The sequence below is a fragment of the Oryzias latipes genome, chromosome 6 (genome assembly GCF_002234675.1).
Source record: "Oryzias latipes chromosome 6, ASM223467v1".
Lineage (NCBI taxonomy): Eukaryota > Metazoa > Chordata > Actinopteri > Beloniformes > Adrianichthyidae > Oryzias > Oryzias latipes.
Genome location: NC_019864.2, coordinates 12,513,350 through 12,620,814, shown reverse-complemented (window position 1 = coordinate 12,620,814; position 107,465 = coordinate 12,513,350). Strand labels below are relative to the sequence as shown.

General features: G+C 38.9%; 3 protein-coding genes and 1 long non-coding RNA gene across 5 annotated transcripts; 2 read left to right on the top strand and 2 right to left on the bottom strand.

Annotated features, from left to right (window-relative positions):
* Nucleotides 1-15,359: 15,359 nt before the first annotated feature.
* LOC110015236 lies at nt 15,360-18,353 on the bottom strand. The gene is made up of 2 exons (XR_002873353.1): nt 18,279-18,353; nt 15,360-16,409 (listed from the first exon to the last, which is right to left on the bottom strand). It is a non-coding gene; the product is annotated as an uncharacterized LOC110015236 (long non-coding RNA).
* Nucleotides 18,354-36,346: 17,993 nt separating this feature from the next.
* On the top strand, nt 36,347-42,637 carry irak4 (interleukin 1 receptor associated kinase 4). 2 transcript variants are annotated; one of them, XM_004069512.4, is made up of 11 exons: nt 36,347-36,691; nt 36,979-37,124; nt 37,263-37,409; nt 38,507-38,667; nt 38,747-38,811; nt 38,884-38,998; nt 39,088-39,197; nt 40,049-40,235; nt 40,796-40,858; nt 41,039-41,203; nt 41,863-42,637. In XM_004069512.4, the coding sequence occupies exons 1-11, from the start codon at nt 36,531-36,533 to the stop codon at nt 41,914-41,916; spliced, it is 1,374 nt and encodes a 457-aa protein (XP_004069560.1). In that variant the 5' UTR covers nt 36,347-36,530; the 3' UTR covers nt 41,917-42,637. The 2 variants fall into 2 exon arrangements, with proteins under 2 accessions (XP_004069560.1, XP_020559522.1); XM_020703863.2 differs by having other exon boundaries at nt 36,347-36,686; nt 41,863-42,044.
* Nucleotides 42,151-51,923, bottom strand: twf1 (twinfilin actin binding protein 1). The gene is made up of 9 exons (XM_004069510.3): nt 51,793-51,923; nt 50,482-50,562; nt 50,195-50,373; nt 48,475-48,570; nt 47,452-47,556; nt 45,826-45,951; nt 44,256-44,406; nt 44,036-44,157; nt 42,151-43,355 (listed from the first exon to the last, which is right to left on the bottom strand). Exons 1-9 carry the CDS (start codon nt 51,815-51,817, stop codon nt 43,185-43,187), a joined length of 1,056 nt encoding a protein of 351 aa, XP_004069558.1. The 5' UTR covers nt 51,818-51,923; the 3' UTR covers nt 42,151-43,184.
* A 2,225-nt stretch (nt 51,924-54,148) lies between these two features.
* On the top strand, nt 54,149-105,151 carry tmem117 (transmembrane protein 117). Its single transcript, XM_004069903.4, has 8 exons — nt 54,149-54,569; nt 58,158-58,466; nt 74,299-74,431; nt 88,261-88,360; nt 94,847-94,944; nt 96,383-96,542; nt 101,621-101,750; nt 103,716-105,151. Exons 2-8 carry the CDS (start codon nt 58,187-58,189, stop codon nt 104,375-104,377), a joined length of 1,563 nt encoding a protein of 520 aa, XP_004069951.1. The 5' UTR covers nt 54,149-54,569; nt 58,158-58,186; the 3' UTR covers nt 104,378-105,151.
* The last annotated feature ends 2,314 nt before the right edge of the window (nt 105,152-107,465 follow it).

Genomic DNA, 107,465 nt, shown 5'->3' with positions numbered 1-107,465 from the left:
TTCTGCAGCGTGGCAGTAGTTCATTAGAAATTCACCTGTGAGTTGTTGGCGCGGAGTAATCCCGCCCCCATTTCATCCATCTGTGTACTCTTTCTCCCACCATCTAACAGCCCCTCACAACTCTAAACTAATATTACCAGTGTGACAAAAATGACAAGCAATATTTGAGCTAACCAACCGTACAGTTTTCAGCCAGATGCCAGCTCAGATGAGGAAAACAAAGACATACATGGATCTATTTGTCTACAATTAGATGCATCAGAATGGAGCAGAGCAGGGAGCTTGTGGCCCCCCTAACGTATTTTCTATGTAACAACTAAGATCTTTTTCAAATGCCATTGTTTTGTCTGCTACTGTTTTACAATGATTAAATAACAAGTAGAGGACTGAGGTCGGGACTCCAGGTACATCCCCTCCACTGCCGCACTAAGAAGTTAGTGTCTGATGAACCTGCTCTTTAGGGACCAGGATTCCCATCGAGAAGGACCGTCTGCACTGAGATTTGCTCCAATAAAAAGAGACTTCCTTTTTCCAGTCAGACTCCCTCCACCAAAAGCATGTAAATCTGTTGGTGCAGCGATCTATACAGCATACTCTACATTTCTCTACAGTTTCAACTCACATCCTTGCTGCTGTAAGCTGAATCTGAGCTCATTTTGGAACATAACGTTCCACCTTTTGTTTTGTTCTGGATTGTGCAGGCAGATAGGCATTGGCCAAATTACCCAGTAAAGCTTGGCTGCATATCTAAAGCAAACCAAGTGCTGACAGGGTGAACAAAGAGTTGTTGGTTTTTTTTGGGAGTGTCAGCTCATCCTGTTGATTTTTAAAGACCCAATCCAATAAACATTGTGTTTTTTAACATGTTCTCGTGGTATTTTTTCTGATGATGGAGGACACATATAAATAAATTTAAGCTTAAAATTACATTTCTGAGTATTTTTTCTTTATTCAAATGATGGTGAATGAGTACCAAAGGAAAAATGCCGTTGGAAAAAGCCTGTAGCTGTGACACATCTGCTACATTGAACCACAAGCTCTCTGCTCCGCTCCATGCCCCTGCATCCACTTGCAGATAAATAGATCCATGTACTGCCTCAAAACTGTATGGCTGAATAGCTCCAATATTGCCCCATAGTTATTTTTGCACAATTAAAGACCACTGGGAACGCTTTAAAAATAGATTAAAAGATGATCGGAGAGGGACTTTTACTATATTGGCTTATTGACATTGAATCTTTCCTTTTGCTCTATCACCAGTAAATTGTGATCAGAAAACAAAATAAACATCGATTTCAGTCAGCAGGAGGTTTCCTTGTCAGTAAAGGACTTTTTATCGCATGTACCTCTGCTGCAACACTCCTTCTTGGGCTGTTACGGTGCTTCTCATGGTGGAAGGATCAAGAAGCTTGGACACCTGGAACTTGTGTTGGCTTGCACTGGAGATTAAGCACTTCAGACCCCTCCCCAGAGGTTTCTGCACCCCCATTGCTAGAGCGAAGACTCATAAGCTGCAGAATTCCTAATGCCCTTAAAACACAGTAGACTGTCAGACTCCTTCCTGCTCCCTTTGAGTGAGGATTTGTCCTGGAGACAGCTGCCATACAATTCCAAAACAATGCTCTCTCATCGCTCCTCCAAGCACCATTTATTTAAGAAGTCATCATATTACAGCAAAATTCACAAGACTTTGAACCAAGAGATTCCTGTCTGCAAACAGCAGCCTATGACGTAAGAAGATCTCTACTTACCGATACCTGCTGCAAGAAGTTGAGTAAATAAACGGTGAGGTCTTGCTGCTTTCCCAAATGCCAATCTAGTATTTTGACGTTTTTCTATTCATATCTAGTGTTTATTATTGAACTGTTGAGATCATTTCAAGCGAAGGCCTGCTGAGTGATGTAAGCGAGTAGGTTTTAACGGCTACCACGAGGGAATAATTAGTCACACAGCAGTCTGAGCGATCATCAAAGAAGCTCAAACCTGTTGGTGAAACATTTAAAGTTGTTAAATTTGATACCGTTTATATTTGAATGTTAATGTTTGAATATATTGGTTGGGCTGAAAATAATTTTTCCAGTGCAAATTAGCCATGTATACATAAACTCTTAACTTCTGTCAATTCTTTGCAGTTTCCCTCAGTTTTTATATACATAATTTTTGGTATTTATGATCGATTGGACTTTATAAAGTCCTGTTTGTCATTAACGTATTGGTGTTTTGAGGATTAAAAAAAACTCTTAAATAAGATGTCAAAAAAAAGATTAAAGGAAATCCTCACTTGCTGTAAATATCTTTGGTGGTTTGTAATAAAAATTATTTAATATGATCGTGTCAGTTACACCGAGCCCTTATCCTGGAGTAAAGCAAAGTGGGATCAAGTTTTATGTTGAAAACTTTAAAAAGATCGAACAGTCGATAAATAGATTTGACTATGATGATCTAAGCAGGAGCTAAAAGAGCATTTCACACCTAAGATGGGAACTTTCTTGGCAAACCACGTGACATTTTAGGTTATTGAGTTTCATTTGGAAATGTATTTCTTTCCTACAGTTGTCTGTTAGCAATCAGGCATCCATCCTCACGGTAAAAATAGTGATCTGACATGCGTCCTCATCCCAGATATTTTTCCTTTAAAAGAATTGTGACATCTCCTGTAAGTAGAGTTCGGCAAGAAATAATAGATAGTGGTGACAAGACCCCACTTACAAGTTTTCTAGTGAAAAAAAGGTTGACCTGCTGACAATAAACCTTTGTTTTCTAAAACGCACTGTTAGTACATGACAGACATTCTGCCACTCCTCATCCATGACCGAATGTTAGACATCTTTCAACCTGTCGACCTGTTTTACTACAAACTAAAAAAAGAAAATGCTATCACTGTAGAAGGAAATGATAACAAGTTCACATCTAGGTTTTATTCTATTGCTAAAGAAATTGCATACTTAATGTGTACTTGTAAAAGAAAACATTTTACATTTACACCCTTGATTTTAATATTCATGCTATATTATTCAACTAGAAAAAAGTTGTGACAGCAAAGACTTTACATATTTGTCTCTTTTTGCATTTACAACAAAACATGAAAAAAAAATTCTATTGACTGTTTACAGCCTTTTAAACTGGTTTCATCAAGTACTTCTAACCTAATTTATTCATTTATGTTTTTAATTTGTGTCTCGGTATTTCTTCCATCCATTGGAAATTCTTATTAAAATCCCTTTAGTAAATCGACAAATAAAAATGCACTTTTAATTTTTTGTGAGATATTGATAGCATCAGTTATGAAACGTTAAGTAATTTGGTAAGTGTTTGATCAACCAAGTTAGTTCAGGATTCAGAAATATTGTCATGAATGTTCAGGAGAATATTTACACACTCTCTCAAATTAGATCTCAAATTAAACTATAAATAGCCCTAGAAAAAGTTTTGGAAATTAGTAAAACGTTTCCCACCAAAAGTGTTACATTTAAAGGAATCAGGCATTTTAAAATGAACAGGAAAAGTCCTTCTACTGCCTCTAGTGGAATAATGATGAACTACAGCACAGAAAACATGGACCAAGTTAAATATAGTGGGTTTTTAAGGAAAGCTTGGATCGTATGGAGTCCTATACTGTTCATAATTAAATAAATAAATATTTAATGAAATAAATAAATATGGCCTCATGCAAATACACAATCAACCAATAAATCTCTCATAAATATATAAAAAGATCATGAAATTGTGAAAAACTTGGACACAGATTTTAAATTATTCATTATATTATTCAATATATTTCATTTTGCTTTAAAAACCTGTTCATTATTTTAAAACAGCATTTTAAAATATTCATTTTTAATCATGTTGAATATTATTATAATTTGTGCTTCAGTTCCTGGAATTTTGTTTTGATTTCTAAAATGTAATTTTATTTTTTTATAATTTGTCATTGTAATCTTTAATATCTTCTTGCCTTGAGTGATTTGTTGGTGTGATTTGCATTGCAGGGCCACCATAGTAAATGTACTGCTGACAAACGGTGGTTGTGAAATAATAAAATTAAACAAAAATTATAAAGACCAAAGAGCCACAACAGAAACACTTTTGGGATTAGATTATGGATGGACAGGAAGAGGAGGTGATAATTCATTTTGGTGATCAAATTTATCTGATGTGGCTCTGCAAGAAATAAAACCTTCTACCTCCTGGTTCTACCTTTTTAAATATTTCACACTATAATGGATTGGATTTATCTGCGCTATTCAAGTCACTCAAAGCGCTTACAATGTGTCCATTATTCATTCACTCCTCATTCATACTTGGTGATGGTAAGCCACTGTTGTAGCCTCAGCTGCCCTGGGGCAGACTGACAGAGGCGTGGCTGCCAGTTCGCACCTATGGCCCCTCTGACCATCACTGGAACATTCATGCACATCCACACACCCGTGGAGCCACACTGTAGGCAAGGAGGGTAAAGTGTCTTGCCCAAGGACACAACGACAGTTGGCTGGGGGGAGTGGGGATTGAACTGCCGACCCTTTGATCATTGGACGATCCGCTCAACCGCCTGAGCCACTGCCACCCCTATGAGTTCTGTCTCTTTCCTGCATCTTTTCCATCATTGCTTTTACACTGTGTGTGAATTCCTTTTTTGCAACCTGTCATATTGCTCTTTTATTTATTTCCTGTCTAGATTGTTCTTTGCCATTTGGTTTTAAGCTTTATGAAACTCCCTTGATTTCAAACTTTTTCTTTCATCTGCCATGTGCTTGTTAGCCTGCAGTCCTTTACCACTTTATTTTTTTTTAATATGCATATTTCTGATCACTGAAAAATAATTTATTATTATAATTATTTTATTATATTATTAATTAAACATTTCCAGTTTCAGATGAGCTCACTGCCTCCCGCAGTCTCCACTTTTGGTGTTTATTTTTTTTACCCCTTGAATAAAGCCTTTATCAGACTTTAGGATCTTGAAAAGACAACAAATGGTTCATCTTTCTTCTTTCTGGTATATACCAGCCATTTCCTCTCTTTAGCTAGCAACCTCTAATTTACAGCGATTGGCTTAGGTCAGGGTCAACAGTTGATGGTCAGATATCCTAGAGCTGCAGGGGAAATTGCTACATTTGCTTATTGCTCAATGGCTCTGTGCCTTGAGGAGACATCTGTTTTGTTTACCCCCATCCACCCACCCAACCACCCACCCACCCAAACACACACACACAAACGCGCGCGTCTTTATATTTCCTGACCCATCAGCTGCACAAAGTCTGAAATCCGCCAGGATCCATTTTCACATCATAACCTTTGATGCATTTGAGTGGACGAGCACACTTTCCTTGTGTGAAAGCACAGCATGGAAGTTTTTTCTTGTCACGAAAAAAGATCATTATTGTAAAAAAATTAATGAACCCCAAAAGATCCACCGGCACGACAACTGTTGCCATATGTGTAACAAGCTTCCAAAATAACACTGAGGTCACAGGGTTTGAAATAGATAGCAACCCTCAGAGTGGCATGAGGATTCAGAGCTTAAACAATGAATCTGCTGAAGTTGATCTTCCCTTTTGGAAAACAATATATAATATCCTATAAAATTCTTGATAGAAAGTAAAGAGTCGATGCCTTAGTCACAACTACCCTTATGGGTAGATACAGGCTGTCTGTGGGCAAAAATAACAAATTTAAAGGGTGTGGACCTCTTGGTCAGCCTGTAAAGTAAACATGTTTATGCATGTTATTTTCTACAGGCATACTGCAGGGGGGTATTCCAGAAAGCAGGTTATGCTTGTTACCACGATGAGTTTGAGGCTAAGGAAGTTGATAACCTCAGCTTTCGGTTCCAAAAATGGAGGCATGTTTCAGGGTAGGTCAAGTTGCCATAGCAACTCATGCTCTGAACATAACCTGGTCTGGAGCAGGTTTAGTTTGTTTACAGAGAGGTGAAGCAGCATGGTGTGTCCATTTGAAGATGATTTATTGGATGAAGAAGCTCAGATAATACTTTTTCCACCATGAGAGGGTGATAAGACCACATATGGAAGTTGGAAAAATAAACTTTTTTACTTTGATCTACCTTAATTATTTGCTTCAGTTAAGATAAAAAAATGTTTGAGTTCAGTCAACTTAAAAATAACATGTAGTTAGTTATTTTACTTTCATTCAAATGAATTCAATTAAGTAGGTGTAACTTTGGTGCTGCTGTTGGATCGGAACCGCAAGGAATTGTGTGATACCATTCCCTTTGCCTGTCTGGACGGATTTGGGTTTAAATGTGGGATTTTGACTAAATGTGTTTAGCTGTTTTACTGTGTATTGCTGAGTTATTTTGTCCTGTTATGTTTAATTTGCACCATGAGTGAGAGTGAAGGAGAGGCTGATGAGTTTATTTAGCACCACTACTGCTTAACAGTGTAATGTCAAAGTTGGAGAAATCGGAAATGATTTCATGCTGCAAAACTATATTGTTTCTTTCATTTTATTGTTTTAAAAATGAGATTATCTGCAGGCTCAAACTTCGACACATGAAATCGCACTGCTGCCAGACCTTTGCGCCTTATCCAGACTCCAGTTGGCTCATCCGTGCTCCTGTTCCTGACCGTTTACCTCGCCTTTGCTCCCGCTCTTTCACCTGGCTGTGGATCCTGCCTCTGGCTCGTCTCTGCTCTGTACCTGACCGAGTACCTCGTCTCTGCTCCTGCTCTTACACCTGGCTGTGGTTCCTGTCTCAGGCTCGGCTCGCGCCCCTGACTGCCCCCCCAACCACGGCTGGATGAAGCTCGTCTGCTGGACTTTATATATGTAGTTGTAGATTTAGATAAGTTAATTCTTCTCTAAGAGTTCTGGTAAATCGCCTGTCCGTCCTGGGGGAGGATCATGTGGGCACCCCTGACGTTTCTTCGTTTTTTCCGGAATCCGTTTTTTTAGGAGTTTTTCCTTACCGCGAAGGGGGGTCTAAGGGCAGGGATGCCAGTATAGCTTAGTCAGTTTGTTAGTTCATTTTAGTATTTTCCTATTGAACTCTTTGTATTCATGATCCTTTTGAGTTCATGTTTTACTTCGAAGCCCATCGAGACGACTTTTGTTGTGATTTTGGGCTATACAAATAAAATTGAATTGAATTGAGAAAAAAACTCGTAAATTTTCACGATTTTAAGTCGTAAATTTATGAGAAAAAACTTGTAAATTTACGAGATTAATGTGGAAGTGAGCATGCAGAGCAGCAGGTGAACGCCGCGCAGCAGCAGAGCAGACCGACTAAACTTAGTAGAACAGATGATCTGAATGTTTTTTGATAACGTTCCAAATGTCTGGAAGCTCATTTGTTTGATTTATGATTTATTAAAGTTTTATTAATTGGTGGGTGGTTTGCAGGATCTCTGCAGCCCGATGAAGCCGTCGGTATCCCTGCAGCTTTCCACTTCAATCCTTTCTTCCTCCACCAAAGACCACATCTCTATGTCTGTGTGATGCTTCCGTCCAAGGAGGAGCACTTTTTGGGCATTTTCAACGTTCTAATGTTAATATAACAGACTATTTTCATTCCTCTTTATTTTTTCATGCTTACGCTTCATCTGCAGGAGGGGGGCATATGTAACACTGTTTACTTCCGCTTTGGTGTTCGGATGACAGGTTCATGACAGAATGAGACAAATGGACTTCAGGTTATGTCAATGAAAAGGAAAATAAAGAAGCAGCCCTCTACACCCAAACGTGTCTCTGAGCTCCTTATTTTACAAATGAAACTCCGCTTTACCGACACAGAACCCTGGAGAGCCGGCTACACTGAAAATAATCTGATTTTGGGTCATCAAAAGGTTCAGAATCTCTTTGTTTTAAACCTATAATAATCCGGAAATAAAGCTTCACAAAAGGCTCCACATATTTCATCTTCAAGCGAGGCTCCGATAAACAGACCACTTCGGTGTTTTCTCCTTGTTAATCTACGACTTTTTTCTTGCAAATTTATGAGATTTTAAGTCGTAAATTTATGAGATAAAATCTTGTAATTTTACTTTTTTTTTTTTTTTGATGGCCCTTAATCTCTGTCGTATAAAATGTAAAAAACTTTACTTGTAAAAAATACATATTAAAAACAATTCAGGTGCTGTACATATTTACATGATGGTTCTAGCTCTAGCAACTCATTCAGCGTCTACTCGAATCTGCTTGTCAGGAGGTTTTCAGTGTGCCGTAGTGTTTCTTGACAAAGAGCTTCTCCTCTTAGAGCACAGATGGCAGCTCTTTGCTTTTCTTTCCCTCCACAGATAACTTGGATTTACAGATACTGGTTAGTCTAAAATTAGTGTTGCTGTGATAAGAAATCTGGAGATTTCACACTTCACACTCGCGGTCACTTTGCTTAGGAGCGACTGCTGCACTGTGGTACAGTGTGTGTGAGAGCAGTCAGGAGGAGTTTTACAGAAGACAGAGTATGGCATTTGTTGCCTGGACTGTTTTTACTGATAGACCATAGTAACAGCACAAGTGAGTGTTAGCAAAGGACTTCTTCAAAGGCAAGACAGCATAGTAGAAACATTCAAAAAATTCAGGATGAGCTCAGGATTTTATGTTACAAAAAACACATCATAAATCTGATTATTTGCTGCCATACATATGCTACCGTGTTTTTCGCACCATAAGACACACTTTAGAGCCTACATTTTTTCATAAAAATAAAAATAACAATTCTGGTTGTGCTTACTGATCTCGAAGTTGTGGTGTAATGATTCACTTTAACAGCGATTCGTTTCACATTACGATTTGTGGTCACCGATCTGATTCATGGTTAATATTGGTTAATTTTGAGCAATCCGATTTGATCTGATTCACTGACCTAAAATCAGTCCAGGACGTCTTTAGCCAAAATTAAACCAGTGTGACTCAGAGATAAATACCTGGGTACTGTTACTTTTCCACGTCAAAATATTACAATGGGAACATTATTAGAACATATTTCCACACTGTATGATCACGTCTTTGCAAAGTTTAAAGTGTTTCCTGACATTGGACTGGAATGATGGCTTGATCATTTTTTGCTGCCATCACGTGTGTGTTGTCTGCTGTGATGGCACTTCAATCCAAATTTTCATTGGCATTTTCCAGAATCTATTATAATCGATTTATTTCATTTTGAAACAATTTTTAATGGTATAGGTTGATTGCATTAACAAATTAATCAATTCATCGATTCATTGTTTCACCCTATGTCGACGAAACCTGAAAACGCACATGGGACTCGGTCAAAATGTTAGTCTTTATCAAATGAGTTGCAGACTAGTTTGGGTGTTATTATGAATACTCTAACCTGGCTAATGTGTAGTGGTGTCAGACTTTTTTGTGTTATACTAACAAGGTTTGGAGTTAGTGTAGTCACAGTTACGTTTGTTTTAGTGAAACAAATTTTTTTTTTTTTTCCGTTCCAAACAAGGTTGCAATTTATTTTGGAAATATGCCAACGCAGCTAATGCTTCTAACGTGGCTAAAAGAAGTGTGTGACAAACAAGTTCCAGAATTACTGTGAATATGTGAATACAGTTAAAGTCTGACCTTTATTAACCTTTAAAAAAAAAAACAGAAAGATAGATAAATATTGTAGATGTTTGTCAGGTTATGTCTTTATTTCCACAATGCTGTCGTACCCGGACTGCTCTAGTCCGGAATATTGTTCGCATTTCATTAGGTACACAAATTATTAACATGTCCTTGTGACATTTTTATCATAATGAAGGAAATATAAAGAATATTAGGTTAATAATTGCATTTCTGGGTATTTCTTTATTCAAATCCTGATAATCCAGGACCAGACAAAAATATACCGTATTTTCCGGACTATAAGTCGCTCCGGAGTATAAGTCGCACCAGCCCAAAAATGCATTATAAAGTAGAAAAAAAACACAGATAAGTCTCACTGGACTATAAGTGGCATTTTGACGCGAAATTTATTTAACAAAATCTGAGACCAAGAACTAATAAGTTCCACAACCTCATTTGACACAATCATAGCAGACTGTTTATCTCATAACTTCACAGTAATTCTTTCTCATACTTATTTATTTATTCCTTTCATGAAGCATCATTGTCCAACTAATACTCTGTTTTCATCCTGTATTTGTAGAAACAGTTGTCATTTTTATTGCATTTCTGAATCTATGAAATCATTGGAAAATAGAATATTATGTTGTCAGCCTTCAAGATCTTATTGTAAAAAAAGTTTGCTGATTCTCTGAGTCACTTAACATACTCTGAACACTTAACACACCTCATACATCAAATTGACCCAGGAACATCATCTCTGTTCCTCACAAATGAACATAACAGGAGGGTTAACAATGTATTTATTTTAATTTATTTCTAATATAAGTCGCTGCGGAGTATAAGTCGCACCCCTTTTCAAACTATGAAAAAAAGAGCGACTTATAGTCCGGAAAATACGGTACTGTTCTAGCAGTGCTCTCCCTGCTACCCTCCATTCTGATACGTCCAATTGTAGACAACTAGATCCATGTACGTCGTCTTTTTCTCATCCGTTTTCCCCATCAAAACTGTCCTGCTGGATAGCTCCAATATTGCTCGCCATTTTTGTTCCACCACTAATGTTAGGTTGGATGTGTGGAGGGCTGTAAGCTAGCAAGAGACAGTGTAAACAGATGGATGATGGGAATTGGGGAAAGGCTTATGCCGATGGCCTCACCCACAGAGACAAATTTTTAATAAACTCCTGTCGCTCTGCAGAAACTATGTCCTAGAAGACGACATACAGGTTATTTTTTTTTCTAAAAACAGCATTTTCACAAAAAAAAAAAAAAAAAAAAACTAGGAACACTTTTACCATAGATCAAAAGATGATCGGAGTGGGATTTTAAGATACTGTATATGTTTCCATCCATTCATTCTACATTCCCACTTAACCCTATACAGGGCCATGTTTTTTTGTTTTTTTTTGGACCAGATCCCAGAAATCTTTCTGTGGGAGTAGATAAACAACTAATGAAACCTCCAAAATATTTTTTCTACAATATTTGATCTGTACCTAGATCACGAGTATGTTGTCATGCAGAACACAGCCACAGCTGTGACTCAGCTGTCAATTGCCCATGTTTTGTTTTGCAGTCACCAACCTGAATATGAACTATGTTTCAAATCTTGAGATTTATGAGTCATTGTTTTACTTCATTGGGTAAACAAAAGGGTCTCAAAACCAAAAGTTTCACTTTGAATAAATACACCAAAGATTCAGTCTCCAGTCTCAATAAATTCCCTTTGGCACGGCGGTGTTGAGTAGAACCTAAAATTGATTGCAGATATAAGTAAACCTGAGTAGGTCAATGCACAGCTTGGTAATGAATACCATTCATCTGCTTTAAGAAACGTTCCAGATCTCAAACATTTCATGTGAAACAGATTCTCAGAATTCAAAGTAAAAAAGTGAAAACAGTTAATGATTGCAAACCCTTCCCCTGTGACAGATGTCCAGTGTGTGTGTGTGAGTTATGACCTTTGGTAGTTTCATGACATCAGAAACAAATTGACACACAAAAACCTTCTTCTCCATCCACTCTCCAATCAAAAAGAAGCCACTAATGGGCTTGTTTGGAATCCTGTGGCATGAATCTATGAAGAAGTACTCAAGACGATGTTAGAGGGGATTACCCTCGGTACAGGTGGTCTTCATTTATCTCTACCCCTCTGAACTGTTCTGAGAGATCAGCACATGGTTATCACAGCCTCCATCCAGATCTGACATTCATCACATATCCACCTTTTCCTCTACCAAAGCATTATACCTAATAGAAGTTTATTAACTGCATTTACTGTCAGGTAGCCATTCTTCTACAGCTCTGCTTGCATGTGTTTTCTGTAAAAGGATGAACATTTATCGCAAAGAAAAGCAAGAAATGCACACTTTATTGGAGAAAATGGAACAACGATGTATGAGTGGAACTAAAAAATAAGTTTTGTTTCTTCACCAGTTTTTTAAATAGATGCTGCACACATGATTCCTGCTTGTTAGGCTGCGGTCACACTGAAAAACGATTTGTCAGGGGCATCCAGTTTCAATGTTAGGTCAATGTACAGACGCGATCAGAGGTCCTGCGGTGTGATTTGAGCATCTGGTGCGGTGCGTCCATCTGGCAGTAGCGCGTTTTGGTCGTTGCAGCATGATTTGGGCCTTACGGTCCGGCGAGAGTTGAAAAATCAGAACCTTTGCAAGGAAGTCGCAACGTCAACCAATCAGAACTTAGCTTTGGCAGGTGACAGGTTTAAGACGCGATCAGCGGGTTGAGTCCAGAACCAATACGAAGAGGAATCTGTTCTACTTGTAAACTTTGTAATATTTTCTTTTTTCCATTGAGACAATTTTCAAAAAATCATTCAAAAAACAATTTTTTATTGTTTTTAATTTTTCCTTCCTCAGACAAGAAGTCATCAAAGTAGGCCACAGAGAGATGGAAGTACCATTGGAAGCGGCTGTCATTCAGACACAGCTCCTGCATTCAAAGGTGAACCTCACCATACTTGGAAATCTCTGAATGATTTCACAATTAACGATGCTTTTGTAGAGCTCTTCAAAACAAATGAACCTGATTTCTCAACATCCTTCATGTCTTCCATGAATTGTAAATGAGAGCGATGAGGCTTTAGGTGGTAGCTCTTCCAACATAGCTCGAGTTTCTGAACACATTTTTGAAGCATATAATTTAAAGCCAGATGAAATAGAGGTAGCTGACGCGAATTTGACACACAAATTGCGTTCGATCTGAACGTAGCTTTAGAGTTGGGCATTTTGGAAGCAAAGTTCAGGGAGAAACTCTAGTAGTTCTAGAGAGAAACTTGCCTTCACATCCAACCAGAATCACTGGTGTCCAGTCCATTTGCATGTTTGTCAAGATGACTAGTGTGTGTCTAGTGTGGCACTTTTGGGGATCCTGATACTCTTAAGAGACTCATTTTTCTCAGTAAAAATCGTAGAAAACAGCTCACCTGTATTTAAACTCAAAAAAGAAATAACCCAAGAGGAATGGTAACTGAGACCCATCATCAGCAAAAGTAGCCCCTGGTAGTTCCTTAAATAGAAAACTGTTTAATAAAATAAATAATCTTGTAGGAAGCCAAAACTCTGCAGTGTTTTTTTTTGTTTTTTGTTTTTTTTTACAGATTATTGTTCAAAGTGACATTGCAATGAAGCATTTTTGGCTGGGCTGCTTCCACACAGTTCAATCCTGAGGTAAAAGGACCACCCGTAAGTCTTGTGTGAAGAAATGCCCATTCAGTTCATGAGTCTATTCACAGACCTGTCTGTCCACTTGTGCTTCCTTCCAGCCACAGTGTGCAAACCGGGATTGGAAAGTGACAGGGAGTGACGTCCGGTTACTGTGGGGTTCAGAGTCACAGGAGTGTCCTGCTGTGAGAGAGCAGGGCTTTGATTCAGCGCTCCCTGGCCTGATCCCAAAACAACTGCCAGAAGAAAACTGTGTGTGTAGGAAGGTTAGCAGTAGGGTGGACACATGTTGCTCAGAGTCTTGACAGTGTCATGGGAGGAGGAGGAGGGGAGTACAATGTGGCAAAAGCCAGCTGTGTGGGAGGTGATGGTGGGGTGAGGAGGTAGGGGGTCTGTTGATAGTATCTGATTTAAAAATTGGACACCCTTTGCTTGAGGGCCAATCTTTGTTTGTGCTGTTATAAAGAGGCGTTGGTGCACATGTGTGACACAATTATGTTTCAATTTCTCAAAAGCTGGTTTTTGTTATTCAGGTAAAGGCTTTTAATAAAGCAGAAAAGATGTTGATAGGTCAGGACAAATTTGACTTCAGGCTATGAGGTGGGTTTGAGCTTTCTTACTTACAGATGCCATGGATCTCATCAGACGGGTATTTGTGTCATATGAATTTGTGTTTCTAGTGGTGTCCAGAGCAAAATAAATGATATATTATTAGCCTAATGCTAACCATTAGGCTAATATGTGCTTAAAACATTAGCCGTGGAGATACTTAAAACTCCGAACGGGCAATGTGCATCTTGGATGTAAATATGTGGGAATTACATCATACTTTATTTTGTACTGGGCACCACTGGAAACACAAATTCATATGATGGTTTCTCAGATCGTAGCAGCACTTCCGCCTTCGGCGATCGGGAGCTTCAGATCGCAGGGCTTCGCGCTCCGCTATGCGAAGGCAGCTGCCGATCCAAAGAAAAAAACTTGTCCGGGGGCGGAAATGCTGCTACGTAGTCCTGAGAAGCTGTGTAAAATCATCAGAAGTTCACAACCATCACAAAGCCATCTTCTCCGCCACTAACACGAAGCTTCACTGCTCCTAGCATGTGTCTCTTAGCAGCCAGACACACAGAGATAGCACTGACGTCATCGCCCCGCCTCCTCGCTGGAAATGCTAAGTCAACTTGAGATATGCGACAGTGTTCGTAGGGTGGATGTGAAAGTGAAAATGCGATCCCCTCTTTGCATTTTTGTTTTAATTATGACACAGAATAAGCGGTTTTTAAGTAGAAATGAAAAAGCATTTTGAAGTATTGATTTTTCATTTTAATATTGAGTCATTTGGTGCAGTTATATTTTGAAATGAAAAAGTATTTCTGTCTATCCATTTTAACTGTCAAATTAGACATTTCTAAATGAATTTTGCTGCACATTTACCAGAGAACCTTTTGAAAACGAAATGTCAAATACCATTTTCATTATCATTTTAATTGAGTGACAGAATAAGAGATGTTGAAGAAGAAAAAGAAAAAAGCATTTTGGTGGATTGCTTTTTCATTTTAATTTTGAGTCAAAAAATGCAGCTTCATTTTGAAAATGAAAAAGCATTTCTGGTTTTGACTTTTATTTTTAATTATGCTACAGAATCGCTTCCATACAGGAGACAGTGGGATTTGCAAAATATATGTGGCATAAGTCAAAAAATGTCAGTTGAATTTAAAAAAATAGATTATTCTAGCAATATGCTTCAATATATTATATTTCAATTTACTAAAATCTTGAGTTAAAGTTAACATAGTTATGATGTTTCTGCTTAGTCAGAGGCTAAATTTTGCCCCTGTTTTTCATGCGGAGGATGGTTTCGTAGAGCCCGGAGTGAAGGGAATTTCCTAATTACTTGGCAGCTACTGCTTGCTCTAATGGACCCCCACTCCACTCTTGGTACGATTTATGTGGATTTATCCCAAAAATTGAATTTCCTCCAAAAGATTAAAAAGCTTTGGAAGGTTTCCTACCTTTGAACAGTTGGCATGCTGCCAAAGTACCCTGTAGGTGTGCGTCACAGCTCATGCACCCAAAAGTGCAATGAGCAAATCCTCCTGCCAGTCTTAGAGCCCCATGATAATCAATACAATTAAGGAAATTGAATCGATAACTGTAAAACTATGTACATTTATGTGGAATTTTGGCAAATATCATCATCCAGTTTTTATAAATAATTGCTTGAAACAAGTAAATAGATATTTATCTGTATAGACTATTATGTAGTTCACCAAAAATACATGTTTAAATTAAAATTTATTTAAAAAATGTTGCACCTTTGCGAAATCTGTCAATCCAGATGACACAAAAACAAGGGTTGCTACTGTTGCAGAATTACTTGGAGGTCTGAATGCAGTAAAAGCAAAGAACTGCCTCTTTTCAGGACTTGGACATTTTGTCTCCAGAGACGATGAGTCAGATTCAGCCCACTAAACTGACAAAAAGGACAAACTCCATGCACAGTGTTGAGACTTGGACAAAAAACAGGAAGAAGCATAGAGCAGGTACTGTACTCACAACCACACACACACACAGAGTCTGTACAATGCACACAAAGCACACACAGACTGTTCTTTTGCAGAAATAACACAATGCAAGGGCAGGAGAAAAGATGCCGCACAGCAGCATGACTTTCTGGATTTTCTGCAGGGTCAGCAAGTGCATGTGAAATTAATGCAACAGGCAAACACAGCAGAAAAATCCTGTTTGAAAATCACTAGTCTCATCCCAGAAGAGACTTCTAATACAGAACACCTCCCTTCTCCTTGAGCTTGATGGGGCCCAGTGAAGGAACTCCTCAGAATGCTGATAACTCCCCCCACTATTCAGCACTGCTCTGGTTCATATTTTTGTGGAGGTCCATTGACTTTCTCCTTTTCAGTCTCCCTTTAATCCCTGGGTCTGTGTCCTCAGTGGTTCTCCACAGAGGGGCCATTATTCAGAGCCTTATTACTGCGCCCCTCGCAGCTTATCTCTTTCCTGGTGACAGTCTTTTCAAGCCTCTCCCTAATGACCTGGGGAAGCTCACATGCTCAACTTCCCAGGGCTGCGGGGCCTCGCTGATGTCTCAGGGGTGGCCCCCCATGCAAGGGCTCCTGGTCCGGTCGAAAAAAGTGCGTGCAGGTCCATCCACATCTTCATGACTCTACTCCTGCATTTCCTGCCGAATTCAGACAACAAATTGAGCCCAGCACGCCGAAGGGAGTCCTCTTTGAGGAACTCTCTTCATTCACATGAAAATGAGAGCCTCCAAATTCAGCTCCTTCACTGGGGTGCCTGAGTGGGTATGGACCAGAGAATTGTGGTTCCGTCACTTGTGTGACCACAAATTAAAGAAGAACCTTTAAAGCAAAAAAAAAAGCATCAAAACAGAAACAACACTGCATTCAAAGCTAATGTTAATATTCACAAGTGGTCTGTTGGCACACTCTACCACATTCTGCACTCTCAAGCTTTGATTAAAAGACTGCCAAAGCCAACCATTCATCTTTGTCAGGAGTAGGAAGGGGGTTGAATATTTTTTAATTCTCCATTTGCTTTTTTTTCCTGGAAAATCAAAGCAACCTAAGCTCCAGCTGAGACTTCTTGCTGCATCGCCTCAAACTCTATCCAGCGTGTCTAAAACACTGCATGATAACTTACAGCTATATCATGCATGGGGGCTATTGAGGAACAGAAAACTCCAGCTGTTTGCAGATCAGCTTGATCGTTCACACATAATTGCAATCCACATCAAAGCTTTTGCAGTCGGCAAGGGGGGGATTGAACTCTTGTAGGTGATTGTGAGTGAACATGGTATCCCACTGATGCACCTCCTAATTATTATCCCCACCTCAGCACTGACTCTCATGCTCAAAGTCTGTTTGGAAAGTACACGGAAAGCCATTATTGTTCAACTAACATGCACAATACGTGCTAGAAAATAAAGAGAAAAGATTAAATGTGAGGACAGGTGTCTTCCTGTCTTCTCACAAACCCCCATCACCCCGAAGCAAAGGGAGACAGCCAGCTTTCATGTTTGTGACTCACAATAATAAACTATTTAAGACTATAAGAAAAGTGCTGAACTGTTCTAATTAAGTAAAGTAATGACTTTGCTGAAGCTATTTGCAGCACAAAGAACATAAGATATGTGGGAAAGCCCTTGAGGAGATGATTAACTCAAGTGAAATTTTGTAGACATGTTTTGGAGAACCTTATGAGCAAGAAATTGTCTGCAGCTTTTGATCATTATGTGAAAGATTAACCAAATAGTTATTTTAGAAAAAAACAAACACATTTTCAGGCAAGTGGTCTGTGCAGTTTTTCTAGAAATGCCTGTGGAAACTTTTTTACAGTTTCTTTTAAAGGAATAAAATAATATAAAATCAGAAAGTTTGTGACATAATTGCACACAAATGTCTTCTTAAATTATCTGCTTTATCCAGTCATGTCATTCACACTGGCACATTTGGAGTTTACTCTGAAAGTCCTCTTTGTTTGGGCAGGTGTGAAACTCTGATCCACTTAAGAAAAGGAATTAAGGTTCACCTGTAAATGAACTCAGCTGCAGTTCACTTTAGTGAGAACGTTCCACAAACTACCTAGATATGTGTAGAACAAGATAAAAAAAAATCCCACAAGACAAATTTTTAAAAAGGGTAAAAATGTCAAAAATGGCATTAATCTGTTGTACTGAGGAGGTGCGAGCATTTATTCATGAAAGGAGAGGGTCCAACAAACAGGACTAGATCCTGTTTATGGTTCTTTCCTTGGTCGGAGATTGTTTGGGTCAACACCGCCTCCAGATGATCAGCAGTTGAAATTTCATGAATTTTTCAAGCAGTTTAATCTGCGTTGGTCTTTAGTATTAAGTTCACAGGACTATCTCTGTAATGCACACAGAATCTCCCGTCATCTTCTGAATTATTGGGATATCTGATTTGTCAAATGATAGGACAATTCAATGTTTTTTGTCAAATGACTGCTGTTGTCACACGTAGTTTTCTCCTCAAAGAGTCAATACATTCCAGCAGGTATCCAACTTTACCTGATATGTTTTGTAGCAGGAGACAGAAGTCATGTGAGATTCCATTGCGTGTCCAAGGCAACCAATGTTTCTTTCTTGAGGATTACATACAAAGAAGAGCAAGATGTTATTTGTTTGGTAAACAGCTTCCAAATCTAAAGGCCTGTTCACACCGGGACGAAATTCGCCGGCGATTTTCACCGACGTTTAACGCCTCGTGACTAAACAAAGGGCACCAATGTGAGTGTGCACACCGAGGCGAAAAAACGCCAAGCGCCAAAGCGTCAAAAAAAAAAAACGCCTTGGGTTCGTTTTTTTTTTTCGACGCGTCGCGTCGAAATCTATTCGACCAATGAGAATGGCGCTTTTGCACACGTGTCTGGAGCTTCTGAAGTTACAGTAAAACACAACTTGGGGGCGCTCAAACACAAAACTGCCTTGCTGAGCACACATACCAGCGAAGAAGTTAGACGCCAAGTAGCGTCTACACTGCCGCGAAGAAATAATGACGGACATTCTAAAATATCCCCTTACCAAGCACCAGTTGGAGCTACTGGTGCTTGAAATATTCATGTTTTCTTTGTATTATTCTGACAAGCGCGTAAATACTTGCTCTATTCTTCTGAGTGAAAAGCGACTTTAAGAATCGTAAAGTTGCGCAGCGCCACCTTGTGTACAGGAGTATTTCTGTTTACATGAAGAGCCATCTAATGTCAGGGAAGGAAATTGCATGTTCGCTCGGCTCATCGTCAGCGAAAATCGCCTGGGTGTGAACACAAAAAACGTGGCGAAAAACGCTGGCGAATAACGCCTGGCGAATATTCGTCCCGGTGTGTACGGGCCTTAAGGCTACAACCACCAGTGCGTCCATCTTCACAAGAACAGAACAACCAGAGTTTTAGGTTACATCATTACCCAAGCATGTGGTTCACCAGATGAACTATTGTATACACTAGGATTTTCTAATCAGTGCAATTTTATAGGTCTCTCTTTGCTCCCAGTTATCCGAAAGTGTTCAGTATTAAAGCACCTAGACTTAAAGGCCAAACCAAAAACCAACTGCCTGTTCATGGGAAAACTAATTGGCCAGTCACAGGGCATCAGGTCAGTAAATGTATGCATGCATTTGTGGTCTTCAGGTCTTAAATAGGGCACCTAATGGAAGCTCACCTTACAACAGGCCAGGATCTTCCCAATATAGAGGATTAGGAATCTGCAAAGCCTTTAGAAACAGCCAACGATGCCCTTTAACCCTTTGCTTTACGTTTGTGTTTGGGCTTTTAAACACACCCAAACTTACTGTTAATTACCCCCAAACACTCTCCTCTTTCACTTCCATTAATACGGTTACTGAGGCACAGGAAGAATGTGAAGGAACAGCGGTAAGGTAAAAGGGCAAACACACACATTAGGATTTTGTATCCACACAACTATCTGCAGCAGCTCTGCTTTGCAAATGTGTCTTGGTCATTTTTACCTGGGAAACATTCTCATAAAACCACCAAAAAGTCTGGTACTTTAACTAATTTTCATTGTTCTTTGGAGCAGTTTGTTCCTTTGCCTTTTGGGGAAAAAGTCAGAGGTTACAGATACAAAAGAGATAAAAGGATAAAACTCTCCCGGATTAAGTTAACATGCAGCCAGTGATGATTGGACTTATGTGGAGCATAAGCTTTATAGTCGACCATAAACAGACCCATCTGTACTGGTTTAAAACTCCAAATCATCCTCTCGGCATGGGGTGCAACACACAATGGAACCAACCCTGGTGTTACTTTTCCAAGAAAACTGTTTCCATAAATTTGTCTTGATGTTGCTGGACAAGAAGTAAAACCTTCTCAGTGGCTTTCAATCTAAATATCTTGTGATACATTCACACCAGGCATGTGTTGCCAGTTCAAGAATTGGTTATAGGCGGTCTCAGTAACACACATTTAGCCCAATGTGTTCACACCAAACCAGGATCGGACAAGCAGGGGCTTCTTCCTCTTCTGTTTTACTGCTGTTTGCCAGCGCTTGTGCGCCGTGTACAGTTGGAAGAGGCTTGGTGCGAAATGGTAAATGGGTGCAAATATCACAGCTCTTGTGAATCTTGCTCCATGCTTTGTCTTTCATAGCTCAATTCCAATATATGAAATACTTGGAATCACAATGTTTAATTTCTCCTAAGATCACGTCACTCCCTGATTTGTCAAAGTTAAGGTGTTTTATGTTCAAGCCGTGGAAAGTTCCGCTGATTGAACTTTCAGCATGCCTTCAGTGAACGCCCAGTTTACACGGGGAGCCCAAGTATGAACTTGAAAAACGTACATGTGTTTACATCGACTTTTCATTAACAGTGGTTTCTGTATGGAAGGCAAGTTGCCACGGCCGCTGTGAATGTAGCTTTAATGTTCCTAAAACAGCTTAACACAATCTTAAATATAAAGTGACTAAATTAATTAGACCAACAAATATTTAGAGGTTTGTTTTGATTAAGATGAATTGACTCTACTTTTTTTCTAGTAAATATCTGTTACATATTGTGACCACTTTCAGTTTTTATGTTGAAAATTCACATTTTGTGGTTTGATTTTTATTTAAGTTTTCAGTTTCATCATTACGCACCATCAAAAAATATGCACGGTTTAAAAAGTGCTTTGAAATTGAAGACAGGGAGTTGCAGTTCTTTCCTTTTCACTGTTTTGTTTTCTGTGAAAATAAAAAGGATTGTAAAACTGTGTTGCAATTAAGATTCATCTCACTGTCAACGCAAAGGTTTTTACCACAGTCTGCATAAATATGTTCATGCTGAACAGATTTTTGTGGCTAAGTGTTTTTCCCCTCCACCAATAAACCAAATGTCATGTGCCCCACAGGGAAATCTCTGAAGTCCAGCTATGGCTACCTGCCACAGTAAATGAGCTCAGAGCACAGACTGCTTAACAGGCCATCCAGTTCACTGGAAATGCATTTGGTACTCAAGTTATTAAAAAGAAAAAACTGTAAGTAAAAAAAATATTACCAAAAATTATTCCATAAAGAAATGTTCAACGCAAATGAAATAAATGTTTTTGTCCACCTTTCAACATATCCCTGCAAGGTTCGCCACTGCAAATCACCTGTCACTGATCCACACAGGTGGTTTGGCAGAGATTTTTACGGCGGATGCCCTTCCTGACACAACCCTGTTATATAGATCCAGGCTGGGGACTGGCACAGGGAGACCCAGTCTTGGGCCCACTTGTGATTACATAGTTAGGCCCGATTAATTTGAAAGGTGTTGCTCAAGAACCCACACTGAATGAAGCTGATCGCTCTCCCTGGGAAAATAAAAGTCAATGTTAGATGTTATTAGGTTTAGTTGCATTTGTTGTATGACTGTACTCCAATGTATAACTATAGGCTTTTTCCTAGATTCCCAATGTTAAAACCCTAAAAGACGAAAGGACATATAAATAGGGTCTTAATCTGCATTACACTGAGCTATATCCTTAGATCAGACGCTTAGACTTTTCTTTTGTTTTTATGGATCCTGCCAACCAAGCAGAGCAATAAAAAAGAGCTTTTTTTCTACATGGCAACAACTGACATCAAAGAACACGGAAGAAGGAGGGGCTCCAATAAAATAGACTATGTTTACACGATAGGGCTGCACGGTGGAGCAGTGGTTAGCGCTCTTGCCTCACAGCAAGATGTCCCCCAGTTTAAGTCCCAGAACTGGGGGAAACAGAATACCATCGGGGGACCCTCCTTTGTGGAATCTGAATCTTCTCCCCGTGCATCCATGAGTTTTCTCCAGGGACTCTGGCTTCCTCCTACTGTCCAAAAACATGCTTCATATGTTAATTGGTTACCGGTACTCTAAATTGTCCCTAGATGTGAGTGTGCATAGGTGTAGGATTTGTGGCCCTGCAACAGACTGGCGACCTTTGCCCACAAGTGGCCATGATAGGCTCTGCCAGCCCTGTGACCCCAAAAAGGACAAGGTTTAGAAGATGACTGAATGTTTACATGATTATTAGATTGAGATTAAATGAAAAATCCATCTGATTCTTTGGGGAAGAAAACATATTTATGTCCACGGGTGAAAGTAGATTTTTGTTTATGCCGGTTCAATAACAAATTACGTCAATGTAAATCTTTTTAACAGCAGTAAATGCATATTAGGGGTGTAACGATTAATAGATTAATTGATTTATCCAAGCAGATTGTTCTGTCTGGTTGTTAATGGATTCAAATCAACCTATACCATTATAAAATAATTTGAAAATGAAATAAATTGATTATAATTGGTATTGGAAAAGACCATTTGGATTGAGGCCCTGAAGGTTTATTTTACCATAATGTAAAAAATAAGAAGCTGACAACACACATGTGATGACAGCAAAAAAATGATCAGTCCATCATTCCCTCATGACAAACTTGGATTATTCCAAAATAGGCCCCTCAGAACAGGTCCTGTATGTAATATTACTTTTAGGCATTATTTCAGCTGCTTAAAATAATATTTATTATTCAAGGGATCAGTAAGAGACTATTTTTCATGAAATCTTGTTTAATGCCCATTTTGTTGTCTAACCAGACTTTTGGGAAGGTGGAGAGGAGTCCTCAAATCTCTGTCCACGACCTTTGACACCAGTGTTTACTGCCTGAAATGATATCTCTTCAGACATGGGACAGAGGGGGAAAAAAAGTCACTGAAATGTTTTCATAAACCTTTTCCCCAAAGTGAAGCTTAACATCTCTCCTGCTATTTGTCTTGCCTGTGCTCCACAATCTGGTTGAGGCATGGCCATGTGTCTTTATTTACTTTTTCCTTCTGTGCTGAAATTTTTTTGTCAAAGATAATATCATTGTAGAAAGTTAAGGCTTCCAAAGGAAAATGTTAAACATCCTGTGATTCAAAGTCCTCTGTGATACTTCATTGATCAAAGAAAAATGACTTTACATTAAGAGCATGGAAAGCATTACAAATTATTTCAATGAAAAACAGACTTTCCTTGATTTGCTTTCATTTTTTAACAACTTAAACAGGAAAATTATCATTTTGACTCCTCAGAAAGAAAAATTACTGCTGTGGTAAAAATCATTTTCTAAGTTTTTGTGTCTGACTCAAACTGTGGAACAGCTTATGATTTGGCGGAGAACCAAAACTGCAAGAAAAAATTTGGAAAAACGTTTGGTTGTTCCTTGAAAATAGGGCATTAAAGTAATAAAACACTGATGTTCTAGAGCAAAAAGTAGTGTCACATTGTGAAACATGGAAATGGTAAATTCATAGTCTGGGTCTTTCAAGCTTCTGTGAACAGGAGAGCCTTCAACCAAAAGGATGCAACAAACTAACAAAATCGCCTCTTAATGTTAGACCTAATCACTACAGCAGAATAGAAATAATATTAAAGATTATATATTATATCTAGGATATCATTAAATGATGTTATTTCTCAGTAAACAGGCAGATCTATTGAAAAACTAGTTTAATGAAATAGGGAAATCAGTTGTAAAAATCTGTTTTCTTAATTTACTTAAAACATGCCATTAACTGGGGGATGATCTTACTCCACCTCTTGTTTTGTCCCTTTTCTGGCAGGGATAGATGCAGAAAACACTGATCAATGTGTTAGCGTGAGCAAACATTGTTATCCAGCCTCTGTCTGACCTGGCATTGTGGCATCCCAGATACCATCTATGTTGTAGCAATGACAGATGGGTGTGGCTTGTGGATCCAAGGTTTGGAGACGTATGAGTGTTTGTGCATGTTCGTGGTGGGTGGGGGGCTGAGTGGGACTTTGGTGGACCCTCCAGGACAAACACTCAAGGTGATCTGTCAGGAAGGTAAAAACAAGCAATGCTACTCTGACTTGATGTCACTAAACTTTAGGAAAAGAGCAAATTAAGCACTGCATGAGAAAATATTGTATTATACAAAAAAAAAAAAAATACAATTTTATACTCCTTAAAGCACCTAAAAAATACGCTATGAGTACACTAACTTGGCTAACTCTTCTAACGTGGCTATCGTGTAGAGTGTTTCAAACAAGTTCTATAGTTACTATGAATGATAAAGTCTGACAGACTGAAGGACTTTTCTCTGACCCTTTTGTCTCACTTAATGTGTCTTATAGTTCAGTGAGCCTTAACTATGACATGAGTTCAAATATAGACCATTCATTGACAGCGCGCCTTCTAATTTGTATAATTTTTCAGAAAATACTGCACTTTGTTACAAAAAACATCTTTTCTGTGTCATGGAAATAGTCTGAACTGCTTCTCCTCCTTGCTTAATTTCCAGTCAACTTACTCCGTGACAGAGAATTTGTAAACCCCGCCTGATCAGTCCTGGCTCTTTGAGATCTATCCCCCTTTTCACCCATTATCCAGCATTTCCTTTCCCCTTCACTGCTGAATAGCTGACTCAGGTGTTTTCATGTTCTGACTGACTGACTGAACACACTTGATCAGGTAAAGATGTGCAGCGAGAGCTGGAGAGGGTGGAGAAACTGGCAGGGTGGTAGATCTCAAGGATCAGGACTGAGCAGGGCTGTTGTAATCTGTTCAGGTAGGTTTCAGAAGGAATATGTTCAACTAACTCTCTGTTGTTGTTGATTTTTTTTCATCATGCAGAACACAACTTGTTTAAGAAGGTTTTATTTCTAAGTGTCAGGACTTAAGTGGCAGTGTTTGGTAGAATGATCTCTCCAAAATACTAGCTCTCTGCAAAAACGTGTCTCCGTTACTACGACTACCATCATTTCCCTGAGCCTGTAATCTGTGGCCCACCGTTTCCTTACTGTTTCCACAGTGTACGGACTCACCCAGACACTCATCTACAGCAACCACTTCTTCCTTGGCTTTTGATGTACTCTTCAATTACACCATGTAGCAATCATCTCACATCCTCAACATGGCTATTTAAGTTGAAAGGATTCACACTGATAGTTTGGCTGTGTTAGCAGCATTTTACCATGGTTACTTTTTAAGGGTTTGCTACTTTGTTATTTTTTGGTTCCTTAAACCAAATTGTAGATATTTCCTTTTCCCTGTTCTGTACAGTTTTACCTTCACCAAGCTACATGGACAGCAGTGTGTGTTTAGGTTTATGATAATGCCCTTATATTTCCCTGAAAGCTCATGAATGGAGAACATCTACAAAGGTGACAGGTTATGAGTGGTCATGAGTGACTGAAAAATTGCACTGTTTTTCTAAGACAAGCGCAACCAGGATTCATGAAGATTATTAAATGTGTATCTTGCAAATGCTTAACCATTTATCCTACATGGGAGAAACTGTTGTTTTTCAAGCATTGACTGTATAAGAGAACTTCCCCCCTCTCATTCTTAACAGGATGTACCCACTGGTTCAAAAAAGCCCAAATCCCATAGATTTCTGTAGTGAAAAAACAGCTATTACTGTATTCTATATGTCAGAATGGCAAACTTCTTTTTAACATCCTAATTAATTAACTAATTTTTCTAATGATGTTTTTTCTTTATCACAAGTTATTTAATTTATAAACTGACCAATCAGATGCCTCAGCTACAAACATGTGGTGCCCGCTGGCCCCCACCTTGACTGATTGACAGATTTTCCTTAGCCTGCTTTCAGTGGTAAGGGGTGTGGACTTTGAAAAAGCTCACTCCTGATTGGCGACAGTAGTTGCAATAGAAATGTTGTCTCAGACAATTTGGACCAATCACTGTCATCTGGCTCCAATATGGCGACATCCGTCTTGCAGGAAAATGGCGACTGAATTGGCTTCATTTCACTGGAGATGGACTGGACTGAGCGAGGGTGATGTCACCCTCGCTCAGTCCAGTTTAAGTCCAGTTTTCTTTATACAGTCAATGGTTTCAAGTGTGTTTTTGTAGCTTTTATGTGATTTTTTTTTAGGATTCTAACAGAAACGAAACCTACAAGTTTCATTTTTTTTAGACTAGGCTTGACATTTTGAAGATCTTAGTGTTTGACTTAAGTTGCTTTTTAATGAAAAGCAGAAGCAGAGCCCTTTGTGAAGTGAATGCAAGTCCAACAAAACCGTATCCAAGCACAACTCAAGAACCTTTAAGGTTAAGGACTCTCTCCGATCATCTTTTGATTTAATTGGTCTTTAATAATGATTACGTATGTCTTTTTTAGCCAAAATTTAAAAGAAAACTGATTTTGTTGGAGGTAGTTTCTGCAGAGAGAAGTAGTTAATTGGAGATTCGAGTTGTGGGAAGGTCCCAGAGCAACCCCTTCCCCCTTTCCGATTCCCCTCCCTGTACCTGAAAGCTCTCTTTTTACACACTCCCCTGCTTTCTAATAGCCCCTCATCCCCCCATCTAACATTAAGCGTAACAAAAATGGCAAACAATATTGGAGCCCTCCAGCTATGCAGTTTTGATCCAGATGCCAGCTCAGACGATGAAAACAAAGACATACATGGATCTATTTGTCTGGAGGTGGATGCATCAGAATGGAGCGTAGCAGGGAGCTTGTGGCCTGTCCAGTGTATTTTCTATGTAACAAATGCAATCTTTTTCCAATGACAGTTTTTCATCTGCTCCTGATTCACATTGATTTGAATAAAGAAATACTTAGAAAAGCAATTTTAAGCTTAATTTTCTTTATCAGAAATCATGAGCAAAATGCCAGAAGGACATTAAAAAAACAACTTTTTCAGTGGAGTGGGTGTTTCGATAGGTGTTCTGAAAAGTGATGATGATGATTCTTTGTTAAGCAGTGAGGTGAACGAATCTGATTTTGATGCAAACCAAAGAGAACATTGCTTGCCTGACTGCACAGTGCCGGTAAAAGTTGTTTAGTAGGTCAGCTTTATTTCTATGACACCTTTCTCAGATAAAATTCCAAAGAGCTAAACAACATTATGTACGTCTTTGTTTTGCATCAGTGATGCTTAATGCAAAATCATAGATAATTTGAGGAGTTTCAGTTTCACAGAATGGCTTTTTTCCCCCCAACTTTCTCTCATTCAATACAGCCCCTCTGAAGGTGAAGTTTTTTTTTAACAACTGCTTGTATAGACATATCAGGAATCCCAGCCTCATGTGACCGGTATCACTGCCACAGAACTCAGCATGAACCGGATGCCATTTATTTTTAATCACTTTCTCAAACGGAACCATCCGGTCCTCAACTGTTGCTCCTAATCCACACAGTCTGTTGTGGGTGTGTTCACTCCTCCATATCATCCGTTGGCTCAGCTATTCTGAGTAGTGCTTATTTATAGTTGATTAAGCATCGCCACCAACAGTTTTCTTTGTGGATAAAGACCAAATCTGTGAGATTATAATGAGCAGGCATTCAGATTTTAGGAAATGAGAGGTTGCTATAGTCAACAGTCAAGAGAAAAAAAGGCTACGCTTGGGCAGACTTTGAAGAATTTATGGCGGCATTGTGGATTGGATGAACAAAAGCTGGAATTCTGAGATGACGTCCTTGAGCACACAGCTTTCACTTTAGATAATAAAATAAGTCTCTACATCTACATAGTTCTGCTATAAGATTGCTTTTTAGTTAAGGATCAGAAGATTTTTGTGATAAAAATCAGCTTTAGGTGTCTTTTTGACACAGCCAAGCCTTGGCAGTGAACGTTAGTGTGTAACTGTTTCGGTTCCTTTACTTTTCTTCTTTAGTCTTCACCTTTTCAGCCCCTTACCTCATCTGTCAACAGGTCCTAGCAGGTTTTGAGTGAGGAACAAACAAGGTGGGGTATTGTTTTATAGCTCAAAGAATAAAGCCCCCATGGTCGTGTTTTGTCACTTGTGAGCCACGAATCTTCTCAAGCCCCCAGAGCTAACATCTCTACCTTCTTTGAAATTTCTATGTGGTTTATTGTGAGAGATCAGAGCAGCCACTCCTGTTCACCCTGGGTCACTTATATCCAAAGAGCGAGCGGCACTTTCAAAGCCTCACGGGGTGACAATGCAAGAGAAGAGAGCTCAGAAAACCTTAAACAAATTAGGAATCTGTAAACCATTAGAAATAGTGCCTTTGTGTGCTTAGATAAAAGTAGATTAGCGGCTCACCTGGAGTCAAATTGACTTCAATAGACAACCTAAAGAATGTTCCGATACAAGCTTTTTTTTTTACTATCACGTGCCACATGTAAGAAGGAAAAGACATTCACAAGCCTTAAACGGCCATGGTTACTGTGCCACTCTCCAAATGGAAATGTCTCCACCAAAGTATTTTTCTATTTTCCTCTGCTCATCTGTGCATCAAAGATCTGTCATGATTAACAATGATGTTCAAATAATAAATAGAGTAAGTCCTACTTTTTCTTTTATGGGCATAAAAATGATTGACATCTTCAGCCAGAAGCGGAAATTACACAACTTTAGGCAGAAGCAGACGTTTGTTTGTTTTTTTCTCTTTTTATGTTTGAATATTTGATTTACTATTAAAAAGTTTAGAATAAGGCAGTCAAAAAATTTGTAGGGTTTTTTCTTTTCTTAAAAAAATGCATGTAAATGTTAAATGCTTAAAATAAACAGCTTGAACAGCCTTTCCACAACTTTTTTTTTTTTAGAAATGTTTCAACTAAAAGTAGGCAATATTGTCTCTTTTATTCTTTAAACTAGCCAGTGGCAGCCAATGTATTCACAAGGGGGTCTAAGTCTGGGTCTCCCTGTGCTGGTCCCCAGCCTGGATAAGATATACAGGGTTGTGTCAGGAAGAGCATCCGGTGTAAAAATCTCTGCCAAACCACCTGCACAAATCAGTGAAAGCTGATTTACTGAAGGGATATGCCAAAAGATGAAGAAGAAACGTAAGTTCTTTGTCACGTTCATGCACCTTTAGCCCAGATCTGCTCTTTGCAGAGGAATGTGTTTTTTTATGATTTACAAGTCTCACAATGTTGAAAAAATTAATTTACAAGATGTACAAATGCTAACAAAAACATGCAGAAATAGTGAGGATTAAAATAGCAACAAAAGGAGATATGGATGCAGAAGTTGCACACTTTTAGGCTGCATTAATCTAGAAGAAGAATAAATGGTAAGAAATGGTAAAAATGTCTTTACAAAATATGTGAATTGTTTGTTTCTTAGCTGCAGATTTTGTGGAATATCAGACTGCTGTTGCTTGTTTTACCCAAAAACCAAAACAGGGCATTTCTAGTTGAAAAGAACATTTCTATTAGCATTCTCAGAAACTCAAATGCACATTTTCTGTTGTATTTTTAATTCGCAAAAAAGCTTTAATTTCTGAGCTTCCTCACAATCCTTTCCTGAAGTTTGAATATCAACAGACTGTTAGGGAAATTTATAAAGCAGAATAAAAAAACAGGTCTTGACCTTTTGCAAGTTTGTGAAAAAAAGAGTCGGCATTATTCTTAGGATCAAATAAAAAATAAAACAACTATATTGTCCATTACCATTGTAGTTGGAAGGCTTGCAGGATCAGGGGTTTTCTTTTTAGGGGTTTCTTTATGGCTGGTAAATAAACCACGTTAAACTTGACGCTTAGTTTACTTTTTGAATGTAAAATATTTCAGTAGTCAAGGATTTTTAGGCAATTAATTTTAGCCCTTAAAATCAACAAGTCATCTGAATCTTCTGGGTCTGAAAGTACCCTAAAAAACACAAAAAGAATAAAAGGTAGTTTGCCCTCTCTATGTGGGTGGAGTGCTTCTGCTCCAGGTGGAGGTGTTAATATATTTTGGCGTCTTGTTCATGAGCGAGGGAAAATCGGAACATGAGATTGACATGCAAATTGGAGCAGCATTCACTGTTATGCGGTCGCTGTACCGGTCTGTTGTGGTGGAGAGCTGAACCACAAAGCAAAGCTCTCGACTGACCGGTCAGTCTTCGTTCCACTACTCTTCTATGGTCATGAGCTCTGGGTCATGACAGAAAAAAACAAGGTCTTGAATACAAGCGGATGAAATGACCCTATCAAAAGAAGCTCAGTCACCCACGGAGAGCTCAGAGTAGAGCTGCTGCTCCTTCAAACCCAGAGGAGCCAGTTGAGGTGGCTTGGGCTTTTGGTACGGATGTCTCCTGGACATCTCAATAGGGAGGTGTTCCCGGCATGTTCCACTGGGCCTCGGGGAAGACCCAGGACACGCTGGAGAGACTACGTCTCTTGGCCTCCCAGAGGAGCTGGATAAAGTGGCCGGGGAGAAGTGTCTTTGCTTAAACTGCTGCCTCTGTGACCCGGTCCCAGATGAGCAAAAGAAGATGGATGGATGGATGGATGGATGGATGGATGGATGGATGGATGGATGGATGGATGGATGGATGGATGGATGGATGGATGGATGGATGGATGGATGGATGGATGGATGGATGGATGGATGGATGGATGGATGGATGGATGGATGGGTGGATGGATGATCTTTTTTTTACTGTGATTTTGCTTTTCCGGGGTGAAATCATGAACTTGTTAAATCAGTCAGGTGCTTGTCACCATGCACTTGACCAGATTATTAATAGAATATTCAAATTGCTGCAAAACAACAAAATAACCAGATTAGATAATGATTTTATGGCTGACACTTCAAGAATTAGCATATTTTAGACTTAAGTCCCAAAGCAGGAAACTTTCCAAGAAAAATGTCAACTGTGTGTACAGTATAATGTACATGACATTTCACTGGATGAGTTTGACCTTTTCCAGATTTGATTGAATAAATGTTAGAACTTATTTGGGTGCAGAGGCTGAGGCAATCATGCTGTTTGCTTCCATACTGAACAAATCTGTTCAAAACTATGGTAAAAGTTTGGTGTACTTAACCCTTGTGCTATCTTAGATGACCCCACCCTTACAGTGACGTGTTATTCCTACCATGACAAAGGTGGATAAAGGTGGAAAGATTTTATGTAATCCATGGACACCAGTGAAGATCACAAATCATTGAAGAAAAAAGGTTCAGCGCACTGTCTAGTGGGTCTAGATGACCCAACTCCTAATGCCTAGGATAGCACAAGGGTTAAGCTCTTATATCGTCAGTGACAAGCACAGCACAAGATGCCTTTAGATTATTACACATACTTAGAAATGTATTTTTGATTAATTATGGATAGGCTAAAGATTTTTTTTTGTGAAAGAGTTCTAAAGTTTCCATTTTATAATAGCATTAAAAATACCAAAGTATTATGGTTTCTGTCTGACTGTATAGTTAAAAAAAAAAGATTGGCCTTATGTTGGTTCATTGGCAAAATCTGAATGTTGATATAACTAAGTAAATAATGGTATGGTTTAAACGCAAATGCATACGTCCCTCATTGGCCAATCATGAGTTGTGGCAGACTGCCCCCTATGTTTCAAACAGCTAACGTCAAGGTTCTTTATTGAACAAACTGCATCAGAGAGATGAAGTCCCTAAATGATGAAATTGCTATAAACAGGCTGTAAAATACAAGAGGGTTATCAGGCTGCTGTTGCTGCCTGAGGTGGGTCAGGTGGTTCTTTGGAGACTCCCTACTGTGAGTTCTAAATGTCCATTAGAGGAAAGCTGCTAAAAGCCTCATACCAGAGGACACATTAGAGCATCTCTGTTGGTGTCCTATGTTGTGCCCATGCCCCCCGTGGCTCCTCTGTGTCTCTGAGTGGGCCCTTCCATTCACTTGGCTCATCTAAATTCTAACATGGAAGACCTCTGATGAGCCCAGAGAACTGTTCCTCTCCATGACAAGACTGCTAATGAGTACAAGTGACTGTACACACTGCGCCTCCTGCACTGACCTGTGGTCATAAATCTGACACTTGGGCCAATTCTGAGTCAAAAGGGAAGCAAAAAAGGAGTTTTTGACTTTCACCAGTGTTAATTTAGTTGAATAGACCTTTGAAATATCTGGAATTTAGGCAAACAAGATGGAAATCAAAAATCTCACAAAGTACTTCCTGTTTACACAGAACTCTTTACATGATGCTAGTTTCACCTGAAAAAACAAAATTCTGTTGGGGTATGAGTGATACATAAACACATCCTTTACTCTTCTTTTTATGTTCATTTTACAGATGCTCTGAAATTACTAAAAGTAAAAAAAAAAAACAAAAAAAACGATGCTGTCCTTAAATTTTTCTGAGTCCCTCAATAAATCCCATGTGATGTTACTCAATGATGTTCAACCACGATCCTCTTTTGATCTATAATGAAAACATTCCCAATGATCATGATTACGTTTTTAGCCTAAATGAAAAAAACTTGTCGTTTCCTAGGACATAGATTCTACAACGCAGCAGGAGTTCATCTGAAACTTGCCATCTGAGATGTGGATGGTACTGTTGGGGTGAAGTAAGCCTGCCCAACTTCCCATCATCTATCTGTTTACATACTCTCCTGCTAGCTTACAGCCCCTCACACCATCAAGCTAACAGTAGCAGTGCAACAAAAAAATTCATTTTTTTCATCTGCTCCTGATTTACAACATTTGAATAAAGAAACACTGAGAAATGACACAATTGTCTTTATATATGTCCTCCATCAACAGAAAAATGCCACAAGAACATGTTATAAACACAATTTTCAACAGAGTGGGCCTTTAAAGCTTTTAGCTTCAACCTGGTCTCAGATGATTGATGACAATTCACTATTTTTCATTTTCTTCTGTTTTCTCTAGATATTTTTCAAAATATATCAAAATGTTTGCACGAGGTTTCAGTTCTTACAGGACCTACATCGTGCAGGACTGACGTTTTTGAACACGTGAGGAAAATCAATGCAGTAATTGGGTCAGGAAATGTGAGATAGAGCATGGGTGACAATACTGTAACCCTTGTGCTATCCTAGGCACTTTAACATTGGGAGTTGGGTCATCTAGACCCACTAGACAGTGCGCTGAACCTTTTTTTTCCAATGATTTGTGAACCTCACTGAATTCCATAGATTACATGAAATCTTTCCAGCTTTATCCACCTTTGTCATGGTAGGGAGACCACGTCACTGTAAGGGTGGGGTCATCGAAAATAAGCACAAGGGTTAAAGCTGTAGGTTTCCACGAAAACTGTATCATCAAAAGTGATGGAAAAAATGCACACACACAAAAAAACTGATATTTCACGGGAAAGACAAGCTTTAATTCCCCCAGAACTTTTGAAAGAATAACTACATCAAATGGTAAATGGTGTATACTTATATAGTGCTTTTCTACCATCAAGGCCCAAAGTGCTTTACAGTCACAGACCCATTCACACACTGGTGGTGGCTCTGCTGCCAAACACAGGTGCCTGCCTACCACCAGAGGCAGTGTCTTGCCCAAGGATGCATTGACTCGTGGGTGTCAATGCGGAAATTGAACCTACAATCTTATGATCATGGGTCGACTGCTCTACCGCTGCACCACAGCTGCCCCAAATTAGAAATCTATTTTCATATATTTCCATGAATGCAAATATGTACAAACTTTACTAAATCTATAAGGCTGAATTGAGAATTGGGAATCAGGATGACATAAATGCAATGGCAAATGTTGTGTGATTAAAAAGTCATAATATATCTAATATTTATAAATAATATTCTATATTTGCTGATTTTTATATTTTCATCTTCAGTTTTTTTCTGAACTATCAATTCCTTTAATCTTCTAATTTCTAAAACAATATTTGTAAATAGTATGTAAAATGTTAGAAGCTGTGATAATAGAACCATCTACCTCTTTATGTCTTTCTTTCTGACTCCTTGTGACCTCCTTTCCTCTGCCTCCTCCATCAGCTCCCCTAATTTCAGACCAAACCACAGGGGGGGGCACAGTCTGGATCCTGCACCAGTCTCTGCTTGCAGGGTGTGAAAGGATCTGGATCCTGACACTGATGTTCGAAGAGGCGTACAGAAAGACAGCAACTTCAAAGAACCTCAAGTGCACAGCTGCGAGGGCTGTCAAAAACCAGCCGTGCTGTGACACAAACACAAAAGCCCGGTTTATTGAAGGGCTCATGCAGGTTTGAACTGCCTGTCCGGAAGAGAGCTCTTCTGAAGTTTCTTCCCTAAAAACATATTTACAGTAAATATTACACCTTACCGCTGAGTCTCAGTCTGAACACCAAGTCTTGACATCAGATCTGAGTGTTAAACGTTATTTGCAGAGAAATTACACACGAGTGGTTCCTCAAAATGACTGTGATTGCACTTTTTGTGGGTAAATAACTGATCTGCGGATTATTCTCATGTGGTGTTGTCTGCACTTTAGATGTAGATCAGTGACACACATTTAAAACCATCAAAGAAATGAAACATAAAAGAAACGTCCTTAATTAATATCAAGTTTTTAGATAAACATATTTTAATTCCATCAATCCACTGTAAGGACATGGCGGGGAGGCTGATCCATAAATATAAGGTTTTCATGATGATAAACAGAAATTATGCTCAAATATTGAAATTCTGATTAAAATGAGTGATTTAAAAGATTTAGAGAGGTTTCAGGATCAGAGTCAGGATCAATGAGAAGTTTTTCTGTTTTTGGGTAGTGTGAGATTAAGTATTTCAAGCACATAAAACTTCATTAATTGTTCACCTTGTAGAAATATTAACCAGTTTTTGCTCTGATGTGGTTTCCCAAAAACATGAAGACCAAGGACATACATCTAGACTGGCAGATCAGGGTGTTCCAAATGCAGGAGGGTCATACTAGCAAGCCTTCCCATGACAGTCTACTGCAGGGTACTAAAGGGGAGAATTTGGTCGTTAGTCGAATCTCTGATTCAGGGGGAGGAGTGTGGTTTTTGTTCTGATTGTGGAACAGCAGGGGTTCTGCAGAGTAGACGCGGACATCCCTTTTGGATGCTTCCCTGGGAAGATATTTCAGCCGACTAAGAAAGAGTTGAGGAACTATGTCTCTAAACTGGTCTGGGACCACCTTGAGGTCCCCCAACAGAACTAGAGGAAGTTTCTATGAAGAAGAAGATCTGGACCCCCATGACCTGGCTCCAGATAAGCAGAAAAAGGTGAATGAAATAATTACACATCACAACTGAAATAATTCTCACATTAAGTTAATATTGTTTTACACTAAGTCTAATGAAGCTGTAATTCACTGCAGGGGACATCTGTGTTGTTTCATGATTATTATCGTTTTTTTTTAAAAGTTATGGTTCATGATATCAATTACTTCCATGATTCATGCATACGAAGGTTAGTGGAACCAATACATTAAATCTTTCAAGAAAAATGATCTATATATTTGTGTTGTTTTTATCTATTTACTTTGGGGAATTTTTTCAAAATAAAGTAATCCGAAGAATGTTCCAGCATGAGCTCTGAACTTCATCTCCAGCAGTAGCTCTCTGGACTGAACTTCTTGGACAGATTTGTTGGGAGAAAGCAAAGCGTTTGCTGAAACATTTCTTGTGAGTTCAAGAGGTGTCATTTAAAATATTACATAGATTTTATCCAACAAATCAATACATGCATATAGGTTAAAAAGAGATTTATGTTTTGTAAAACATTTGAAGGAACATAAATACATATATGTTTGACCTGTAAGTATAATAAATCAGTTTGGAGCAAATTGTCAAGTCAACTCAAATGTAACCCCATTTCTTTTTGAAATGGAAAAGCATTCAGTTTGGGTTTACTGATGATGAACAAATAAGCCATTGTCACAATTGTATTTGATTAATCTTATGATCTTTCTAACAAAACATTATATTTACTAAACCAAAGTAAGTAATAAAACTCCAAATTTCTTTTAATCATTTGCCCAAATGAGATATCATTTAACCTCTACATTATCCAAAACAAAAAAACTATTATCAAAATCCTCTTTCTCAGATTTATAGATTAACATAATTTTACTTTTATTTTTGTGTTTTTTAAACTTTATCTTTAAAAAGAAATCGATGCAGTTGATTGCTCTGTTCCTTACTGATTGTCATTTTTGTTTTAAATAAAGATTCCTAAAAAGAACTTTTTTTCATGAAATGAGTGGTATGTCCACTAGATGGCAGTGTTACACTACTAACATGTTGCTAACATGTTAGTAGTGTAACACTAACAACAACTAAAGGCTTCTTTGGGTGCTTCAGGGGTTTTTGAAAACCTCTGAACAGAAGGTACCTGGGACATTAGCAAAGTCAGAACTTGTATTTATTAAAACCACACAAAATGTTTTTTAAAAATTCAAAAAAAGAGGCGGTGGCGGATTAGTAGACCAGCCCCTCTTTATTACGTTTTAAGGAAGTTGCTCAACGTCGGAAACCCCATTTTACCGAGTCGAAAACAAACTAACCATTTCTGTTTACGTTTAGTCCCGAGTTTCTTTGAACGTAATCAAGCGTTGCTTGTTTGCTTACCATGTAATTTGTCGAAAAAAGTCGAACTTTTGTTTGGAACGTGTCGTAGGATGGACAGCTCGGTGACTTCCGCCACGTACGTTCGCAACATCAGCTACAGTTTGCGCCGCAAGCTGTCCGACTGTCTGGACCCTTACGAGACCTGGAGAGACCTGATTGTGGCCCTACGGAAGCCGAATGGGGAGCCCAGGTACACTCAGCATCATGTAAGGTGAGAAAAAAAACTGTTTGGGGGGGAGGTTTGAATACAAGGAAGGCGACAGAGTGCACTTAATTAAATTTTCATTGTGCCAAATATTATGGTTATCTAAATATACTAATAACAATCCCTTTTGCTCCCTTTTTATCTGTGAAATTATAAAGTATGCTGCATTTTTTTTAAAACTCAGAAAATATAGACATTTGTGAAAAATACAATTTGAATAATTGGTGATGCGCCATCCTTATACGTTTGTGAATAACATTAATATCCTTTTAATTTGTCGCTGTTTGCTTCAGGAGATTTGAAGGTCTTGTTGCTCAGGGTAAAAGCGTCACCGTGGAGCTGCTCAATGACTGGGGGACCACCAACAGCACAGTGGGGGAACTGGTGGACATCCTGAGGAGTCTAAACCTCCTGGCTGCTGCCAATCTGCTATTACCTGGTGAGATCAATAACAGTTTTTGTTCTTTTCTACTCCAGGCTAAAGGATGAGTTATTGTTTTTATTATGACAAATAGACCACAAATGGCATGACTTGTTCTTTTCCTTTTTGTATTTGTGCTGCACATGAACAACAAAGAGGTTCTATCCAAAGAAACACAGCAGGTATCCTCAGTGAAGGCAGAAAAATGTCCTCCAACCTTACTGCTGGGTGAGGCCCCAAATCCACCTGCTGGCTCCTCCCTGCAGACACAAACACTGCTGGATGATGGAGGAGACGACACAGGTGGGTGCAAAGTTTTCTCTAAACCTTATTTCATCATCTTCGGTCAGATATGTTTTATATGATATGTGTGATTACTTATGGATTATTAGGAACACATTTTAGTCAAGTCAGCTTTATTGTCAAATATACTGTATACACAAGATATACAGCACAGATGAAATTTCTTTCCTCTTAACCCACAGCTTGTAAAATTAACAATAATAACAATAATTTAAATAGGTCAGTGCAAAATATTGAGATATTTTAAAGTGATAACAGGGCTAAGAAACAGTAAGTAGAAGAGTGGGTGATGGCAGTTTAGCTCAACTATACAAAATATTTATTTTAAACTGGCTTCCTGAAAGATTCTGTATCTAACTATAACTCTATGTTCAAATCTTAAAGACCCACTCCAAGGAAAACCATGTTTTTAACATATTCTTGTGGCATTTTTCTGATGGAGGACATGTATAACGCATATTGGGCTTAAAATTGCATTTCTGAGTACCGGTATGTCTTTATTCAAATCACTGTGAATCAGGAGCAGACAAAAACAATGCTGTTGGAAAAATTGTTATGTAGAACTTACAATGACAGGCCACACACTCCCTGCTCTTCTGTTTATCCACTTGTAGACAAATAGACCCATGTCTGTCTTCGTTTTCCTCATCTGAGCTGGCATCTAGCTCTAAACTGCACTGCTGGATGGCTCTGTTATTGCTCGCTGTTTTTGTTGCACCACTAATGTTAAGTGGGGGTGTAAGGGACTGTAAGCTAGTGGGAGATTATGTAAACAGCTCTCAGTTATGGGTGATGGGAAGGGGAGTGGGGCTGCTCTGCACCAACAAGAATCCTTGAAAAACCAACAGAACATTTTACCTCTTGGAAATTGACTGCTGTAGAGGCTTAAACTAGATCTTTGTTTAAACCCTTAATGCATTCCGATTTATTCCTTCAATAATTATAGAATTGCTTGCAGTCCCTAATATGTAGCTCTGAATGTATAAAGGGAATTGAGCTGATTTAAAAAAAAAAAGACCTATGACTAAATACAAGTTTGCATATCTGACCAGCAGATGGCAGCACTGATTTTTTTTTTTTAACCACTCGTGCTTTAGGTGTCTCCAGATTCCTGTACGGAGAGCTTATGAGGATCACCAGGAACTTCGATGACCGGTCCATCTCAGACGGCGGCAGTCGTATTGGTGCGGGAGGCTTCGGGACAGTCTACAAAGGTTTGCTAGACAGCAGACTAGTCGCAGTAAAAAAACTCAGTCCAGTACGTGGGATCGTTTAAACACATTCTTTAAAACGTTGCAGATACTGTCTGCGAAGCTCTAAAATATTGTCTCGTTTAGATGGAGGACATGCCGCTGGAAAGTTTACAACTTCAATTTAACCAAGAGATTCAAACTTTGAAAGTGTAAGTTTGATATACTTTTAGCCAGAGGATTAATACCAGTAAACACAAAAGTCTTATTACCCGGTTCCTCAGGCTAAAACACCAAAACCTGGTTGATATGGTTGGATTTTCCTCTGATGAGCAGCATCTGTGCATAGTGTATGCCTTAATGGCAAACGGATCTTTGCTGGATCGACTTGCTTGTTTGGTGAGCAGCATGCAACACTTAACATACATCTAGATACGTAAAGGCCGAGCTGTCCATCATCAAAATCAGTGGTATGATTGCTCGTGCAGGATGGAAGCCCCCCTCTGTCCTGGCAGCTGAGGTGCTTCATATCCGAAGGGGCAGCTAGAGGACTGGAGTATCTTCACTCCAACCATCATGTCCACAGAGACGTCAAAAGGTTGGTAGATCCAAGGGGCTCAACACTATTAATACCTCTTAAATGGTTATTTCAATGTAATAGTTTTCAAATATGTTGCAAAATTCCCAACATTACTTTAGCTTTAGCTTTTAGCTTTAACTTTAGATTTGTTGTGTTCCTGTGTGCTTTCCGAGTAGGACAGTCATTTTTCCAACACCACTTGAATGCAGCATTTCTCTAAGTTTGCAGGCTTTCCTGAAAACCACCAAAATATTCTGTCCTAAAAGATTTTCATTACTTTTCGATCCAGATTTCAGTGTGTTTTAGCCCGTTTTCCATGTTATTTATTTCTCTCATAGAGTGGATTACCAAATCACTGCACGCATCTTCACTTTCCTCACTTGCTAAATGTATCTTATCCTGGCTTAATTTGTCTCAGTTTGGCATATTTCATTATGTCTTTGTTTAATTTACTTAGTTTAATAATTGTTTAAGTTTTATTTTTTTCATCTTAACCAAAATGATAATTTATCATCCTTAGATATCATAGTTTGGTTTATTTTACTTACATTTAGGATTATCTTATCCTTCTTAATGTAACCTATTTTAAAATTACTCATCTTATCTTAACTTGTTCTATATTATTCTATATGTTGTGAAGCCATTTCAACTTAATTTAGCTTTATCTTTATCCTTTTTTAATTTTGTTTTGCTAATTTTAGCATAACTTAGCTTTTCTGAATATAGTTTAGCTTTGCTAATTAGCTTACTTTACCACCTATAACTCTATTCAAGAGTAAGATGAACAATTTAGAGAACTTCTTCGTTTTTTTTGTTGCTGTATTTTCATGAATGCTTTGACAATTCACTGTTCTTTTTCACCCTGTTAGTGCAAACATCCTGTTAGATGAAAACTATGTGGCCAAAATCTCAGACTTTGGGCTTACAAGAGCATCTGCCAATCGCACATCGACAACCATGATGACAGAGAGGATTGTGGGTACGCGTGCTTACATGGCTCCTGAGGCCCTAAGAGGGGAGGTCACCCCAAAATCAGATGTGTTCAGCTTTGGAGTGGTAGGTTTGATGAGTACGCAAAAAGAATAACAAATACACTGCAATTGTCTTTCTATGAACTTAATATTTCTAAATAAACCTTTGTGTATATATTTAGAGGGGAAATCAGTAGATGATTAAAACCAGACTAGAATTTTTCAAATAAAATGATTAAATCTTTGGTTTGGTTTGAAAAGACTGCACTGAATGCTAGGAAGAACACTTCTCACAGTGAAACATAGTGGTGGGAGCATAATAATAGTTTGGTTAATATAGGCAAAGGGAACCCTGGTGAATTACATTTATATTTTCAGAATTAATTTTAGGACCAAAGACAAAACTCAGATGATCTAGAGTCTATAATGTTGTATTGTGTCACCAGGTTTGTTTTGGAAGTTTAAAGTATTTAATATAGCTGAATAATATTACAGATCATTCTTTTATATGTACATCTCATGAGTACATTGTGTTTTTTTAGCTGTAGAAACTAGTTTCCATAAAGCGATGGGTAACATGGTGAGTTATCAAAGGTTTCCTGTTGCTCTGTTTTGTAACTGACCTTATTTATCTGCCATCTGCAGGTACTGTTAGAGATTTTGTCTGGACTCCCCCCAGCTGACGAAAAGCAGGAGCCGCAGTTTTTGGTGAGCTGCACACAGAACCCTTTGCAGAGGCTTATTTTCATCTAATAAATGTTTGATTTTTCTGGGGATGCCCACAACTTGTTCAGAAGACAACTGCACTGCAGCTTCTACACAAAAATTCTGTAGCCATTGCTAATAATGAGCTAACAATGGCACGTTTATTTGTTTTTTTCCACCCAGATGGAATTTAGGTATGACATAGACGATGAAGATGAAGAGCTAACTCTGGAGGATTTTGTAGATAAAAAGATGAGTGACTGGACGAAGGGTCAAGTGGAGAGCATCTACTGTTTGGCTTCGAACTGCCTCCATGAAAGAAAAAACAGAAGACCTGTCATCAAACAGGTATGGGAGTATTTAGTGGGAAGGGACCGTAAATGCCACGCAGAGGAATGACTTTGAACTTTCATTCAATGAAATGTCTGTGTGAACGGGCTTCCACATCCAAACTCAAAGTTAAACTGGTTGAACTTTGACCAATCAGAGATTAAGAATTTGGTAGTGACAAAAGGATAACGTCCCCTTTAATTCAAGGAAGTGCCAACCGTTTGTAAACTGATCATGGAAAAACAAATTGATCATTACGACAGAGTTTTAGGGCCAGTTTACAGGAAGAAAAATTTTTTTGATGGCCCTAAAACTTTGTCATAGATCAATGCTGTTTGTGCCAGACTGGAATTCTATGCCAGCAAATCCTATTGTATATCGGAACAGAACTGTGGGGGGGGGGGGAAGCTGGAGCAAGATTCACCAGATTTGCACTCGCCTCTTCTAACTGTAGGTACATGTGGTCGTATCGGGTTGCGACAATGTGCGCACCACATGCTAAAAGCGCGTTCTGAAATGTGTAACATTTGTGAACGTAGCATAGGGCGTGATCAGGGTTGAGTCTCTAAACCAAAAACTCTTCCAAGTACTCAAAACCCTTTCAGACTCTGATCCAACACTTCAAACAAATCTAATGTTATGAGCTGTTCTTAATATTCATGCGTCTGTCTCCACAGGTCCTGTCAGAGATTCACAGTGTTGTAAAGACTATTTTCTTGGATTCTCAGTGAAGCTCACATACTGGAGAAAATCAACCACCACCTTGAATGTGTCTGGACTATTTCCTTCTATGCATTTCTAAATGTTATCATTGCTTGTTGAATGTTTTGCATCAACATTAAAGTATTTTTAAATTGTATAGATTTACGTAATTTACCTTTCTAACATTGGTTTGCTAGCATATCATAGTTGTCAAATTTTCATTTACAGCAGTTATGTTTGTAATGTGAAATAAAACAAAATGCACAATTTAAATATTTTATTTTCCTTTTTTTTAAAGAAATTTGTAAGAAACCAAGTAAGACTGATACATGATTCATTTATCCTGACATTTTTAGAATGAAGGGATTTTTCACGTTACACATGAGGTGAGTTAAGGTTTGCCTAATATTAATCAGCACACCAGTGGAAGGAGCACTAGATTTGTTTAAATCAGAGATTTAGTAGTATTCCCTTTCCTATCCATAGCTTGGCGTTCCGTTCTGTAGAACGTCTCCAGGTTTGAGTAGCTTCCTGTTCTCCAAATCATAGATGTACTGATGCCACATTCTGGAAGCCCCGGTTCTTTCCACGGCTGACATTCAACGAGAACCACAACAGACCGATTCAATCGTAGAGCATCACACAGCTACAGTATGTACAATTACAGCACTTGCATAGAAAAATAAGTTTCTCAGCAGATGATTTTTTTTCTCTCCATGTAAACCATAGTTTTATAAAAAAAAAAAAAAATCAATTTTCCAATATAAAATGCGCTATTAAAATGAACCAATAGACACTAGTGGAACAATTAGAATCATTTCTGCTTTGGAGCACCTCATTGTGCGACAGTAGAAGACAGAAGTACAGAGACACAAAACATTGATGAGCACAGACTGAAGGAATGAAAGTTAGGAATTCAACTCATAATGGGAGTTTATCGTATTGGCGCACGTTCACATTAGTTGCAACAACATTTCTCTTTTTCTAAAGCGTCAGAACTGGCAATAAGGTGGAAGGCTCAACTTTGCCTTTCATTCTTTGTGATAATATACTAACAGACAAACAAAACCTTCCATTTGGCTAGCTACAAATGGAAATTCTGAAGTGTGTCATTGCTCAGTTGTCCTTGGCGTGCATAGTTGGCTCTGGGGGAACTCTGTGAGAAAGCAAGGTGGTCTTTATTATTATTTTTTTTTTTTAAATAAAGCATGTCAAATGTAATTTTTCCCCTATCACAGGACTGTTCCACAGTGGAACGGGTTTGGGGTGGAGGTGGTTCTCGGGTTCTGAGGTCTGTTTAGTCTTCCTCCTCCTCTCCCTCGCCAGGCGGCCGGGTGATTCGGCGCCCGCCTCTCTTACCGGCAGGCCCTTTGGGCTTGGCGAAGGCCTGCTTGTGTGCGTGCTGCTTGGGATGCACCTCCTCATACAAGAAATCACTTGTTAATTCCTCCCCGCCTTCAATTTCCAACTGGAAAACAACAAAGAAAAAATTCATTTAGAAAAGGGATATCTTGACTCTTAAACTTAATTAAAGTCTAATACATAAATAATGTTACAACAATTTATTGAAAAATCAGGCTAAAATCAAATACGTTAAACCAAAATGTAGATCTATGTTGGTTAGTATTATATCTAATATGAAGAGGGCTGGACGATAAATCAATAAATAAATTCAAATGAGCTGCTGAAGAAGAATTTGGGGAGGGGGGAATCTGGATTTTATTTTCCCAGCCCTCTGCCTCCTTGAGCTTCGAGGCGCTTAAACATTAAAATAGCAGCAAGCAAAGAGGAGATTGTTCCCAAACCAAAAGAGTTTCTTCGGTCTATGGAACTGGTTCGGTTCTGTAACAAACCGCGGGCTGCTAAATCTGTTGGAAGGCTGCTGTCACCAAAAGTGGGACTAAGACAAATTTGGTTCAACACCTGAAACCGAAACTCTGTCGAATGCGAGAAGTGTTTCTCTTTAGTGGAAGCTTTAGTGGCAAAAAAAAATGTCTGTCAGTTGTCATTTTTGTTTTTTTGGCCACATCGCCCAGCCCTACTTAAAATAAAACTTGTTATGAGCATTTTAAACCTGTATTGCTGTGGTTTCTTCAAACTTATATGGAAGTCTTATGTTATTCATGCTGAATCAGAACAGTTCTTCACCTTTTTTTCAATCTCGATCTGGAGGTTGTTTTCCACCATGTCAATCAGGTTATTTTTGCAGCTGGAATACAGCATCCTCTCCCGGATGCTACATTTGTACCCTGGCATCGAGTAAATGAAGACTAAAAAGAGCAGACCAAAAACAGGACATCAATAACTGAAAGTCATCGGTGATGAGCGCAGATGTGGTTTTAAGAAGTGGGGAATGCCACTGACTCACCTGTGGATTCCAGGTAGTCTCCTTCGTGGGAATGTTTGTACAGGAAGAAGTGGTACCGGGGAGAATCTTTTGGGATTCTCTTTGGCAAGTCCTTCACTTCTGTTGGCTCAGTGTTGCACAAGTGAATCATCTCTCTTTCAGCATTTATTTGCTGCAAGAAGAAGAAGAAGTAAAGGTAACCCTTCATAAAAAGGCAAAAGTGTGATATAACATTTAATCCTTTTTTACACTAAAGGTCTTTCATAGCACTGGTCTCCAAGCTTTTCAGGCCACAGACCTGTTTAATGTCAGACGATATTTTCAAGAACTGAAGCTGAAGCGGGCATCCGTTTCTTTAAGCATCAAGTTTCCCTTTGACTTTTGAGGGTAACATTTATTTTCATTCTCTAGAAAATATCAGCTGCTGGTTTAGATTTTATTTGAACTAGATTTGAGTAGGAATCATTCAAATGTAACATAGATTTCCCCATAACCCATAAATGTCAAACTGGATGCTAAAAAGTCAGACCCCAACTCTGACTTTTAAAGGAGGGCAGATAAATACAAAAAAAAGGCCATTAAAATATTATTTTCTAAATATAATGCTACTTTTGAATTTGAGCAACTTCATTAACAGCATCTTTATAAGAGGATAAATAGTCAGCTGATTTTTTTCCCTCTGTTTATAAGAAATAAATCTCACAAACTTTTATTCTGAAATATCAAAAAAGACAACTGAAGTGTGCATCTGTGTGTATTTATTAGACAACCCGATGCTGAATAATATGCATTTTTATTATGGTGTGTGGGAAAAACAGTTGCAATAAACCCATATATTTTCTGTTTTTTATTAAATGCAGCCTTCATTTATTTTAAAGTCAAAGGTTTTTCTTCTGTTTTCTCATTGGCTTATTTTCCGGTGAAAATAAATTGTTTTTTGTTTTTTTTTGTTAACTTTACTTGCTTGGAAAGGAAGAAATCAATTCTACAGTTGTGGAAAAACGTTGGATGGCAAATCAAAAGAAAATGTGATATTTGTTCTTGGCACACTGAGGCAGAGTAAAGGAGATTCTTCTGTGAAACATGCTGCATTTACTTATAAGCTTACAGACGGGTTACCAGCAAAATCTCTTTAATCTGAAGCATTTTACACTGTTATGCAACACTAAACATGCTAAAAAGGGAGACAACTATGTTGCAGTGAACTGTACAATTTGAGTGCAAGTTTATTCAAAAACCAAAAACACACACATATTGGTTTAAAGAAAAATGAAAACGTTTTGGGCTCCAAATCAGTTACATGTCCTTTTCCAATCTGGTTCAGATAGGATGAAAGCTTCAAAAAAATGGGCAAAAGTGAAACAATGCTTTTAACACAGCCATAGTTGTTTCTTTGTTCTTTGGTTTGATCTGATCTTGTGATGTGAGCCATCTGAATGGTAATGAGAAGAGTGGAAACAAAGGCTTTGTTGGCTAGCTTGAGTAAGTCTTTGTGTCAGACTTTCAGTAAAAATTATTTAAGAAAGTAAACCGTTCTTCTGGCAGGGAGTTGTATTCTTTGTAAAAAAATAAATAAAATAAAAAAACTCACCAGTTGCACATAATTGATTTTCTTCTCCCTGAAACGTTTAAGAGCTTCAGCAGCGTCTTTGCCAATAGGGAAGGCCACTCCCTGCAGGGTCTGCTGCTTAGTGTCCACACTAATGTCTGTCTGCACCTGAACACACAAGAAACTTGAGCCTTCCATTTGTTAATAACCCCGCTTCATGCTGAAAAAAGCATACAACATGCTGGCTAACAGGATTTTAGACAACATCTGATATAAATGAACTGATTGAAACATCAGATCAGTCCAAATCAATGCTGCGAAAAGATTTGACAGCCACCTGTGTCCCTGCACTGTTTACAGCAAGCACAGAGCTGAAACACAATTATTAAAGATGATGTGCAAAGCGACAGTGCACTGAAAAAAAACCCACTGAGAAGTGGAAAATGCAGGGAGGATTATACTGATGGATTGTATCTATTTTTAGAGGGCTGTTTCTACCAAATGAAATGCCGTGCACACATCACTAAGCTTCTAATGTAGCCACCTCGTCTACAAAAAAAGAAAAAAAGAAAAGGATTGGAAGTCTTTTATCCATCTGCTCTGTATGAAGCAGGCTGCATCTAATGCATGGAAAACAATACACATCTCAAAGAAGCTTGTTTTTTTTATTTTAGAAACCCAGATTAGATGCATATATAATCTTTTCTCAACAGCTGGTAAGTCAGAATGAGAAGAGCTCACTTCCTACTTGCTGTGCTGCTTTTAATTGGTTAGACTTTAAAAAGGGCTTCCACAACTCGAACATTTCCATATAAGGAGGGAAGGACACTTCATGTGGGAGGGAGCCTGAGGAGACCGGCATTTAAAAAAAAGGCACGCACACACATCAAAAAAGCCTGACATGCAGAAAAGAATAACACTTAATTGGATTACTTTGTAACCAAAGCTGCTAGGGTGCACCTTCCAGCGCGACCCTCATCACATCCTCTTTGCTGCGGCAGTCCTAAAGCCTCTCACATCAGCAGTTCAAAGGGGGGCTGATCCCATCCACAGTCCATATCACGTTACTCCATTTCTCCTTCCAATCACAACAAAGGCAAAGCACCACGATAGGGTTCAAATGTGCTCCGTGGGGAATCGCAGTCCAACTCTCCAAACTCCATTTGCATGCATCTCTTAACATAGAAATTTCCTTTTTGAGTCGCTGTAGTAATCCCATTTAAGTGAGACTGTATGACTGCAAACGGTAGCTTAAGAGGTGTTCGGTTGTAAGTTGAGCATGCTTAATTGTTTTATCTTTTGCCATCTTCCTGTGATTCTAATGCATCAGCACACCTCTGCCCTCTCTGGCTGCTGCCAGGCAAGCAAACACTCCCACTGCTGACCTTGTGCTGCTGGAAAGCTGCACTGCTGGCCTTTCATTGATGCTCCGACCGGATTCTGGCAGGATTTGCATCTCAAAAACACTAAATATGAGAGGCCGGATTTCTTGGCTGAGATAAGCCTTCTCCTATCCACCGCTCACTCCCTAAGTGCAACACTGTGACCTCTTTTCTTAGAACTTCAGGTCAAAGATTAGGGTTAACAGTCAGCTTGATAGCTTCTCCTAAATAGCATGTAGTAACTATGATGTGAGGTTCAAAGCAGTCACAGTGTGTTTGTTGTTACCTCACTGAGTTTGATCTGTCTCAGCTCCTCCTCTGCAGCAGTAAGGGGTAAAGGAGCAGACTGCGAAGTCAGATATTTCCTGTAACCGCTCAGGTTCAAGTCCTCCTGCAGCCGAAGAAAACCAGTGAGACATCAAAAAATCCTCTGATGAACCAAGACAAAAGCATGCAGGAGCAGGCTTTCCAACTTCAATGCAAATGTATATTTAAATTATAGCAACTCTAAACCAAAAGTAATGGAAGAATTGGGAGTGTCTGTAATATTGTAGAAAAGAAAACAGATTAAATTGAAGTTAGTTCTTTATCAAGTATAGTAATAAAAATGATGAGAGTTTCTACCTAAACACACTAAACCGTGTTTTGGGAGTCTTAAGCTACATGCACACGAGCTTTTGACGCGCGTTCAACAACGCACAAACTTCAATGTGCGTTTAGCCCATTCACTGGACAAGCAGGGAGGGGGTTCTTCTTCTTTTTCTACCGTTTACTAGTACATGTCAGCCACCCAGAGTTGAAAGAGGTTTGGTGCAAAATGGGTTGGTGGTGCAAATCTTGTGACTTGGGCACAAAACAGAAACAGTTTGTTTCATTGCTAGTGGATATGGATTACCATCATGTCAGGAGAGTGGCCGAGGTTTACCTTTATTTGAAAACAACGTTGTGGGGATTGTCACAGTTTCTGGGTTCAGCAGATAAACCAGCTATACTCCGAGTTTGCAGAGTTTCACCGCCTGCTCCATATACGTCACCAAATCTGATTCCCCGATTGGTAAAAGCTTGACCTGGTTAGCCTTGCAACGTGCGTTCAGTGGCCATATATTTTGTATATAGAGCCCAAAAATATTTGTAAGAATGTGTGTAGCTATGCGAGAATACAAGAGTTTTGTACCCAGAATCCAGAAAAGCGCATTTTCATTTGAAGTGGCTGCTTTAGGGCGGTGTGTATGTAGCTTTAGACAGTCACCACATTACTGTTAGAAGATTCTCCCTTTGGAGAACATTGAGGATAAATTGGGAGACAAACCTTTGCGGTTCCAAATAGTTCATCCTTTATGTGGCCTCCTCCAAATTCTTTCTTCAGTGTTGCTCTGGTAGCAGCATACAACATTTTGTGTCGCACCTGTTGGGAAAAGCAAACGTCTTGTGTTAGCGGGAGAATTCTGAAAACAGTAGATAACAGTTTCCACTCTCTTCTTAGAACTCTATATATATATATATATATATATATAAAAAAGGTCAATAAAAATAGGAGAAATGCATCTACATCTTGATAAAAATTGCTACAGGAAGAATTGTTTTTTTTGGTTTGTTTTTTTCAGAGCTAAAAAGCTTAGAGGAACATTTGCAATTATTTTATAGTGTCATGAAGTTAAAGCTTCTAAGACATTTGAGGAAAATTACCACAAAGTTAATTATAGCCAGATCTTTCTGACACACTTCAGAGCTTCCGTTATGCACCCAATCGTCAAGTTACGTCAGTGGTGATCTCTGCACTCAGCAGAGAGAGCAGAGTTAAAACTACCATTGTTATATTTGTCACTTCATGTTTTCATTAGTTCTGCTAACAATCAAATGTAAAGCCAGTTTCAACAGGAAGGGTTCTGTAGATTATTTCAAGTAGGGTTTCTTTTGTGTTGAAAACACTAGCAAACGTGAGGCCGGAGAAGCCAGCAAAAAAAGCACAAACTGATTGTGAAAGTATTTGGAAACTTCCAAGCAAGACTCGACCTGCATTTTGTGCTGGTCTGAAGACATCCCAAGCTCAGCTTTATAGCCTAAAAAGTGAGTTTTTTTCTTCCAACAGCAGAGTAGTGGAGAGTTTTAAAAAGTAAATTGTCCTTTTTACTGCTACTAACACCATGTTAAAGACTCACTCTGATGAAAATGGTGTTTTTTAGTTGCACAATAAATCGCAAATTTATCGTTATCGCGAGATCAAGCTGTGCAATATGCTTATCGCAAAAGACGATGAAAATCGCAATAAATGGTCACCTTAAATGTGCTAAAACAATCTTATGGCAGCTTGAAGTATTTAAGGAATCAAATAAACCCATTTGTCCAATGGGATGGAGTCCTTTTATGTTAGATGTTCGCCTCCTATGTAGACGATGGTCATTTGGAGTATACATTTTAAACTGTTTAAGTGAAATGAAAATGATCTTTTTGGTTGTTTTTCTATTTTTTCATATCCCGCAAGTTATATCGTCATTGCAATATTGATCACTAATATGGCAAGTTTCCCTCATATCGTGCAGCCCTAGTGTTTTTGGTGTTTTTAACATGTTCTATTGGCATTTTTCTGATGATGGAGGACATATGTAAAGAAAATGTAGCTCAAATATGCATTCATGAGTAGGTTTGAATCTGCATGGCTCAAAACATGAACAGAGTGGATCTTTAAACGTCTCCTTTTAACAACTTTACAATTGATTTAACAATACAAAGTAACAGGGAGTTTAGTGATAATATTCGAGACAAAGCGGTATTAGCTGCAAAACATAAAATAACAAAGGGACTAATCTTGCTTTCAGATCAACACAAAATGACATTTAAGTAAAAGTCAAAGCTCTGAGGTCTAGCAACAAAAACAGCAACCCATATTTGGCTCCCAAGAGGCCTGTTGGGGAGTAATGACTACATACAAGACCGGTCTCTTTGATGTGGTAAAACCCCACCCTTGTGATACTGTAAGCACAGGGCCTTAAAAAATGCTGGGCTGCTCATTACAGACTTGGATTACTTACCATAGAGTGGTCCGGTGACCAAGCCAGCAGGATCCATTCAAAGCCCTGGTTGTTGGTGGAGTCTAGCCGGTACAGAATATAACAGGGCATGTCATCGTCAAGCAGGGGCAGCACTAAGGAATCATATTCTTGGTCCCATTTCTTGGACGCCTTCCTGGTGGTACCCAGGCTTAACTGCTCTGAAAAGCAGAACAACCAGTAGGTTAGCAAGGATTTGTGTCAAGCATAAATGTGGACAGGCGGGTTCAGATTCTTCTGGAGGAGCGAGACGTGAACAGACCCCTTACCATCCTCGATGACGATCTTTAAGGCTCGATATTCATCTCCGCTTCTGGCACATGCAAAGATATTCTTAACTTCGTTCCCCGCTGACAAAAAGAAAAAATATAAGGGATTAGCCTTAAGAAACAGCCAAAAAAGCATATTTTTGTCAAGCAAGAAAATTTATGAATCAGACTTTAAAGAGGTATTTCTGCCAGGACACAAACTAATATACAAGATCCCCACTTATCAGTGGTGTTAAAAAAAAGACATTTTTACTACATGTGACGAGCAAAGTTCATTTTAAACAATACACTAGTAGGTAATAAATGAAGAATATGAGACATTTTTATAGTAACAGTTCATTTATGAAAGAAATTGTGTCTTTCAATTCTTATTTAAGCCACAAATTATTTTAACACGAAAAGCTAAAATGATTTTGAATTCAATTTAACTCTATTAATTTTATAATAATCGGTCAGTTGGCCAGTAAAAAATAAACATTTGACCTCAAACTTCATTCATTAAGTCTCTGTTATTCATGTGCAAACTAACAAAAAGCAGAAAAACGTGGAGCATGCTGGAGTTTTTTTTTTAGATGTACTTATTTGTAACGTCATAACACAGACATAAGTGTTGATGACCACATTTCTGAATGGTTAATAATTTATTTAACAACATAGTTTATTAGTTGTGAGATTCACTCACTTAATGTGAGACGAAACAGGTGCAACACAAACCGCTAAATATACAATAAAACGTCTATTGAGCTTGAGATATTTTAAGGGAAAACACCTAAAATGTACACTTTGCTCAGTCCGTCCTCGCATAGATAGACTAAGCTCTTAATGTGAACTAGATAGTTCCCTAACGTGGCAGCTATGCAGCAGGTCGCGCCCAGCTTGCAAACACTTAAGACAAAAAAAACTGTCAGATTGTATACAAACCCGGCTGGTACTACTACCGGGCCAGCAGCGAGCTCCAATATGAGTCGCCTGGCTATTCCATAATGATTCAAAGCTTAAAAGTAACTTTTATTACAATAAAGCCAAAACGTAAATAGTTTTCTTGTAGGATTATTTTTTTTTAAAAAGGATAGAGTGTCGGTTTCTTGTTTACTGTCACCTTAGTCGTGCTTTAAAGTGCCCAAACAGACCACTGCTGCTCGCACAAATCACAGTAGCACGGAGCTAGGAGTGGCTAGCTAACTAGTCGCTAGCTTGTCGTTACAGTGGCTTTTTTTCGACCGTTTAAATGTCGCCCCGGCAACTTCCGTCGGGGAAACAGTGTACATAAAAATACAAACACACCGTAAAAAAAAAAAAGAAAAAATTTACCTTGAATGCCCGTTTGGTGTGACATTGTGTATTTAATCGGACAGAGCGACGTTCAGGCGAAACCAGAACTGAGAAGCAGGAAGTGCCGGGCTCCACCGCAGGCAAACCCCGCCCAAAGTCTTTCGTCAAAATCACGTGACAACTTGTCTAGTGCAATGATTTACACTGTTAAGGCAGGGCATGGGGTACGACGAAAAAAATGTTTAATAAAGTTTTTTGACCTGGACTTAGTCTTTGAGACTAGGCAAGAGGCCTGATTAATGACCTGGATCATCAAGGTTAATTCAGGATCTTCAAATAACTTCTTCTTGTTACTGATCTAGGATAGGAGCTGGCTGGAAAACAAGCATGGTAATAAACTCAAGCACAAACAAGAGTGCTGCAAAAAAAAACAACACACACACACACACACACACACAAAAACATTTTCTCATTCTTAGGAGGATCTAGAAATGTACATAAAATCCTTAAAATACATCAAAATACATATGTGTGAAAATCATATGAGATGTCAACAGAATAAATGTGACTTTAAAAAAAGCAAGTCTGGTTGATGTTCAAAGGTATAACATGTGCATTAAAATTTTGTAATTAGTTTGACCCTTGAGAATGTCCTAAAATATTAGTTAATTCTGCTATTCTTGATTTTTTGTTGTTGTTGATTTAATGATTCAGGGCGTCATTATGTTCCTCAGTATGATACAGTGGTAGCAGTGGTGGGTCTGTCATTAGCAGGAAGAAGGACATGTGATATCACTGTCACACTCCACGGGTGAATCAGTCTGACCCTCAGGAGCTGCACGGCACTGATCTGTAAATAGAAAATCATATGTTTGCCATCTTCTTCTGCACCATGCATGGGGCTTCTTTGTGTACACTGTGGTCCTGTTCTCTGTTCTGAAATGATGAAAATATGACCAGAAGATTTATGCAGTTAAAATGAAGAGAAATCTTGAAAAGATGCTTTTATGAGCTCTAGCTCATATCATTTGATTATCATATTTTGTTTTTATTATTGTGTAACTTGGAGAGCAAAAATGAAACAATGCTGTTTTTTGAAAGTGAATTAGCCTTTAGAGTTCCTGATTGCTGTAGTTAAAAATAGTTTTGTTTATTAATGCATTTAAAAACAATTGAATATAAGAAATTTTCATTTTTCAACAGTGTTTTTCTTGTTGGACCTACAATTTTTTTTTTAAATCGTTTTTTCCTTCTACATTTTGTCTGTACTCTCTGGTTTTTGCCTCTTGGCAACACACCCATGGCAGGAAATCAAGCAGCATCTGGAAGCTTCAGGGCTCCATGTCTGCTCTTGGTCCTTCCTCCTCCTTAAATAGATACGTTTCATGACAGCAAAATTAACCCATTACCAGAAGAAACTCTAGCTTAATGTTAAGCACCAAAGATGCAGATAAAGTAACACAGGAAACAGAGTGGAGCACTCTTCAAATTAAGGCAAACGATTATTACTTTTAAATCTATTGCTGAAACAAAATCTCTCTTTTTATATTTATATTATATAAATAATTTAATGGAAATAAACCTCAGTTCCATTGGGGAGGCCATTAAACCATGCCAAATTATCAAACTTGTTTAAATTTTAATATTTTGGCCAAATCAAACAACTCTACGGATGCTGTCACAAAATATCATATTTGATTTATTTCTTCCAAGTATCATCCTAAAATGTTTGCCTATTTTACAATGTTTTTGGTTAAGTTGTGTCTTGAAATTGAATCATGGCATCTGGACTTCTAGATACCATGATTCAACCTCAAGACAACATCACCTTGATGAAGGAGAACCTTTGTCAACAAATCGGTTAAGTTGTATTTTTGGTCAGATGTTTTTGCTGTTTACACTTTTAGTAAAAAAGTGTATTTCTTTCTAGTGTTTTCTCAGTGATTTCCTTGGATGTATGAGACAGTGTTTTAGTAATGGATTATTTGGCTGGGCCAGCTATTCTTCATAAAACAATTGTACTTTTTTCAAAGGATTTTTGCGAAAATGTTGAGTTAACATTTAATAAAAGCAAACAAAACAAATCAAGAGGAATTATCTGTTTTTTAAATGACTGACAATGAGGGTTAAACAAATATTAATTTATTAATCAATTAATTGATTAATTAATTGATTAATGTATTTATTTAATATAAATGATTAGATATAAACCATGTTCTTTCTTTTTAGACTAGATAAATAATGTGATTTTTCTTTTCCTTTTTTGAATGGAGTTTGCACTTTTCATATTTCTTATTCAGTTTTTATGTTGATTTTATAATAAGTCACACAAATCCCTATCCTGTATATAAATGTATTTGTCATTCAAATGTTGGTAGTTAATAATAAAAACAGGAAAGTTAGAATAATTTCCTGTAAAAAACAACATAGGGAAGGGGCTACATTTATTTTGAAGGGCATGAGCGGAAGTCGCAGTTAAACTAACTTCTGTTTGACCACGGTGAGTAAACGTGCTCGCTGTCTGTCCTGCAGTGATGTTAGGCGCTCTCTGTGTGGACTCATCCTTCTCGATTCTCTCTCAAGCATCGTCCACAGCTCGCGATCGGGTTGCCGTCAGTGACCGGAAACGAGCTGAGGAACCGGCTCGGTTTGGGTGGACCGGACAGAACAGTCGGCACGATGGCTGATGATTTGGGGGAACCTCTCCATCACACAGACAACAGGTCCTGTAGATAACCCCCCTTCATCATCCTCAAAGGCCACCGTAACGTCGCATCTCGTGCTGCGTGTCGCGTGAGGGACACTGCGTGAAGCAGGTGCGTGGATTGAATGAGACCTGTGGACACGTGGGGTCTTCCCTGTCTCTGATTTCATCGATATTAAAATCTGTAATCTGATAATTCTGCTCAAGCTTGTTGAGTTATCTCCTGAGTGGGTTATGAGACATCTGGCATCAACACACACACACAAACACACACGCACACAATGTGTGTGTGTTGTGGTTGTCACTGCTCCGTTTAGGATCTTTGGACCACTGAATGACCAGGTTGTTGGTATGTTTTTTTGTTTTTCTTTGTGTAAATCAGGGGTCTACAATCTTCTACACTTAAATAGTCATTTGGGTGAATTTGTCACTGATGACAACCCAATAAGAGCCCCAAAGTCTGACCCAGAAACTGATTTGTATTTATATTCTTTTTACTGTTATGACAAATATAAATGAAGTATTGCTTTTCTTTTCTTTTTTAGCATTAATAAAACAAAGATAAAATATGTTCTTTTTCATAATATGAAAAAAGTTTATAACTTTTGACAGGTCTACACGGCTTTCTTTCAAAATAAAAGAAACCCTGTACCACATAGGATCAGCTCAATCCAGTAAGTGTAGTAGTATGTTGTAATGTCAGCAGTTTTTGCCTAAAAACTGCATTATTATAATTAAATTAACCAAGAAAATTCTGACATTGGGACAACAGTCGTAAACACAAAGTTGTGGAGACAATGTCTGGCCGTATTGATGATGTCATGGAATATATGTATCTATAGAGATTAGCATGGAGAAACAGAGTAATGTCATTGTCAGGTGCGTGTATCGAGCCCCTGCATCAAACATTGAAACTTTCACAATTGCTACTGAAAAGATGTTTGCTAATATCTCCAATAAGGTCATATTTCTTTGTGGCAATTTTTAAAAAGATTTGTTGAACCCAAACAATCACACCACGACAGAAGATTTTACTCATACATTGTAAAGTTTAAGCATATATCCATTAATCAGCAACCGGAGCAGAAATACAACCTTGATAGATAAGATATTCACAAACTGCCTAGAAACATAGTAAATGGAAAATGGCGTATACTTTTATACTGCTCTATACCTTATTCAAAGGCCCAAAGCACTTAACGGGCACAGACCCATTCACACACACATTCACTCACTGGTGGCAGCTCCGCTGCCAAACACTGTTGCCAACCTTCCACCAGAGGCAAAGTGTCCCAAGGACCCTTTGAGACAAGGTGGGAATCGAAGCCGCAATCTTACGACTGCACCACAGCCACAGTGGCTAAATGCTTATGACTGACATCATTGACCACCTTCCGGTTTTTGGAAACTATGAACGTGTTTGTAGAGAAATAAATGAAAAAAGGAAAATAGTTTACTGAAGAAAACTAACAGAGGAATCAATAAATGCACGTAACCCTTGTACTATCCTAGGCACTTTAACGTTGGGAGTTGGGTAACGTTGGGAGTTGGGTCATCTAGACCCACTAGACCGTGCTCTAAACCTTTTGTCTTCAATGATTTGTGATCTTCACTGGTGTCCATGGATTACATGAAATCTTTCCACCTTTATCCACCTTTGTCATGGTAGGGAGAACACGTCAATGTAAGGGTGGGCTCATCTAAGATAGCACAAAGGTTAAATGAGAACTACAAGCACAAACTTAGAAAACCCTGAATGAAAGCAGTGATGTTAAATTTATGCAGAGGTTTACATCAACATACAACAAAAACTGCCCACTTACAAATGATATTATAAACAATATTATAAAAAGCCATGGATGACTAATGGACTAATGCACTGTGAATGCATGCATGTAAAACAGTTTATACAAACAAGATTTGGAATTTGGAAAGTTTGCAGACGAAAAAACCTGCGCAAATAAATCAGAAAAGGAAAATGTCGAGCACTACATAAAGAAAAATCCAATCTCAATCTATTTTGAAACCTGTGGAAGCAAAAAAAAATAAAAAATAAAAAAGCCAAAGTAATTCCATTACACAAATCGGGGGACAAACATTAACTAACAAATTACAGACCAGTGTCTTTACTCTGCCAATTTTCTAAAAAAAGGTATTTATTATAAGGCCGGAAAATTTTATAGAGAAACATGAACTAATGTCTGGCGATCAGTATGGTTTCAGAAAGAATAGATCAACATCCATGGTGATTATGCAACTAACTGAAGAAATTATAGATGGCACAGATAATGAAGAGTTCACAGTAGGAGTGTTCATCAAACCGAAAAAGGCTTTTCACACCACTGATCATAAAAAAAAAAATAGAAATATGCACACATAAGGTGTTGTAGAAAGGGGTGGGATCATACAAGATTTTTCTTCTACCCAACTCTTTTTCAAGCACACAGTTTTTTTAAAATCTATTTTAAACTATTGTTTTGATTTTCATTTTGTGTTTGAAACAAAAAAATAGTAAAAAAAAAAAAAAAAAAAAAAAAAAACAGCACAGGGAATGCTTTGAAAATAGATCAAAAGATGATCAGAGTGGGACTTTAAGGATACATTTTGGTAATGCTTACTGACCTCACATTAATTTTTTGTATTAAAAAAGTGCTCACAAATTTGTCAAAATGTTTGATTTTGGTAAACTGCTAAGCCAAATTGCTTGATTGGTCATTGAGGCATTATGGGTAGCATTGTCAGGAGCTTCGCGAAATGATTCGTACTGTCAATCGAATAAATAAAGTTTGATTTCTTTTTTGTTGTTTTTTTTTAAATATACAGCTAAAGTACTTTTTACTTTACAGTTACTTTTCAAAATGATAAACTTTGTAAATTTTTGGAGCAGTAAAAGAGCCACTTGTACTTTCAGAGCTCCGGTTGCAGACCCCTGGGGTAAATAAATGGGGTTTTGTTTTTCCTTATTCAATGTGTAAAGTTTGTTCCAGGTCTACTGCTGTGCTGGACAACAGAACTTTCCCTCACGAATCATTGAATCAGTAACGATTCACCTGCACCTACATTAGCAGAACCATCAAATTAGTATGACCCAGAATTGCACTCAGCATCCAGACACATTGCATGCCGGGGGAAATTCAATATTCACTTTGGTGTTATTTCTGGAGCCACCAATCCAAATTTCAGCTCAGATGTATATGAGGATAGAATGTCAAAGTGGGAATGGTATTTTTTTGGGAGTTTAAAAGTGCAGAAAACAGACAGCCTGAGCACAGCTGGGCAGATGTTCTTGAGTAACGCTTTTGTGTAAATCTCCCCTAGTTATCAAGTGATGCACAGAGCTCGGGATAAGCCTTTAAAAGCCTGAAATTGATAACTAATAGCCTCAAACCTCTGCAGGATTCCCGTTTTTATCCAGGCGAGACACTGTTCAATGACTTGGGAGGATTTTCCGACTGTACCGTAGAGCTCCTAAAATTTTTTGTGACTCATTTTAGATCTTTCCCGTTTATGATATTTAAGGCAAAAGCTCCAAAATAAGATGTAATAAAATAAGATTTAATAAACGTATTATAATAGTTGTTCATTGATAGCATGACCTTTAATGTGAGCCTAAAGGATGTTTTCACTTAAATCTGTCCATCTGATACATGTGTCATTTAATCTGACTCACAGTGACCCTGTCTCTCCGTGACCCCCGTAGGTGAAGTGTGGCTGGGGGGCTTCAGCAGGATGGAAATAGATGCCTGTTTTCGCTACTACTTCCAGCACCCGTGGTCTCGCCTAATTGTCGCTAACCTCGTCACCTTCTTCAACTTCCTCATCTTCGCCGAGGACCCCATCTCTCACAGTCAGACTGAAGCCCACATTATGGTGGTGGGCAACTGCTTCTCCTTCCTGTTCAACAAATACCCCGGCCTCGGGTGGAACATTCTGAAAGTAATATGCTGGATATTGGCCATCATCACCGGCCTGCTAGCTGGGAAGTTTATATTCCACCGCCAGCTCTTTGGTAAGTCATGCACACAGTAATGGCACTGGAATGTGTGGAGTAATGGCGGTGCTCTGGGAGAAGAGCAGGCGATTCTTTTCATGGCTATTCATCAGTGAGATGCACCTTTGAAAGTCTTTCTGTAGTTTGTGTTTTTTTTTCTTCTTTACCCACTTTTTTGCACCCACACTTAATTCCAATGAAGCAGACCCTAAAGCCTGCTATCCCATTTGTTACTAGCACAGTATAATACTGCCTCATTTTAAATGAGTGGTTCTGCTGCTCGCTCTTGACCTCTAAATCATTCATGGTACATTTTTCTCATCCCCTCAGGGAGTTAGTTGAGGCTCTGAATGTCCATGTGTTGTTTTTTTTCTATGTTTTTCAAACAAAAACAAAGAGTGTGGCTGTGTCCAAATTTGAGGGCTGCGATCGTCCTGGACTGCATTTGCAGGCTGCTTACGTCACAGCGCTGCGATAGGCGTTGTCCAAATTCAACGACTCCTTCAAATGCGGCCAACAAATAAGGCCTTCTTATTCCCGATTTCAAGGATTGGTCTGGTGTATCCTTCTATGCTGTCCATATCCCAAGATGCATTGCGGCTGAACCCGGAGATTTTCTGACAACAATGGCGGACTGTGAAGCGGGACCCGGAGTTGGAGATAATTACCCCATTTTATAATTACACCTGGTTCACTACAGGACTAACGGTTGTTAGTTTAACATGCAAAAATAATGACATGGGTGTTTAGGAAATCTCACATTTTATTTAAATCAAATTGTATCTCAAATTTGATTTAAACTTTTTTAAGTGGTGTAACTGTATTATAAAGAATTAATAATCAACAAATTTGGCATTCTTTCAATACAGCTAGTAGTTATTTAAAAACCTATTAACAATAGATTCTGATTGAAAATAAACAAAACGTTTTCCCGCCAAAAGTGTTTTTGAGATTTCACGGAAGCTGCCATGTTGGAATGACCAGTAAAAACCCTTCTACTGCCCCTAGTGGAGTGATGGTGAACTACAGGGCAGAAAATAAGGACTAAGATTTATACATTGAGTATAAGGAAAGTTTGGATCATGCTAATAAGATAGGGGCCTCGGAAATTCGTGTATCAAATATGATACGAATGGTTATATAAGGTTTAGGGTCTTTAAGTATTAAAATTACCTCTAACTTCCTTATTGTTGTAATTATGACCATTTTTGCGCATGTATAATCTTCATTTACCTTGATATCTATTCATCCATATATGAAAAAAAAGGTTCTGGTTGTCATTTATTTCAAATAATGCTTGAACCACAAGTGCAGAAAATAGAAACAATGGTTAAAAAAACAGTTTAGTGGGAAACTGATACACCTATTTGTAAAGCAAAAGAATCAATGGGGAGAGAGTAATACTAGAATATGAGAAGTGTGAATGATCAATGAAAACAAAATATATAAGCAGAAAACAAGTCAAAGCAAATAGCTAAAAAATAAAGGAACCCCTGCATAAATACATAATGAAAACCTGTATAATCAGTCATTTTAACCTGGATGAATAAACCCAAGAAGTTGTGTTGGGGTGGTATTGGACATAGAAGATAGACAGTATCTATGTTGTGATGGAAATTCAGAGCCCTTCCTTGTGATTCATTCACTGCTGAAATTACCTCAGCAGAGTAAAAATCACCCAAACTCAATGGAAAAACCACTAAACACAGTTGTAACATTGTGAGTTTAATTAGAAAGATCTAATATTAAAACCTTTTAAATGACCAAAAATTAAAAACACCTGCAAAAGTTGCTGCCAAACTAGGGAGGAAGCAGTGTAAGAATATGTTTTATTTTGTAGCTGACTGCCTTTTTGTTTATACACTTTTTTTTAGTAGAACAAAATGCTTTATAAAAGTTTATATTTACAGTTTGAACAAAAACATTCCAAACCTAGATTCTTCTATTAATTTCAGTCTGCTGGTAGGAATGTGTGCATGTATAGTTTATGCAAGCGTTCCCCGCCCTAGTTATTAGGATAAAATAGAACTGGTTGACCTTGTTTTTTTATGGAGAGTTTGCGATTCTCTATCCCATAATTTTAGTTTGAATGCCATGGTGCTACACAATGTGATTTGTCCCCATATTATAGTTTTTTAAAATATTTTCTTGTACTTTTTTCTTGAATAGAGTGCTTCCTTCAATCTGATGTGGTAAAAACTCCTCCAGTCGATATCAGGTTAAATCTTTGGGATCACGCTTTGATGTTTATTAATTGTGATACAAAGAAGACATGTTAAAATTAATAATAATAAAAATAATAATGCCTGCCGTCATAACAAAGGAGTCCCCTATAAATTATTGTTAACAAGTCTTGTGTTTTTTACTCAGTAGTGTACATATAGACCCTCATGTGCAGAAACATCTAACACATACTTTACACTGGGGTTTCAGAATTAAACAAGTTGTCTACTTATTAAATTATTATTTTTTTATTTCCTTGCTGAAAATCTTGTGCTGTCACTAAGTTAGGAATCCTACAAAAGTGTTTTAAAATACTTTTATATATGTGTATATTCCTGTTCTTTAGATTTGTAATCTAATATCTTAATCTTAATCCTATATATTTAATAATAAGATTCAAGCGAGCACAGTTGTTGTGAGTTTCATAGTTTTGAACTAATTCAGAAGACATTTGTTGATCAGAGGGTGCAGCTCCAAATATCCATATAAAATATCCTAGCAAAAAGTGATCAACTTCCCAATATGTGATTAATAACAAGAAAAAAAAAGATATATATGTATATATATATATATATATATATATATATATATATATATATATATATATATATATATATATATATGTATATGTATAAGTTAGTAAACGTTTGAAATTGTATTTATGGGCTTTATTTTGCGCCAGTTTTACTTTTTATGAAATAAACATAGGTATAAATAACTTACATACTTCAGTGGATTTTTGTTTTGCATCTTTGTGTGTGTGTGTGTGTGTGTGTGTTTTAGATCCAACTATGGATATGTTTGCAAGTGCTGAGTGTATTGCTGGATTTGAAATACTACTGGTTACAAATTATGGGAGTTCTGGTGCTGAGGGTTGGAGAGCTGAACTTTCTAACTGTTATACAATACCAAACAATGACAGGTGATTTAAGCTGCACTATGGAACTAGGAGCACATCTGTAACCCCTTTATGATCATGCAGGTATGTGTAAGGAATTTCTCACAAAGTTGGACAGTAAATGATGAAAGATGTTTCATTTCTTTAATCAAAATGCTTCTTGAGCACTTTCTAAAAATATAATTTCTATTACTCGGTCCATCTTTTTTCTTTTCATATAACTTAATAACTTTAACTTAACTTTATCTTTCTTTTAACTTAAGTAACAGCAACTGTAAAGCAAGCTGAAGGATCTGTGTAAAGCTACCTTCACCAAAGGCATGTGATGCAGGTTCTTGGATGCGTATTTACGCCCCAATGTTCACACCGCTACCAGATACTAGATACCAGATACAGTCAGGACCATACAGTACATGCCCACCACCTACAGTTTTAAGAGGCTTGGTGCGAAATGTCGAAGCGGTGCAATTCTCACAAATATCTCTCCAAGCTTTTTCTTTCACAGCTCTATTCCGATATGAAATACTTGTTGTCATATAATTCCAGCCAGGTACAAAATGATTAATTTCTCCCTCATGATCAGTTTTTATCAGTTGGCACTTCAGTCAATTAAAAGGGACAGCATCCATACCGTACGTCACTACTAAATCCAAGTCCCTGGGTCAAAGTGTGACCTGATTTCACTTTCAATGCGTGTTCAATGGCTGTGCGTTTTGTACGTATGAGCCTGAAGCGGTTTAGACATTGACATAGACGTTTCAGTGGATTTGGCCGCTTGAACTTGCGTTGTGTGAACGTACCTTAATGTCCAGATTTTATGTATAGACAACCAGAATATACGCATTAACTTTTATACATGATAGAGTATGTTGCATCCAGTTGATAATAGTCCTAAAATGAAAACATAGAGGCAGTCTTTCAGCCCAATTCTACACCATCTGAAATTTGTTGATGTCTTTTTTTGGCTGCAATTGACCAAGCAACTGGTCCAAAAAACACAAGGCTAAAGACTGTAGAACCAATCTTCTTGTTTCTGTTGACATATAATTAGGATTTTGTCTAATTATTGAAATGTTCCTACTCATTTTTATTAACAGTGTTAATTATATGTGTGGTCCATGACACTGTTTGACATAATTTTATACCTCCTTTTCTTATTTTAATATTAACCTCCTTAACCTGTTCAATTCTTTAGCAGGATATGCAACTTTTGGTCTCCTCTGATAGTGTTTTGAGCCCAATAACATAGTTTTCAAAATATTAAGCTTTAACTTGTTCTCTCCTTTCCATTTAGAAAAAGATATTAGCTCCTCTTGGAGGATAAGAAGCTAAAATAGGAGATTGATATAGTTGTATCATCTGCATACATAGTCATGTGAGCTTTCTCCAAACCACCAACAACCATACTTTCCATTAAAAAAACACTTATGAAGTATCTTAATAATTAAAAACAGTTCTGGTGTTACATGTATTAAGCAGTACAACAGACTCACTTGAATTTCATTGGTTAATATTTGACTAAATTTTTACTTTTTACTGCCCACTTCCACCTGCTAGGCTTATCCCTGTCTAAAATATCCTAATATGAATAAAACATAAACCAAATCATAACAAGCTCATTTTAGAAAAAGAAAGGAATAGAAATGTGTCACAAGAGCCTGTGTTAAAGGACGATGGTGGTTTGTACTTATAACTGCTTTCTTCTCTAGGTCCAAAATGGTCTTGTTTTTTCCACTTTTGTCTTTGGCATTTAGCACAGACTAAACAGAGGCAGCTGAGCAAACTCCTACTATTTGTTTGCACAGCATGCAACCATTGTGGAATGAGCCAAGTGATACGAACGTCATTGTTGAGCATGCTGTGAACCATCAGTCCAATGTTCAGTTGATTTGGTGGCTGCGGTTCACAGGGTGGAGAGGCCGATTGCTTGATGTTGCATGGTCTTTACTGTTGATGTGCCATTCGGCAAGACACTTGACCCCACATTGCTTCTACGAGACACATGTCTTTTTTCTGAATCATTCATCTTTCTCAACAAACATGTTCAACAGTTTTTCTTTTCCTGGATCAGTCAAGCATTTTCTCACGTCTGTAATACAAAAAAGGGAAACTGATTTTCTGTGCTTTACCGTATGCTACTCTTGACCCAAGATTATTGTAATACACTCACCTAATCCTTTCAGAGTCTCTGCTAATGTTAGAATAGTAATTTAGAATTAAATGCTCTACCTGGATCAAATCCTGTTTTACTTGGATTACAGGTACTTTATTTCAGCCAGGCGGCTCTTTCCTACTTACATTATTATCAGCGTAAGACAAGGCGGCATTAGCGTGGAGACCTTGCTACGCTCATCGGTTCTCTGAAGATCACAGCGTGTTCTGGAGGGCTTTGTGACTGAGAGCCATCTCATCCCTCTTGTTGTGGGTTTGATGATTAGAGCCCATAGGGTGCCATCTGGGCTCCGTCATGCGTTTATCATTTTGGAACGGCTGACGTCTGTAGAGAGAAGTGCCCTTTGGGATTAGTGCAAGATGTGATTGGAAGGTGCAGTTTGTGGGAGTGCAGTGGTGGGTGGCGTAAGTGAAAGCTTTTGTTTTGTGTGTGCGTATGTGTGTGTGTGTGTCTGCCCTACTGTGTTTTTACTTCTTTGTGTGAATGTGTTTTAGCTGAGAGTAGATTTACTTAGTACTGTACTTAGCAGTGAGAGACAAGAATGCTGAACTGTTGAAGACATCATCCCAATGGAGGCAGGCATTTCCAGACTGTATTATTGGACAGTTTTTTTTTTTACTGTTCGGATGTGAAGTTCCCCTTGTGATGAAGTGGCTATCCTTTCAAGGGTGTACCCCTGCCTTCGCCAAACAGCGGATAGGCTCCAGCAACCCCATGACCACCATGGAGCGTCAAAATTTCATTTTTGTAGCATTTTGGATTTAGGTTGTCAGAGATACGAAGAGCTGTACTGAATAACCCATCCAGACAAAACATTGGTGAATGATTTAAATGGAGGCCAAAATGATCTGACTTTGATTAAATACTGTACAATATCTACCTTTTAGATTGCAGCAAAGATAAAAAGAAATATGGTAAATGGCGTATACTTTTTTACGATTTTCTACATTCCTTGAAGACCCAAAGCGCTTTACAGTCATAGTCCCATTCACACCCTGATGGCGGTTCCGCTGTCAAACACTGGTGCCAACCTTCCACGGTTCAGTGTCTTGCCTAAGGACACTTGGCGGGAATCACACCTGCAATCTTCTGATCAGGGGTTGACCGCCCTACCGCTCCACCACGGCGGCCCAAAATATGCTTACGACTTGAAGTAGATGTGTTGATGAAACATGAAGACGAAGCCAAGTGCTGGCAAAACGAGAAAAAAAGCCAAAAAAAACAACATTTTTACCACCAATATATGGCTCGTTGTGGTCTACATCTAGGCCATAAATAACAACATGACATGATCTGCCGGGCCACTTACTGGAAGTACTACTTTGGCAGAGGAGTGCAATCTCTGCTCTTCATGCAGTCACGTCCCTGTGGAGGGACTTCCGTTGTCACTTTCAACCCCTGATTTATTATCTGTGCGCTTACTTACAGAGCCAACCTGCTCTCGGGACACAGTCATATTTTCTAGAAATAGAAGATTAGAAGACACTCTCACCCGGCAGCCCTGCTTGTATTTGTATTTGAGCTGAGACATGGCCACAGGATGGTGGTATTTTTGGTTTGAAATCTGGACAGTGATGGATTTAAGGCAGGCCCCCCCATAAAGCACTAGAAATATGCACTTGACAGTTGCGTCACGTTTGCCATGACCTTTCAGTGGCAGGCCAAAGATGAAACTTTATGCATTTAAAGACACATTTCCCATGAAAATGTTCTTTGTTTTTAACATCTTCTTGTGGTATTTTTCAAGGGGGACCTGGCTTCAGACGAGATGGCACCCAGACATCATTAGCCGGATGCTGAAATTTTAATTGTATTGAAACTTTTAAATGTGTATAGAAGGTTTAAATGGAGGTGAGCTTAAAATGGAGAAAAAATGTATTTCCAATAGGATATTAACAAAAGGGCTCAGATTTGTAAAACTGTTAACCCTTTTACACCGGAGCTTTAGCTCCAGTGTTTACATTCCGTAACTTTTCCATCCCTAACACAATCAACGTGACTCAGCTTATTCTGTCGCGAAGAGAAGCGATTTCGTACTGATTTGCAACACTATGTTAGTAACTTGTTGCATATTGGTGAAAATTCAGTGTTGTTTACCGGAGCAAAGTCGCTTACAGACTCAAAGAGCATTGTAGGTTTTGACAGAGAAGTCAAGTTAAATTAGTGTTTTTCGACTCAAAAAAAAAAAAGTGTATTTTTAGTCAGAAATGGGGAGGGGGGACGGGATGTGAACTTGTTGTCTGCAGTCAGGTTGTCTTGTAATTTTCTGATGATAGAGGACATATATCAAGAAAAATATTATTCTTTTCATCCGTTTATTCAATTGTTGTGATTTCAGAGAAGATGAAAAAAAAGCAGTTTGAAAAAGAACGTATTAGATATATACACAGAAAATACGCTGGGTGGGCCTCAAGCCCCCTGCTCTGAGCTCTCAGGAACATGGAGGGGAACGGGGGGCGGGGTTGCTCCAGACTACTGCCACACTGCAGGAACTATGTCCTAGAAAACAACATAGACTTTTGATTGTGGATAAAAATTTCATGATCATAATTTAAAAGAAAGATCAAAAGATGACTTTAATGTTTCTAAAAAATAAACAAATTCCAAGCTACATTTTCTAAATAAAAGTGTCTGCGCTGGGTTTGCTGGTGCTTGCCCCTTTCTCCATTCCCCACCTTTTGTTGCTCCTTTGATACCTGTGTGCCCCCCACCAGTGTAGACCAAAAAAGGTCACAGCAATCACTGCTGTGCTGCTGTGACCGTGCAGACCGGGCAGCTGTGATCTAATGTCATGTTCGGTGAGTCTTTTCATGCGCTGCTTCAAGCTGTATTGATCCGATGTCGATGTTGTAGGTCAATCAAAATGCTGCTATGATGTCTGTGTTGTGTTAGAAAGTTTCTACAGCTCACCATCTGATCTTTTTCCTACCAAAGGGGGTGTATGTGCAGTAAATGTGTGTTTTTTATTTTTTTCCTAAGGTTTTAATGACTCTCAGTTAAGTGCAAGCTGTTGTCCGTTTCATTGACTTTCTTGTCAAGCACTGCCCTCCGGGTGTATTTTCACCCACACCCTCTAAGTGCCTTTTCTATTTACTGTAGCTGTCTTCACTGTCACCAATGTTACAGGAGGGGGGGGGGGGGGGTCTCAACTGTGTGCTGGAACCACTTAAACAAGACCGACTGCTTAAGTGTTGCCTTCATCATGTTAGCCGCAGATTTTACTTAATTAGAGGAAAACATTTATCTTGTAGAATAGATCTTAATCTGCATGCCTTCCCCTTAGCTAAGGGCTATTTACAGTATCTGGAGCAGCTTTTTCTTTTTTTTTAAAGTTTTATTTACTTGAAAAGTAATCATGCAGATGTGCTTTATATAATTTTTGTGCAAACTTTTTTTATAACAACTAAATAGTAAATGGAAAAACTTTTCAAAATAAAAGGATGTTTTGCTTTTGACAGAATGAAGTTGAGTGCACTGAAGAGCCAGGCTGTCTACTATCTTTTTAAACAGTGACTGCTCATCTCTTGGAGCATCTTCGGGCTTCCACAGCTGTTTGCATCTGCCTGCAGCTGCTGCCGCTGGGAGGTTTCATGTGTGTGTTTGTCTTCTGCACTACGTGGATGATTAGGGACAATTACAGTGCAGATAATTGCTGATCAACGGTTGCTAATGCACACATCCAATAAAAGGTAGCTTTTTTTTATTGTTTTGTCTTTGAAATGGCTCCTCGACTTAAGTGGTTTGCGGCCGTAAATCAGGTGATTTATAACTTAAGCATTTCCCTGAATCTCTCCTAACAGAGAAGGAGACTACAGACTAGACATGCATTATTTTAAACACCTTAATTGCTTAACACAACTTGAACTGAGGGAAGCAGACCATCCGTCTGCCTCTCGAGAGTCCAGACGGTGACAGATAATGCTTCCTTGGGAAAGGTGAAGCTGAATCCCAATTCCACCTCTTCCCCGAGAACAATCCATCACTAAAAAGATGGACTAAGACGTAGTCTCAAATACATGGAATTGATGTTTCTGTTACTTATAAATCAAGCCTTAAATAGGTACCTTCATAAACTAATTTAAAGTCGCACTCCGATCATCTTTTGATGTACTTTCGAATTATTTCTGATGTTTTTTTTAAATTTCATTTTATGGTTATGCTGTTTTGAGGCAAAATCTGTGTCATTTTCTAGGACATAGTTCCTGCAGAGCGGCAGGAGTCCATTAGAAATTTGAGTCGTGGGTGGGACGGTTGGTCAGATGCGGTCAAATGATTCTTTCTTTTCCCTCTTTTCATAAAAAGCTGTAGTATGACCCTTTGAAGCTCACCTATTTTCAAAACTGATAGCTATAGAATGTGAGCAAGAGGCTACATATTCGAGTAACAGCATGAAGATTTGTAGATTTTATATATTGTGTATCTTGTTAGTTTTATCAAAACAATCAATAGGGGAAACAACGGTGACGATTTATTTTTAAAAACCAGCAAAAACATTATAGAGTTGTGTGATGTAATTTCCCAATATCACCAGCAGATGGAGACATAATTCCACTGTGAGAGAAAGTCTACCTTAAAAAAAACAGTGTCAGCCTTTAAAATATGTTGAAAACATAAAACCACTTTTGGATAAATTCGTTTGGTTCTAGCATAATCTGTGCAACACAACATATTCTGTGTCTAGGTGACAGTCTTCTTGTCTACTTGTGTTGTTGCTGTTGTTCCCTGGCCTTGCTGCAGACATGCTCACAAGTCTCCTCCTCACCAGATCTTTTACAGTAGCGGGGTCCAGTGACTCAAACGGACAGGATAAATAGTCCTAAGTCACTCCTCACTAAATCCAGTCCTCATTGGCTGTGGCAGTTTGACCATGTCTGATGTCACACTGCTTTAAAAGTCAGATCTGCTGCAACAAACATTACATCTATCTGAGCCTTTACAGTTTGCCTTTGTGATGAGTTCTGATGTAGCACTGAGTAAAACCTGCGTCTTATCTTTTTCCCCTGAAGCGATTCAATTTAAAATTCAAAACTTTATTGTCTTAATAAAAACAGACATTTTTTCTTTTAAAATGGTTCAACAAAATAAAAGACTGTTAACTCAGGCATTTATGAAATTATTTAAAATATACCAAATGTATAAAAACATAAATCATTGAAAAGCTTGATAGCAACAGAAAAGCAAAAAGCACATAGCTGATGTGTTGTGAAGTATTTAAAGTGATTATTGCAGATGCAATAAAATATTTCTTGTGACAAATCTTTCCGGGCCAGAGGGCTTGTGCATCACCTGCCTAAAGCAGTGATGCAGGGGCAGATGGCTTTCTTTATATTGTTCAGACAGAGAAATAATATTGGTTGAGTCTTTTTCACTGACATGTTTTACTATTCTGGTGAGTTTTTCTTTGTGCTTGTAGGTAAGAAAGTCCTACCAGGAGGAGATGTTATCAGTCAGTGGATTCGATGAGTGATCTGTAGAGTTAAAATGTCAAAAATCTTCAGTTTTCATTGAAGATATAGACGTTCTTACTTTTTTCTAATGCCGTCTTCAAACCGGGGATGTGTTGCATGTTCAGGAATGCCCTTTTAGCATATGGTGTTGACTGTTTGAACTATCGCTATCTGATTCTAGTGCATGTACCTACAGTTGGAAGAGGCTTGGTGTGAGATGTGGAGGTGGTACAAATCTAGCTTGTTTACAGCTCTGTTCGGACATATGAAGGGCTTAGTTTCATATAATTAATGCCGACCACAAACCACAATAATTAGTCTGTCCTCCACGATCAGATCATTTACGAACGGTGGGCACTTCTGTCGATTAAAGGACTTAATGCATTCCTGATTGGCCAAAGTTCAACGGGTTTAACTTCAAATGTGTGTTTAATGGCTGTGAGTTTTTTACAGAGAGCCCAGAAACAGACTTAAAAACCTGCCTAGTGAACACCAGAGTTCTGAACATGGAAGCCCCAAAAGCGCGTATACAATTGTTTACATAGACTTTTCATTGAACGTGGTTGCTTGAACACGGGTTACCGAGTGCCGGTGGGAATGTAGCATCAGGATCTTCATTTAGTCCGACGTACTCATGACGCATTTGAACTTCTGTACCTTTTTTACCTGCTAGCTTGTGATGTTGAGCTTTAGGGAGGTCTCAATAAAGGTTTGTGCCGGGGTGTGAACCTCCCGCTGGTGCTCTATCAGGGCCTGTTGTCTTTCAGATGTGCAACCAGGACACTTTCATCTGCATAAATTACACGTGTCATTCTCTTGTTCCTGCAGGTAATGTCATTTGTGCACACAGAAAACAGAATGGGGTACAGAACTGTGAGGGAGCCACTGTTGTGGATCTGAAAGCATTGAAAATACCTGCTGTGGAGGGTCTTTACAGAAGTCCTTCATCCATAACATTAGCACATTAGCAGGTTGACCTGGAGGACTGGTGTTGATGGTGTTAAAAGCTGATTATAAAAAGGCTCAAAAGTATTCAAATATTGTCACCTTTTCCTCTGTTGTGGTTTCTTTTGGTGCCAAGACAAAATATTTTTTCACATATAAATACCTGCAGAAAACACATCCAGGCTCCACCGGGAGAACTCAGCCGGGATTTGAATTAAAAACCTTTTTTACGCAGGTAAACCAGGTCAAGCAGCACACCCACACGCGGCGTTCATTTTTGTTATAAATGAAATATTGACTTTAGTATTAAGTAGGTGAACAACCACGACTTTTTAATTTAATCGCAGGTTAATTTTCTGAGAAAAGCATTTGAACTTCCAGCAGGAGTAAAAATCATTGTTAGTGTTCTCCGACTCTTTCTTTTAAGGAATCTCTGCATTTTATTTTTAGGTCTCTTGTGTTTGTGCCTGGTAAAAAAAAGAAAGAAAACAAAGCTAAATGCCAGCGAGGAGAGGCCGACCAGCACGGGAAACTATTGAAGAGTGAGCCAGGCCGGCGGTGGTCGGGGAAAAAATAGAGCATTGTGCTTCGCTGCCTGTCCGGCTGTGTTTGTCAGCGTGAACGTGGACAAAAACACAGCGAGTGGTCTGAAGAGCATGGAATGAAAGGGATGCTGACTGAACGGGAAGGCAAAAGAGTTGCCCCTGGGTAGATGGACGCCTCTGGCGCCGGACCACAGCCGTCACAAATGAAGTGGTGCGAGGGGGTTTTTGTGTGAGCAGTCAGCTAAAAACTGATTCAGGTTGAAGCAGAGGTATTCTAGGTATTTCATAGAGGATTTTGAAATGTACTACACTGGGAAAAACTAAACAATTTTTTGTATAGTCGCTGCCTAATGTTAACGGGACACCAGTTGTTTTTTTGGCAACAATTTTCTTCCCTTTACACAAACAGTAATGACTTTTCATTCTTGTGAATGATATAGTAATCGGATACTTTATATGATGCTATATAAAAAAAAATGTATGGCTGCAAATGTTTGATCAATCCTTAAAGTGTATATTTGACTAAAACAAGACCCCCATTCATCTTGTGGAGATTAAATCTGGAGACTTGGGGTCTGTGGAGGTCCCGTAAAATAGAATCTACTTTAATCAGTGAGAGCACCCCCTCTGGCTGCAATAGAAACCTTCCCAAATATAATCCAACAGTAACACTTTAGGTCACAAGTGATCCACTCCAGTTCTAACTCTCTGAGGAGACTGGTTTAGCTGTTTCTTCTCTTAGCTCAAGACATCATTTTACTGTACAAAACTATAGACATATTAGTTATATTTTTCTCATAAAAAAATAACCCAAACTGTTCATAAAATGGAGTTACTCTGTTTAAAGACATTTTACATTTAGTCTTATAAAATAAGATTACTCTTATTTTGGCATAATAAGAAAAAATATTATTTTTACACCATCGGGCGCACCAGGTAATAAGGCGTACCGTCAATGAATGGGCTATTTTCAAATTTATGTCATTTATAAGGCACACTGAGCTATAAGGCGCATTAAGTGAGACGAAAGAGGCAGTAGTATTGTCTATGACATTGCGCAAATTGGATCTGTGATAATAACTTTGCCTAATAGAAAACACGACAATTTTGAAAATTGACGAAATTGACATTTTTGCAAAAGTGCAATGGAAACACTTTTAGCATATTTACAATAACATCCGGTTTTGTTTGCAGAAACAGACAGGAGGCCATGTAGTACCTGTTAAAATCACTTCAACATCAGGAAAAACAACTAGAATTAATCTATATAGGGCGCTCTGTGATTTGTTTATATTTTTTAATGAAGGCTTTTACATGTGCCTTATACTGCAGAAAACAAGGTAATCTGTAAAAGTTGTTCTGACCAAATTTACCATTTTGTTCTTCTTTTTACTTCTCTGAGTAATACAAATTTAGAACGTTTTTTTCTGAAACTTTTAGTGAAATCACAAAAGTGCTCAGTCTGCTTTTCTTTGTGTTCACACCGCTGCACTGTTCTGTGAACTATCGCTTTATTCTGCCCACTTTATGTTTTCAAGGTTTCAGTCTTGCTCTTTTTTTTCTTTTTTTTATCAAGGTAGTGCTTGAATTCCTTGGAGTTATTTGTGGGGTCATTAGCTTGCTCCAGGATAAATCCCTGAACAACAAGGCACATATAGTGGATCCTGCATAGCGCCACAGAATGCTGTGGAAGCTGTTTTGGTTTAGAGGGCCTCTCTCATGTTGTCCTTCCTGAAAATCATTTCCTAAAAATGCCACTTTAGATATTTAAAAAAAAAAACATCTTCTTTACATTTCTGGCACCTCACTACTAAAATTTAATATAATATATAAAGCTATTTATGAGAGTTAAATTGCACTCCAATCATCTTTTGATCTATTATAAAAGCACTCCAGGGGTCTTTCGATTATGCCATTTTTAGATCAAATTTAAAAAAAACTGTGTCGTTTTCTAGGACATAGTTTCTGCAGAGCACCAGTAGTTCATTAGAAATGTGTCTCTGAACTGTGAGAGGCACTGCTGGTGAAGAGCAAGCCCGCCCCCACTTCCCTTCACCCATCAGTTTACACACTCTCCCACTATACAGCCCCTCACACCCCCAGCCTAACATTAACGGTGCAACAAAAATGGTGAACAATATTGGAGCTATTTACATGGATTTAGTCGTCTACAAGTGGATGCATCAGAATGGAGATTGTGACCGGCCATTTGTATTTTCTACGTCTCAACCACAATCTTTTTCTAACCACATTTTTCATCTGCTCCTGATTTACAATGATTTGAATAAAGACATACTCAGAAATTCAATTTTAAGCTTAGTTTTTTCTATATAAACATTCCCCAAGAAACATGTTAAAAAGAACAAAATGTGATTTGCATCACAGTGGGTCTTTAAAAATAGATTAAAATGGAAAGTTCTTGATTTTTCTGACACATGCCCACATAGAGCATTGCAGATTTTACATCCATTGTTTGGTTTTCATTAGTGTTCTACTATGTGTGTTCTGACTGGACATAAAACCCTGTTAAGCATATAAAGCAATAATGTCAACAAATGTATACAATTAGGTATTTCAATCTACTTAGACATGGGTAAAAAAAAAAAAAAAAAAAAATAGCATGCATGTAAGATGATGATGTTTTGTTTTCAATTCAGCCCCTTTTAAACCCGTCTAAATCTCACTTTTAAGGTAGCTGGTTGTTTTTTTTTTTTGCCCATGTCAAACATTTTAATGTTAAGATGTTGGCGAGAAAAGAGCAGCAGAGTGATTAATAATTTACAGAAAATATGTTGTAATTTTTATGAAGCACCCTTTGGTCTGCTGATGGCCTCATTGGGAGCCCCAGAGCTCATTCTGCTCTGAATCTTTATTTAAAACCTACATTTTCAACATTGTGACACAAAAAAAATACTTTTCTCATCTTATTTTATGTATATAAACTTTAATTCCCAAATCTCTCTGACTCAGGTCTGATTAACAAATATGCAAATTGATCAAAGTAAGTCGTCGCAATTGTATGAGCAGCAGGGCATGTCAGTTGGTGTAAAATTGCATTGTGGGTGCCTAATTGTATCCCACGTACCTATTTCCCAGAACTCTGAGTAATTACATTTTCACCACGCAAGAAATGAGTCCATTTGATTTAAGGGTACATGAATTTATTTTTCTGTGTGCCACCAAAGCTACTTGAGACCATGGCAACAAGCCACCTGGGATATAATAAACCATCTTGTCTTCATGAGATCTGCCAGGAAGTGCCACCAGAGTACAAATGGGTTCAATTGTGTATTCAGTGCGCAAGGCTGCTTATCTGAATCAATCTTGTGCTTTGCAGAGAGATCTTCTCTACTAGGATTTTAAGGCTTAACTCCAAATTTTAAATGTTTGAATCATTTCCGACATCAGGCCGAACTTGCATCGGGAGAAAAAGGTTAATCGAGGAGATTAAAAGATGTGTGTATGAATATGTCATGTGGTGAGGAATTGTTTGCCCTTAGAAGAGATACTTTCTCAGAAGATGTCACGGATTCTTCGACCACGTTACTCCCTCTAGCACATTTTAAATATGCTGTTTGAGCCAACTCTGACAGCAGTGACCTTGTCGTGCTTCCTTTAGGTCGATACCTGCGGCTGAAAATGTTCCGCGAGGATCATGGCTCCTGGATGACCATGTTCTTCAGCACCATCCTCTTCCTCTTCATCTTCTCACAGATCTACAACCTTTTCCTGTTGATGGCTGGGAATATGAAGTAAGACATTCAATCTTTCCTTCTCTCTGCCCTCCCACCCCCATTCTGTGCCCCCCCATTTGTTAGAGCCAGAGCGCGCTTCCTTTTAGCCGGAGTGATTGATTTTAGCGTCGCGCCTGATAAGAGACTCAATACCAGGCTGATTCATCAGCCCGGGCTTTAAATCACAGGTAGGTGCTGTCGAGGAGAATGCGGTTCATTCTGAAAGATCACCTTCAGGATCACTACTTATTTTCTCATAAATGTGGTTTATTTTTGACACCCCTTGGCAGAAAACCCCCTTTTTTTTGTCGTCTTAGTCTGTGTCTTGCTTTCTGTTTCTTTTATTTTTATGTGTGTCTGTTGCCACCTGTAAGGGGACCGCTGTGTGCACACTAGAGCCTGACAGTCAGTCGCATTTCAGCCTCCTGACAGGAATTCAGTTATGCATTTGCAATGTGTCCATCCAGAGGAAGGAAAACATGTCCTTGAAGGCAACCTAAGAGACACGGGGTCACAGACAGATGATTTTCAATCTTGTTTGCGCGATTTGCAGAAATTTTGCAAGTGGAAAAAAAAAAGGGCAGGATGGCAGGTGACTGTTTAGATACAAACTGTCAAGGAGGAGGCCAAGGAAAACATCTTTCCTTAGCAACAAGGAATGTCAATCAGCTTATAATGTGCTGAAGGCTTTAACCCACTGCTACAGACAAGATGGTCCGTTTTTCTGTAGCTGAAGGGATGAATTTGTGTATCCACCCCATTTGTCACTTGGCTGGGAAGGTTGACGCAGACATCCATCTTCTTTGTTGTTTCTTCTTGGTCAAGAAAGTGAGTGGACAGCTGAGCGAAAGGCTACCTATGTGTCTGGCTCAGGGAAAGTTAGATCTTTGGGCCTTTTTTTCCATTACCATATTTTTCGTCTTTGATTAGTTTGGTTGGGGGTAAAAAAAAGGGGAGGGGCTCATATAGTCGTTATTTTCCCACTTACAACCACTTGAGAGTCCTGCAGGTGTGTGAATTATTATTTAGCAACCCAGAAGAAGAAGAAGCGGCGCTCAGTCTGATCTCATGAACTTTAAAATATTTATCTTTTGCATCGAGACATTATTATTAGTGTTTTTATTTTTTCCTTCTTCTGATAATTCAAGACAACCATACCGAAGACATCAACTGCCAGAACCAGAAGTCCTTGACCGGAACTGGAAGGCCTCCCATATTCGTTAAAATATTTTAACTGCCAACCGTTACCGCTGCGATTTCCCCATTTTAAACTTTAATTTAAAAAACGAATTTATTTGCAAGTCTGAACACTTTGGGGTTAAAGTTAGTTTAAGGTGTATAACCTCCACCTCCAGTCGACGATGTCAGACGCCGTTTTGTCTGCAGCCTGTTCCCTCACAGATAATTGCAGCTCAGCAATCATCACAGATTCCTTCAGATGCAGCTCCTGCAGTAGACGGTGAAGCTCACTGTACTGGGAAAGTCTTTGAAGGATCTCATGAACACAGACATGGAGACGCGATGTTTTTGTAGAGTCTCTTAAAAATGAATAAACCTGATCCCTCAACATCATCCGTGTCTTCTGTGCGTTGTAAATAAGATATACAGTCCATGTATTGATGAGGCTGAAAACTTTTCACTGTAGCTTCTCCCACACGTGGTGACAGGCATCAACGATCGAATTTGACTTGCATCAAAACAGTGTCGGAGTTGTTTGGAAGTGTTTTTTCTCCTAAAAGTGTGACTTTCTCCTATATTATACTTTTTTGTTGGCTGCTGCAACCTATACTGTACTTCGGTGCGACTTGTAGTCCGAAAACCACAGTAATTGGAATTTGCCTCAAAGTGAAGTTTTCTGACATCTGAGGAAGCATAGTAAATGTGGATTTTTGTGTGTGCCATATGTTCTTTGCAGTCCATACAATGGTTTGGTTGTGTGATATAAGCATCGTGCTGTAAGGCTCTTTTTGCAAAGACAGATGGAGCTGTTGTCAAGTGAGTGAATCTAGCAGCTCCAGAGCAGTTGAGCTGTCCCTGCACTGGCTCTCCCACCCACTTCCTCCATCCCTCTTTCCTGCTCGTTTTCTTCCTGCTCAAGCAGAGTGTCCACCAAGGACCAGGACTCTGCCAAAATCCATTAGCGCTCACGTCCCTGTTCGAGACCGGCATGTAGGAGCAGTGCGCAATTTCTTTTTTAAAAAAATCACACAGGCTCGGAGCTGCAATGGCAGGAATGCAGCAGCTTGGGCAAACAAGGTGATAGAAGGGATGGAGGAGAGCACAAGGAATGATGGGAGGAGAAATCTCCAGCTCTGATGATGCGGTGAAACTTAAATCTTTTCATCTAAGTCCAAACCCTATTCGCAAAACTCCCCTCAGTTCTCCAGCCGTCCTCTCCCCCTGCAGCAAAAAAGCTGTTGTAATTCTTTCACAGCCTAAAGGAGAAGTACAAATATTCCTTTGTGGCTGCAGCTGTCCCTCTGTGGGAGTGACTGCTGGTGCTTCTTTTCGTTTGTGCTGAAAGAATCAGCTGCTGTGAGGTACATTTGTACTGCCAAGAGTTTTTTACAAAGAAAAAAAAAAGGTTTGTTTTTTTGGCTTGAGTCCGGCTGCTTTGACATCAAGCCATGATGGTGCACTGCAGGGGAATGCTCTGCTATTGGCTGGATGTGACCCCCTCCTCCCCTCCACACACACACACACACACACACACATGCAACATATTGTTCCTGTCTCACACCACTTTCATGGCGGTGTGTGCCATGGGGGTGGGGTTTGTGTCTGTCCTCCTGCTGTCTCCCTGACCTGATGCTGTATGCCGTCCGCGCTCCGCTCTCATTAATATGCTTTCATTTTCTCTGACCTTTCATTTGGTCCCGAGCTTGATTTAATTAAAACCAAAGATACATTTATGAGGGAAGACGATAAACTGAGCCATTAGTGCAGCAAACATCCTCTGATGAAGGGTTATAAATTCTTTCCCATGACAAGCATTTATGGAGTGATGTAAAACAGGTTAATCAACGTCATTAATCATACACACGTCCGGCAAAGTCAGCCAGTATTATGCCAGCCAATTCCAAGTGACTGCCCATCAACCTGCTAACCGGGTAATGTCATCAGAGATGGGGGCAAAAAGCTTGGACCGTTGAGGCTCCTTGGGAACTGTAATCCTTACTTGTTACCAATCCCTCACATCTGGGCTATTTGCATTTTAATGCAACTGTCAGATTAGTCGTGGGCTGTTTGTGTGAAACTACGAGAGTGTGACCGCCCAGGGAGTTGGACGGGCTTCACGGATGTTTTGTCATGCTGCACAAACCCCATTCCGCCATCTTACGGCACCATTACCAGCTGAAATCAGCCCCTAATTACTCCGAGTTATTTAATTAGGACGGCCCAATGCGTGGTGCACACATTAATCAAGGATAATTTGGAGAAAGGGAGGTAATACATGAGAGGGGAAATGGAAACAGCTGGGGGCGGACTGGAAGCTTTTTTATGACATATTTTCTTTTTAAGTAAATTTGTGCATCAAAGCATACCTGTCAGGTTAAGAGGAGGAGTCACTTCCCTGAGTGTTTGCAGTTGGCGGATAAGTTTAATGAAGACTTGAGATTGTCGCGTGTAGAATGTTGAACGCAGCGGGATTAGATCCCACTGTATAACAGCCTTTGCCTTTGTTTGCATCATCCTTTGTGCTGTATGTGTGCAAGCCCCCTCGTTGTGTCTGTTTGCTTGTCTGGCACTAAGCCGGGGTAATGCCAGGGACGAGAGGCTAAGTAAATAGCATGTTGGAGTATGCGGTTGCCTCCTGTTGCACATAGTTACAGACGGGACCAGAAATATATCACACAATTTCTGACAAGAGGATAAATAAGCCGGCCTGGAAAAAAGGAAATACTGTTATGTCACGATGTATTCTTTCTTTTCATTGCTTTCTTCAAAACTATGGAAAAACTTTATTTTTTAGGGGAAATGTTGAGCTGTCTTCTATTTTCGTTTCTTGTTCTACAGTTTATTGTCCTGCTGATACTGTGGATATTTTGGCATTTATGTCAAACAATCCATAAATTATAAGCAAGAACTTGATTTTTTGATGAATATTGAAGCACATACTTTAGTGACATGAGGCAAAGATCAGTGCAACATAGAAAGTTATTTAATTGGTTTTATTGAACTCAGCCTATTTTCTATCTTAAAGATACAGACAACTATGAAAACTGCAAACTTTGACTATTACATGATTTTTTTGGTAAAATACCCGTGGTAGGGAACCTTATGCTTTTTGTTACTATTACTACTATTAGGAGTTAATATTTTAACTATATGCAGTTTGCAAACCAAAGATTTCCATCCTTCTGCTGTTATTTTGAAAAAGAAAATAGTATTAATGCAATTAGGCCTGCACAATATACCGCAAATTTATCGTTATCGCAATATCCAGCTCTGCAATATGCATATCGCAAAAGGCGGCGAATATCGCAATAAATCGCAAACCCAAAATGTGTTAAAACAATCTTCTAGCAGCTTGAAGCATTTAACGAATCAAATAAATCCCTTTATGCTTTGACCAATCAGATGGACGCCTTCCCATTGTTGACCAATCAGATGGAGGCCTATTATGTTAACCCTGGTCCTGAAGAGCCTCAACCCTGCCTGTTTTCCAGCTCTCCTTAACCAGCTTGCTGTTGATTGGCTGACTCAAGTGATTTCACATCCTGATTGACTGAACACACCTGATTTTGGTTATCATTATCGAGCAGTCTAGGGAGAATTGGAAAACTGACAGGGTTGAGGCTCTTGAGGACCAGGGTTAGCCACCCTGACGTTTGTCCCCCATGTCGATGAGGGTCATTTGGAGTATAATTTTTAAACTGTTGCAATGAAATGGGAATGATGTTTTTGTTTATTTTTCTATTTGTTTATTTACCGCAAATTTATCGTTATCGCAATATTGATCACTAATATCGCATATCGCAAGTTTTCCTCATATCGTGCAGCCCTAAATGCAATGCTCAAATACTGTAGAGCAGGTTTTACTCAAATCTTTTATTTATATGTGACATAATCTTCAAATGAGTGCTTGTAAATACAGCAGAAAACTTTTATACACTGAGCTTAGAGGTTTCTGAGTATCTCCTGAGTCCTGGGGCAAAGGTCATCATGTAGCCTTACACTAAGTCATATACTCAAGAGCTAACAAGAATAAGAGTTTTAACCTTGGCTGCAGAAGATGTCAGCTGGAAATATAAAGACTGCACTCCGCTGAGGATACAGTGTGCACATGTTAATCATCAATACATAAACTGATGTTGAATTGACATTGAACAGGCATTTTTTATATAGTAAATACAAAGTGTCCAGAAGGTGGAAAGCAGTGAGGAGCTGAAGATTAAACAAATAGCCTAACTGATCATCATCAAAGATCCACTTTGATGAAAATTCTGTTTTTGATGTTTTTAGAATCTTCTTGTGAAATTTTTCTGATAATGGAGGACAGATGTTAAGAAAATTGAGCCTAAAATTGCATTTCTGAGTATTTGTTTGTTCAAATGACTGAATTCATTCTGAGATGTTGTGAGGGGCTTTATGCTAGCGGGAGAACGCGTAAGCAGATGGATGATGGGGGCGGGCTTACCCTGCCACAACAGTCCCATTCAAAACCTAGAGACTTATTTCTAATAGACTACTCTGCAGAAACTATGTCCTGAAAAAAACAACACAGGTTTTTGCATTTTGGATAAAAACAGCATAATTATAACTAAAAGACCACTGGGAACGCTTTGAAATTCGATCAACAGATGACTGGAGTGGGAAATTTTACAGACCACGGGATGCTTCCCATCCAAATAGCTTCTTCAGATCTAGCTGCTGATGGGTAATTCATGTTGTTTATGTACTGACTAATTCAGAGGTGTTAGACATTATGTGAGCATATGCAACGATGCAATGATGAATGGATGAATGGATGCAATGATGCAATTGGTTGACGTTACTTGGTATGGCTCTGAGGTAATTGTTTACTGTTAATTGGTGGGGGAGTGTGAAGGACACACGATTCTCCTGGGTAGAGATGGTAAACCAGGCTTGTGCATCTCGTCTCAAGGTTTTCCCATTTTGACATAGATGACCTCCTTGACTCCTCTTTCAAACCATGCTGTTTCCTGTTCTTTATTGTCTTCAAAGGATTCTCTATTGTCCTTGAGGTCCAGGTGAAGTTCAGAATCGTGACGTGATGTAGCTCTTCTGTGCTGTGTGTTCTTTAGCGGAGGAGTTGTTACGTTCTAACGAATGTACAGATCAGAGCGCTCCTTAATGCACTAGGATAGCATAGACCATCAATACATGTGATGACATCCGCTGATACAGCTGATAATGTTATTCTTCTCTTCTGTGATAGACTAAAGACCCTTCCAGGGTGTACCCTGCCTTCATCCAACTGTGGCTTGATAGGGCTTACCAACCCTGACCCCAAAAAGGATTAGGCAGTTTTAGGAAATGGATGCATCGGTTATTCTCCTATATTTTTGACATAATAAAGAAGTTCTATTTCTGCTTGTTGGTGGGTTTTGTATGTGTCAGTGTCAAGAAAGGTTAAAGACCTTTGTGTTATAATATGATGTGTTTAAGACCAGTGTACATCTTTTTTTTTTGTCTGCTAGTAGGATAGTGATACAGTATGGTCTGCATAGATGTATTGCTCCTCTTTCCTCTGAGGTGAGGTTGGTAGTAGGTGCTTTGGCACTTCAGACAGTGACTGACACCTTAATCCTCCATTGTTCTGCATCAGTGTTAGGGGGGTTGTTTATCTTTATAGCAGGTTCTGTCATTATAATGAATTCCCCTACGAGAATTTGGTCGGATGTAATGATAACAATAACGCCTTTGGACAGAACTTTCTATGCCATTTCCGTGAGTTCCCTGTCAGAGAGATTTTTCTCCATCCATCCACTCAGCCCTAGTGTCTTGAGGTGGGAGTTTATTGTTCTTCCAAAAATAGTTTGCTCTGGAATTTGGCAAGTTGCATTTATAACTTCTGGTATATCTGTCACTGATGTTCTTTCACCTTGTGCTGTATGGTCTGTGGTGTATTGATACAAATGATAACTTGTTCCATGCTGAAAACTGGTAATGCAGAAGCACGGTCTTTGTTTTTGTTTTTTTTACAGAAGAAAGTACACTATAAAGTACATAAACTGGACAGATTTGACAAATTGTCTAAAAGAAGGGTGAAGAAGCCATCTGTGTCAAAATGGACAGACCTCACCTTTACAGAGGTGCTGGTTTGAGAGATTTCCTGCTAGTAACCTCTTTTTTTAACTTCTTTGTCTTTGCCCTAGAAACCAAGGGCTCTATTTACACACATTTCTTGCAAACATAAAGGAACATCCCTTCTGAGCAACACCAAGACCACGAATTTGATTATCACTGGATCGTTAACATTTTTAATCTGCTCACATGACATCTAATTGTCTGCAAAGATTCTCAGGCCTCGAGGTCATGTTACCTCAGAATACTGTTCTTCAAGCTAAAGTCCACTGATAAATATTACTGGATTGGCTGTCACATGACATACAACGTTATACACTTACACCATTACTATCCATTGAATGTTGCACGTCTTGCTGAGTGAAGAAAAGACAAGGTCCAAATAAGTCCGCAACGAATCAAAAAAGGAGACGTAATCTTTTGTCATCAACTGCAAAATTTATGACAGCAAAATAATCATATCCAGAGGAATCACCTTTCATATCTTAGTAATCACATTTCAATAGAGAAAAAAATCAGGCTGGGAAACGTGAAGTGGTGCAAGCAAGAAGCATGCTAGTTTGGTTCATCGATGTATATTTTTTAGAAAGTGACTATTCGCATGAGATTTCCCAAAGTCATGCGGCCTGTGCTGAACTGCTGATGTTATTCACATCTAGATGTTATTCACACGTATTTATGTGCGACCAAGATGCACATTGCTGCACTTAATTTAAGTTTTTTTGTTTTGTGTTTTTTTAATCTATACATTTCATAATTTCTAAATTAGATTAATCCGTGTAAATTATTTATTACTTTGACTACAATGCTTGAAATCAATCAATCAATCAATCAATAAATCAAGCAAGAAAGCAAGAAATCTTATGTTATGTTATGTTATGTTACATTACAATGCATATTCCAAGAATAATAAAAATAATGTATTAAAAGTTGTAGTTTCTTCCTTTTCATCATGGTACTTTTTTACGTACGATAGTCGAACCTCGGATACAGGAACAACAGTGCGGTTTCCGTCCTGGTCGTGGAACAGTGGACCAGCTCTACACCCTATCTAGGGTGCTGGAGGGATTGTGGGAGTTCGCTCATCCAGTCCATATATGTTTTGTGTATTTGGAGAAGGCATTCGACCGCGTCCCCCGTGGTATCCTGTGGGGGGGTGCTCTGGGATTATGGGGTCCGGGTGCCTTACTAAGGGCTGTCCAGTCTCTGTATGACCAGAGTAGGAGCTTGGTTCGCATAGCCGGCAGTAAGTCAGACCTGTTCCTGGTCCATGTTGGACTCCGGCAGGGCTGACCTTTTATCACCGGTTCTGTTCATAGTTTTTATGGACAGAATTTCTAGGCGCAGCCAGGGGCCGGAGGGGATCTGGTTTGGGGACGACAGGATTTCCTCTCTGCTTTTTGCAGATGATGTTGTCCTGTTGGCTTCATCGAGCCAGGACCTCCAGCGTGCATTGGGGCGGTTTGCAGCCGAGTGTGAAGCGTCTGGGATGAGGGTCAGCACCGCTAAATCTGAGGCCATGGTTCTTGACCGGAGAAAGGTAGCTTGCCATCTCTCGGTGGGTGGAGTATCCTTACCCCAGGTGGAGGAGTTTAAATATCTGGGGGTCTTGTTCACGAGTGAGGGAAGACCGGAGCGTGAGATTGACAGGCGGATCGGAGCTGCGTCCGTAGTTATGCGGTCGCTGTATCGGTCCGTTGTGGGGAAGACAGAGCTGAGCCGAAAAGCAAAGCTCTCAATTTACCGGTTGATCTTCGTTCCAATACTCACCTATGGTCATGAGCTATGGGTCATGACTGAAAGAACGAGGTCCCCAATACAAGCGGCTGAAATGAGCTTCCTCCGTAGGGTGGCGGGGCGCTCCCTTAGAGATAGGGTGAGAAGCTCGGCCACCCGCGGAGAGCTCGGAGTAGAACCGCTTCTCCTCCACATCGAAAGGAGCCAGTTGAGGTGGCTCGGGCATCTAGTCCGGATGCCTCCTGGACGCCTCCCTGGAGAGGTGTTCCGGGGATGTCCCACTGGGCGGAGGCCCCGGGGAAGACCCAGGACACGCTGGAGAGACTCGTCTCTCGGCTGGCCTGGGAACGCCTCGGGGTTCCCCCAGAGGAGCTGGAGGAAGTGGCTGGGGCGAGGGAAGTCTGGGCATCTTAGCTTAGACTGCTGCCCCCGCGACCCGGTCCCGGATAAGCGGAGGAAGATGGATGGATGGATGGATACTTTTTTACAAGGTGTTACTTCATTTTATTTGTATGTGTGGTACTGGGAGTTTTATTTATTTATTTATTATTATAATATAAATTTTTTTTTAGCACTTCGAGAGATTTGTTACAGTACAAAAGATGTGCTGTTACGTTTTTTGTTCTGCAACCTCTGCACGTTATGTCAGTACAGTCATTAAATATATTTGACACTTTAAAGGTGCAAAACACAAGTATACCAATCAAAGTATTATTTATTTAAGTCACACGCTGAAAGTTCAAAACGTTTGATGGACAGATTCTCCTGAGCCCAATTTGAAGTGGTAGGGGTGTAGACTTTCAACAAAGGTGGTTGCCGTAGAAACGTGAACAAAAATAATTGACTTGATTTAGTTGGAGCCGGAAGCAAGTCATTTTCTGTGGGTGACTCACTTGGTCCAGTTCGCATTTACAGTACCGGTAAATAGATTTTACGGTCAGTTGTCATGGATAAAATAAAAACCCAAAAGTTTTAAAAACTATTATAGATAGGTTTTTTTGGTTTGAAGTTAAACCTTTTGACGTAGAAGGCAAGAGGAATTTGCTCTCCTGTGTAACTAGCCTCCAGTGGAGATTTGAGGAACTGCACATCTGGTACTTTTGGATTGGTGTTAAAGTAGGAAACTTGTCAAACAGAAACTTGTCTGTCATCTGACACACTTTGTGATTGCAGCAGCATAGTGTAGGACATGTTTAAGATAGATTTTAAGATACAAAAGCCATGGATTTTATGTCACGAACCTTACAATTAATGGACATAAACAAATTTCAGCCATTTGTGGGACATACTGTATATCTCACTATGCAGCTGGCATTTCATAATTTCCATGGGACAAGCTGAATATTTATATCATATCTAGGGTAATGCCCTGATGATAATTACTGGGAGTCCAAGCCACAAAAGAGATAGAGACTGAGGAGTCACCTGCTAGTTTAGTGCTGCAAGGATGATTCTTTGTAGAATGTAAAATAGAAACTTGGGCTTAATCTCCCCTGGGAGATAGTAAAGTGCTAGTGAAGACTTTATTTTACGCTTTAGCATTCCCAGTAACTGCTACTGCTCCCAGTTGTGAACACTTAGTACAGCATTAGCCACTGTAGTGCACAGGAAGGAGACCAACATTGCATTTCAATGGGGAGCCAGTCAAGGTTGCAATTTTATGTCCTGAGTGGGTCCAGCGTTTTATGGAGTGGGAGATGTCAGCCAGTTATTGCAGGGTCTAAATCATTTTACTCTATGTCACAAAAAAAGATGTTCATGAAAGAAAAAAATTGGTGTAACAATGTGCACTTACAGGTGAACTGAGGGGGAAAATAATTAGAAATATTTGCAGACTTGAAAGAGAAACCCTCAAAGCTGGTTTAAGTTACTAAATTAAAATACCAAATACTAAATTAAAATAACGTTTGTTTCTATTGATTTGACCTTATCTGAAAATTTTTTTGTGGTCAAATAAATTAAATGTCTATTTAGTTTAGGGTTGTGGCATACTGTTTAAACTGATTCTGAATCAGTTTTACCATTGGAGAATGGATTCATCAACGTGTGAATCAGTTTTTTTAAATGATTTTTTTAGCTAAAAATTGATTTTTTTTTTTTTGGTTTCTGAAATACTAATTTGGACGTGCAGTGAATTTGCTGTTTGACACTTGTCCAAAAATGTTATCATAAACTAGACGCCCCAAATGCTAAGATGGAGGAGCTACCGCCAACTGTTTTCAATGTATTTCAATGGATGATGTTGAAAGATCAGATTTGTTTATTTGAAAAGCTCTACAAAAGTAATCATGTCTCCATGTCTGTTTTATTTTTAAAGTTGGGGTAGTTTTAGAAATCTTTTGTATGTCAAACAAACCCAAAAAGCATGCATTCCACAAATACACTTCAGAACAAAAAGCTTGCAAATTACATCTTTCCTCCAACACAAACTGTGAAAAGAGCTGTCTTCTTTTTAGGCAAAAATTCCCTTTGCAGGATTAATCAACATTAGTTTTTTTTTTTTTTTTTACTCTATTCGGACTATAGTGTTGCACCATAGAAATAATCAAAATGTATTTTTTTTTCTCCATACCGTTATATGTTGTAAAGCATAACAGCGAGCGCTTTGTTTTTTTTTTAAAGAAAACACAAGAATTGACTAGAAAACAGAATAGAAATAGAAATTAATTTTCAGTGCATAAAACATAATTAAGAGAAAAAAGTGATATAGTTTCAGTTGGAGCTTTTATCTCAGCTAACTTAATAATAAAGGGAAACAAAACTGTTTTCTTTGTGAATGTATTAACTATAGTTACTAAAGTGGTCTTTTTTAGACTTGTAAAAGTCAAACAGGGGTGATGTCCAAACTGTGTAATTTATTGTCCTCTGTAGCATAAAATTGTAATTTCTTCGTTTTTTGCTGGAAAAGCTCTAAAAGTCCTGGAATATTATATTTGAACAAATGTGGGGAACCTGATAACATTCCACAGAGGGTCAGAGCGGCCGAGCTGGCCAAGTTGGCACCAACTTTGCAAACTGCTCTATGATTAGGCCACATGACCCATTTTGGAGCTGATTATTCATGGTGCTACTGTACCAATGTTCCATTACACCTAATTCTCTCATTAGGTCATCCAGCTCTAAAGGTCATTAAAGTTTCAGCCAGCATGAATAAGTCAGGAGCCTCCGCCTCTGATCATGCATTACAAAGAGTCCCCAAACTCATCATAGGTGCTCCACAAGCAGGAAAAAGGAGTTCTCAAAGTGAGAAGGAAACACATCTATTTAATTAAATGTGAGAAGGGCAGAGGCTGGCAGCAGAATAGAGTTGATATTTATTTTTTTCTCAAACATTGCACCTGGCCTAGAAAGCATTTCCAGAAGTATCGATTAGAATTCCACTGCGGGTAAATGACTCCCTATGGGATCTCCTTGGAATCTGGAGCAGGGCCAAACCCCTGAATGTCCACCCAACTTAATGCAGATATAAATCGCCATTCCAATCAAGGGCTTTTTATTCCAGACTTAAGTAAGCTAATACTTCAGCTGCAGGCTGCACACTTCCGTCAATAAAACCCTGCCAGATCTGTTAAATGGACGCCTCGTAGGTGACACATAATTTATTTTTCTGATGAGGGATATTTCCGGCTCGGTTGTAGTATCGAGGTGGCAGACAGCTCACTGTTAGTCATGCTTGGTCTGTGTTGCCTGAATTAAAATTAGGGCCAGCACACATGAAAAGGCGCGGACAATTATCATTAATGAAAAATTAACACTCATTCTGCCTGCTTCAGCTAATGGTTGTCTTCCACCGGTTCTCAACATATTGCTTTGACTTGTTTGACGACAACTCATTTAAAAGGTTGACAACGCACCAAATGGAACTGTAACTGCAACCTGCTAAGGGAAGCTACGAAAATAAACCACAGAGGAGTAAATGTATTTATGTGAAATAATCTCTACTTCAGCAAGATTGTAGGCACTTTTTTTTTTTTGGAGCCCATATGTGCAATATGTATCATTTTTTATTGTTTTGTGCTTGTGGCCAGAAAATTACCAGGGAAAACAAAGATGAATGGAACCATTGACTTCAAACACGACCCCTTGACAGCACCGCCTGAGCCCTATCCATCGCCATCTATTATATTCATGAGCGTGACCTGTTGGGGGAGGCGAAGTGCGCCCACCTGCTCCTCGGCTTTTGAGACACTGGCTGCCAGGAGATCAAACAGGTCTCGTCGCTCCCCTCTGTTCTCCTTTTCTTCCTGGCAAGTTCCATATAGGAAGCGACTGACCCACTTCCCCCCGCCTCCCTCTGGCATTACCTGGAGAAAATCGAGTGTTGGTGGGCTCGTAGGGTTGAACAAAAGCCCCTGCTTTTCTGGGACAAAAGAGTAACGATGAGCTCAAAGAAAGCATGTCATTTTTTATCAAAGACTATTGCATGTGGAATTGGCTCTCTAATGGCGTGTCTAGTAGAGGGTTTGCGTCTGTCAGGAGGGATTTTATTTGGATGGCAGCAGTAATTCGAAATCAGCTAGACGTTGGACAAATTTGCCAAACACCGCAGGACCAAATGAAGCTGGTGATCGACAATAAATTCCACTGTGCTGCTGTAAATTGTTGACAATCCTGGGGGGCTTTGTGGAATGTAGAGGCAGCACTCATTGTTTTCCCAGGATTAGGTTTTTATTGATTGACTATGATGGTGAGCATCTAGATACTTAGTGAGAGCGACCATTTTTCCTCAGTTCTTTCTGACACTGCTCCTGCTTTCCCCATCTGTTCTACTTGCTTTTACATCCCTCTTCAGATGCTACATATTTTATGCCTGTTCTCTCTGGTTCTTTTCCTTGCAGGCCTCACATGGTGACAGAATACATGGGAATCAGGAATGAGAGTTTTATGAAGATTGCTGCAGTGGGGACATGGATGGGAGATTTTGTCACCGCTTGGATGGTGAGATTTCACCCCTAAAACATCCATTACTCCAAACATGGTTTCCAATTATTAGAGAAATTCAGTTTTTTTACTGGCACTATCACTTAGTTGGCAGATTTATAGAGGGGTAGATGTGTTATCATATTTCTGCACTATAGGGCGCACCAGATAAAACCATCAATAAATGGTCTATTTTCAAGATTACGTCATATATATATATATAGGGCTCACCAAACTATATCGCGCATTAAGCTTTAAGAGTCAGAGATAGGTTTGTCAGTCATTATCCTTGATAAACTGCGCTCACAGTAACTCTAGAACTTGTTTGTAACACACTACACATTAGTTTTGCTAGAGACGTTAGCCGTCTAAGCATATTAACAGTACCCGTAACTCCCAACTTTGTTTCCAATACGTAAAAAATCTAGACTGATACAACTAAGCGTACTGTGAGTATGCTAACTTCCAACACATCCAAAAATGTTGACAGTTTGCTGTGTACAGTGGGGCAAAAAATGAGTCAGCCACCAATTGCGCAAGTTCTCCCACTTAAAAGGATGAGAGGCCAGAAATTTTCATCATACGTATACCTCAAATATAAAAGACAAAATGAGAAAGAAAATCCAGAAAATCACATTGTCTGATTTTTAAAGATTTTATTTATAAATAGTGGAACATAAGTATTTGGTCAATGACAAAAGTTAAACTGAATACTTTGTTATATACCCTTTGTTGGCAATGACAGCAGTCAAATGTTTTCTGTAAGCCTTCACAAGGTTTCTTCAAACTTTTAATGGTATTCTGGCCCATTCCTCCATGCAGATCTTCTCTAGAGCAGTGATGTTTTGGGGTTGTTGCTGGGCAACACAGACTTTCAACTCCCTCCAAAGATTTTATAGGAGATTTTCTCAGGAGACTAGCTAACCTACTCCAGGACCTTGAAATGCTTCTTACAAAGTCACTCCTTCTTTACTCAGGCATTTGTGTTTGGGATCGTTGTCATGCTGGAAGACCCAGCCACGTTTCATCTTTAATGCCCTTGCTGATGGAAGAAGTTTTCACTCAAAATCTGACGATAGATGCCGCCATTAATCCTTACCTTTACACGGATCTGTCATCATGGTCCTTATGCTGAAAAACAGCCCCAAATCATAATGTTTCCACCCCCATGTATAGGGTTCTTTGGATGCAACACAGTATTCTTTCTCCTCCTAACACGACAAGTAGAGTTCTTACCAAGAAGTTCTATTTTGATTTCATCGGACCAGAGGACTTTCTCCCAATCCTCTTCTGGATCATTCAAATGTGCAGTGTGTTACTGATGGTAGCATTTGTTACTTTGGTTCCACCTCTCTGAAGGTCATAGGTCACTAGGTCCCCCCATGAGGTTCTGGGATTTTTGTTCACCATTCTTGTGATCATTTTGAACCCAGGAAGTGAGATCTTGCGGTGCGCCCCAAATCAAGGGAGATCATCAGTGGTCTTGAATGGCTTCCATTCCTAATAATTGCTCACTCAGTTGATTTCTTCACACCAAGCTGCTTACCTATGCAGATGCAGTCTTCCCAGCCTGTTTAAGGTTGTGGACAGGTGTCTTTTATATAGATAACCAGTTTAAACTGGTGCCATTACTACAGGTAACAAGTGGAGGACAGAGGATCGTCTTGCAGAAGAAGTTACAGGTCTGTGAGACAGAAATCTTGATTGTTTGTAGGTGATGAAATACTTATTTTCCACCATAAATTTTTTTTTTCTAATTTTGTCTCTCACAGTTGAGGTATACTTATCATGAAACGTTCAGGCCTTTCTCATCTTTTTAAGTGGGAGAACTTGCACATTTGGTGGCTGACTAAATACTTTTTTGCCCGACTGTACCTTTCAAAATCACTTTAACAGCAGTAAGCACAATCAGAAGTAATCTATACATAAGCGCTCTAAATCACTGTCTTTCTTTTTTTAAATAAGGCTTTTAAGTGCACCTTACAGTGCAGAAAATACAGTAAATATCTTTTCTCATAAAAGTTGATGAATAAGGTGAGGAGCCGCACAATCCTTTAAATAAAAGGCTAAAGGAGTACACAATCCCAGGATTTCCCAAGTCTTCTAGTATTTTATAGTACTTTAAAACAATGAGTACACAATAATAGGCATTTACTGAATTGTTTCTCCAAACCACAAATGAAACAAAAATAAGAATCCAATAAGAAGTTCATTCATTGTTAGAAGAAACAGTATTGCCTCAAAGGGAGATGTTCAAAAGTATTTTTTCCAGTCCAGTCCATTTAGTATTTTATCTTTGCTCCTAAATTCAATTTAAGTCTTCAGTAAATCCCAGCGTTAAATTTGCCTTTTTTTTGGTCAAAAACCATAATTACAGGTGACCTTCTCTGTGAGACCTGACAGTCCTGATGACAAGAATAAAGACTAATTAAGGAGCATAGAAAGATCTCAAAGTTCAAGTCTGAAGTAAAGTTTCAAGTTTCTGACAAAGAGAGATGATGTAATTGCAACTCAAGGCAACTACATCATTTAAAAGAAAAATATCATACATTTTTACAGGCAGTGTTTTATTGTCCAGTCAATGTCAAGTCCAGTACTAATTGAGTCGGTGAATTCAATAGGGGCCCAAGTCCAAGAAGTTTGTTTTTCCAGGAAATAATTTTAATTGCATAGTTTAAAGGGAGGCTACACCAAATGATTAATACTTTACCCAGATTTAGCACCAGTTCATAGCTTAAAATGTTGTAATATGAAGCACTTCACTTTTATCATTTCAGAGGACTAGCAAACTAAAGTCTCTGGACTTGGGCCCTACTTGAATTACATAGAAGTAACATCTGGAATGAATGGACAAACCACATATTTATCATCTACATGAATCTTTATTTTTCAAATTCTCACATTCTTAACACTTCTTAGGTCGAGTTTATATCCAGACCCTTTTTCTGCTACATGATAACTGCAAGTCAGATTTGTTTTTTTCCTAAAATGGAACAGGTTATCAAAAAGGTACATCTAATCTTCAAAGTCAGACTCGCCTAGTATCACAAACTCCCCCAGTATCACCAACTCAACATTGAGGAACTGCTGAGCCTCTGGTGAAAGATATTTTGCCAACCCTTTAACATCCTTTACTTTTGCTGACTTTACACCAAGTTGCCTAGACTAGTGTATAGTGGCTCCTCTGGGTATGTAATAACCGTTACCGTGGGCTTTAGAAGGCAGAATCTGGTTGTGACCTGAGAAGACATATTTTCAGAAACCTCTATATCATTTTTGAAGTCTGCACTGAATCTGAACACCTTGTATTTGCTAACTGTGTATTTTTCACCATGTGCTGCCATCTATGGGATAAAGCTAAACCCATGCAAGAGAGACCCAAGTCCAGGAATTGGGCCCCTCTTGCTCTCAATGCAATTTTAAATGCCATGCATAGTCAATACATTACAATGGACTTGGGGCGTTTTTGCACATAATCAGATAGCTTTTCCCTTGAAGACCATAAAACATAATATCTCTATTTTGAAAAATTTTGGACTTGGGCCCCTTTTGAATTCACTGATTCAATTTATAAATGATTTTTTTTTATCTTAGAATTTTTTTTTAAATAATGGAAATTGACTTGGTGTTCCATGGCTATGTCCGAATTCCCTCCCTACTCCTTAACTACTAAAAAACTATATTGCGGGACTATCTAGTGCCCTCGGACACCATGCCCACTACTTTTTTTAAGGACAAATATGACGTTACTAATTTCACAAGTGAAAAATTAATCAACATGAGCATTTTGCATTAACTATATATAAATCCACTGTGTTCTGATGATAGAAACATAGATGGTTTATTGAAAAAATACACTCAAATCCTTTTTTTAGTAAAAATTGTTCAAATGCAATGCATTGTGGTTTATATTTGCCAATCTAGTGACCATCATGCCCACTGGTTTTTCCCAGAGATTCTGGGAGATTTCTATGGCACTGGTTTTTGGAATTGAAGATTGAGACAGCTCTACAGAATTATGAATGTACTATATCTAATGAGTGAAGGAATTCGGAAACAACCCATGACTGCTGTCTTGAGTAACAGTCTGACGTGTTCCCATCTTCAAATCTTGAACATCAATGTACCCGCTTGACCTTTTAAGTGTGGTTTTATACATTTTTGAGTGAAAGGTTCCTGAATAGTTTAATATATAATTTTTCATTAACTTTGTGGTTATTTGTCCAGTTTTTCTTGGTATTTTCCTGTATTGTATCCACCAGTGGCGTTACACAAATAAATGTCTGTGGCAAACAATAAAGAGCAGTTTCCAAGAAGTGAGGTAATTCTAGACTCAACCTAAATTTCTGTTTTGATACCAGGTCAAAATTTCCCAAATTTATGACCAAAATCTTGGATTTAATGATCCCAGATGCTCTTCCAAATTTAGAAACCCATTTTCAGCATCCTGTAGTGAAACCCCTGTTCAGACAGTCTCATTTCCAGGCCAGGTGTATTCTCTCGGCCATTAGAAAACTCATAGCTCTGGTGCAACCCTCCACAGTAATCCAGTCTGTGGCCAAATCCCTGGAGGAACTTGTGGCTGTGATTTGAGAAAGGTCAGGGGAACCAGTAGAGACACAAGGAGTGGAAGATTAGATCAGAGGAGGAACCCACTTCTGTTCATTTGTCAACATAAGAGAATGAGCAGGTCTCCGGCGGGAGCGGACGTCCTGCGTTGGGAGGAGCAGGGCCCTGACACCGGCGTGCACGCAACTGAGACGAGTCGACAAGCCTTCTCAGCCATCGCATTAGTATTCTACAGTACATACTGTGGAGGAAAAAAGAGGGGGAGGAGAGAGACATCCAGGAGGAGGTGAAGGGTGGTATGAAACAATGGGAAAAGAAATGTGCAAAGGGTGCTGAAATCCAAGACAGAGGTGTCTGATTTTGTAATATAGAGATTGTTATGTCATGACAAAATGCTGAATCAAGAATTTGCAGCAATTTGATTTATTTAAATGGAATTCAAGACCTCTATGTCTCCTTCATATCACTGTGTTTCCACTGGATTGTTAGACCAAGTACTCTGTTTTTGAAAGAAACCTTATTCAATCTTTCTCTGTGATGCGTTATCGACAGAATGACCCAGCCTCTGCAGCAGCAGCTGCACAGAAACAACATTTCATCCTTTTGTATTAAAGGTAAAGAATTCAGGGGTAGGTTAAGCCATATATGACACAACTGCAAAGAGATGAAGCCACCAAATCTCCTAATGAAACATGACAGTGTGTCCACATTATAGCACATACGCACTCACAGGTTCACAAATCTTAAAAGTTATTTAATATTTAAAGATAATTGCCAGGATTGTCATATGTTGACGTGTGTGAGTGTAATTCTTCGGTAAGTCGTCAGACACCGTTATTCATTATGCAGCAGGTGCTTGTCACAAGTGAGATGCACTGAATTAATGAACCTGGAAGTGGGACATAGAATTACAGGAGGTGAACCGTGTCAGACTGACAACAGCAGTAGTCTTTAAGGCAAAACTGTCAGACGTAGAGTACAAAAAAACAAATAAATTACAAGAAAGCTTAAACATGACAATAATGTGTGTTTGGCAATGACAATTCATAGATCCACTCTACTGAGATATTTGATGTTGGATGTTTGGCTGCTCTACAGCTAAAGGTTTGGCTCATATCAGGATTTTCTTTTATTTAGACTATTTGTTTTTTGTTTTCTCTTATGACTGTTCTTATAGGGGCTGGTTAATTTAGATAAGCTAAATCCTTAGTGGCAAAGTTTAAACATAAAGAGTGAGACATTTAGCCTCTCTGAAGTTGACTCATTCACATTTTTATCTCAATGTTGAATGGCAACAAAGTTCTCCTTCTAAAGACTAATTAAGAACCTGAAAGAATGAAAACATGCCTTAATCATAATCTTTTTTCATTTAACATATACATAATCATTGTTACAACAAAAAACACATGATTTAACATTAAGCAATTCATACAAAAAACATCTTCAATTTAATATCTGACAGGAAGACTTTTGTCGTAAGCTTGTAGTCAAAGAATTTAAAAAACACACCTTTTTTTTGTTTACCACACCCGCATTCATAATATAATTATTTGCTGTGTCATATCGTTTCGTTCATCTTAAGCCAGGGATTCATAAATTCAATTTTTACAATGACACCGGGAAAAAAATGTATGAGCAACGGGGGAACACCACATTTGCGAGTTCACCACGCTGACGCCGTTCAAAATCTACAACTTCTAAATTCCCAATTTTTTCCCCCAAGCAGCTTCCCAATGATGGTCAAGGAGTTAGGCGGCGATAGATTAAAATTCCTAAGAGGAGTTTTAATTTGTTTCTGGTAATAAAGGTGTTTTTTATTTTTGTTTATTTGGGTTGGCGACCTCTTCCTAGGGTCAAAGGTCACCGAAACTTTGGTTGTGGTTGTAGACTCAACCTTGTGGTGTTTGTGAAGTTTCTTTGTCTCACTTTTTATAGGTGACAGATATGATGCTCCAGGACCAAAATTACCCAGATTGGGGAAAAGCTGCCAGGAAGTTCTGGAAACGAGGCAACAACAGGATTGTTCTGTTCTGGTACGTCTGAGATCAAATGTTTTCTAAACCATCTACATATTTAGACTCATTTATGTGCAATTTTAAAGCATTAACTCTTCCTAGAAGGTTGTCAGATACATTCCGGGCAGAGATGCTGATCTGCAGAAGTGTGGGTGTTTTGTTCTCCATTGGTTGGAGGAATACATGCAGTCAATAGTGGCGTTAATCTCCTCTCACTCATTGTCGGCACCTTTAATTAGAGGAAGGGGGGGAAATCAATGGACACAGCAAGGTTGAAGGCCCAGCCCTGCCTCTGCAACACAAGCTGTGACCCTGAAAGAACTGTAAAGAAAATAGTGCAAGGCATGTCAAAGATGCCCAACATGGTGGTTTTATTCGCTGTTAGAGGCAACATTACCCGGTTTAAGTCCTGTTTACTGACCAGTTTGGGAAAACTCTGATTAAGTTGCGTTTTAGGGACATGGTGAGATGTAAAGGACAAGTGAAGACATTGAAATATTTTGACATATAAAGCGAAAGGTGTGGAAAGCTCAGTCTTCAAAGAGAGTTTGGCATTTTGCAGAATCCATCGTTGAAATGCAAGCGGACAAGTCACTCTTTGACTTTTTCTACAGCCTTCACTTTATTGATGGATGCCCCGACGCAGGCCGTCATATTCAATGGCAGATCTGACTAGCCGTCGTTTGAAATTCAGAACTTCAAGCGTGATTGATTAATGTGCAGCTTGATATGTCTTGTCAATATGTGCCGAAAGGCCAAATTATAAAGGACAAATGTTGTGACTGCACCGCCAAAAATAATGAATAATCCGAAAAATTGCGTCTTTCGAAATGTTGCCATGGGATATGAGCTGGCAGGCACTTTCTCGGGAGCAGCCAACCAAAGTGCAGCGTGAGGAGGCACAGCGCGGCACAATAATCGCCGGGTGACATTGAGACAAAACACACAGTGGGAAATAATAACAAGTAACTCTGTCTCTTCTCACATGGCTGGAAATGTTTTCCACTAAGCAGTGAATATAGAATTAGTGTTGTGGAGCTTAAACAAAATGAAATGCGGAAAAACACAGCAGTCACTGCCTTCAATTCAGTGTTAAATATGTAAATAGATGATAATATTTGTTCAGCTCGCTTTTGATTTACAGTATCCATCTGTGTGCCAGGCTGGGTTTTTTTCTCATCCACATTTATCTTCCTGAAAGCTTTATCTGCTTCTATTTTTCAAACTTTGCTATAAAAAATGTTGCTCATTACACTATTGTTCCTTCAGTCTCTGAAGGATTCTGACCTGAGCTAGATTCATCTTTTCCTCATATTTGTGAACAGTTTGTCTCTTAAGATATATGTGGTCATTCACAGAGTCCTCCCTAACTTTTTTTTCTTTTTCCTCTCTTCCCTGGCCCTCTTTTGCTTGAATGCATCCTTGCATTTTCATCTTTCTTCCTCGCCTCCTGCAGGTCAGTGCTCATCTCCTTGACTTCCGTTGTAGTTCTGGTCATCAGCACCGACTGGATCAGCTGGGACAACTTGAACCGAGGCTTCCTGCCCAGTGACGAGGTCTCCAGAGCATTCCTAGCCTCCTTCATCTTGGTCTTCGACCTTCTTATTGTAATGCAGGTAGACCGTTCCCGTGTGGCTAATTAAAAAAAATAGAGCCAGGGTGATTCTTGGCTCAGCCTACAATCCATCTCGCCAGTTCTTCCCTTTCTCTCTATTCATCAATGGGGCACTGCGGCACATAGCAGCGAAAAGGGTGTTTGATCACTCGGAGCTGGCACGGACACAAGCGCACACATTTAGTCTTTCCTTCCATCTTTCAGTCCTCCTGTCCCGCTCTCCCCACACCTATTCTGTGACCCTCCCTTTTTCCCCCATCCTAAGAGCCCGCTTCGTTTTCTTTAATCACCACTCATAAGATTGAGGTTTTTATTTCTACATTTTTGGCCAACCAGCGTCCTTCCTCTCACAGGACAGAGCACATCAATAAAACCCTTGTCACTGGCTCATGAATATGTAGGAAACAAAAACAAAAAAAAAACACTCATCGCTGCCTGCTGCAGAGAAAACTCCAGGATTGGCATTTTTCATGCAAATTGCTGTTTGCCTCAACCACCTGCCAGTTATTACATTTAATTTGGCCTCATATTGAAACACAGGCTCAAAGATCAATATTTGGTATTCTCTAAATATGTGTCCCTACAGTATTTATCCTGCTGATTAAAAACCAGCAGATGTGGGAAAGAGCCTCTATCAGTCTAACTCCACAAAAACCTGGCAAGGTCAATATCATGCTACGAACACACCGAGCATGTGTGGCACGTTCAAGAACACAGGATTTTGAACTGTCTCTATCCAATACCAGCGCTTGTACTCACAGTTGGAAGAGACTTGGTGTGACATATCAAAGCTATGCAAATCTCGCAAATCTTGTTCCAGGCTTTTTTTTATCGCAGTTGTATTCCGATCGATATACAAAAGACTTGGCATCATAGAATTCCAGCCGGGCTCAAGCCGCAATTATTAATTTCTCCTCTATGATTGATTTTTAAACATATAATTCACCTCTGTGTATTATAAAAGACACAACCCATACATAACTACCAAATCAGAGTCCTTGATTGGTCAATAGTTCAACTGGTTCAACTTTAAACGCACATTCAATGAATGCGTGTTTTGTACATAGAGCACCAAAATGAACTTAGAAACATGCGTAGCGACTTATGACCACGGAGTTTTGAACGCAGAAGCCCGAAACGCGCCTTTATACGTAGAGTATTGTCAAAAGTGGTTGGTTGAACGCCAAGCCCTGTGTGAAAGAAGCATGAGTATACTGTACTTGTAGTAAACTTAAATGGAGTAGGTTTTGCAATGGGATGTTATTGTTTCGCAAAAATTATACACTTAAAGATAAAATAAAAACAGGTAAAGAAAAAGACAAAATTAAACAGGCCAAACATCTTGCATTTCATGGACTCCAGCTTGCAGCACAGTAGTTAATCATAAAACAACAGCAATACCTCTGAAACAAAAAAATATATTTTTTTATAAATTATGAATTATATATATATATATATGTATATGTATATGTTTATATATATATATATATATATATATGTTTATATATATCTATATAGTGTGTATGTGTATATATATATATATATATATATATATATATATATATATATATATATATATATATATATAGTGTGTGTGTGTGTATGTGTATATATATATATATATATATATATATATATATATATATATATATAGTGTGTGTGTGTATGTGTATATATATATATAGTGTGTGTGTGTATGTGTATATATATATATATATATATATATATATATATATATATATATATATACACACACACACACACTGCCAATACACCCCCCCCCAATATATATACACCATGTATGTTTAGTGTAGGAAGTATAATAACTGAATACTTCTACGAACTTTCAAATTTACAATAAGTAGATACTATATAAAAAGTACACTTCAAGTAGTTTTTAATATAGACAAAGTATACTTGTATTACACTTTAGTAGACTACTTTTGGCTAAATACAGAACGGTTTGCTGAGGCCAGCACTTTCAGCTCCCAGTTTCTGGAGCTCCCGACGAATAAAGTCCCCACATGTGTGAGTCCCCACCTGCCAGCGAGGACCCCTTTAACTTTGCAGTATATCATTCTCCATTCACTGGAGCTTGTTTACAACCGGCTCTTCTCATTTTCTGCGCGATGTACAGCAAACACATTTACTACAGTTATTTATGAGCTCGCTTGCATCACCATAGAGCTCTGACACCAGCAACTCACCTTTTTGTGCCACCTGTCAACAGAAAATTACCCACCAACATCTTCATTCCACTCCACCTATCAGAGGATCTCTAATCTCCATGAGAATATATGAGTGGAGGCATTCCCAAGCTAATTAATACCCCCAATTAGTAGCCAGACTTGATTTGCCCTCAAGCAAGAATTACCTTTTTTTCTATTTTAATGTGTCTGCTTTGTCTGACATGTCTTTGTGTATATGTCTGAAGAGATTTACATATGTGGGGGACTCTGGGGTGCAGCTCGCCAGAATGCTCTTGTTGTATTTGTGAAGTCTTTAAATGCCAGGCTCATGATACTGCAGCAGCTTACAGTGCAGCACATACATTACACTTTCTTCGTGTCTGAGAACTAGTCGTCCAGCAGTTAAGCATTTCATAGAAGCTGGCCGAGTAACCCCTGGACCGCACAGGTGGGGGATTTAGACTCCTGGTAATTTCATGCAGCAGGACACTCAAACACGTGGAAACAAGGAAAAACTCTAATTAGGAAACGGTGTGAGCCTTTCATTCCTCTACCCCGAACAATGATGACAAAAGCTAATTTGCGAGATGATTAAGTCAGTCGGCTCAGTTTAAGGAAGCTGTTTTAAAATTGCGCTCTCTTGATCAGCCGCTGCGAATTTCATTAGTTTCATCTGTTTTTCATTTAATTCTAATTGCACCCTGATGCACATGCTGCGTCTAAAACTTCAAATCAGTGCAGACTGGGTCAGTAGCATTCATTTGCAGAATTATGTAAATAAGCCAAACTGGAGGGTAGGTGTTAGTTAATTTTATTGCACACGTTGCTGTAATGATGCAACTTTTTTTAGATCTGATGCATGAAGAAAGATGGTAAGCTTTTTTTTCCTGATGCATAAAGTAATTAGCTACCATGTGCAAGAAACACAGTTCTTATTTTTTGATTGTTATCATACAATCCTTTTTAAAAATCTTAAAATCAGTGAAGAAAATGCAAGAATTTACATTTATCACAGCTGGGCCTTAACAATAAAAAGAAAGAGGAGCAAGAGAAGAAATATTTTTAGCTGACAATTTATTGAAAATACTTCCTTAAATGAAAAGGACTGTTCATCAGCTGATTAAAAGTTTAAGACCACAGCCTTTACATGCCTAAATTTAAACCAAAATTTGCATTCAATGATATGTTATACTAAATAATTGTCCTGTCTAGGTCTCTTGATGCCAAAAAAGAACAATTTCTTTGAATGTGGTGGGATTGTTGAGGAGATCTCATATCACTTCTGGGGTTGGACGCAGTAGAATTGTAGTTTTTAATTATTTAAAACATTTTGAAGGTTACGGACAAAAAAGAAGTCAGGTGGAAGACTCAACAAAAAAGCTATCGGCACTGACCAGGAGGATCCAAAAGGCTGTCCCCCAAGAAACAAGAGGATCTTTGACCCAAATTAAGACCATCACTGACTGGCTGTTGTCCAGCAACAATCAGACAGCATCTGCAGAAGGGCTTCAAAAAGAGTCTTCAAAGACCACGTCTACATCGATGCCACAACATTGCCCAATTGGACTTTACTTGAAGACACCAAACTAGGGACATTCAAAAGTGGAAGAAAGTTATTTTCTCTGATGAACACAAATTTAACTTTGATAGTCCCGATGGCTTCCAATGTTACTGGCTGCACAGTGGAAGAGGAGCAATTATGGTCTTCAATGGAGCTTCAGGTTGTGAAAGGGATGCGCACGGGGCATCCCTATGACCGAGGACCCTTGTCTATATGGCGATGACTGGGTTTTCCAACAGGACAATCCTGCAGTTCAGACTTTTTCCGAACAATAACCTCACTCTATTGGAACATCCTGCATGTTAAATTCAATTGAAAACATTTGGGGATGAATAGTAAGGGAAATGTAAAAAAGAATGGTCATCAGTTCTAGACAGTGGCTGCTCTTCGTCTAGCCATTTTCACCACAACTTTACCAAAAAGCCTTTAAGAAGCAAACACATCAAGAGCGCCACAACAAATGTTTGAGGTGATCAACCAGAAGTGTGTGGAGGGATTTTTGTGCCTTTATTTCAAGCGCAACACAGAGACTAAAATTGTTTTGTTTGAACATACTTTTCTGTTTTAAGTGCAAAATAATTTTTTGAGCACACAACATTTTTAGCGTTTTACTCTCAAAACCGTGTGTTTTGCTTGAAATAATGGCACAAAAATGTCTTCATACAATAGTGCAACTCCTCATCACTGAGTGTTTTTTTGGACCCTTAAATGTCAGTTTTGAGGACATGTGTTATGGTCCTTAACTTTTCGTCATCTAATGAACAACCCGTTTCAGTTAAATTGTTGTTTATTTAACCATCTGAAAATATTTAGCCTCTTGTTCCCATTTCTATATCTTAAAGTTGTTAAAATCTAGCCTGGTGAACAGTAAATTCATGCAATTCCTTAACTGGTCTTAACATTTGGATGTTGGTTTGAATAGTGACTGGCTCCTTCTTGAAATCCAGGAGAAGTCAACCAGACAAGCACAGAAAAAAAAAAAAGCTAAGTGACTCTACAGGGCAATGGTACATTTCAAATGTTAGTTTGATTTTGCCTGTTGATGTATTTTGACGTGTTGAAGTCTCAGAGCAGGCAGCTGCACTCCACAAGGCTGTAAACAGACAGTAAGATCTACAGCCTGACACCATTTCTGACCTCCAGCCTGTGTGTGAAGAGACTCCACAGAGACCTAATATCAGCTGATATGAAAGGCTTCTGCCGAGTGTGCAACAACCAATAAGGCGCAGTACACGGCCGACATTTGTCATTGTCAGCGTGTCGTTTAAATCCGCTCAGACTGCGACATCACAGCTGAATTTAAATGACCCGTTTCTTTTTACTTTTCAGGACTGGGAGTTTCCTCACTTCATGGGCGATCTAGATCTCAATCTGCCTGGAATGTCGACGACCCACGTTAAGGTCAAGCTTCCTGTCTGCAAGAGCATCTTTAAGGAGGAGTACCACCTTCACATCACAGGTACAGTTGTTCGAAACAAACAGGGTTATCTGGTTTTTCATGAAGGGCACCTTCATCTTCCTCCAAAGCTCTACACGCCCACAGTTTCAAACTGATTAGGAGGCAGGAAGACATCAAAACATTCAGGAGAGCCTTTGTCCTATTTTTTTTTTTTTAGAATACCAAACATGCTGCTCTAGTTTTCTCTCTGTCTTCTCTATTGGGAAGGATTGTTGTTTAAAACCACTGCAACCATCTATAATGTATGTGCAGCTGACATGTCACGCAGCCTCCACCGCTTCTGCCACTTTTCCCTTCTGTGCTCCTCACTGTCGTACAAAACATCTCTCTAATCATTTAATACATCTTAGCGCTTCAACATTCTTTAGAAATGAGCTCAATTCACCTTTTAAACCGTCCTCTCGGTTTCAGCATTTCAGTATTTTCTTTGGCAAATGTAGCGTCGCTCAAAGTCATCAGGAGAAAGGAAAACCAATGTTCCTGAGCTAAATGTTGAGCTGTTCAAACGCTCTGTGATTTCACGAGAGGTTGTTAACCCTAATGCATGGCATATCCATTAGGTATGATGGAAGTAGCTGCATTGCAACGTGATTGGTTTAACTAAAAGCTTATTAACATCATATCTTGGGCAGAGAAGTAGAGCCCTGTCACGTATACCTGAGGACCCATCTGCCTGCTATTAGTCAACCTTCACAGATGGCTTTCTTATTGTAATATAGGGATCTCATCAGGAGAGATGGCTGAGTTAGGAGCCATTTGCTCTGTCATCAGGAACTTGAAGAATTCAGTAAAGTCACAGTAGATGGTTGATGGACTTGACCTGTAAATCTTTATGTTAGAAGAAGGACATTTGTTCCTATGAGTTTGATTCTTTACATAGTTTGAATTGTTTTCAAACTCTAGACATTTATTTATTGGGCTATTTTAATCTCTGATGATTCTGAAGAACCAAAGCAAAGCCTCAAGTGGCTGGGCCATTTTAACTGCAATGAACTCAACAATTTGTTTTGAAAATGGGCAATTGGACGGATTTGAAAAGATAGGAGTTGGTTGAGTCATTCATAGGTTCACCTACCTTCCAGTAATAAATAAATAAACAAACAAAAAACAAACAAACACATTTCTAATCGGCTGAAATGTAAGCTCTAATAAGAGCAGACATTTGATTTTAAAACATGTCTCCCTTTTTGCACGGATACTTCAAAATCGCTTCAGCAACTTCTCATTCAGCCCATGTCAAATTCGCTGCCTGATGCTTGTCCAAAAATGTGATCATTAACTAGACATTCCTGACGCATGTGGGAGGAGCTACTGCCCAAAGTTTCTAGCCTCATGTCATATTCAGTCATTGTATTGAAGACACGAATTATGTTAAGAGATCCGGTTTATTTTGAAGAGTTCTACAACTCTAGAGGCGCTGCAACGCCAAAATTGCACTGCGACGCCAAAAACGTGCCTAAGCCAGACTGACGCTCAAAACAAACTACAGGACCCCTGATTGTGCCTGTGCATCAATTCAAAGTCCCACTCCGATCATCTTTTGATCTATTTTAAAAGTGTTCCCAATGGCTTTTTGTCACAACTATGGAGTTTTTAGCCAATACAGAAAAACCATCATTCCTTTATTAAAAGGCTTATCCGATAGCTCCCAGCCTCCTACAACCCCAATTGAGCTACAAAAAGAAATGCTTCCAGGTTGTTGTTTTTTTAAATACAACCCAAAAACTCATCAGAACTCTGGTGTTCCACCAAATTGACAGAGGTAGTGTACTGAGGAGGAGTTTTAGTGATAGCCATAGAATGGTTACCCAGAGTTTCACAAGTTAAATCTATTTTAACAAGTAAACTCATACAAGTGCAATGTTAAAGCGAAACCAAATCAAATAAAGGTGTGATGTTCTTGGCATCTCCACATTAATACACTGAACCCAATGTTTTCTCTTCCGACGACTTATCTCATTGCAGGCAAGTGGTTTAACTATGGCATCATCTTCCTCGTGTTGATTTTGGACCTTAACATGTGGAAGAACCAGATCTTTTACAAACCCTATGAGTACGGCCAATACGTCGGCCCTGGTGAGAAGATCTACACCGTTGAAGAGCCTGAGACTCTGCAGAACTTTAACCACAGCACCCTTACTTACGAGTGGCGCTCCACCAACATTGACCCCTCTACCAACATGACGTACGTGCTTCGAGACATGTTTCTGCACAGCCGATACACCGGGGCCAGCCTTGATGTCAAATGTCTGGCTTTTATCCCGAGTCTTGCTGCGTTTGTCCTCTTCGGCTTCTTCGTCTGGTTGTTGGGCCGGTTTCAAGGCAGCGAGACCTTCCCGGAAAGTCAAGACAAGGCGTACGAGAGGATTAAGAAAAAGTCCCCCTCCGAGTACAGCAAGGAGATGGGAGTGACGCCAGAGGAGACGCACTTCCCAATGAGCGACAGCCAGAAACGACTGAGCACGCCAATGCTGCTGTCGGTGGATTTGCCTCACTTCGGGGCCACACCTTCTTCCAACTCGACCATCTCTATGGAAACCCAAGAGACGCACCCAAGCATTGCCATTGACAGCTCGGCACTGGATGAACCATCTGGGTTTTCTGATGTCCACAGACTCTCTCCATGACTGTCACATGGCTGAGTTTGCAGTAGAAGTTGTATTGACAAGTGTAATTTATTAAGAGAGAAATGTAATGAGGAAATTAGAAAGGTTGTGGCAGACACCCAGTTTTCTAATTTTGTAGGAATCCCTTTATAAAAGACTCATTATTAACAACAATTTTGATGTGAAGCATTGAACCTGCTATTGAACCTAGGGCTTGCTATGCAGTTTCATAACTCAATTTTTGTCAGCGTAATCTAATGGGTGCCTATACCAGAGCAGTGTTTCCACAGTCCATTGTAGTGTTTCAAAAAAGATATATGACAGCTACAGGTGTGCCTTAATTTTATGTATTTAAATTCTGAAATATCCATATTCAAACAGCCTTTACTGCTATAGTCAACAGCGTTCTCCTAGATAACGTCTTCTATACTGATTCCTGCATAATATTCACATATCTAATATACACTTATTACCTCATTCAATCTTCATATTCAGCCACTTTAATTTCTCCTCCAGTGATTTCTCTCTCAATCTAGTGTAAATGCACATCTCATGTTGAAATTACATGATTATCAACATCGATGTATGCTGATGACCTTTTCGTATGCCCTCACTTGATATCCGTTTTGGAGATAATAAATGTAATCAGCAGAGATGAAATGGCAAGCCAACAAACCGCTGCATGATTGCTAATGTGTCTGCTGTGCCTTCGCTGCATACCAAGAGTGGAGATGCTTTTTGTTTCTCATTGCAACATAAGTGGAAGCTGGCTTCTGATTAAAAGATCACAAATTCTACACGTCTTAAGGTTGTTTTGACAGGTAAGCATGACACACGCTACGTTAGTCAATTTGAGGTTTTTTTTTAATTGTCTCCGATATTTCTTGTGTTGTGCGTGATGTGTCCTTAAAAGTGTTTATCTTTACAGTGCAATTTCCTTAAATTATTTTTGCTCTCATGTTTGCATCATGAATTCTGAAGCTATGTACACATCGGGCATGTGTGGCAGTTCAAGAACACGCTGAACGTGGGTTCTGGAACACGCTTTCAGCACATGGAGTTCATATAGGTCTGTCGCTGAAGTGGTGTAAATCTGTTGAATGTTGCTCCAGGCTTTTTCTTTGACAGCTCTATTCTTATTGATAAAAGACTTGATGTCATTGAATTTCAGCCGGGCACAAACCACAATTATTCATTTCTCTTTCATAGTCAATTTTCAAACATATGGGACTTCTGTGAAGCAAAAGAGACGTCATCCATATGTCCCTACCAAATCCGAGCCCCTGATTGGTCAAAGTTCAACCTGGTTTAACTTTCAGAGCGTGCTAAATTGCGTTTTGTACGTAGAGCCAGAAAATGAACTTGCGTAGCCCCAAACGCATGTATGCGTGCACCAAACCCGATGTGAACATAGTATTAGAGCACCATAAAGCAAATTTGCAGCCAAAGATACCAATAAAATGTAATATATTGAACTTACAAAAGAGGCTTTCTTGAAAGAAATATGTGCATCAATGTCACACCCATTGTCTCTATTCTGCAGTGTGTTCTCCCAATCTTTTCTTTTTTAACCCTTGTGCTATCTTAGATGACCCCACCCTTGTGTGTTCTCCCTACCATGACAAAGGTGGATAAAGGTGGAAAGATTTCATGTTATCCATGGACACCAGTGAAGATCAAAAATCATTGAAGAAAAAAGGTTCAGAGCACTGTCTAGTGGGTCTAGATGACCCAACTCCCAACGTTAAAGTGCCGAGGATAGCACAAGGGTTAAAGTATTTGCCAACCAGTGTGGATTAAGTTCCTACAATGTATAACACAAAAGCATTTTATTATATCGAGGTATGCAGGGTCTTGCAAAGTTTGCAAAATTTTCAATGTTTTTGTCTGTATAAGTAGATGACATACGGTATATAATTTAGCAATGATACTGTTTGTTAATGTTGTCCTAGTATAAAATATGGGAATGATGCACCACCTCTGTAGCCTGCTACTACGCAAGCATTTTATTAGCAAAGATATATAAAATAAACACCAAAGTTGAGGTAATAATTATAAGAATATTTATGAGTTTGACACTATTTTCACTCTTTAAAAGTACTGTGCTTTGATTTATTGTTAAGAAAAAGGTATTTATTTTAAATGGACTGCTACATGGCTCAGTCAGGCTGGGGCGCCCAGAACTGAATCACTCCGTCTGTGCATGGGGGGGCGTTCATTTCAGCCTGTAAGGAGTGCATTAAAGATAACAGTGTTTGTTCTGTATGCGCGTGTGTGTGGATGTTTGTGAAGTGTTCCAAAACGTGTTTTCGACAGGGGGACGCTTTGTGAAGACTTCCATTTATTTAGCATAATTGCTTTGCTGCTCTTGGTTTTTGCAATTATCTTTTAAATACACTGAAGCTCAGTTGAGAGACCAGGTGTAAGTGTTTTAGACAAAAAGAGGACATGCTTTGGTTATGAAGGGTGATTAAGAAGTTTGTACTGTAACAGCTTTGTTCATTTACAATGTTTCTCACCATTTTAATAATGTTTATTTGATACTTCCTGTTGTTTCTTGCCCCGTTTCCACTGAGCAGTACGGTACGGTTTAGAATGGTCCAGCTAATTCAAGTGAGCGTTTCCACACAAAGTTGAGGCACCATGGCGGAAGCTGGGTGTAGACCGATTGCGTCATATTAGTGCGATTTCTACATGATCCATCCAGCTCACTCTGAATCACGATATCACCAAGGATGGTAAGTAATGTTCTCAGACATTGACCTTGCTGTTTGTTGCAGACATCATTTCCTGATACTCGTCGACTGAAAGACAAAATATTGATTGTTTGGAAACGCTGGCTTGGCACCCCCTTTCGCCAATCAACGGCTTTCATTATGTATGACAGTAGCTCTGCCCTTACCGTTCCGTTCCATTTTTCTATAGACCAAAAGTGGGTCAATTTATGATTGAAACGCTCAAAATGCTGGGCCATACTGTACCGTACCGCTCAGTGGAAACCAGGCTTCTGCGTGTTTAATGTTCTGTGTTTGTGAATGTCACTGTACATCTGTTGATCTTTGTATGATAGATAAACTACTTCATGTATGTTTTATTTGCATCTCTTTTT

Excerpts from the sequence above, each read along its gene's own strand:
- irak4 (XM_004069512.4), top strand. The coding sequence starts at position 36,531 with ATGGACAGCTCGGTGACTTCCGCCACGTACGTTCGCAACATCAGCTAC. Across the intron at positions 37,125-37,262 it reads TGCCAATCTGCTATTACCTG|AGGTTCTATCCAAAGAAACA; the intron begins GTGAGATCAATA and ends TGAACAACAAAG. Across the intron at positions 38,999-39,087 it reads TGGATCGACTTGCTTGTTTG|GATGGAAGCCCCCCTCTGTC; the intron begins GTGAGCAGCATG and ends TTGCTCGTGCAG.
- tmem117 (XM_004069903.4), top strand. The coding sequence starts at position 58,187 with ATGGAAATAGATGCCTGTTTTCGCTACTACTTCCAGCACCCGTGGTCT. Across the intron at positions 58,467-74,298 it reads ATTCCACCGCCAGCTCTTTG|GTCGATACCTGCGGCTGAAA; the intron begins GTAAGTCATGCA and ends TGCTTCCTTTAG. Across the intron at positions 96,543-101,620 it reads ACCTTCTTATTGTAATGCAG|GACTGGGAGTTTCCTCACTT; the intron begins GTAGACCGTTCC and ends TTTACTTTTCAG.
- twf1 (XM_004069510.3), bottom strand. The coding sequence starts at position 51,817 with ATGTCACACCAAACGGGCATTCAAG. Across the intron at positions 50,374-50,481 it reads AAAGATCGTCATCGAGGATG|AGCAGTTAAGCCTGGGTACC; the intron begins GTAAGGGGTCTG and ends TCTGCTTTTCAG. Across the intron at positions 43,356-44,035 it reads AGATCGAGATTGAAAAAAAG|TTGGAAATTGAAGGCGGGGA; the intron begins GTGAAGAACTGT and ends GTTGTTTTCCAG.